Source organism: Sorex fumeus, unplaced genomic scaffold (assembly GCF_029834395.1).
Source record: "Sorex fumeus unplaced genomic scaffold, SorFum_2.1 ptg000109l, whole genome shotgun sequence".
NCBI classification, from domain to species: domain Eukaryota; kingdom Metazoa; phylum Chordata; class Mammalia; order Eulipotyphla; family Soricidae; genus Sorex; species Sorex fumeus.
The window spans coordinates 372,072-514,192 of NW_026606166.1; the positions used below are offsets into that span (position 1 = coordinate 372,072).

Consider the following 142,121-nt stretch of genomic DNA (forward strand, 5'->3'; position numbering starts at 1 on the left):
TTGCTTTTGTTCTTTTGGATGTGGGCCAGTTTCTTTGGTGTGAGATGATATCTTATTGTTGTTTTGATCTGCATCTCCCTGATGACTAGTGATGTAGAGCATTTTCTCATGTGCTTTTTAGCCATTCGGATTTTTTCTTTTAGAAAGTTTCTGTTCATTTCATCGCCCCATTTTTTGATGGGGTTGGATGTTTTCTTCTTGTGGAGTTCAACCAGTGCTTTGTATATTTGGATATCAACCCCTTGTCAGATGGCTGAAAGGATTAATTTAAAGATTAGAGTTAGCTGTGATACTGTGTGTCCCCTAATTCATATGATTTCCTATCCTTTTTAATTTTGGAAAATTAGTGACATAATTTTAACATTTGTTTTTCAATTCTTAGTGACCAACCTTTGGATCTTTTTCCACATTTGAAGATGGTGAAACTGGATATTCATACTTTGGCCCATCACCTCAAACAGGAACGCTTATATGTAAACTCTGAGAAGCAGCTCATTCAAAGGCTTAATGCAGATGTACTTAAGACAGCTGAAAAGTTGTACCGGACAGCATGGATTGCTAAGCAACAGAGAATTAATTTGGATCGACTTATTATAACCAGGTAAGGAAAAGGTTTTTGATTTTGTATTGGGGCCATACCCAGTGGTGCTCAGGGGTACTCCTGGCTCTACACTTAGAAATTACTCCAGGGGGTACTTGGGGTTGCTTATGGGTTGCTGGGGATTGAACGTGGGTGAGCTGTTAGCAAGACAAGTGCTCTACCCACTGTACTCTCTCTCTGGCCCAAGGAAAAGGTATTTAAGAAAAACAAACTTTTTTTTTTAAATTTTGAGTGGGGTGTGGTGGGTGGGATTTGGGTCACACTCGGCAGAGCAGGGCTTCCTCCGGCCTCTGACCTCAAGGGTCATATTTGGTGCTGGATACTGGACCCTGGTCAGTTGCGTTTAGGGCAAGTGGCTTAACCCCACGCTTTTTCTCCAGCCCAGGAAAAGGTTTTGTTTTCTCAGTTTTCCTTTGTTTGTGGCCCACACCTGGTGGTCCCAGCAGCTTCTTCTGACTGTTTGGAGATGCTGAGGAACAAAGCTGCACCTCCCGCATGCAAAGCATGCAAGGCATGCGCAGAAGACCTTGAGTGAGTCCTCTGGGCCTTAAATCTTATCAGCTATTATAATTCTGTACTGAGGGAATTTATTTCCCACAAAATACATGGTTAAAGACTTTGTCTTTCCATTTTTTCCTCCTTTGTATTTTGTGTTTGTTTTTTTTTTTTAACACATTAAAAAACATGATGGCCTAATAAAACATTTTAGGAATTCAGAGTGATTTCATTGCTGAGACTGTAGTCAGCTCACATTTCTGTTTTAGTGTAGAATACGTATCAGATCACTGAGGCTGTTAATTTTTTTTTAATTTTGCTTGTTTGCTCGTTAGTGCGGAAGCTTCCCCCGCTGAATGTTGCCAGCATGCCAAGATTTTGGAAGATACGCAGTTTGTTGATGGATATAAGCAGTTGGGATTTCAGGAGACTGCTTATGGAGAATTCCTGAGTCGATTACGGGAAAACCCTCGGCTCATTGCCTCTTCATTGGTTGCCGGAGAGAAACTCAATCAGGAGAACACACAAAGTGTTATTTACACAGTCTTTACTTCCCTCTATGGTAACTGCATTATGCAAGAGGATGAAAGCTACCTCCTTCAGGTTTTGAGATACTTGATTGAATTTGAACTTAAAGAAAGTGACAACCCTAGGCGACTTTTGAGGCGAGGAACTTGTGCCTTCAGCATCTTGTTTAAGCTTTTTTCTGAAGGACTCTTTTCTGCCAAGCTCTTCCTCACAGCTACTTTACATGAGCCAATCATGCAGCTGCTGGTTGAAGATGAAGATCACCTGGAGACGGATCCAAACAAGCTCATTGAGCGGTTTTCCCCGGCTCAACAGGAAAAACTCTTTGGAGAAAAAGGCTCAGAGAGGTTCAGGCAAAAGGTTCAGGAGATGGTGGATTCCAATGAGGCCAAGCTCGTGGCTTTGGTGAACAAGTTTATCGGCTATCTCAAGCAGAACACATACTGCTTTCCACATAGTTTGCGGTGGATCGTGTCGCAGATGTACAAAACCCTTTCCTGTGTGGACAGGCTGGAAGTAGGGGAGGTCAGGGCAATGTGTACTGACCTCCTGCTGGCCTGCTTCATCTGTCCTGCAGTTGTCAACCCAGAGCAGTACGGGATCATTTCCGATGCTCCCATTAACGAAGTGGCAAGATTTAATCTGATGCAGGTATACTTTTGCTGTTGATACTAAATGAGGCAATTCCTTAAAAGTCAGTTTAAAGAAACTGAGGGTAGTAACATATTCTTTTCATTCCTTTTCTTCCTCAAACTGCCATATGTGCTTCATATTAATAAAAGCAATCATATTGGGATTTTGAAAAATCAGTTTTGGGGGTTTCCCAGCAGTGCTCAAGGGGCTGTACCTGGCTCTATGCACAGAGGGCCATAGCGGGTGCCCAGGGTTCAAACTGGGGTTAGCCAGTGCCTTAATTCTGTATTGTCTCCAGCCGAGCATTTTGAAATGTCAGCCCTGAACACTGCCAGGTGTAGCACCCTTACTAGTGACTCAATTTTTTTTAAATAAAACTTGGTTATTATATATGTATGCTTTTTGATATCTAGGTTGGACCCAGGACTTGAGATATGTGAGACATGATGCCCTCTACTCTAATGAGCTATATCCCCGACCCTATCATTTAATTTTCAGACAGTGTCTTTGCTTACTATGAATGCATGGTTCTGTTTTCTGGAATAAGTTCATCATCCCTTTTCCATCGTTTCAAAATCCCAAATGATTGAAAATAAAGGGTCATATATTTTTTTATAGTATCACCTGAACTAATGCTGGGCTGTTGGTATTTGTTGCTTATTCCTTTTACTGCTAATGAATATTCTGCAGACATTTTTATGCGTTTTTCTGCAGACATGTTTGTGCGTTTGATTACAGGACATTCCTCTGTGCCTTGGATGTGTTACACACAGGCACTCACCTGCCTTTCTAAACTCACCAGACCCTGCTCTATGTTCTCTCTCTTTGCCGTGCTGGGGATCTAAGTAACCCAGGGTGTTGTGCTTGGTGATTCTCACACCGCCAAGCCGGATCTTTCTTCCTGAGTCTTTGATTCTAAGTCCTGAAACTCAGTCTGGACCTAGAAGTTTCAGGAAAAGAATTTTTCCATCTACATTGGCGTTATTTTTGCTGTACTATTTTTAATTGTATTACTAATGTTCTCTTTTGGTTTTGGGCCATACCTGATGGTGCTCAGGGCTTAGTTTTGGCTCTGTGCTCAGAGGTCACTCTTGGTGATGCCAGGGATAGACCTGGGCTGTCCACCTGCAAAGCAGGTGCTATACTATCTCTCTGACCCCTAGTTTACTTTTTATTTTTAAATGTGTGTGGTGGGGCGGGGAGTTACACCCAACAGTGCTCAAGACTTCTTCTAGGTCTGTGCTCAGAGATCACTCCTTGCAGTGTTTGAGGGCCTGTTGGGGTACTGGGGATTGAACCTTGGTTGGCTGCATGTAAGACAAGAACCTTACCCACTGTGCTATCTCTGTGGCCCCATTCATTATTATTGTTATTATTATTTGTTTCGGTCTGGAGCAATAATACAGCAGGTAGGGCATTTGCCCTGAACGCGGCTGACCAGGTTGACCCGAGTTTAATTCCGCTGCCCTTCTTGGAGAGCCCGGCAAGCTACCAAGAGTATCCCACCCGCACGGCAAAGCCTGGGAAGCTCCCCATCGTATAATTTATATGCCAAAAACAGTCACAAGTCTCACAATGGAGACGTTACTGGTGCCCGCTTGAGTAAATTGATGAACAACTGGACTACAGTGCTACAGTGCTATTTTTTATTTTGTTTTGTTTTGTGGTCATACCTGGCTGTGTGCTCAGAGATCACTCCTGGCAGGGTTTGGGGAACCATATGGAGTGCCAGGGATTGAACCTGTGTCAGGCACCTGCAAGGCAAGCTTATTACCTGCTGTACTGCTTCTAGCCTCTATTTTATACTTATTTTTCTTTCTTTCTTTCTTTCTTTTTCTTTTTTTTTGCTCTTTGGGTCACACCTGGTGATGCTCAGGGGTTACTCCTGGCTCTGCACTCAGGAATCACTTCTGACTGCTCACAGGACCATGTGGGATGCCAGGGATTGAATCCAAGTTGTCTGTGTGCAAGGCAAATGCCCTCCCCACTGTATTGTTGCTCCAGTCCCTGTTTTATTATTTCTTAAGAGAATTTGTAATTATATCAGACCTCTCAGAATACTGTGAGGAGGTTGGGTTCCTCAATTATTTGTGAATAATTTTTCTTTTATAAATTTTTTTTTTTCTTTTTGGGTCACACCCGGCAATGCACAGGGGTTACTCCTGGCTCTGTGCTCAGGAATTAACACTGGAGGTGCTCAGGGGACCATATGGGATGCTGGGAATCGAACCCGGGTCGGCCGCGTGCAAGGCAAATGCCCTACCTGCTGTGCTATTGCTCCAGCCCCTTCTTTTCTAATTTTTTAAAATAATTTTTTAATGATTTAAAATTTTTTTTTCTTTTTGGGTCACACCCGGCGATGCACAGGGGTTGCTCCTGGCTCTTCACTCAGGAATTACTCCTGGTGGTGCTTGGGGGACCATAGGGAATGCTGGGAATCGAACCCGGGTCAACTGCATGCAAGGCAAACACCCTACCCGCTGTGCTATCGTTCCAGTCCCCGAGTTTTAAAAATTTTTAATGATTTAAAAATCAATACTTTTTAAATTAAAAAAAAAATTTAATGATAATATGTTCTGTCATGTTAGCATGCTTTGCAGTTAACCATATAAAAATCCCTAAAATAAAACGAAAAAAAAAATTGTTAGCTGTGAAAACATGAAACTTTATTCTTTTAATGTACTTGTCATTTAAATTTTGTCATTCCAGTAGCAATTTAATACAGTGTCAGCATATATCTCTGTTGGTGCTCACTTGAATGTGGCTTAATTAATACAAAATGCAGCACTGGCATCAGAAAAAACTGATCGAAGCAAGATACACATTTCACTGATTTTTAGTCTCTCCAGCGAGATGTTTGGAATGAACGGGAGGCTTCACGGGAATTGGAAAGCCCAGCTCAGTGTCTCTCTCCTGTCGCTTTGCAGGTTGGCCGCCTTTTGCAGCAGTTAGCAATGACTGGCTCGGAAGAGGGGGATCCCCGGACAAAGAGCAGCCTGGGAAAATTTGACAAAGTAAGCATGAAGACTGCGTAGTGTGAAATGATGTTGTAGACCCTTGCCAAAGTGTGAGCCTAATTTTTCTGTTCATTAAGTATTGCCTGTAGCAAGTTATCAGTGAAATATTGGTCGCAGTTATTTTGTGGTTTGTGTGTAAAGTATGTTGTATAAGGTATTGGCCCAGCAGCACGTCAAAGATGTCATAAAGATAACAGGGTCTCCAGGGAAGGAGGTGGGGACTCTGGTGATGGGTGGGGTGGTGAAATTAGTGCATGGGAACCACCAGTCATGGCAGGGAAAATCACAGAACCTCAGTGGAAAACAAAGATAACTAGGTCTCATTTCTAGAAACATTAAGGAGATGCCATTGTAGCTAGAATCAAAGAACTATCAATGGTGTGTTTTTAAGTTTGATTCTTTAAAATGTCACAAAAACAAATGTATAAATGAATCAACAGAATTGTAGCTTTTATTACTAAGCCTTTTAACTGCTGGTTAGCTTTTGTAGTGTTGTTTCACATAGTAATAAAATTTTAATTATATTTGGAGTAGGCTGTGTGTTCACCCTACGGGGAAATTCAAAGGTTATCCAGTGAAATTTCCCTTTCACCTCTGAATTCTAGTCTACATTTCTTCCTTAAAAGGTTCTTTCTGTTTGGTTTTGAGACACTTGGCTCTGCTTAGGGCTTACTCCTGGCAGTGCTTGGGGGACCACCAGGGGTGCCAGGGATCAAACCTGGGTCAGCCACGTGCAAAGCAAATGCTGTACTATTGCTCTGGTCCCCCTAAAAAGGTTTTTGATATTATTATTTTTTGTGTATTTTTCTAGATTCCTATATCTGATCTCCCACTCACCCCTTCCCGCCCCTTTCCTGACTGGTAGCAGAGAGATCAGTCTTTTATTGCTCACCAGATTGTCTCGGAGCTTGTTCTCGAGTTATAAAGTTTGTTTTCTTCAATACTGGGTTCAATACGGTTTTCAGAAACGCTTCCTGGCTGCTGGCTTACCTTCTACCGTGTTGTGGGGGTTCATTGTGATGTCCTTGCTATAACAGGGCTGTGTTGCTGCTTTCCTTGATGTGGTCATTGGGGGCCGTGCAGTGGAGACGCCTCCTCTGTCCTCCGTTAACCTTCTGGAAGGTTTGAGCAGAACCGTGGTTTACATAACCTACAGTCAGCTTCTAACTCTGGTAATGACTTCATTTTTATTGTCTTAAACTTTTAAAAAAAAATCTGGGTGAGTGGGGGGACATGTGAGTGGGGGATACCTGGACGAGGGTGTGGCGGGGACGGGACTTGTGGTCCTGGGCATGGAACTTGGGCCTTGCGTGTACTATATTAAGTGTCTTTTCTGCCTCTTGGTGCTCTCCCCAGCCCTATGACTTTATTATTATTTTTCACTTTGGTGGACTGGAGTGAATGTCTGGGTCAGCTCCTGAGTATACTTTGGCAACCAGGCTCAATAGTTCTTTTTGTTATGATTTTGTGCTGTACCTGGCTCAGCTTAGGGATCACATTTAGTGATGACCTGGGGACCATATGGGGTGCCTGGGATTGAACCCGGGTCAACCGTGGGCAAGGAGGCCCTCTCTCCAACCCCGAGGCTCAGCAGTCCTATTCTTGGACTCAGTAATGCTGTGCTGGCCATCACCAAGTCCCCTCTGGAGTCTCCACGGCCACAACCAGTGGTGCTCAGGGGGGCTACCATGATAGAGACTGAATACACGTCCCTGACCCCTGAGTGCTCTCGCTAGCCCCCATGACTTGTTTTATCTTTGTTTCTGGGCTACAGGCAGCAGTGCTCTGGACTTCCTTTGGGCTCTGTGCTCAGGGATCATTGAAGGCAGGGATCAGGGGATTGTATGGAGTGTCGAGGATTGAACCTGGGTCGGCTGCATGCAAGGCAAACACCCTACCTTCTGTACCTGCTAGGCTCAGTCCCAGACTTTATTTTTTATCTATTTTTTGGGTTTGTTTTGCTCGGGGGATGCACCCAGCTTTGCTCGGGGCTTACTTCTGGCTTTGCACTAAGGGATCACTCCTGGAAGGCTCAGGGGGACCTTATAGGGTGCTGGGGATCGAACCCAGGTTGGCCACATGCAAGGCATACACCCTACCCGCTGTGCTATTGTTCTTGCCCCTAGACTTTAGTTTTTAATAGGATTTTCTCAGAAGTCTTTTACCTAAGACTGGGTAGAGACAAAGATGAGTACATCGTGTGTGAAATAGATACCAGGATTGAAAATTTATCTTTTCTAGCTGATAGCCTTTTTCCTTTGCCAGGTGAATTTTATGAAGAGTGTGATGTCTGGAGATCAGCTGAGGGAAGACAGAATGGCTCTTGACAATCTACTGGCCAATTTACCCCAGGCCAAGCCAGGGAAGAGCAGCAGCCTAGAAATGACGCCCTACAGTACTCCCCAGCTCTCACCGGCAACGACCCCCGCAAATAAGAAGAATCGATTGCCTATAGGTAAAGAGGACTTTCCGTATTGAGGTTCTCCCTTAAACCTAGGGTTCCTTAACCTATTTTAGGCTCGGTGTTTTAAAAGTAACTTGGAAAATTCTTTCTCTTCTTGTTTACAAATCCTGATTCAGTTTCATCAAATCCTAAAGGTTAAGTAAGGCTTATCAGTAGATTTTAATCTTATGTGGATATTCTTTTTTATAATTAATTTGATTTTGTGTTTTTGGGTTGTTTTGGGGCCACACCCAGCAGAACTAAGGGCTTACTGGCTTTGTGCTCAAGGATCACTCATGGAATTGGGATTGCATCTGGGTTGGCTGCGTGCAAGGCAAGTGCCTTACCTGCTATACTATCTCACTAGCCTCCGTGCTACCCACAACTTAGATCTGCTCAGATTTTAGAGTCTTTTCTTTAAAAAGAATTTAAAATACCATATAAGCCCTTTTTAAAATTATCTAGTCTGCCCGTTATACAAAGTTCCAAATAATAATAATGTGATAAAATGATACTTTAGATGTTTCCTCCAGTATGCAATGGAAAATAGTGACTTCTCTGTCATTGGTATTAATAATCAGTCCTTTGTTTACTTTATAAAATAATGCAAAGGTTTTATTTGATTTTGTCAAGTTTTTTTAAAGTATTAGAGTGCAATGACAAAGCAGGTTAATCTCTAGAAATAGGTTTAATTTCACTTGGTACATGTGTGCACCTGTGTGCACCCACTCGCTCCATGTGAGTATCCATGTGCTAGACACTGATAAGGACTTATATGTGTTTCACTCAAGCCACACAAAGTCCTGGGATAATTGGTATCATTACTCTCTTGCAGGTGGGACACTGGAGTACAGAAATCTTAGGAAAGCTCTTATTCTCAATTTTGGGGTCAGAAGTCTAGGTGAAGAGAAGAGGCTGGTACCTGCGTGTCCTAAGCATGTAGTGGAGACACGCATCTCGGGCTGTGGGGACTGAGTTGGTGTCGTGGAGTTTTGAATAAACTAGAAAGAATGGTTTTGGGGTTCACCCCCCTCTCTTTTTTATTCCCCCTTTTATTTCTTGAGGAAAGATTGTTTAGGTAAGGGACCAGGGTTCTTTAGTGCCACTGTTTTGGGGCCTCCTGTGTGGTGCCCAGAGGACCTCGGGGCCACTCCTAGCTCAGCCAACTGGGTTACCAGGCTAGCAGTTCAGTGCCAGGACACTCAGGTTCAGTGCTGCTCCAGCCCTGCAGTGTCAGGGACCACCGGGCCTCACCCTATGATGCTCAGAATGCCATGTGGTGCGGGGGACTGAATCCGAGGCATGTCCCATAACCCCGGTACAGTTTTTTTTTTTGTTTTTCCCCGTGCTGGACACTGAACCCAATATCTCGTATGTGTAAGAGTGGTCTCCACTACCAAGATTTTAATGGTATTAAGATGTTCTGCAATAGTTAGTGAGCATGATTAGGTATTATATCTCATATTTTGAAGAATGGGATTTCTTTTCTGGAGGCAGGGCTGTTTATTTCACACACAGTGGTGTTCAGAGATTACTTCCGGATCAGTGCTGGGCTTATTGCCAGCAGTGCTTAGGGGACCATTGTGGAATGAGGTATCAAATTTGGGGTTTCAGCATGTGACATGTGACACAGACGCTCCAGCCATTCAGCTATCTCCCTAGCACTGGGATTTAATTTTTAAACTTCCAGGAGCAGATTTGTTACGCATTGTCAGTTTCTGACTTTTTCCACACTGGAAAAGCCCATGTTCTCTCTTGAACACCTCTTTCTCTCTCTCTCCCTCTCTCTCTCTCTCTCTCTCTCTCTCTCTTTCCCCCCTTTTCTCCTCCCCCCCAGTCTCCCTCTCCTCCCTCCCTCACTCTTTCTCCCCTTACATATCTTTAAGTAAATTTCTTTAAATAAAATTGTTTTATTTCACTAAAAAAAAAAAAGATTTGTCATTAAAAAAAAAACTAATCTACCTTGCATTTGGCCCAATGGAATTATATCCACAGGAATGTACCATTATTTCTTTAAGGCTTTGAGGCTTTGATTTTTGTCATACCCAGTTATTTTCAGAATTAAAGTAGAGAAAATACGTTTTTTTATTTTTATTTTTTTGGCGGGGCGCCACACTGGTCAGTGTTCACGGCTTATTCCTGGCTCTGCACTTAGGGATCCTTCTTCATGGGGCTTGAGGACCCTGCGTGGTGCCTGGGGTCAAACCTGGCCTGGGTGTGTGCAAGGCAGGCACCTTTCCCGCTTTACGGTCTTTCTGGTAACCTGACAAAAACGAAGTTTTACTTTCAATATGTCGTGCCAGGGGCTGTACCTGGCCTCAAATGGAAAGCACATGTTCACCTCACTGATCTGTCTTGCCAATCCTTACTCAATTTTGAATACTACATGCAGTTTATACTTAATTAATATAAAGAAATACACTTTTTTTGGTAAACCAGAGAATTTTTCCCCTTCACTTTTTCACTCCAATACATTAGTTCTTTCATTTCATCCAGAAGTTCATTAAGTATGGGGCGGCTGGAAAGTAAATTTTCGTTATTTGGCCAGGGTTATTTTGCATAGTCATAGGACTTGTTCATTGTGTTTATTTCATATTTCTGGAAAGTGTCCACTGTTCAAAGGGTTGACCTTCTTTCTGTTTACTGCTCTCGCATCCCAGGACAACAGTTAGCAGCCATCACTGCCTGGGAGTCCTCAGCCACCAACCTCACTGCTCACATTACTCTAGTAACCCCATTTGGTGGGTAATAGGCTGTGCTTCTCTCCTCTAACTGTCACCTAAGGAATGGTTGATAAATGTGCGTTCCATTTGCATGTTGCTTTTGCTTTGTGTAAACGCTGCCTACATTTTATTACTTGCATTTTTATAATGGATAAATGTTTAAATTTAAGGTTCATGTAGTTTTTTATTAAGTTGGATTTGAATACACATCTACTTCGGTAGAATATATTGAGGAAAGAACGTTTCTGTTCCTAGCTATGGTCTCTGAACCTGTTTTAGAAGTTTTAGAAGTTGTTGTGTACTCTGAATTTTGAGCCTAATATTGATCAATGCCGGCTTGGTAGTGCTGACGAAAAAATGACTGTATTTTCTTCTTCAAGCCTTTACCCCAGTGGCATTGAAAGGCTTTTGTTACTATGGATTATTTTTGCCAAATGTTTGTGCTTTTGGTGATTTCATGCTGAAAGAGAATTTCTAGTTAGTATTTTGGTTTAATGAATTTTATTATACCCTAAAAGAAAATTGAAACATCCCAGAAGATGAAAACTTAGAGAAATTGTCACAGTCTTTCTACAGCTTTCAGTGCCCAGATCTCTCTGAAAGATCTGCATGATAAATTATTTTAGAAAAAAAGCATTACTTACAGACAAGAACAAAATCCTCCAAAATAATCAGAACTGTCATTAGTTTAGAATGTTCTCATAAAGCATTTAAACACCAGGAAATCACTCCTGCGTCTTTGGAAGAGGTTAATGCATTTCAGAAAGATTTCCATGTCAAATTCTTAATTCTTCGGGAAACATTTGGCATTTAAATCATTCTGCTGGAGAAAGTATTGCAGTTATCTTGAGAAGAAATAAGGTGATGCTTTTCTTGTCACCCTGACTCTTCAATAGATCTGGATGTGCTTGCTGACCTGCTGGTGGATTATTTGTCACTCAGTGGATTATTGCTTCTGATTGTTAGTTTTAAAGGACCATTGAATTCACCATCAGTAGAGTATCTTGGAAGATCTAGTACTTTTCTCATTCATATTTTCATCACTTTATTTTTGTGCATGCACAGTCTACATTAATAGAAAATTAATTTTGGTATTTAGTCTATCATTTTGGTTTTTTTTTGTCTTGTCCCCTAAATTACCTTGTTTGAACTCAATTTTTCATTAGCAGCTCGGAGCAAAAGCCGCACCAATGTGCTTATGGACTTACACATGGACCATGAAGGGTCGTCTCAGGAAACCATCCAGGAAATACAGCCAGAAGAAGTGTTGGTCATTTCCCTAGGGACAGGCCCACAGCTCACTCCAGGGATGATGTCAGAAACCGAGGTACGGAGGCATCAGAGTTGCATTTAACCTAACAGTTATTAAGTTAGAAGTTTAGATGCTCTTCTAGTCAGCGCAGTCTGTTTTTATAATCAATATGCCTTTAATGAATTTGTCTTGCCATTTTCAGTGTGCCTGAGTGACTCACTGTTAAACACTAATCACCGGGCCATAGAGCTAGTACAGGGATTAGGTGCTTGCCTTGCATGTGGCCAGCCCAGTTTGATTTTCAACACTGCATTTGGTTCTCTGAGCCTGCCAGGAATAACCGTTGAGCACAGACAGAACTTGGAATAAGCCCTGAGTACTGCTGGGTGTGGCCCGTCCCCCAAACAACCAACCAAAACCCCCCCCTCCCCATTAAATTCCTGCTAATAATTCTATAGACCCTTCACATTAGTATATCTGCGCTTCTGGGTGCCCTGTACAAAGATAGAACATCAGGTAAGGTGCTTGTCTTGCATGTAGTCAACCTGGGATTGATCCCCAGCACTGCAAAAGGTCCCTCAGCACCAAGCCAGGAATAAGCCCTGAGTCCCACCAGGTGTGACCCCAAAACCTACACACACGTACACACATAGTTCTGAAGCTAGTTAGCAGCTACTCACCAAAATAGAATTTTCTTAGTATAGCAGTAGTGTAGAGATAGAAAGCGAGAAAATTATGTCATGGAATTAAAAGAGCCTGTCCTAGTGACTTATATGAAACATTTTATATTTGTTTCCTTATCATGTATAATGTGTATCATGTATAATAATATGCATGATATTCCTTATAATGATATAATGATATATTCCTTACAATGCTCTCAAGAGCTAAGCTTTCTTTCGAAATGCTATTTTTTGGCCACTTAGTAAGAAGTGGAAGAGATAACTGAAAAGAGAATTAAGGAAGTAAGATACTTTAGGATTGAGTGTATTGTTATCAGTTTTAAGGTATTTATAAACAGAAGAGCTTGTGACAGAGGCAAAAAGATAGAAGAACTCTTGCCTCTTGAATGGTGGGATCCTCCTATTTGTAGCTCCCTGAAAAAAAAAAAAAAAGGAAAAAAAGCCTGTGTGCCTTCCTGAAAGAACAGCTGAGTCAACACAACTGTTCAACAGTGAGTGCTGTGATTCAGGGATTGCCTGGGAAGGAGGGACCAGTTACAGTAGTTGAGAAAATGATGATAAAACAGTTTTCAGAATTGTGGCATGAGGGGCCAGAGCAATAGTACAGCAGGTAGGGCACTTGCCTTGCATTTGGCTGACCTGGGTTTGATTCCTGATGCCCATCATGGTCCCCCAAGACTGCCCTGAGCCTGCTAGCAGTGATTCCTGACTATAGTTGAGTGGGGCCCAAAATCAAAACAGTAAGGAAAAATTGTAGCATGCCAGGAAAAGGGTTGATCAGACTCCCAAAGTTAAGCTTGTTTAGGATCTCCCCCCAGGACCGAGGCAGCTTTACAGATGGTATTTGTCAAAAGCATTGAAGACCCCCCTCCCCCGCAAATAATTGGTTTTGGACCACACCCAACTATACTCAGGGCTTACACCTGGCTCGGCACCCAGGGGTCACTTCTGTAGGTGGTTGGGAGAACATAGAGATAATAGAGCAGGTAAGGTGCTTGCCTTATATGTGGCTGACCTGGTTCCCTCCCTGACACCACATATGGTTCCCCAAGCTGCACCAGAAGTGATCCCTGATCACAGAATCAGGAGTAAGCCTGGAGCATGGCTGAGTATGGTTCAACCTCCCCTGCTCTAATAGGATTCACTTACATAAGAGTCATTTGAAATTTGAAATTAAAAAGCCAATGCTATATAGAAAGAATAGAAATAGCAATCAAAGGAGAGCTGAAACAAGTCTTGTGAGTCCTGGTTTGATTCCACGTGCCATACACGAAAAAAGACTTTTCCCAAGGATTGTCATGGATCACTTGCTGTAATGAATTTAAGGGTCTAAGTTGTCTTAAAATACAAAATTAAGATTTTCTATGTTTGTGCACGTGGCTGACCCGGGTTCTGTTCCTCTGCCCCTCTCGGAGAGCCCGGTAAGCTACCGAGAGTATTCCTCCCGCATGGCAAAGCCTGGCAAGATAACACCTCACGTATTCGATATGTGAAAAACAGTAACAAGTCTCACAATGGAGACGTGCCCACTTAAGCAAATCAATGAACAACGGGAGGACAGTGCTACAGTGCTACAGTTTTTAATTTGAAGCAAATAGGGAAAGAGTCTCTTCTTCTTTTTGCTTTGGAGTGAAACAGTGTACTCTAGCACTTTGACCTGCTCCTGGAGGTGCTTGGGGGTCAGTGCAGGGCCAGGGCCAGGGATTGAACCGGGGGCTTCTGAATACAAAGTGTGAATGCCAAGCCTGTGAACCCCAAACCCAAAGTTCTATTTTTTTTCTTTCTTTTTGGGTCACACCTGGGGATGCACAGGGATTACTCCTGGCTTTGCACTCAGGAATAACTCCTGGCAGTGCTCAGGGAACTTTTTGGGATGCTGTGGATCGAACCTGGGTCGGCTGTGTGCAAGGCAAACGCCCTACCTGCTGTACTGTTGCTTCAGCCCCCAGGGTTCTACTTTAAAATGACTTTATACATCATACTCATGAATATATAGAAACATTAAAAAAAAAACTTTGCTCATTTAAAATGCAGGGTCAGAATATCACTTAAAGAGGTTTTCTTGGTGATTTTTCCTAAAGGGAGTATTCTTTAATCCCCCAGCACGACCCCAAAAGCCTAGTGGCTTTATGTTCAAGTTCCAAGGGTGCTTAAATCATTTGGTGTGACTCTTAAGAAAGCATTAAGTTCCTTATTAAGTTGGAGAAGTACATAGAACATTGAGTTATGGGGCCTCTGGGGAATGAATGTCATTATGTCATTTGGAAATTAACAAATAGAAAACGCTATGAAAAAGCTGTTAGCTCTGAGCTGGGCAGAGTTGTGCAGTCACAGTTGAGTTTCTGGGGAGGCTGTGGACATGGTGATAGAACGGAAAGTCCATGGACACTGATTTAATCTTAGTGACCAACAAGACAATTTGTATGCAGGTTTTTTCATGTTGAATCAGCTTAGAAGCTTTTGAATAAAATGTGCTACAAATTTAATATGTTGTTTTACCATCGCAGATGCTTTATATGTATCTTTTTGTTTTTATCTTTGGGGTCTCCAAAGCAGTGCTCACTTGGGGTCACGTTCAGCAGTACTTTCCCAGCTGTGTGGACTGGATGGTTCAGTGTGGGCCCATCAGTGCCAAGAGGACCCCCGAAGAGGCTCTCAGGGATCACCAGGACCACACGTGGTGGTCCTTAGGGAATGTGTGGTGCCTGGGGTTGGACATGTGGCTTTGCACATGCCACACTTATACTCCGGCCCTTTGAGCTAGCTCCATGGCCCCTTCATGTTTGATTAGTCCTTAGTAACTCTTTGGTGTACAAAGAGTTACGGTCATAATTTTGTTGATGCAGAAACTAAGGCTGGGCAAGCGTAAATAACTTAGACAGGGTCGTGTAGTTGGTATCTAGCAGAGCAAGAAGGGTTGACCTGCTGACAAAGCCTTCTGATTCCTACAGTCCCAGCTGTGTTCACCCAGGGGCTGATTCCCAGTTCTGATATCAGAGTGATGGGCGGAATGGCATGGGCTTCTGTTTGCATATAAGTTCCAGGGGTACTTAAATGCTTGGTCAGAACCTCGTTAATGGGCTTTTAATTTGAAGTGAAAATCTGATATAAAGAACTTAGATTTGCAGTTGCTGTGGCTTGGTTTCTTCTCCATGATCTCTGTGTTATGGTACACTCATGACATTTTATGTTTCAGGTCCTAAACATGCAGCTTTCGGATGGAGGACAAGGAGATGTCCCTGTCGATGAAAACAAACTCCACGGTAAACCTGATAAAACCTTGCGCTTTTCCCTCTGCAGTGATAATCTGGAAGGAATATCTGAAGGTGAAGGGTTACTTCATTCAAGGAGTTGTGTGGTTCAAGTAATATTTTGTCTACATTCTTTAAAGGAGCCTTATAAATTATAATTATGCCATCTGTGCCTCTCACTGAGGAGAGTAATGAAGTTTTCCTCTAATGATAGTGAACAGTTGGCTGCAAAGATTGTTTCTTGAAGAAAATTAAGATTGCAAGAGACCCTTGGTCATATATAATGGAGAAGAAATAAATCTTCATTGGGATTTTAGTAGAGTAATAGCAAGTTTTGTTTCTCTAGAAGCTTATAGTGCTCCTTTAGAGGGACCTATGCATGCCGCAGTGAGAAGGGGGCTCACTGGTATCTCGGAACATGGCATGTACTTGTAACAGTCTGCATTTCCTTATCTACACATATCTGTGTAGATATTTCCATGTCTGTCTGCTCTTTTATGAAGCAGAAAGATACAGTGGAAATGGAATAAAAAGTCAAAAGCCACAACTGGGAAGTAAGAGTGTGCCATTCTGCATGTACTGGGACAAACTTTGTTTAATGCATGAGGTTCAAGTAAGGGCTGGAGACAGCTCAGAGGGCCAGTGCCCGTTCGATGCTTGCTGGGAACCCCCAGGCTGCCCCCAACACGGGGCCAGGAGGAGCCTCCACCGCCATTGACAGCTGTGGCCCTAAGGAAAATTCAAGTTTACTAGTGTTTTAAAATAAAAATGAAACATAACTTCCTTTTTCTCTAACTTTTTGAAACATGTAAGTAATGTGCGTTCATTCTAGACATTTCAAAAAGAATTAGAATCATCTTTAATCTTACCATTTTATTAATAGCCTTTAAACATTTTTATTTATAACAAGACCTTTATTCTCTTCTATAACTTCTCATTGTGAAACAGTAAATTTCCCTTTGTAATTTAACATTCTTAAGTAATGAGATTGTAAGTGGCTATTTTCTTTAACCTCAGTTTTTTTAATTACTATTTATTGTTTGTATATATTTTTATAATTTATTTTAATATTTACTATGGAGACAGAGCTACAGAACAGTGGGTAGGGAGCTTGCCTGACCTGTATGGTCTCCCCAAACGCTCCAGGAATGAGCCCTGAGTGCAGAGCCAGGAGTAAACCCTGAGCGCAGCTGGGTGTGGCATAAAAACAAAACCAGATTTTTTTTCTATGATTAAACATGCAGGTCACTCTACTCGTCAGATGTAAGCGGCTTGTAACATGGAACCTTAGACGAATTTTTATTTGATCCCAAGGATTTATTTCTAGAAGCAAAATTGTTAACTTAAAGGGCATAGGGACTTTCTGTTTGGTGGGGTGGGGGGCTCCCAGACAGTGCTTCAGAGGCCCATGGGCAATGCAAGGCCCGACATGGTGCTCAGCGCTTGCACCCTTTGGTTCTGGGGATCACCCTGGTGGTGCTTGGGGAACCTCCAAGACTGTACCCGTGTGGCAATTCTTAGGTGCCAAGAATTGAACCAGGGCCTACCATGTGCAGGGTGTGCCCCTTTACCCTGTGCTAACTCTACCTGCACCCTCCTCTCATTCATTACTCAGTTTTAGGACGTGTCAATTTTGGGGATTTGGGCCACACTGATAGTGATCAGGGGGCTATTTCCGGCTCTGTGCTCAGGAGTGACCCCTGGCAGTGCTCAGGAGACCACATGTTGTACTGGGGATTGTACCCAGGTCAGCTGCATGCAAGGCAAGGGCCTTCTGTTAGTATTTCTCTGGCCCTATTGAGAACATGTACATTTTTAAGATATAAATTTAGTAATAAGAGCACTTTATTTTTTTCTTAACTAATCTTGGTGTGTGTGGGGTGGGGGGGCGCTTGGAACCACATTTGGCTGTGTTCAGGCCAGTACTTCCTGCTTTGTGCTCAGGGATCTCTCCTGGGGGACCATATGTGGTCTCAGGGGTTGAATCCAGGTTGGCTGGCTGCATGCACAGCAAGCACCTTCCCCGCGGTGCTGTCTCTTCGGTCCTTGGGAGCGCGTTAGTCTTTGGTGTCATGTGATGGCGTGGAAAACTGCACGGTGGCTCAGGATGTCAAACAAAGATCACTGACAGTGTTACATTTCTCTAGGTCCATCAAATCGATCCAATTCAGTATCCTCTTTAGACCTAGAGGGAGAGTCTGTCTCAGAGCTTGGAGCAGGACCTTCTGGGAGTAATGGTGTGGAAGCCCTGCAGCTCTTGGAACATGAGCAAGGTAAAGGGGCTGCGTGTGTGTGCTCAGAGGGCAGCGCTGGGCCGGTCGTCGGGTGGTCTGTGGTATTGGCACTGGATGCGTTCAGTAAGAGTGAACTGAAGTTGAATATTGGCCAACACACATGGATACTTAGAGTTTTTCATGTTTTGGGTGGAGGTGGTGGTGGGGTGGAGCCACGCGTGGCAGTGATAGGGGATTGTTTGTGGTGCCAGGGATCAAGCTGGGTTTGGCCACAGGTAAGGCAAGTGCCTTACCTCCTGTACTATCTGCTGTCTCACAGGCCAGTTCCTTTTTGTTTTTCTTCCTGTTTGGGGACCACTCCTGGTTGGACTGAGGGAACTATATGGGACTTGGCTCAGTGGTACAGTACTTGCCTTGCAGTGTGATGCCCAGGTTTGATTCCTGATACTGCATGATCCTCTAAGTACCTGCCCCTGAGCACCAGGCCACGAGTAGCTCCTGAAAACTGCTGGGAATAGCCCCAAACCAAAATAAATAGTATTTTATTTGCAAGCTCGATTGCATAAAATGATAGAATTGTTTACATTCTCTAATATTTTAAGTTTTAAGGGATACAAAAAATAATTACTCAGGGCTTAAAGAACTTTGAGGGAGAAAATGATTTACCAGTGTTTAAAAGTATCATAAAAGTGGAACCAGAGATACAATACAGGAATTAAGGTGCTTGCCTGGAATGCAGCTGACCCCAGTTTGACCCCTGGCTCCCCATGTAGCACTGCCATAGCAACCCCTGAGGACCACTGTGTGTCCCAGCTGCCCCCCTTTCAAAACAAACAAACAGACAAACCCCATACTACCCTAACTATCCTAAAAACATTTCTGCAGTTCTGTCTGAGATTGTAGAGTCACGTTGTATAGGGGAAGCTCATTAGGAAAAAAGCATAGCCATAAAGGCTTCATGGAGATTGATCATTGTAGGTGAAGGGATAGACTGGCAGGCTGGAAAACTATAGTGTGTGTCCAAGAGCTGTCAGGTATGTTAAGTGGCTTCCTGTCATGCTGTAGGAAGGGTTGTTGAAAATAATCTTTGGTTTGGCTCACTTGAAGAATACTGGTCACCTTCATGGTAGAGCATTGGGTTGTAGCTGGCTTTCTTATATTTCAGCTGTCAGACACACTGTCCACCTGTTGTACATCAATTTGCTCGAGCAGGCCCAGTAACGTCTCCATCGTGAGACTTCTTGTTACTGTGTTTGGCATACTGAATATGTCACGGGTAGATTGCCAGGCTCTGCTGTGCAGGCGAGATACTCTCGGTAGCTTGCAGGGCACTCCGAGAGGGGCAGAGGAATCGAACCCGGCTCGGCTGGGCTGCCTGCGCTCAAGGCAAATGCTCTACCACTGTGCTATCTTATATTTCAGTACATATAAAATTGTGGGAAGCTGAAAAAAAAAAAGCCATTTCCCATGTCTAATTTCTAGATATCCTTATTCGGTTCATTTACATTTTTATTATTATTTCTATTTTGGATTTGGGGTGACACCTGACTGTGCTCAGAGCTTATCCCTGCATCTGCTCAATGGGACCATAGGGTGCACCAAAACAAGCACTTTACACATTGCACTACTGCTCTGGCCCCACATGTTTATATTTTTAAGAAAAATTTAATGAGGTATTGGTACATTGTAACCACTGTATAAGTTTCAGGAATACAGCCTCATAAACAATATGCATGTAGTACATTAAGTGTGCCTGTAAAGATTGGTCTCTTTCCTTGTTCTCTGTATATTCGTCCCCCCCTTTTACTTGATTTAACCACTCAGTTCATTTTTAGAAAGGAGAAGAGTAATGCCAGTTGTTGTATATGTTACTTGAATAAAACTAATGCTAGGGGCTAGGACTGTAGCTCAGACTGGGAAAACACGTTTGCGTTTGTAGCACCTGGTTTTGATCCAGAATTGAGTGTTTATCACACATGCAGTCCACAACTCCTCCAATAGCAGCCCTGCTGGCCTCCAGTATTGCTAGGTCTGGCCCTCACAATCAGGAAAACACAAAAGTAATACTGAGTTTTACTATATCAGTTTATCATTGTATCAAGTATGGGACAGCAGGTCGGCCACTTGCATTGCATGCAGATGACCCAGGGGGGATCCCTGACACGGTGGATGATTCCCTGATCCCTGATTGCGGAGCCATAATGAAACCCTGAGCACAACTGGGTGTTGTCCCGGAACCAAAAAAACAAAACAAAAGGAAAAGTTGAAAGAGTTAACCAGCCCTTTCCAAAAGTGCTGCTTGGCCGGCAGCTGTGGGGGCCCCAGGGCCATCCCTAGACCTGCTGGGCCAGGAGGAGACTGGGCGCAGACCCGGGCCTCAAGCATGTGCTGCAGCCCCCTGAGCTCTCTCCCTGAACCCAGGCGCAGATGTTTCCTAGGATTTCTTGCCGTCTTAGCCTTCCAGCTGGCATGCTTCCTCCTCCTTCTATTGGCTAAGCAGACAGCAGACCGTGCGCATTCACAGAGGGGAAATGCAGATCATTCTTGGTCGGAGTGCACCTGCACCGGACCTTAGGGAGACAGGTGTTTGCTCCCGTGGTCCTCGTTAATCTGCCAGAAGGAAGAACACATGGACTAAGTTAGGTTCAGGGAGGGAAGCATTACCTTTAAGGTAATAGCCATATACTACGTCAAGAGGAGAATTCAGTATTTTGGGACTATGCTCAGTATCGATCATTAAAAAAAAAGGGTAAGTAGCATGCTAACTAATTTTTTTAAATTTATTAATTTATTGAATCACTGTGGGAAAAGTTATAAAGCTTTCAGGTTTAAGTCTCGGTCATGCAATCATCACACACATTTCCCTTCACCAGTACTTATTTTTCACCAAGAAGAACCCCAATATACCTCGCTCCCAACCCTCCCAGTGCCTGTGAGGCAGACGAATTCTAGTTAACACTAGATAGATCTACTTTGATTAGCTTCATTGTTTCGACAAAAGATGCATTATCATTATGTAGAATTTACACCCCCAAATCAGACCTGTTGAAAAGACATTCTGAAATAATTTGTTTCTATACCTGGTTACAAGAATCAAATGATGACGCGCCGCCGCAATAGCGGCTGTGCGATTTTGGATTTCTGATATTTTACTTATTAAGCCTGGAACAATTTCTGCCGAGAGTCAGATAATTATGAGACTGGTTTCTGTGACTCTAGAGCCATGGCCGTGCCGGAGAGCCACTCGTGGGGGGCAACTCATGACCTCGGTAGGGCGTGAAGGACGAGCCCGGAACGCCCCCCTTCCCATGAGGTTTCAGTCACCCCCGTCACGACCGGCTCATACCTGGCTTTCCAAAAAGCTCCGAGGGGCCGCCATCTTGCTGTCCAGAGGCGCTAAGTAATTTTTTAATGGCGCAATCTTGTTTTTGGTAGCCACAACACAAGATAATCTGGATGATAAACTACGGAAGTTTGAGATCCGGGACATGATGGGACTGACGGATGACAGGGATATATCAGAAACGGTGAGCGAGACCTGGAGCACAGACGTCTTGGGGAGTGATTTTGACCCTAACATTGATGAAGATCGTTTGCAGGAAATTGCAGGTAACTGCTCTGTGATGCCTCTGTGCCATTTCTCATTACACCCATCTTTCCTGAGCCCTTCCTGGTTGGGGGGGATGCAGTGCTGGGTGAGGTTTGGCTATATGAGCCCTGACTAAGGAGCGGAGCTAACTGTGCAATGAAGCTTTTTCTTCTTAAGTATAGATGGTGTTTTCCCTGTTAACTCCCTTTCTCCTCCCAGAATGAAAAAAATCAACCTCCTGAATTAGCTTTTCTAAATCTTGTTTGCAGGATATATGCATTCTTAGTCAATGAATAGCCTGTTCCTCCTTTGAGCCTGAAGTTTTTTGTTTTGTTTGGTTTTGTTTTGGGGCCACACCCAGCAGTGCTCAAGTTTTGCTCCTGTTTCTGCACTCAGGAGCACTGTACTTGGCAGTGCTCAGGGATCCAACTGGAGTCGTCCTCATGCAAGGCAAACTCCTTACTTGCAGTACTGTCACTCTAGCCCAAACCTGGACTTTTTTGTTTTTTGTTTTTTGTTTTTTGCTTTTTGGGTCACACCCAGCGATGCACAGGGATTACTCCTGGCTCATGCACTCAGGAATTGCTCCTGGCAGTGCTTCTGGACCGTATGGGAAGCTGGGAATTGAACCTGGGTTGGACTCAAGCAAGGCAAACGCCCTACCCACTGTGCTATCACTCCAGCCCCCAAGCCTGGACTTTTTAATTTTAGATGAAAATTCTCACAATATTCCAACTAATTATTCCAGTATTTGGAATAATACTCTGAAATTCTCTAAAAAATTGAATTTACTTCTGGAAGGATTCAGTTCCAAAGAGTTGCCAATTTTATATTTTAGATTTTCTGGCTCATACCTTGCTGTGCTCAGGATTTACTCCTGGCTCTGCACTCAGGGGTCACTTCTGGTGGTGTTTGGGGGACCATGTGTGATGCCAGGGATCAAACCAGGATCGGCCACATGAATCACAAGTGCTTTAACCCCTGTACTATTGTCTTCAGCCAGGTTTTCCTCATTTTTTTTCTTTTTAGTATCAAGTTTATTGAGGTACAATGAACATACATTAAATTTTATCTTTTCTTTTTCCTTCTGCGCCAAGAATTGAACCCTGGTCCTGGCATAAGAGAGATGTGTTCTATCTCTGACCCACACATTTGATTGAATTTTAATCTTTAGAATTCTAGTCTGTGGGTTCTGAAAGCTTTCGTGCAGTGACCTTTTTTGGTGGGTTGGGTGGGGTTTAGGCAACACTGGGACGCTCAGGGGTTACCCCTGGCTCTGCATTCAGGGATCATTCCTGGCAGGACTTAGGGGTCATCATGTGGGGTGCTGGGGACTGAACCTGGGTTGGCCGCGTGCAAGGCAAGTGCCCAACGCGCTGTACTATCTCTTCTCATGTAGTCTTCATGTAGTACCAATGAAGAAAACCATCATTTTTTAAAAAAAAATAGAGACTGTTTTGAGCAAATGTGAGAGGGTAGTGTGCAGTGTGCCGTGGACCCCTGCTCAGTCCGTCAGCTTCACCTGCAGACAGGGCTGCTTCTATTTCCTTTCTTCCACCACCCATTTTTTGTCCCCTTTCCTTATTATGTTTTGCAAGTTTAAAACTTTAATTGTAGTTATTTCATTATATTTATTTAAAAGAAAACTTGATCACTTGACTTCCCATTAATTTGCTCGAGTGGGCGCCAATAACGTCTCCATTTGTCCCTGTAAAGAAAACCTTTTTTTTTTTCTAAGATTTTTTTCAGTACTAAAGTAGAATTGTTCCCTTTTGGGTTAGGTTTTATGGGTCATAGAGCATTCTGGAGTGGTTTTATTTTATTTTATTTAAAAAATTTTTGCATGTTTGGGGCTGGAGGTAGGGCATTTGCCTTGCACGCGGCCGACCCGGGTTCAATTCCAAGCATCAAGCATCCCATAGGGTCCCCTGAGCACTGCCAGGAGTAACTCCTGAGTGCAGAGCCAGGAGTAACCCCTGTGCATCACTGGATGTGACCCAAAAAGCAAAAAAAAAAAAAAAAAATGCATGTTTTTAATACAGGTGTACAATGTTGGTTAATCTTTTTCTTTGTACTTTTTAGTAGTGTAAATAGATTTCTTAATTGGTTTTAAATTACTTTGTTTCAGATGCCAAAGCAGCTCTTTCTTGGCTCTAAGCACTGAACAGTTGAGCTGCGTTTGCAGCTGAATAAGTGCTAGGGGAGAGATGTGTATTTTCCTGCAAATGTATTTTATTGCTCTATATTTGTGGCTCACGTGCCAGCAAAAACTGTATTTGGCCAGTGTACCTTTCTGGGGTTAAACCTCTGTAAGTTTTAAATCCCTGTACAACTATACGTTTTAGAAAGAGAACAGTGGGAAGTGACTAAATTTTAGGAAGATAGAAAATTGGCTGGAAAACACAGGTGAAAGCTAGTTGAAACTACTTGACCCAATATCGTGCATTTTCTCTGTGTTGAGCCCAAAGTAATCAGGAGGAGCTTCGCCACTGTGATAGGAAACAGGAGTCCGTGATTTTAGTGGTGAGAAGGATGCAGATGGCTCTCCATGGCTGCCTTCCTGTGGGTAGTTAGGGAGAAGATTCAGTCCCCTGGCGCCTGGCCTTTCTCCACTGTCTCTGCTCTGCCTCAGGATCTTTGTTAACACTTTGCTCCCCACTGGTCATACAGGTGCCGCAGCAGAGAACATGTTAGGCAGTTTACTGTGCCTGCCAGGGTCAGGCTCAGTGCTCCTTGACCCCTGCACTGGCTCTACCATATCAGAGACAACAAGCGAAGCTTGGAGTGTAGAGGTATTGCCAAGTGACTCAGGTTAGTACGCTGTCATCGTCTCTGTGTTTGATTTGCAGTTTTAAATGCAAGGTGTCCTCTAGCCATTGTCGGTATATCTTGTCAGATAGACATTTGGCAGGTAGGAGGCACTCCCAAAGCTAAGAATGTTCAATGAAAAATTAGTTTATGGTCTCTTCTGCTCTTTAAGACACAGATGCCCTGTTGGATGGTCATAAGCTAAGACGGCATGTACAATTATTTTTCAAGCAGTTGTTAGTCACTCAGTTGGGCTGTCTGTGGGACACTGAATTCAGGTCTCCCAGTAACTGACAGTCATAGAATTCAACTCAAATTCCAAGTGGTTAGATGCCTGGTAAGCATGTTTAGATTAATCCCAGTGGAGAGTTTGACCCTTTAAAAGATATCTGCTGTATTTTTGAAATACTTTGAAATTGAAACCCTGAAGTTTTGAGAATTGTTTTGTGCAGGATTATTTTAAATGTATATAAAATGTTTTGTGCGTTGTCTTATGTATTGTATATCTGCCTCTTTTCTGATTATGAAGATACCCTTTGCCTTTAAATGTCAACTACAGAATGCAAAATATAAGTATATGTGCATATTACATTCTGCTGATCTATGTGGATGAAGAATGATTGAATTACCCTGATACATGTTTTATAGTGCTAGAGCGTTCAGACATGATGGCCTTTACATAAGGAGACAGGAGTAGATCACTTGCTAGAGCATTTGTAGGAGTTACATTTTAGAAAATGATCTAATGCTAATGATTGATTTAAGCCATTTAAATTTAATAGTTGATCTTCTCTGCATTCTTGTTCAGTTTTCATGTTAACCGTAGCACACTCATTCAGAGTAGTAATCTAAAACTAGAGTTTTCATCTGTACAACTGGCCTGTGCTGGGGAAAATCAGAGTTGATATGACTTCCTTAACGTTTCTTCAACCAACTTTACTAACTGGCCCAGACCTAGAAATCTATTTACACTGACCCTTCCGTAAGCCCTGTCAGTTTCCTCATCCGGGTCACGGAAGTGGAGCCCGTGCCTGCTGACTGAGTCTCTAATGTGGGCCCTCACCTCTCTGTCTAGAAGCCCCAGATCTGAAGCAGGAGGAGCGTCTGCAGGAACTGGAGAGCTGTTCCGGCCTGGGCAGCACCTCTGACGACACGGATGTCAGGGAGGTCAGTTCCCGCCCCAGCACACCAGGCCTCAGTGTTGTGTCGGGTATGTCTGTCTTGTTTTAAGGAATAAGGACTGGAAGGTGTGTTCCTACCACCCCATGTATAACTTTGATAGTTACCAGTGGGTGATTTCCAGGGCATGAAATTATTTCTAGGGTACCAAATATCTATGAGAGCTTAGGTGTGGCTTCATAGAGCTCATTCAAGTAATTTGCAGCTCGTGTGTGTTCCCTGACTATCTTTACTGCATAGCTTCTGCTGCTGAGTTTACAGAGCACGTAACTTGGAATATTTTGGAATATTTTGTACACATCCGGGTAACTGTATTTAAGCAGTAGTACTGATAAATGCTGAAACACCAGGCAGCTCCCATGTGTATAGAACTGAACACAAACAATTAAGGGTATTTAACTTTCTCCAGACTTCATAAACTTTCTGTGTGTTTATTTTGTTGTTCTTGTTTGCTTAGTTTTAATTATTTTGTCTTTAAAGGCATAAGTGCAACTTCTGAGGATATTCCTAATAAGATAGAAGACCTGAGATCTGAGTGCAACTCTGATTTTGGGGGTAAAGACTCTGTCACTAGCCCAGACATGGATGAAGTAACTCATGGTAAGAAATGGAAAAAGAGGGGCTAGGGAGTTAGCACTGACCCGGTTTCATCCCTGCCATTGTATGACTCCCAGAGCACTGCCAGGCTCTTCCCTCTTTCCTCCTCCCCTTACCCACCCCAGGCCCCCCCCTCAAAAAAAAAAAAAAAGAAAAAGGAAGGAAATGAGAGATGAGAAGCCAGGGAAATAGTTCAAGGGCTGTAGTGCATGAGGTCTTTTTCATTTTTTTAAAGTTGTTCATAATGATTACATTTAATATTCCAACACCAATCCCACCATTATTATACCTTCCCACAACCATATTTCAAATGTTTCCACCCCCACCCCCAAAGCCTGCCTCCGAAACAGGACCTAAATAATTTATTTTATCTTGTTTGCTATGAATAATCCAGTAAAAGTGATCCGAAAAAGTTTCCTTAGAGGAAAGTGTATGAAGATTGTTGTATTTTACCCTGGAGCCATTAAGCCCGTGTCTTGGTACGTTGGTGGTATAGAATGAAATGTGTAGCCACAAATATGGCCACACACTCTAGGAATTCTAAAATTTTAAATAAGGTGATACAGCTGAGGTTAATTGAAAAAAATTTTTTTTCTATCTGAATGGTGACTTTGGGGTCCAGAGGCATATCTATGGCATGTTGTTCTCATGTTGCTCAGTTCTGAGAGATTGTGAGTATCATGGCCATTAATGAGCTTATATGATGTCAGGGGCAGTGCATGGGCCTGACTGCCAGGCTACTGGAAGCGCAGGGAGATGGAGTGCATGAGGTCTTGATTGATCCCTGGCACTACCCCAGGCACCAGCGAAGCTCCCTGAGTACTGCTGTGTGTTGCTCTGGTAGGAAGCAAGGCGAAGCAGTCATTGTATTCATCCCAGTTTGGGAAAAAAGTTTGACTTCAGAATGTCTTTGGGTTGAAGACACAGCTCGATAGCCTCCAGCACTTGCTCGCTAGTTGAGCTCCGAGTTTGATCCCTGCCGCTGCATCAGGAGTGACCCTGAGAACCAAACTGAAAGTAACCCCTGGATAGTGTCAGATGTAAACCCCTCCCCCCCAATGCTTTTTATTCTCTGATGAGAAAGAAAATAGTTACATCTTAACATATAGGTTAACATCTTTTTAATTCTCTGTGTGAAGAGATAGGGAGTAGACCAGATATACATCTGCTGTGTTCTGGGGTGCAGCAAGGGGTCACAGGGACCTGGGTGACTTTTAGAGTTGTAAGTTTTATTAACTAGGTACCCCCCCACTTGTTTATCCTTTTGTGTTTCATTGTGTATTCAAAAAATAAGTGAGCAAGGGGCGGCGTGGTCTCTCTCCCACTATGTGTGTTTGGTGGCCATGAGCTGCTTCCCCACCCTGGCCTGCCACCGCCGCCACCAGTAGACGTATAAAGGAGGAAACAGGGCTGCCAGGCTGGTTGGTGACCAGTTGCAGTTTATTCCAGTCTCGTCTCCCTCTGCCTTCTTCCAGTCTTACCCACTTCCGTATTCCTCCTGTCCCCCACGCCACACTTGGCTCTCTGCCTTAGTCAAGAGCTTCCGAGCATTCGGGGTAGCAACTACACCTCGGTGAGGTAGCACAGTCAGCATGTGAAAAAGCCTTCTAAGACAAAGATCTGCTGGGAAATTTGCTCAAGGGCGGAATTCCTTCTAAGGACATCATTCTCCTTTCCTTAGTCCATAAACAGTCATCTTAGATTTACTTAATTCTTAATCATTTTTCCAGTCATTTTGTATGAGATAAATTACAGTAAGAGATAAATTAATCTTTTAGGGTGGCACTCCTGGGGACATCTTGCTATAGATTCCAGACCATTGCCCTCAGATTAAAGGTAAAAGTAAAAGGTAAAGGCCCTCCCGTTGATCGTCGATTTGCTCGAGCGGGCCCAGTAACGTCTCCATTGGAGACTTTGTTGTTACTGTGTCTGGCATATCCAATACTCTCGGTAGCTTGCCGGGCTCTCCGAGAGGGGTGGAGGAATCGAACTCGGGTCGGCCATGTTGGCCGCGTGTAAGGCGAACGCCCTACCCGCTGTGCTATCACTCCAGCCCCACCCCTCAGATTAGACCTTCCTAATCCCTGCAGGGGAGAAGTTCAGTCACTTCTCCTTGGGTCATGGCAGAATTTGTCCATGACTATGCTCTTATTATAAGTTTTATGGCACTTCTCCTGTCCCGTTTCAATGCCAGGGTAGCTTACCACTTGCCCTGGGCCCATCCAGTCCTTTCGTCAGGACTCTGCTTCCGGGTTGCTAGGAACTAAGGACAACCGAGGCTAAGGTGCCCAAAAGTAAATATTATTTAGAGTCAATTCGCTCCCAAGTTACAAAAGCATAGCATTAACTGTCTTCCTGTTTCTATACATAAAGGACATTGCTCTGAAGTAAACTATGCAAAGGACATAAGGAAAAGAGAATAGCAGTATTTCACTTATCAATACAAATTCAGAGATCTCAGAAGGATTTGACTTTACAAGTCACAGGTTCCAGTTAGGGGAAATGAGTGATTAACAGGTAGAGAAAGCAGAGCACAGAGAAGTTAAAGATGAATACTGAGGAAATGGGAGTGCTTCGGGAGCTTTGTGATGGGTGTTACCCAATAAGCCTAAGCTCCTTGCTGCAGAGGAGAAAGGACAAACCAATGTTATCCTACTTTTTATAAAAACCATTTTTAGTTGGAAATGGTCCGACAGCCTGTAAGTAGTCCTTCCTTGGACACTTGGAAGGTATGTCTCAGAGATTAACTAAGTGGACCTGCTGTTCAAGGGCATACACTCATAGGGTGGAATTTATGCCAAAGGCACTGTCAAGCTTTCAGGTAAGGATTAGGATTTTTTAGAATCCTGAAAGCTTGTTCCTTAGTTTACAAATTTGCCAGCTTTTCACTATTTAATGACTTTTCTGATGAGAGGAATAGTGAGATTAAGACTGTGACTCTTTTGGGGGCCTGGAGAAGGGAGTACAGGGGCTAAAGTGCTTGCCTTTCACGTGGTCAAACCCAGTTTAATCCTTGTTACCTGAGCACTGCCAGGAGTGACCCTTGAAATAAGCCATGAGCATAGCTGGGTATCCACCTCTCCCCCCAAAAATCCCCAAACCAAAAAAGTATGGCTTTTTAATATATATGATTAAATATGCCAATTATTTGGAAGATTTACATGTCTCATTGAGTCAACCTTTTCTGTATGATGAGTGAGTGATGCCACAAAATCATATGTGAACAAAGAAAGAGACAACAAAAAGACAAGACAAAATCGTTAGTTAGAAGAGCCATTCAGGGCACTACAGACCAGTTGATTCTGTTATAACTGAGTGCATGTATGAAGCCCTGGGTTTGATTCCTGCACTTCACTTCCAAAAGTAATTAAAATATACAGAGATAAAGACATTAAAATGGACTTTAAGTAAGCAGAATTTGAAATGTATGAGTCCCTTCCCCTCCCCGATATGCCCCTCCAGTTGTAACCAATCCAGAAGAGGAAAAGATTGGAAGAATTCCTGCGTCTTTCTCATCGTATTGAAACTCGTATGAGTTCTGCCTTGCTCTGAATGCTTGTTTGCATCTGTTCTAGGTGCCCACCCCCTGACCTCTCCGCCTTCCCAGGCAGAGTCTCTGCTTGCCATGTTTGATCCACTGTCTTCACATGAAGGTATGCTCATCAGGTCAACTTCCTGGCCCCTATCGTGACAGGGAGAGAAGAGCAAACCTGAAACGCCCTTGGGATGGGTTGTGTCCCAGGTCTGACGCTTTCCTCTTGTTGCAGGGGCTTCTGCTGTGGTCCGGCCAAAAGTTCACTATGCCCGGCCGTCGCATCCACCACCAGACCCCCCAATTCTGGAAGGAGCTGTGGGCGGCAACGAGGCCCGGTTGCCTAACTTCGGGTCCCACATTTTAACTCCAGCTGAAATGGAAGCCTTTAAGCAACGGCATTCTTACCCAGAGCGGTTAGTTCGGAGCCGGAGTTCTGACATCGTGTCTTCCGCCCGGCGGCCCATGAGTGACCCCAGCTGGAACCGACGTCCTGGGAATGAGGAGCGAGAACTGCCTCCAACCGCAGCTATGGGTGCTTCTCTGGTGGCTGCCCCTCACTCGTCATCGTCCTCCCCGAGCAAGGACTCCTCCAGAGGAGAGGTACGGGACCCTGCGGCCAGCTCCCCAGCCCTTGCCTCCCGGTTCTCGTGACACCTGAGACTTGTTCACATGGAATGTATGGGTTTGGGGTGAGTCAGGATGACAGTGACAAAGGTGATTTGGCCAGAACTCCTAAAAAGTGATACAGTAATGTACCTGGCATTTTTAGAATACTTCTAGCATTTCTCCAGATAATCTTGAATCTAGTTTGATTTAAACCTCAGCTTTTTTTGAAGATCTTTTGTGTCTCCTCCATTAAAGGGAGAACACAATTTCTTTTGAAACAGTTAGTTACAAAAATGTTAGAAGTTTACCAAAAGAACCTCCTCCAACCCCACTGACAGGAAGTGGTCTGCCTGGTGTGCTGTTGTATTGAATAACTTGTATGAGTTCCAGAAAAATAAGCACATTCTCCTCACTGCCTGGAGCCCATCAACCCCCGGGACTCAGCTGAGTTGGGGCTGCTTTCTGACCCAAACACGCTACTCATGTGTCCTTGTTGTTCCAAGTAACATTCTTTGGAGCTAAAGGATTCCATTTCAATCCACGTGTTGTATTTAGCTGTCATGTCTTTTTAACTCTTTTCGTCTAGAACATTCTTCATCTTGTATGACTGAAAATTTCACGCCGCTTATTTATTTTTTGACAGTGTGGGATTGTTTTATGTTTTCTCATAATTAGATTCAGGTTTTCCCCTTTTTTGCCCTCTTTAGGTTTGGGGGCCACACGTGGCGATTCTTAGGGTTATGGGGTGATGAGGATTGAACCCAGGTCAGCTGTGTGCAAGGGAGGTATCCTGCGTGCTGTACTCTCTGGCCCCTAGGTTCAGCTTTTTCATCTTTGCCAAGAGTAGCACTGTTGTGACCCAAGAGTGTCACTGTTCTTGTCATCATATTCTAGCAGGTAGCACACAGTTTAAATCGTCCCACTACTGGGAAGTTCATTTGGGCCATTTGATGAAGGTGTTACCTGTCAGGTTTGCTGACTTTATTTTTTTTCCCACTGTAATGAAGAAATATTTGGGTGCTTTGGGGGTACTTATGTAGATATCTTATTCTTCATCCAACTTTTAATTTATTCAATTTACTAATCAGCCTTAGAGTTTTGTGTTTTCCTGGGTTTGCTACTGTCCTTTATTTTACAGCTCACTGGTCATCGATGTGGCCAGGAACCCTTTATGCTGGCTCCTGTGTTCTTTTGACATGCTGCTATCACTCCTTAATTTGCTTTCTTACACTAAATGTTACAGGTTTTTATTAAACTGCCCACCCTACTCCTGAAGTTAGCCATTTCTCCAAGGAGACCTTGTATTTATTTTATGTCCTATTTTATATTCTCTTTATTTGTAGGGACCCACGAGCTCACACTGATAGATTCCATTCCAGTCTAAACATTTGGAATGGGTTCTTTTACAGCAGTGAGAAATCTGCTCTCATTATGCTTCATGTATGTCCTTGTTTGCTCCGTCATCTGTATGCAGTCAGTATCCCTTCCCCCCTGCTAAAGCCTGCCCAGCAGGGCCCCCTCGTCTCTGTTTGGGTCTGTACCCTATTGGGAGTATTAGATGAGATAAGGTACGTTTGTTTAGTCCCCGTTTTGTGGGTGAAGAGAAGAAGCAAGTCCAAAGTCACTTAACAAGCAGAGAAGGAATTACAGTTTTCCCTTTTGCTATATGGTCTTTATTTTTTGGGTATTGGCAGGGGCATTGGGAGTGGGGGTGGGGGAATGCAGCGCCTTGGGCCTCACCCTGTAGTGCTCAGGGTGTATTCCTGGTTCTGTGCTCAGGAGTGACCCCTGGTGGTGCTCAGGTACATATGTGCCTGGGCTTGAACCTGATGGGCTGTGTGGCCCAGCAAGCACCTTTACCTCAGTTCTGTCTTTCGGGCCTCTGACATGTGGTTTCAGTAACTCACTGTCATTGGTCATCAAAATAGGAACTTTGAACTATGAGCTTCAGCTGTACTACTTTGAGACAGTCTGACTTTGGTGACCTTTTTATTCTGTTTCTCATTTATAGAAAGGACTTTATAATGGTATTAATTTCAATAGCCACTGTGAGATTTACTCATTTCTTTTTGTTTTCGGGCCACTCTCAGAGGTGCACAGGACTTATTCCTGGCTCTGTACTCAGGGGTCACTCCTTGGCAGGGTTCAGCGGACCATCCTGTACTAGGCAAGCACCCTACCCTCTGTACCATCACTCTAGTCCCCCATTGTGAGATTTAAATAGAGAATACATATTCTTATGCTCAGAATTTGGTACACAATAGATGATTTTCAGTTTTGTTGTTAATTTTGCATTATCTCTACTACCTTCTAGACTACACTGGATTGTATTTGCTTGTGTCTTAAGTATTTGAGTGCCTGCTTGGTATTATGTATTATGTAATTTACTTTATCACGCTTTTAGTGTGCTTATAGTAATGAGTGATTGTCTGCCCTTAAGCAGGCAGTTGAAAAGTGCTCTTAAAGTGTATTTTCCTGGATGTATCTCTGGTAAACAAACACATCATATGTTTGAGACTCCTGACTTGATCCTCTCACCCTCCCTCACACCCCAAAAAGTATATTTTCTTGTTCCAAAAGTTGCCTCATAAAGTAGTTAAGAACCATTTTGTTTTGAAGGCAAACAAAAGTGGTTTTTGTATTTCACAGATTAACTGAAATCCTTTTCATAGTAATTTATCCTGCTACCCAACTCCAAATAAAGCATCAAACTTTCTCTACAGACTGAAGAACGCAAAGATAGTGATGATGAGAAATCAGACAGAAACAGACCTTGGTGGAGAAAACGTTTTGTTTCAGCCATGCCTAAAGGTAATTTTATTAAACATTAAAATGCTGTGTAAGCAATAAGAAGCAAGGGAGGGAGCCGGTATCTCAGCGCCTCTGTGAAGCCTCCTGGACCGAAGTCTCTGTTTTAAGGATGTAGGAGATGATACTGCTCCAGTGATTACGAAGAGTTTAAGAAATGACAGTTACTGTTCTTTGCAGGAAGTGGGAATGGTTTCATGAACGGAAGTCTTGCAGGTCATGGTTGTTGAAGTATCAGAACCTTTAAACACAGGGCTTCTGACATGTGTACTGCTGAAAATTGTTGCAAAAAAAATCGACAAAATTATTGAGCAGTATATATTGAAAATTCGTACTTTCCATTCATGGAAGACACTGAAGCTTCTTACGTCTATGTTCATTGAGACTGTTAATACCTGGAATGTCAGTGAGTGTTTACTTTGGAAGGCAGTTGCATAAAATTGTTTGCTTTCTTTGTGAATAGCCTGGCATCATCATAGTAGCTCTAGAGATCTGAGTTGGCATCAGCATCTCTCCTGGAAGGAGAGTCTGAGATTTTTTTCCCAAGGCCTCTTCTTGGCACTGCGGCGTTCAGGAGCTGAGGAGCAGTGCTGTCCCGCCACATGCCAGCCCACTTGAGGAGGAGAACGAGGCTCTGAGTTTTGAATGTGTTGTTTTTGAGCAGAGGGTTAGATGCAATGGTTTAGACTTTTGTCCCCGTAGAGTCCATGAAGTCATTCTTTCTGTGCAGATGACCCCCACAGCAGACTCTGAAAGCTTTGTTAAGAATCTTCATGCTATTTTAAGAAAAATTATTCGTTGACATGTGGGATTTATTCGCTTTTAAACTTTTGAGTCTCTTTTCCACTTTGAAATGTTGGCGCCCCAGGTAATTCCGAAATGACTGCTGTGTCCCAAGTAGTGCATATGTTATATGTCACACTACTGACTTTATTTAATTTCCAGCTCCCATACCATTTAGAAAGAAAGAAAAACAAGAAAAAGACAAAGATGATCTGGGGCCTGACAGATTCTCAACACTCACAGGTTTGTAGACCCATGGGCTTCCTGGCTCCTTCATTCCCAGAGCACATATTTCATAACACTTTCCTTGGGTGCCATAAGCGTTGCCTTCTTCGAGGAGTGTGTCTGTGTGTGTAGAGTGGGAGTATGTTCTCCGTGGGTCTGTGGTTTCCTGTTGGCAACCGCAGTGAATCTCAGTGTGCTCTTCCTGCAGGGAGCCACCACCATCTCATCCTCATTGTAATCCCTGAGCGTGAGCCTCTGGGCCTCCCTGGCATCTTAAGCTTGACGTCTTAATGGGATGGTGACGCACAGTGCCTTTTAGGGACGTCTGGTGATGGCTTTCGTGCTGTGCATGCCTTATCTTTAGATCGTTGGTGGACCCTCCTTACCTGCTAATGCAGCTTATAGAGTTCTGAATTCATTTCCATCGATAGTTCTTGATTATTCAGGATCACAGTGAAATTTTGTTTTGCCTAATCATTTCTTTTTTGTGTGACAGAGTGTTCAAACAATATCATACCTTTATTTACAAATCTTACCATTTTTTCACAGCTTGAATCATTTTATTTTTATTTGTTTCTTTATTTTTGGTTTGTGGGCCACACCTGGCTGTGGTCAGCGCTTAATCCTGGCTCTGCACTCAGGGGTCACTCCTGGCAGGCTCAGGGGACTGTATGGGTGCTGGGGGGTGAAGCCAGGTTGGCCGCGTGCAAGGCTAGTGGCTTACCTGCTGAGCTGTCTCTCTGGATCCCTTCAATCATTTGAACACTGCTCTTTGGCCCAAGGAAAATACAGTGAGGACTCAGGTTCTTACCTAATTCAACATAAGATTTTTTTTTTTTTTAGCTGCTTTTTAGCACATAATGAATGAAGCAGTCTAAAAGGAAAGTTTGAGAAATATCATTCACTGTCAGCTTCAGGTCAACAGCATTGGCTGTTTCTATTACATAGAAGTGGAAGGAAACTTTTCATTTTTAAAAAAAAATCTTGATTTAAATTGTTAGCAAGTTAAAACAAAGACTTTTTTTGATTGTTTTGTGACGTGGGGCCATACCCAATGATGCTCAGGGACTACCCTCAGCTTGTTGCTCAGAGGACCATACAGTGCTGGGAACTGAACCAAGGCCTTTGGAATGTGAAGCTTGCACATCGCCTTATGAGCTATCGTCCCACCCCAAAAATGGAGATTTTTTTGACTTCAAAAAAATGTGGAGTGATTTTTAAAAGAACACCTTCCTCAAAAAGGAATAGTAAAGTAGACTAACTAGTAAGGCAGAATAGCACAGTAAGGCAGTAAGCATAGTAAGGTAGAATCCCGTTTTTGTGCATGTCCCACTGTTCTGTTCTAGAGCTGGATGCATTCTTATCCTTTTTTCGATGAGGTGACAGGGCTTTTGGTGCCTGGGATGTAACTCACAGTGCCTCATGTGTGAGGTGTGATTCTCCTCTTACTCCATCCCCCAACAAAGTTTTGAACAGCAGGAGCTTTGCCTTCAAGCTGTGTTTCCCTGCTGGGAGCATTCACTTTATCTTATTCCTTCATCAAAGACCGTTGAACATCAGACTCATGCCGGGTGCCGTGCTAAGAGTTGTGTCTTTCCCATCTAATTCCCTGTCCCCTGTTCTGCAGGAACTTGGAGGAGACTTGGAAAGGCTTCATTGAGGGATATAAGATTTAGCCTTTTCGTGTTTCTAAGTTTGGAGTACTACCAACCTTCACAAAGTGAAATGCTCTTAATGAAATGTCATGTTTTTAAATTCTTGAATTTGAAACTTCGGAAGAGGTGTAAATTAGTTTTACTTGTGTCTCTGGGTAGTACATTTTTCTTGGTGTTGAGACCAGAAGTTTTGTAGAGTTTTCATTTTCTTTGCATTTGATATTAGCAATTTTGCTAACCTGTTGGCGCAGAAATTTCTATGTAGTCCTTATTAATGGCCCATGGAAAATTATTATTAATTTAAGATACTTAAGAGCTTTAAGTCATATCCATATCGTACCATCTTACTATTAATCCTTTTTCGTGTTCTCTCCCAGTCTCTTCATATTTGTACATGACTCTTTTCACTAGTAAAGTGGAGTTATGTACATAACTATGTTCTTTAGCACATGAAAACTTTTCTACTAGACAGAACTGAGATGGTTTTTAAATACTATCATTGTATAATTTTTCTGCTGCATGAATGTCTCTTGCTTTTGAATATTTTGACCATATTGACTTTTTTGTTTGCACGCTTTGTTTTCTGGGCCACAGCCTGTGGTGCTCGAGGGCCGCTCCTGGCGCTCACTTGTGGCTGCTTGGAGTAGAACTCGGGTCACTTCCCGCCACAGCTGTGCTCCATCACTCAATCTCTCCCCAGCGCTGCACGGACATTTCTACTCTGAATATGTCACAGCTGTAGGGACCGGAACGCTAGTACAGTGGGGAGGGTGTTTGCCTTGCACGTGGCTGACCTGGGTTCAATCCCTGGCATCCCATATGGTCCCCCAAGCACCACCAGGAGTAATTCCTGAGTGCAGAGCCAACAGGAGTTAACCCTGAGCATTGCTGGGTGTGGCCCAAAAAGCGGGGGTGTGTGTGGGGGGGGGAGAAAATGTCACAGCTTTAGATATATTGTGATTTTAGGGGGGTTCTCATTTTTTCCTGGGATTGAAAAAAAATGTTAGGATGACATTATAGAATAAAAGGTTATTACAACATGAAACACCTGCAGTTTAGCTATATTTTATTGTTTGTTTTGATGGTTTGTTTTTTGTTTTGGGGCCACACCTGGTGGTGTTCAGCGCTTACTCCTGGCTCTGTGCTCAGTGATCATTTCTGGTAGGGCTCAAGGAATCATATGGGATGTGCCAGGGATCAAACCAGGGTTGCCTCATACATAGCAGGCGTCCTGCCCGCTGCACCGTCTCTAGCACTGACTGTCCCGTATTTTCAGGGTGATACTGGGCATGGCTGGGGACTGGGCATGGCTGGGGGGAGTTTGTTCTGGGAACTGAACCAGGGATGCCCCTCCATGCAGATCCTGCACTCCAGCCTTTTTAATGCTCCTGAGACCTTATTTTTTCTTGTTTTGTGTTTTTGGGCCACACCTATCTTTGCTCAGGGGTTACTCCTGACTGTGCTTAAGGGGCTATATGCAATGCCAGAGATCAGACCTAGGTTGGCCTCATGCAAGGCGTTGCTTTGACCCCTGTACTATCTCTCTGGCCATTATTTCCCCCTTCTAAAAGTACTTCATATAACCAGTAACATCAAAATAATCCCTCTCCATAAAAGGTTTTATCAGTTTACATATAGAAGAACAGATTTTATTAGGACATTCAGTGTGTTCAAGAACTGTTGTAGCAGAAAGGTTAAATTACTTTGGAAATCCTTTCTATGGCTGACTATGATTTTACAAGGTCACGAACACTAAATACTATTTTTATGAAATCAAAAGCGCCTCTGAGCAAGTTACTTAACCGGTGCTTTGATTTCCTCTGCTGTCAGATAGGGGTGGCACTAGCGCCTCCCTGTCAAGAAGTCGCGGCCATTAATTAAGGTCCATATAAAATGCTTAGCCTAGTTCCTGGCATGTGGTAAGTGCTCAGTAAGTGTTAGCTGCTCTCAAGAGTAGATGCTGTCAACACTCTATAAAATCTAGTGACTTTGGTGTGTCTTTAGCTTTTCTTTTTAAAAATGGGATTCTCCCAGAATGTGGGCATTTGTCATTACCCGCTCGCCTATTTCTGCCTTAGGAGTTTGCATTTTGCTCTGGAGCTTAATTTTGCCCCAGGGACCTGTAGCGAGTCTCTGCTTGGCTGACTTCATTAGGGACTGGCCGTCGGAGACTCCAGGGAGGCATTGCAGTGTGCTGCCCTGTGACCCCGAGAAGCTTTTCCTCTCTGCATCCCACACAACTCCAGCTCTTTCCCAAATGTCCAGATTCTTCTGTAGTGCCCCTGGCACCGAGGCCTCTTCTAGCAGCTGCACTGTTGCGGCGAGGGGCAGTGAGATAAAATACGACTCTTCACGTTTCACACGTGCAGGGCCAGGTTCATGGAGGAAACCCGGAAGAAGCTTTTTAAAGAGTTCATGTTAAGAGATGTGTAATTCTAAATTTGAAATTTTTCCTCCCTCAGCGTGGAGATGTGTGAATAAATGAAATCTGCGTATAAAGTGCATGGTTAGAAGTTCTGTTAGCATGAACTGCTCAGGACAGTGATCTGAGCGTAAAGTCTTGAGAAGCCCTTCATCCATTCAGTCTGCCCTGAGCCTTGTGACACAGTCGTGCAGAATTCTGGCCGTCACGAGGAGGGGAAGCGGATCGGCTTCACGCTTTGGCCAAGCTCTCAGCCGTAGAAACGGGATGAGTTGGTAGCTGCATGGTGCCTCTTAACCCTGAGATATGTGCTCTTTTTAAGTCTCACCTCCTAATCCACCTTCGGGATTATGCTCTTGGTGTCATACTAACCGTAGGGTGGGCTTGAGCAAGCGGGCCTAATCCTCCCTCTCTCTTTCTCCCTGCAGATGAGCCCAGCCCTCGGCTCAGTGCCCAGGCTCAGGTGGCTGAGGACATTCTGGACAAGTACAGGAATGCCATCAAACGCACCAGCCCCAGTGAAGGAGCACTGTCAAACTATGAAAGTGCAGGTGAAGATCATGATGGGCTGGACAGCCGCATGGGGCGCAGGGACGGGGGAGGGGGAGTGAAGAGTGGGCAGAGCTGTCTGGAACCGTGGTGCACTGCCGGGAGAACTGAGGGGGAATAGGGACCTCCAGGTGTGAATTCAGCTGTGAGCTGGTTGTAAGCGGGTGCAACAGGGGTGGGATAATGGACTCCTGCACTTTTTCATTTGTTAGCGCTTTTGTTTGCTTGGGGCCACATCTGACAGGCTTAGACTAATCTTGGCTCTGTGCTCAGAAGCCCTCTCAGGGGGCCAGGCAGACCCTAGAGCCTCCCATATGCAGAGCATGTGCTCATCTCTCTGACTTACTTGGAATAGTTTTAAAATATTAGAGAGAAGGGTCATAATACAATAGAAAGCTTTATGCCCTTTACCTGGACTTAGTAATTTTTAATATTTTACCCCCTGAAGTACTAGAAATTATCTTCTAAGACGACTAAAGACATTTTCCCTCCATAAACCCATATCTTTTTGTGTGTTAAAAAAAAATGTGTGGCCACACCTGGCTGTTCTCAGGGTTTACTCCTGTCTTTGTGCTCCTGAGCAGGGCTCGACCATAAAGCCACTGTCTCTGCTTTTGGAGGGAGGGGGCCCACTCCCACCATTGCTCAGGGCTTACTCCTGGTACTGCAAGCAGGGTCACTCCTGACAGGCTCCAGGAGCCATGTGGGATGCTGGGAATAGAACCCACGTTGGCCACGTGCAAGGCCAGCGCCCCATCCATTGTACTGTCACTCCGGTCTCCTTTTTGCACACACACCCCTCCTTTTAAAACATTTTCCTAAAGAGCAGAGCTTATGTACTGTCGAGGCGTACTCAGAACCTCCTACTTCCAGTGCAGTCCCAGTTAACCTGCTTCTCCTTTTGGGGGGTGCGGGCTTGTTTAGAGGTCTTGGGTGACGGCGAAAGTGCACAGGATTCTCCTCGTGACGACGCGCTGCAGAACATCTCTGCCGATGACCTGCCAGACTCGGCCAGCCAAGCCGCGCAGCCCCAGGACTCGGCCTTTTCTTACAGGTACTTCCCTGGGCTTCCATAGGGGTGTGCAGGGCTGTGCTGAAATAGAGGCAGGGACGTGAGTGACGTGTGGGGAGGACTGGACTTGTCCTGCACATCATGTGCTCTAGGCACACAGTGACGAGAAGATAAGAAGCCCCCACCTGCCCACAGGGGCCCTCTCAGTAGTTTCAGTGAAGCGGGTGGCAGTGCTGAGCTAGGGGGCAGGACCAGCTGCTGGATTGCTGAATAATCCACATGCCCAGTGAACTCCTGGAGTGCTCCCTTTATTGTCCCATCACTCCCTGGCGGAAGCACCATCCCCAACCTGCTGCCATGGCTGAGGACGGCACCACTGCTGGAGGTAGGGCAGACGGGAATACGACTGTGCCAGCCATCCCGTCTGCCCACCCTCCTGCATGATGGAACACAGGAGCCACAGGCAGGCGCCACGTTCAGCTTCATGTGCCTGTGTCCAACTGTGAGGATCTTGTGTCTGATGGTCAGGCAGGGGAGGCCACGAGACTCAAGTCTGCATCATTGGCACTAAGTTGGTGACAGTGGGAAATTAGGGGACTGGGTAGGCCTCCGGAAATAGAGGGACACCCGTAAGGTGGGTGGCTGTACTTGCGTGGTAGTTGAGGACTAGAGTCCTTTGATAGCAAGAATTACAGGTCTGGGATGTCATCAAAGGGTACTACAGTAAGAAGTGAACAAGGAAAACATTTTTGCTCTTGCTTGGAAAAAGAAAATGACATTAGGAACCAGAGAAAGCTGCCTTTGTTCCATTAGATCTTGTATTCCTAGACAAGAGTGATCAGTTTTAAAGCCCCAATCTTTTATCTATCTAATCCTTCCTCCCACAGTTCCCCATATATTTATTTTATATATATATATTATGTAAACTTCTTACAGAAATGTTTACGCATAAACACAAATGAAAGACTACAGTATTGTGCCCATTAGTCGGACTCAGGTTATGAATATTATGGCCAATCACCTATATTATTTTATATTTGACACCACCTGGTTACTTTAAGGAAAACTCTATATTTGTTTTTTGGGTCACACCTGGCAGTGCTCAGGGCTTCTTCCTGGCTCTGCACTAGCACTAAGGGATTACTCTTGGCAGTGCTCCGGGGACCATAGTGTACGCTGGGGATCAAACATAGGCCTGCTATGATTGCTGTTTGTCTTTTGCTCCTGTGATATTTATTTGTTTTTGGCTTTTGGGTCACATGGTGCTCAGGGTTTACTCTTGGCTCTGTACTTAGTGCTCACTCTTTGTGGGATTCGGGGGACCATACGTGGTGCCAGAGATTGAACCTGGGTGGCTGCGTGCAATGCAAGCACCCTGCTCCTGTTGCAAACAAATGTTTTTCTTCAGTAAAATTGGTGGGATGGGAGATTGAGTTTTTATTTTCCAGACATGACTTTGCTATTATAAATAATAGTTATATTGTGGTGCGGCACTATATCCAATAGCCCAAATATGGAAACAACCCAAAATCCAAGAACAATAAATGCACACAATGGAAAACTGTGCAGCCTTAAGGGAAGATAAAGTCATGCAGTTTGCTGCAGTATGGATGGATCTGGAGCGTATCATGTTGAGTGAAATCAGTCAGAGGGCAAGAAGCAGAGGCAGTGATCTCTCATGTGTGGGGTACAAAGGAACTTCACGGGGGGATATCAAATGCCCAATAGCGGGAGAAACGAGGAGTAGGAGAGCTGAGTATAAGTAAGAATCTTGGCATGGGGCAAGCTGGGGCTGGGAGGAAAAGAGGGGCCGTTGGTGGAGGGTAGAGGCCCTGGTGAAGGGCTGGTGTTGGAACAATATGCCTCAGTCATAAATACCTTTGGATCTTTATAACTCACAGTGATTCAATGAAAAAAAGAGCTATTGTAGAGTGAGCAAATACTGCATTTGATCCACTTATGATTAATGGTCTCTAGGAAGCTAGCCAGGAGGGCAAGACTCAGCAAGTCAGGAGGGGACCGGCCACATGATCCCCTCCTGCACGGTGAAGCAGGACCTCATGTCCTCTGGGAGGTGCTTTGCTTCCTTCCTTTCTGAACTGTCCAGAGGGTCTCTGTTCCCCTGATAGTGGCAACCAAGAAACCCTCAGGGCTGCTCCTGTATGCGGGGCCACAGAGTGTGGGGCAGCTTTCCCAGGGGGAGTTGGTGGAGTTGGTGGAGTTGGTTGGAGGCAGAAGAAGCAGCAGGTTTGGTTTCAACATAAACAGCTTTGGGCCGGATCATTAATACAGCAGGTGGGCACACCTGGTTTCAATCCTAGTACCCCACAGGGTTCCCTGAGTCCCACTAGGAGTGGTCCTTGGAGTAAGCCCAGAGCCCTGCTGGATGTGGTCCCCAAACAAAAGAGAAACATAAAGGACTGTTCAGGCAGTGGGGCAGTGTGAAGGCCTCCTGTCTGCTGAGCGTTACTGTGTCAGGATAGACCAGACCTCAGGAGATTGGTCAGGGTCTCCTCTGGGGGGGGGGGGGGGGTGAGAGGCTTCGAGGATACCTGGGCCCTGCCAGCCCTGGGCAAAGTGCATACTTGGCTCTCATCATGTTCTGTCACAGACCCCAGCATGGGCCAGAGGCCAGCGGACTGGTTTGACTGGTTCTGGAGATCTTAGAAAGTGTTGGTTTCCCAGAGTGCTCTTAGAGCCTTGCTCCTCAGGGCAGCAGAGCCTTTTCTCTTAAGTAAATTAAAAAATGTCTGGCTGGAGCAATAGTACAGCGGGGAGGGCATTTGCCTTGCACGAGGCTGACCCAGGTTCGATTCCTGGCATCCCATATGGTCCCCCGAGCACCACTATGAATAATTCCTGAGTGCAGAGCCAGTAGTAATCCCTGAGCATCTCTGGGTGTGACCCAAAAAGGGAAAAAAAAAATAAATGTGATGAAAAATGAGAAACAGCCTCGTTCCTGACGCCCCGTTCGCTCTCAACGGAACGACCATCTCCGAATGCAACAGCTATGTGTACCTAGGTCGAGAGGTCAACATGACTGGAATGGGAAGGAATGGGAGTGAAGATAGATGGTCGGCAACTACACCACCTCCGCTTTGCTGATGACATTGTTTTAATAACACCAAACGTCAGCCAAGCGCCACAAATGCTGGCCGACTTTGACCGTGAGTGTGGAAAGGTAGGACTACAGCTGAATCTTATGAAGACAATGTTTATGAGAAACAGCCTCGTTCCTGATGCCCCATTCGCTCTCAACGGAACGACCATCTCTGAATGCAACAGCTATGTGTACCTAGGTCGAGAGGTCAACATGACAAATGACCTGGCACCCAAGCTGCGCAGGAGGAAGAGAGCGGCTTGGAACGCCTTCAAGAACGTCGAAGAAATAGCTAAGAGGACGAAGAACCTCCGGCTCCGGGCACATCTCTTTGATTCCACTGTTCTTCCTGCATTAACATATGCCTCAGAGACCTGGGCCCTACGCAAACAAGATGAGAACGCTATTCAGGTCTCCCAAAGAAGAATAGAAAGAGCTATGCTTGGAATATCACGTTTCACTCAAATGAGAGAAAGAATCCGGAGTTCTGATATCCGTCGATGATCAAGAATCAGGGACGCTGTCTCATTTGCCAAGGTGTCGAAAATCAGATGGGCTGGTCACGTAATGAGATTTAAAGACGACCGCTGGACTAGAGCTGTTACCGACTGGATTCCACGGGATGTCAAAAGACCGCGTGGCCGCCCACCTTCCAGATGGTCAGACTTCTTCGTCAAGATCATGAACGATCAGTTTGAGGCCCTTCATGTTCCCGGAGCGAACAGATGCCATTGGGCTACACTAGCACGCGACAGGGACAAATGGAGACGTTACTGGCGCCCGCTCGAGCAAATCGACGACTAACGGGAAGTTAAGTGATTAAGTGATGAAGTGTAATGAAAAAAAAATATGACCCTTTTTAATGTCCACAAACACTGTCTCTCGGTAAAGATTCATGGAATTTTGATTTGTTCTGCAGAGATGCAAAGAAGAAACTGAGGCTTGCTCTTTGCTCTGCGGATTCCGTTGCTTTCCCAGTGTTAACCCACTCGACAAGGAATGGTTTACCCGACCACACAGACCCAGAAGGTGAGTAGCTGCGTGCTGGTTTGTTTTCCCTTTGCTTACAGGTTGAACTGCAGGACAGTATGTTTCGACATCAGCTCCCTCTGGTCACACTTCCGCCTTATAGTAGTGTCACTTCAGGGCACTTGGGTCATGATGGGTCACGACCACACAGTTCTGGTTCCGCAGTGAGGAGAGTTGGGGCCGTAAAGGCAAGGGAGATGCTGTCCGTGGAGCAGCAGAGCCCATACAAATTCTCAGTTGCAGAATCCTTATTTTTGTGTGTGTGTTTTGTTTGTTTAGACAATGAAATTGTGTGCTTCTTAAAAGTTCAAATAGCGGAGGCAATTAATTTGCAAGATAAGAACTTAATGGCCCAACTCCAGGAAACCATGCGCTGCGTGTGCCGTTTTGACAACCGGACCTGCAGGAAGCTCCTGGCCTCCATTGCCGAGGACTACAGGTAACGGGTGGTTTGTCGCCTGCAGCCGCCTCTCAGCTGCAGAGCTGCTGCTTGGTCCTCGTGTCAGCCTGAACAGAGTATCTCTAAGCTGCTTGGCCGTGATGACTTGGTTGTATTTTCCCCAGAAACACATAGGCATTTTTTATCCGGAAACACGGATCTAAGTTGCTCTCACTGCTAGAGAAATGGCGTTGACTTCAGCTCTCCACGCCAGCAACTTTGGCACAGCGGGAGGCCTGTGCATTGCCACTCTTCAGGGGAGATCAGAAAGACCGCTCCCTGGGACAGGGATGCTGGGGAAGGCTGGGAATCGGCTTGTGTGGCCTGAGGGAGAGGGGTGTGTCGGGGCCTGGGCCTTGCGGCAGCTCTGAGGTATGAATGGTGTGGCCATCCTGGTGTGGAGCCTGTGCTCTGATGTCAAACAGCAGCGAAGTAAAGGGACTGTCATTACCCTTAGCGAGCCAGGTGACTAATCGATCCACCCACGAAGTGACATTCTTCACTTGATGTGCAGGATGGCAGTTCCTGGAGCTGGCACACGACTGGTTACTGTAGCCAGACGTGCAGCGGTCAAAACCCCCCAAAAAACTGTGTACTGCAAAGTCACTTACTCTTTTTAAGGGGAGGGGGGTGCACTCAGCTCTGCTCAGGGCTTTACTCCTGGCTCTGCACTCAGGGATCACTCCTGGGAGGCTAAAGCGACCACATGGGGGTACCGGGCATCCAGCCTGGTCAGCTACATGCCAGGCAAGCGCCTCACCTGCTGTACTATATCGCTCTGGCCCCATGGTCAGGTTAAACTGGGCCGAGATCTCCCCAGAGGAATCACACGAAGACAAGTTGTGATGTAGTAAGCGAAGGGTCTTTATTGGCTGGCTCGAGCTAAGGGCCCTCGTCCAGCTCACCGACACAATGGCAGCCTTCTTAAAATGAGCGGCTCCGAGTCTCAAAAGTAAGGGGCTTTTATAGCATAACGTTATATAACGGGGACTTTTTACAGACCACTCTTTTGACCACAGTCAGAGGGGCTTTCCACTACTTGTACTTTTACATAGGGTTGCATAAGAGTTACATAAGGGTTATATGGGGGGCTTCCCTACCTGCATCTGATTAGTAACCCTTAGTTGACCTCCCCATGGCTATCTCGCTTTGGGGAAATCATGACTCAATTCCAGGTATCTGTGTTCAAGGAATTCTGAAACTAAAACCTATGCCTCGCTTCTTCTGACTTCTTTATGAGCCAGATGGCGCTGCTTTTGCTTCTCTATCTCTCAGTCTTTAAAGCGAAGTCAGAATGCTTGGTCCATAACGAAAACATGCATGTGTGTAGCTGATGTCCCACAGAGCGTTTTCCCCCTCCCAGGAAAAGGGCGCCCTACATTGCTTACCTCACTCGCTGTCGGCAAGGGCTGCAGACCACGCAGGCTCACCTGGAGAGGCTCCTGCAAAGGGTCCTGCGCGACAAGGAGGTGGCCAATCGGTACTTCACCACCGTCTGTGTGCGGCTGCTGTTGGAGAGCAAAGAGAAGAAGATCGGGGAGTTCATTCAAGGTACCCCAGGCTCCTCCCCGCGGGCCTGCTAGCCGAGGACACCCGGAAGTCTTTGTTGGCTGGTTTAGTTGAGTCCCTCGTCCCTCAGAGTAGATCCGTCAGTTCCCGGTGACTTTATTTATGGATTATGTTCCCCCTCTGGTTGTTGTGGGGAAACACACTCAGCAGTGGACGGGGCCCCTCATGGTGCTGGGATCAAACTCAGTGCCTTGACGTACAGGACCCTCGCTCTGCTCCCTGACCCACAGCCCTGGCCCTCTGTTGTGGGATCTTAATAGTGAACTTTTTTTTTTTGGATCACACCCGCCATTGCACAGGGGTTACTCTGCACTCAGGAATCACTCCTGGCGTGCTTGGGGACCATATGGGATGCTGGGAATCGAACCCGGGTTGGCTGCATGCAAGGCAAACACCCTACCCGCTGTGCTATCTCTCCAGCCCCAATAGCGAACTTTGAAGGGCCTGGAGAGAGAAGGTGCTCGCCCTGCTTGAGGCCAACCTGGCTTTGATCCCCAGCACCCTGCATGGTCTCCTAAGCACTGCCAGAGGCACACCCGAGCACAGAGCCAGGAGTAGTCCCTGAGCACCATTGGGTGTGGCTCCCCACCAAGCCCCCTAGAATTAAGTTTTGATGTCAAACCAGCAACATACATTTTAATCATGGCTTGTAAATTCATAGTTTAGAAAGAATGGGGAAAATTAGTAAAAGTTCTGATTCTACACATTTTTTTCTCATTAAAAAAAGCTTATCATTTTATAAGAATTTTTCTCTTAAACTTTTTTCTTGTCATATATCGGGGGCCAGGGAATGAACCCAGGGATTTACAAATGAAGATAGTGCTTTGTCACTGAGCCACAGCCCTGGCCCCTGACATTTCTTAGTCTTTTCTCTAAATTTTGATGATTTGGCTACCTGTATTTTTTGGGGGGTGGGAGTGCACACTGTCCATGCCAGGTGACTCCTGGCTCTGCATTCAGGGATCACTTCTGGTAGGATGCCAGGGATCAAACCTGGGTCAGCCTTCCTGGCTGACTCCTTCCTGGCTCCAGCCCCCAGGCCGCATGTTCTGAGATAAACCACACCCAGGGGCTTGTGAGTCAAAGAGCGTGGTCTCTGCGTAGCAAGTGATTTCTAGAATTTCTTTTTGAAAGTTATTTAGGTTGCTCATTCCCAAAACTGTTGTTTTGAATTGGAGACTTTCAGAAGCTCACGGCCGCCGATGATAAAACGGCTCAGGTCGAGGACTTCCTGCAGTTCCTCTACGGCGCCATGGCCCAGGATGTGATCTGGCAGAACGCCAGCGAAGAGCAGCTGCAGGACGCCCAGCTGGCCATTGAGCGAAGCGTCATGAACCGCATTTTCAAGCTTGCCTTCTACCCGAATCAGGATGGGGACATACTTCGTGACCAGTGAGTGCTGCCGGGGTGGCCCGTGGAGGGGGAGCCAGGCGGGCTCTCTCGGTCTGTGTTGGTGAGAGGAGCAGGAAGGCGCCAGCCGCTGCCTTTCACCCACCAGAGTCACGTGCTCACATGGGACCGCGATCCTGTGCGGGGTGGGGCATATCCCTCAGCCTTTGAGAAGATGCTGGAGTTTTGTTTTTATTTTGCTGCCTCACTTTCCTCCTTCCTGCCCCAAATCATCCAGCTGTTGACTCGCGTGTTTCCTTCTCAAGGAACCCTGTGGGTATTTCCGACCTGGGAGCCCCTGGGAGGCGCTCGGGCTGTGTGGAGAGCGCCTGCGGGCTGGGGACCCTCCCTGCTTCGGGCTCTCAGCGTCTTTCCGACTTCCGACCCCACTCTGTTCCTGAGGTGGCGTGGTGCCTCTTCAGAACAGCCGTCTCTGGCTTCCCCCTGTGTGCTTGCGGGAGTGCCGCGTTCTGGATGGGAGGGTAGTCTGCTCTCCTGCCGGCATTCCTGCCGAGAGAGCCTAACACTGCCCTCCAGGTGCCTCTGGGACGGAGCCAGGAGAGTCTCTTCTCTCTGGACTCTGTGACCTCGGCTGTCTGGTTTTCACTCCTTCTGCTTCCTCTCAGCTGCTGAAAACAAAGAGCGTTCCACTGATGGATTTGATTCATTGGTTCCTGGATTTCTTTAGATCACAGCGGTGCTCACTTGCTACTCCTGGTTTTGTGCTGGGGGGTTGCTCCCAGCTGTGCTCAGGGCATTGCTGTCTGGCTCGGCCAGTGAGCTTTCCCCCGTCTGCTTCTTTCCTTACTAGTCTGTGTGTCAGGCGGTCTCTTGGCTTCCTGCTCTCCCCACGCAACTTGTTTGAGCAGGTGGTGACTCAGAGACTGCTTGGGTGCACGGTAGTCGTAACTGTCACGTTACTCTCTACCTTGAAATAAACCAGTTTTAAAAGTTCCGGGAAAATAAAAAGATCCCATTTGTCTATCTTTGTTTCTGAAATCTGTATTTATGTGCCTGTTTTTTTGGGGGGATTTCAGGGTTCTTCATGAGCACATTCAGCGATTGTCTAAAGTCGTGACTGCAAATCACAGAGCGCTCCAGATACCAGAGGTGAGGTTTCCAGAACGCGAGTGGGTTATTAGTTGAAAGAGGCTTCTCTGTGCATGTGACTCATCTTCCATGAGAACAACACAGAAATATTTTTTCTGAAGCCTAGAAGATTTTAATATCACGGTGGTTTCAGTTGTGCAGATTCATAAACGAACGTGTGAACATACAGTTTATTTGCCGTCCACCTCCTTTGCCCTCCCCTTTATTTTACCTGTTGATTTTTGTTTGTTTGTTTTGGGTCACACCCGTCCGTTCTCAGGACATATGCTGGTGTATTTGGGTGGCCATATGCAGTGACAGAGAGCACAGAAATTGTAAACCCCTTTGGTGATGCTTGCCTGTGAGTGTGTAACGGCAGCATCTTGGAGTCCCTCTGAGAGCTGAGTCTCCTCGGCCAGGAGAAGGGGCTGAATGCGGGGATGCGGGGAGCCCTCGCTGCGTTCTGTTTGATGAAGGGCTCTGGTGGTATCCCTAAGAGTGTGGACAGTATTGCTGATGTGCCTGTGGAGTGGCCGTGGTCACTGGTGGCACGACGCATGGAGGGCCCCTAGGGTCACTCCTGCTGACGCTCAGCGACCAGCACCACCTGGTTCACAGCATGCTGGGGGCCCCAGGGTCAGGCTGGCACTCTGGAGCCGGGCTGTGCCGGGGATAGGCCTTAGGCACGACGTCCTCTGCGGCTCTCTGAGCCATGTCCCCAGCCCATGACCGCAATTCTACCTGCTCCACAGCTCTTCCCAGGTGAGAAAGGAGGGGTAACAGAGCCTTGGTGTAGCTTGTGGCTGACCTGGGTTCTATCCCTGGTACCCCATATAGTCCCCTGAACTCACCAGGAGTGATGAGTGCCTAGCCAGGAGGAACCCATGAGCACTGCTGGATGTGGCTAAAACTCCCTCTGCTCACCCCCCACACCCAACACCCTCCCCCCCCACCAAAAAAATGAAAAGAAAAATTTTCGGCTATTTGAACTTCCTGGTAATTTCCCTACTAATGGAACTAGTGCATAAATATTTGATGTTTTTAATGTGTTATTTTGAGAACTACTGCAATGAAGATATATATTAATTTATAGATTGTTTTCCCCTAAAGGGAACTCATTTGTACCTTTAGAATTGACTAGTAACAGAATCCACCTATATGAGAAAGCTAAATTGTTTGAAATTTTATGAGTTCTAGGTTCCTTGTCATATATGTTCTTGTGGTGCGGTTGTATGCCCTTATTGATGGGTACCTGGGTCACTTTGCTTAATTTAATTTACTTTTGTTTTTGTGGGCCATACCAGCTGTTGCTCAGGGCTTGCTACTGACTCTGCACTCAGAATTTACTCTTGGTGGTACTCGGGGACCATATGGGATGCCGGGGATCAAACTCGGGTCGGCTCCATGCAAGGCAGCTGCCCTACTGACTGTACTATCTCTCTGAACCCTGGGTCACTTTATTTTAAAATGCAAAGCAAATTAAGTTTAAAATTTAATCCATTTTAGTCTGAAATGGTGGGTGGAGGAGGGGTCCTCATCTGATTTTACTGTAGATGGAAAAAGGTGGCAGCCTGTTCCCAGGCCCTGCTCTCAGAGCCCGCCGAGTTGGCGCTGTCTTGCCCTCACGTTCTCACATGTGTGTGTTCTCAGGTTTATCTCCGGGAGGCCCCATGGCCATCTGCACAGGCAGAAATCCGGACCATCAGTGCTTACAAGACGCCCCGGGACAAAGTGCAGTGCATCCTGAGAATGTGCTCCACCATCATGAACCTCCTGAGCCTGGCCAACGAGGACTCCGTCCCTGGAGCTGATGACTTCGTCCCTGTGCTGGTCTTCGTGTTAATCAAGGTGGGCCCCCCACGCCCCTACTCAGAGGGTATGTTCGCACACTGAGCAGGTGACACTGGCTGCACGGGAAATTAGGACGGTGGCCTCCTTGCCAGTCTCCAGCTTTGTGTCACTCGGGAGGAAAGTGTCTGGTGGCAGGTTTTGTTCTGTCCAGAAGTTCGGGTCTCAGAAGGAAGAATGGGAGGCCTGAATTCCTCGACGAGCCTCCCTGTTGATAAAACAGTGCTGGGAGGGCTGGAGAGATGAGATATTAGATAGTACCGGGGCTAAGTCGCTGCCGTGCTTGTGGCCACACAGTCAAGCCCAGTTCTTTTTTTTTTTTTCTTTATTTTTATTAGCGAGACATCATGAGGTACAGTTGTAGACTTACAGATTTTTGTGCTTGGGTTTCAATTATACAATGATCAAATACCCATCCCTCCACCAGTACCCATTTCCCACCACCATGGATCCCAGTATCCCTCTAACCCCTCTTCCCCCCATCCCACCCTGCCTCTGTGGCAGGGCATTCCCTTTTGTTCTCTCTTTCTTACTGGGTGTTGTGGTTTGCAAAAGAGGCAATGGGTGACAATCATGTTTGGTCTATAGTCTACTTTCAGCATGCTTCTCCCATCCTGGGAGGGTCCTCCCAACGGACCCTTTATTTGGTTTTCCCTTCTCTATCTGAGCTCCCTTTTCCCCTAGCATGTGTGGTTGGCCTCCAAGCCATGGAGTAAAATTCCTGGTACTAATCTCTGCTATTCTTGGGTGTTAGTCTCCTATTTTGTTACTTTATGTTCCCCAGATGAATGCAATCTTTCTATGTCTATCCCTTTCTTTCTGAGTCATTTTGCTTAACATGATACTTTCCATGTAGGTACCACTTGTATGTAAATTTCATGACTTCGTCTTTTCTAACAGCTACATAGTTCTCCATTGTGTAAATGTACCAAAGTTTCTTTAACCAGTCATCTGTTCTCGGGCACCCAGGTTTTTTCCAGATTCTGGTCAAGCCCAGTTCTATACCAGGCACCATGTATACTTTCCTGAGCACCTGAGTGTGGCCCTGAAACAAAAAACAAACAAAAAATACAATCCAAAAACCAAATAAAAGTGCCTGGAGTTCTTGGTTGCGGTTCGGTATATGATTATTATTGAGTGAGACAATGAAGTTAGACAGGTTCTTCGGTTTTCTTTTAGGGGGACTTGGTGATGTTGGGGCCACACTTAACAGTGCTTTGAGGTCGCTCCCAGTTGTGTTCAGGAGACCGTGGAGTGTCAGGGATTGAACCCGGGGCTCCTGCCTGCCAGCACATGCAGAAATTGGTTCTGCTTAGGTTTGATGTTCCTGGTTAGGGGAACATAGAAGAAAAAGTCCCCCCCTTTGAACCATCTCCCTGGCCCTGTACCATATTTTTACTTTCATTTCTTTAATCTTTTTTTTTTAATTGAAGCAAGATAGTTTAATACCATGATTTACCAAGTTGCCCACAATACAGTTGTTTCAGGCCGTCGGTGTTCCAGCACCAGTCCTACCAACCAGTGTGATGTTCCCTCCAGAAATGTTTCCCATCAACCGTCCCAGTCTGCCCCCCTACAGGCACAAACAAATTTATTTCATATTGTTTGTTACGGGCTGGAGCGATAGCACAGCGGGTAGGACATTTGCCTTGCACGCGGCCGACCTGGGTTCAATCCCTCCTTACCTCTCGGAGAGCCGGGCAAGCTACCGGGAGTATCCCTCCTACACAGCAGAGCTTGGCAAACTCCCCGCATTCGACATTCCAAAAACAGTAACAACAAGTCTCACAATGGAGACATTACTGGTGCCCGCTCAAGCGAATTGATGAACAACAGGAGGACAGTGCTACAGTGCTATATTGTTTGTTACAGCACAGAGGCAAATGAAATTATCACAGTATCTCAGTAAGAATCAAGTTGTGGTCATTGTTATATCTCCCAGTGATGTCACGAAAAGCCACTTGCTGAGGAGCTACAGTGCTGGTTGGTGCTGGCTGAGCCTTCCGTATTGTTGTTCAGGCGCGCTGAGCGTGGTGGGCTTCTACGCAACTTCCCATCTGATTTGCTGTGATCCCACTTGGCTGACGGTACTAAGAAGTTCTGAGGTGTCAGTTGGCCCAGGAGCTGTAGAGCTGGAACAGTTTGGGCACTTGGCATACTTGGCATTATGATTCAGTTCAGTTGTGGAGCTGGGCGAAAAAGTGGGGTGTGGCTTCCGTCCACTGGGGCTGCGGGCAGAGAAGGGGACCCCGCCCACCCTCATTTCCAGAAGGCCCCAGAGTTGTCAGTATCAACCAGTCTCTCTGGGAAGATTTGGTGGCGTTGTGTACTTTTGGAGATGTCATTCTGGCCATTTCTCTGCTGGCAAGATTGCATGGTAGTTTAATTGAAGGAAACTTGCTTAGAAAGATGTGAGAGGAGAAAAAAAGAGGAAATCTGTGTTCAATAGAGATTTTTTCCAGAGTGGAAAAAATAGACAAGCAAACGAGATACATGTTCAGGGGAGAACAGCTTGAAGAGCGAGCCCAAGGTACTGTTAAAAACCAGTTCCTTGTTTTTTAAATGCTGGCCTCTCATACATTTTTCACTTAAAAAAATGAAAGTTTCCTCTTTTTTTTTTAAAATGGTGTTTAGAACACACCTGGCAGTGCTCAGGAATTACTCCTGGTGGTGCTCAGGGGACCGTATGGGATGCTGGGATTGAACCTGGGTTCAACCACACTCCTGTTTGCCTTATACTCTTCCAAGTGGGATACCTCTAACCCCACTCGGAGCCAGGCTAAGGGCATCCTAAGGGACAGGCCTCGGCAGGCCTCCTGCCTGCTTCAGGCTCTGGTGTCCTTTCTATTTGGAGCAGGTGAGAAAGCAAATGACCTTTTTACCTTTTCTGGAATTTTCACTTTTTTCCACTGTCCTCTTTGTACTCTCTAACAGGATATAAAGTACTTTGCCAATAGCATTTATGTCCTTATATAACATTCAATGATCCTGGGATGTTGAAAATCAAAGCCACTGGGATTTTCAGATTCTTTAAGGACCAACAGTGTTAAGTACCCAGGTACTATTGTCACTCATAGTAACTTAGTGACTTTGCAGATGACTTCCAGAAAAGATGGTTGGGTTTCTCCTTAAAAGGACTGGTTTCTCTTTTGTAAAAAAACCTTTAAAAAATGTTCAGTGATTCTCTCCCCCCCCCCAGTCAGAGTTGTACATCTGAGTATACCCTTCTGTTTCCGTTTTTCAGTGATTCTCCCCCCCCCCCACCCCTACCCCCCCCCCCCCCCCCCCCAGTCAGAGTTGTACATCTGAGTATACCCTTCTGTTTCCGTTTTTCACTTCTCTAGGCAAACCCGCCTTGTTTGCTGTCTACGGTTCAGTATATCAGCAGCTTCTATGCCAGCTGTCTTTCCGGAGAGGAGTCCTATTGGTGGATGCAGTTCACGGCAGCAGTAGAGTTCATTAAAACCATCGATGACCGCAAGTGACCCAGTGCCAGGGCCGCGGAGGCAGCTCCAGACTGTGGGGCCGGGGCCGTCTGAGAGGATATACCAGCTACGGGAGGCTGAAGCTCGCTCGTGTATGATACTGTACAGCATTCAGACATTTCCAACAGATCTTTACTAAACAGATTAATGAGCTAACAAGCAGGTTCTCTTTCCTTTGGGCTCTGTTCCTTTCTGAGTTGCATATTTTATTTTCTTGTCCCCAAGTAGAGACCTAATCCTGCAAAAAGGGACCACATTTTTCAGGTATTTTGAAATACTAACAAAACAAAACAAAAAAAATCTTGTAGAAAATTCTTAGATCTACGTTAATGAATAACTAGACTTGATTTTTATTTTTTAAAAAAGGATAGAACACCTCTTTTCAGATGCTGGCTGATCGTATCTGCATCTAATGGAAGGAAAATGCCAGTTGCACTGAGGATTAGAATAGAGATGATGTTAGTGGCATTATCTATAAATACACTCACCTAAATTGGAAAGCTAAGAAGGAAATGTAAATATAATATATATTTATATTTGATGTAATATGGACATCTTCAGATTCTAATAAATAAGGAATATTGCGGATTGTAGGTTGTGATGGACCCTCTTGTGAAATGGTTTCCTTGACAAAATTTAAGCTGAGCTTAAAAGCAAACCCACCAGAAGAATAACCAGTATTCCTTAGAGTGTGATACAGTGGATTGAGTTTCCTAGGTGTGGAGTTCAGTGCACAGGGCTGCCTATGATGGGGGTATAGGAGTCACAGAATGTTAAAAGTCCCTTAGACGTTGCTTACCTTGGATATCTTTGAGCTTACAGGAAGAGAGAGACTGAATTTCCAGACATTACAAAAAGGAGCAGCTGATTCCTAAGACTTTAGTATGGTACTGCTCATCTGAGATACAAATATGTTGTAGAAAACCCCAATAGAAATCTTTACAGACCATTAATTGTAATATATATTTTGATTATTCACATTGAATGCACAGACCCAGAATTCAGTGAATGTCATTTTTTAAAAAACAAATTTGTATTGTCTGCTCAAGTGATACAAGTTTTACTAGTGATAAACTATTTTAATCAAGCATACTATTCTTACGCGGGGGAGGGGGGAATCTATTTTGGCAGGTTTCTGTGCCTTTATTTCTCTCTTATGAAAAAAAAAAAGTATGTATTTCAATATTTTGGTTTGATTGTATGTTGATAATCAGGAATGGGCTTTGGTGGCTGACAAATTGGCCAAGGAGACACACCAAAGCGTTAAGCACAAGTTTTGTACAGACGCCGTCACTGGCTCGTTCATTTTGTACGTTTCCTAAACCCGTGTGGCTTCTTTTATAACAAACTCAGCCCCGTCCTTGACTTCCTTGTTGCTGGCCTCAGGGACATCGGCCTTGACCAGCCAGCACAGCGGCCGTGTTCTCCCTGCCTGCCCTGGCACCTGGCACCTATGCATCCCGGGTTCCTTCTGCTCCCCTCTTCTCATTCCTTGGTTTTCAGACACTTTGAGTTGCATCGGAGTGTGGGATGTGGTTTCCGCCTTTTAAGGAGAGATCAGAATCCAGACACCAGGAAAAACATCTCTCTTGAATGTAGGGTCAAGGCATCCGCGTGCGGGTCATGTGCCTCGTGAGCTGTCGCATGACTGGGTTTAGGAATTGGAGCCCGTCGTGAATACTCCCCAGACAGGCAAACTGTCTTCTGAAACCTAGAGGGAACCCGTTCACTTGGGCATCTGACTTAGTAGATGTTAAATCAATAGAAGCCTGGGGACAGTGGAAGTTCATTGTTTGGGGATTCAGCTTGGAAGGGAAGGAGAGTTCTTTGCTGTCCCACGGTTGCTGAGTTATCGCTATGGAAATAAACATGAGGATGGACACTGCCATGGGCTGTCTTCTCTGGGGGATAAGGTGCAGGGTTACCTTGGAAGTAGGAGGTGGCATCAGGGTCACGGGCCTGAGGGCTTGGAGTGGACTCAGGTGCTGTTTTAGGAAGCACAGTGCAGTGGGCTCGGGGAACTCATTTTCCCTCGGAAACCCTGGCAGGAGCAGGGTTGGTGCAGCAACCATCTCCGGTTTGATTTTGGAACAGGATTTTATCACAGGGCTGGTTTCTAAATGCAGCAAGTGAGAACTACCTCTGTGGCAGCAGGGAGAGGGGAGTCATTTGATTTTCTCTTGCAGGAAAGAGGAGTGATTACTCTCTATTTCTTCCTGCACGTGCTCCTAGTACTTCACCTTATACATTCGAGCAGAAGTACAAAATCACCATAGGAGACACTCAGGAGCCTCGAATTATGACAAGGAATTTGGAAAGACAGTGAATGTTAAATGGGGAAGGCATCACTCGGGTGACTGAGACTTGAACAGCCTCAGTGCCTCTCATGGAAAGTGAACTTGCTTTTTTCTGATAGTTTCCAGAGAAAGCTAAGAAAGAGCATTACAGATCAATGACGGCCTTTCCTTGTAAAATTACTAAGAAGCCTGGGTTTGCCCAAACAGTTCCTGTTCCCAGTCAATTCTCAGCCACAGTTACTGTGTTCTTTTGCTTTTGCTTTTTTTTTTCTCAAAACCTGCTTATGAAAGCCTTCTTTATATACCCTAGAAAGAATTAGGCTTTGTGAACGATCAAAATTAGGTGTGATGCATGGCTTTGCTATCCTTGTGTCCAGGAAGCCTTTGTTTAGTATAAACCTTCAGTCTCCATGTCCCTGAGTTGCCTCAGTCAGGGAGCAGAAACCCAGCCCCCAGGGTCTGGGGCTCAGGGCAGACCCATCCCGTTCCTCGTGCATGTGTGGAGAGAATTTCATTGCGGGCCAAGGGAAGGGCCACTGGAGGTTTGGAATGGGCAGGGCCTTAGAGGCCTCTCTCAGACGTGGTTGGGTGGGAAAGGGAAGTAGGAGCCAAAAACTGGGCACTTGGAATAGGGGTGCTGCCTGCATGGGCCAGCTCCCCAGCCCACTGCGTGATTCCTGCTTCTCGTCTTTAAGAAAAAGTCTCTCTCTGCCCTCTTTCTATTCCATCTAAGGCTAGTGGATTTCTTCTGTAATAATTGCCATAACCTGGGGTGGGGGGTGGGAGGGGATTGGTCTTCTTAAAGCGCGAATAATTTTTAGCAAGTAGATTAACAGTGAAGATGTTATTTGAGATATTTTGAATGCCAAAATGCTAGAGAACGTTGCCAGATTCAGAATCCCTTAATATATTGTAGACTCTAGGTAAGAAGTAGCTCTATTAATTACTCTGGAAAACTCTTGGGGAAAGGGAAGTGGCATTGGCTCTGTTGCAGGTGAGCTCTGGGTCTGTGCGGCTGCAGCATGCACCTCAGGCCTGCAGTCGGCCAAGGTTCTGTCCAGGGGAAGGACGTCTCTGCTTGGGTGACCGCAGGTGCCGTGAGAACTACCCTGCACGAGTCCGCCACTCCGCCACCCTCTCCCCTGCTCGAAGCCCCCGTGAATGAGTTTGCACCATCCCGCACAGGAGCTGCTCCATCTGCCAGTGTGCTTCCCAGGACGAGACGAGGAACAAGCTCCTCCTGTGAAACGGATTAAAGAGGGACAGCGGCTCATCCACTGGCATTTTTGTTTCCAGCCTCTCTGCTATTCAGAAGCACTTGAGATTTCTCTGACTGCTCAGAGAGGACTTGAGTTCTCTGTGAATCCACACTTGCCATCTGAACATTCCCATCTGAACATTCAAGGGTGTCAGTGGAGTGCAGGGCAGGAGGGAACAAGAATGATCCCATGGTTACGACTAGACCAGAGGCCACTTAGCTCTTGCCTGACCCAGTCTTTCTTCCGAGGGCCAAAGTCCTATTGATGGCAACCAGTGTGCCTCCCTTCATCTTTTCAGCTCAGGGCACTTGCCGCCAGACAGGGGACCCTTGTCACAGAGGCAGGCTCACAGTCCACGCCCCCCTCGCCCCACTTGGTTCAGAAGCAGAAGGGAAACATCAATAGTTGTCTCGGGCTCAGTTCCATTCAGTCCGCTCAGTATTAAAATTAACGCTAGGGGCTTGCCTGGAACTGGAAATGGAAGTCAGCTTTTCTTGCCAGCTGGGATTGCTCTTGGACTTGCACTCCGCTGGTACCTGTCTGCCCGCTCTTTCCCGGGACACCGAGCATTCTGGGGGCTGTGTTATTTGCAAGACCTTCTATGTCGTGGCCCCCGAGTCAGGCTCCTCTGGGCTGGCAGCCTGCCTCTGCTCAAAGGTTTGGTGGTGGAGGAGCTTCTGCTTTTGTCCTTGCCTAAAAGGAGAATCCATTTAGTGGACCAAAATGAGTGTAGAGATGCTGTTGAAACTCCCTCAGAGGCTCGGGAGTGGCTGGTTGTGGGGACCCAGAAACCTGTCCCGCGTTTGTGCTCACCTGGAAACAGCTCTCGATTCCAAGTCGCTAACTTGTTGTAGGCGATGGGTGTGAAGACCAGGATGGTTTCATTTCTGTTAAGCAGGAATTGAGCAGATTGCTGGCCGGAAACATTAAATGTTATGCTCCCATGAAAAGAGTATTCAATGTGATTTTTTTTAAATAGAAAATTTTCACTTAACCGCTTTCTTAGCCTCCGAATTTGTACCTTGGACGACACTTTTGTGTGGGGGGCTGTTGATTTATACACATCAAGCCTTTGTATCAATTCCTGGTGATCCAAGCAAGGAATCAGACTCAACTCACTCTGACCAGGTGGATTATGATCTCTGGTCAGCGAAGTCCCAAATTGGTCCACTAAGGGGCCGGAGTGATAGTACAGCAGTTACATCACTTGCCCTTACATGTGACCAACTCGGGTTCAATCCCTGGCTCCCCATATTATCCCCTGTACCCACCAATAAGTGATCCCTCTGAGCACAGAGCCAGGAGGAAACCCTGAACATTGCTGGGTTTGGCTCAGAAGCAAACCAAAAGTTGGCACGCTAAGTCCCCAGGAACCAAGGGTTTCCCAGGCTGAGCTGGTGCTCCCTTTGGGAAATCAAAACTCACAGGAGATAGAACCAGAAACTTCTTTGTCTCACTTTGGTGCCATACCAGGGGGTGCCTGGGGGACCAGGAAGTGCTGGTGCTGGAACTGAAGCAGAGTCGGCTCTGTGCGAGGCAGGGGCCTCACCCCTGCACTTGCCGACCCCTCTTTCAGCTCTTTAAATGGCTGTCCCTTCTCCCACTGATGATAATGCTGCATGTGAAGTAACAGCATTGGTGTCAGCGCCCCCCAGGGGACATCGGCCTGCCCTGCTGCCCCCACCTCTTATTTCTGTTCCTTAGTCCTCATGGGTCTCGTCCTTTCCGGAGCCACCTCCCTCACCAACTCCATCACCTGCCACCCCTGTTCTCTTTCCCTGGTGGCAGTGATGGTGACAGGCAGGGCTGCAAGCTGGGAGTGAGCTAAGAGGAAGAGAGGGGTCACAGCAAGGGCAGGTGTGACCCCCCCACCCCCACACACATTTCCCCAGAGAGCCTAGATTTCCTGCTGGGTCACTTCCCCCACCCCTTGAAATAACATTGCATTAAATGTAATGTTTCAGGTGTGCATCTATTTTGGGAGGTGGGGGAGAGTCCCAGGTAGTGTTCAGGAGGTTCTGGGGCAACTCTGGTAATATCCGGTGGTTGGTGCTCGAGCTGGTGATGTGGTCTCCGGGCCACGGGCCCCAATGATGCTGGGGTTTGGGCTGTTTCTTTGTCCATGCCTGGGTATCTGTTTCCCGGACCCTCTGGTGTGCATTGTTGAAAATGAACAGTGTAGGGGCTGGCACGATAGTACAAAGGCTTGGGTACCTACGGGCATGCAGCTGTGGCCCCAGTTTGAATCCTGGCATCACTAGGTATGGCCCCTGGGTAGAACGGATGTGGCACAAAAACAAAAACAAAAAATGAGGGGCCCAGAGAGATCATAGAGCTGTTAAAGAATTTGCTTGGCGGCCAATCCAGGTTCAATTTCTGACAGTCGATATGGTCCCCCAGGCACCACCAGGAGTGATCCCTGAGTGCAGAGCCAGGAGGAAGTCCTGGGCATAGCTGAGTGACCCAAAAACAAAAGATTAAAATTTGGGGGGAGTCACACCTGGTGAAGCTCAGGGGTTACTCCTGGCTCTGCACTCCGGAATCACTCCTGGTGGTGCTCGGGAACTAGATGGGATGCCAGGGATGGAACCCAGGTTGGCTGCATGCAAGGCAAATGCCCTCCCCGCTATACTATCGCTCCAGCCCCAATCACAAATACTTTTTTAAGGAAATGAACAATTTAGACTCTGTTTCCCAAAGCCCAGTTCCAGCCTCAGTACCGCCGACCCCCTGTCTGGATTTATTCGCCCCCTCCCCCATCCCTCTGGGAAGCCCCGCCTCAGCTCAGCGGCCAGAAATTGGCTCTTGTTTGGTTTCCGCTGTTGGTTTTCTCTGTAAGGGTGTTGTACTTCCTCAGACATACTTCATGGCCTGGGATGGTCCTCTCAGTACTGTCCACTGCCCATTCTGGTGGCAAGGGGCGACTTGAAAAGCCCCCAGCAACTTGGGGGTTCTGGGCCCTCTATGCCTCCTTCCAATCCTGGACTTGTCTGTGGGTCTGCACAGTCCCGTCCTGCTCCTGTGCGAGTGTGGAAGGGGACAGACACAGCAGCGCCCAATAGAGGCGCTGGCCCAGACCACTGCAGCTGGAGCCCAAACCAACACCTGGTCACCTCAGCTGGCAGGTGGCCCCAGGGCAGCGGCGCTGGGCGCTTGGCCCTGAGCACAGATGTCATTTCTCCAGGGCTCCCTGGCCACTCTCTGCTGCAGTGCTCCTGCCAGGAAGCCACTGACCAACTGCACCCTTCTGACCTCTGGGCGTCCCATTCTCACGCCCATACTGCCCCCCCATCCCCATCAGCACCCGAGGCCCCTCTCTGCCTCTCTCCTGTCATCCAGCCCTCAAAAGTTTCTGGAATGTGGCTCCTCCTCAGGAGAAAGCTTAGAGCTTCCTCTGAGATCACGGAGATGGGGAGGCAGCTCAAGAGGTAAGAGCGTTTGCCCAGCACCCGCGAGGCCCCGAGTTCAGTCCCCAGCACCACCAGCACAATCCTCCAATGCCTGAAGTTCCCCTCTCCCTCCACCTCTGCTTCCTGTCCTTCCCTCTTCCCCCACCTCTGTTTACATGCTCTCCCCCCACCTCTGCTTACACACTGCCCCTCTCCCCCCACCTCTGCTTACACGCTGTCCTTCCCTCTCCCTCCACCTCTACACTTCTCTCCCCGCCTCTCCCTCCAGCTTTGTTCCGGCCACTCAGACTCACCTGTACTCCCACAGGACTCTAGACCTCTGGCTTCAAAGGCATCCCTGACCTCCTGGCCCCACTGTGCTCTGCTTCCCCCTCAGCCCTGGGACTCCTCGCTAAGCAGGGAGCTCCCTGGAGCCTGTTACTCCTTGAGGATCATAAACACCCCCCCATCACCACCCAAATGGGTCTCCCCCAATGTTTGTAGGTATAGGGCTGGAGAAGGAGCAGAGCGGGCAGGGCGCTGGCCTAGTTTGGATCCCCAGCACCCCATAGGGTTCCCTGAGCCCACCAGGAGTGACCCCTGAGTGCCGAGCCAGGAGTAAGCCCTGAGCACCACCAGGTGTAGCCCCCAAACCAAATGTTTGCAGGTGCGGGTACGTGAGGAAGTGCAGGAGCTCTTCTGGGATGCTGGGCTCACGCCCTTGCCTGGGGTCCCCACTGGGTACACTTACTAGTGGGGGCTTTTCCGCTGCTCACTGCAGGGCCCCACGCCCGGGGCAGGAGAGGCTGTTTCCCACACAGCGCCTCCCAACTCAGAGTTGGCGGTGTCAGGGGTGACGGCCCCCCCCATCCCTGCTCCCAGTCCAGGCCAGCGGGGTCGGGGGACTTGGGGTTGATCACTGAGGCGGGGGCAGGTCCAGGACACTGGCCTGTCCAGCTCCAGCACATGCTTGGCTGTGTCTCATTCACCCCCACCTGGGCCCCCAAATTCTGAGGTGCCATTCCAGCCTTGGGGGCTCACTGCCCAGGGTCCCACTGTCACAGGCTGCCCTGGGGTAGGGACAGGGAGCTAGAACTGGGTCGAAACACTTTCTCTCTCTTCACATTGCAGTTGTCAGGTCCCCCGCCCCCGGGCCAGACATGCCAGTGTGACTGTCCACTGACCAGCAAGGGCTGGGGGAACCCCACCAAGTGCCTTCCATGGTGGCCCTGGTCGCACTAAGAGGAAGTGTCCCCTCCTCCACCCCAATCTGCAGCAAAGGTGGAATCTTCTGTGAAGGAAGGTCATTCCCTCACTGTACTCATCAGTTTAGGGGGGTCTTCAAACCTGGGGTGCCCTGGGGGCGTGCTCAATGGGCAGCAACTCCAGATGCAGCACTAGGCTCTGGCCTGGGTCCCTCCTAGGTTCGGGCCGGGGGACCCGCCAAGGAGGGACACTTCCCTGGGATCCGAGGTCCCTGGGCCACTTCCTGCCCAGGCCCTGGTGTTGCTGTTCCTTGGGTGACACCTGGTGGCCGACAATAGGAACAGCTGGCAGCCGGAGGCCCTTGAGTGCAGGGCGGCTCTGGGCACAGCCGCGTCTCTCCCAGCCCCCTGCAGGCCCTCTCAGCAGAACACCCCAGGACCTCTGTCTCCGGCTGCAGATACAAGCACACAGGCCTCTCCCTGCTGTGCAGTGGCCCCTGAGTGGCTTTCTCGAGCAGCCACGAATAAGGGTGTCACCCCCACTTTGCAGGAGACAGGCGTCACCCCCACCGTACGAAGACAACGGCCCCCAGTCACAGTCCTGCGGGCTCGGGCACTGCCCCCGCCCTCCAGGAGGCTGAGGCAGCAGTACCTGTTCTGGGCTTCACATGTGCCCCCAGACTCCTCCTGGCCTTCTGGGCCAGGGTCCCGTTTTACAGAGGAACTCGGCATTGGGATGTGGCTTATCTGAACTCACCCAGCTGCAGAAGCAACCTCCCTCAGAGGTTCTAGAAGGTTCCCAAGTCCCTCCCTCAGGAGGTTTGCTCTGAGTGCCATGTGCTGCTCTGCAGATTGGCCTCCTGCAGTGTGGGGTGCCCAGAGGGGGAAGACCTCGAGACACCCCAGTGTAGAGACCGGTGCCCCATGGCCCCTCACTTCCCTCATCCTGGCATACAGGGGAGCCCTGGAGAGATTCCCCCACTCCCAGGGACCCCAGGGACCCCGCAGGCATCAGTGGGGATGCACTAGAATGTCCCCCATGGCCCCTCCACATGCCCTGGCTCGTCCCCCGTCACGGCCACCGCAAGGAGAGTTGGGCCCCACCCACCCAAGGGGTCACCTTTGCTTCCTCCAAGGTGGGTCCAGGCGGGATATGGGGCCCCAGCATAGACCCCCGAGAACCATCAGGGCGCAGGAGATGAGGGTGCAGGGGAGGTGGGTGGTGGCGGCCTTGGTCCCACACACAGTGCTTCCAGGATAAAGGGGAGCAGAAGCCCCTTCGCTGGGAGCTTTCAGGGAGTTGCCCGTTACCCAGGCTTGGGGGCCTCCCCCAACATCCGGGTGGGGAAATATGGGGCTCAGAGTTCTAGCAGCTGCCACACGCTGCACAACCCGGGCAGCCCCGTTGATAACAGCCTGATTCCAGGATCAGTGCTCCGAGAGGCTTGCGAGCTCGGCGGGAACCAGTGACTGCAGGCGGCAACGGTGGGGGTCACCACGCGACCCTTCGAGCAGCTTGCACCAGGGCCAGGTTGGGGAGGATGCAGGGCCCCAGCTCAAGGTGTGCGTGTGTGGGGGGCACCCCCGTGAGGCTCTGGGAGGCTCCTCCCTTCGGCGGCAGCGGGGAACTTCAGTTCTGCTGGACCAGGCTGCTTGGGTTTCGTGGGTTATCTGGGGTTTGCTGATGCAAGTGAACAGAACGTGGAGCATCCAGACCTCACCTCGGAGGCCGCAGGCGGGCGAGCATGGGTCTTGCCTTGGCAGCAGAGGCCCCGTTTCTCGATCTGGCAGTGGTGGTCGCGCGCACGGACCAGGAGGAAGAGGTTTGCAGAGCGAATTAATATTGTCGACAAGATTGCAGGGGGCATGTTTAACTCACTTCAGGTGCTCTAGAAGCTTCGCACAATGGATAAGCTAATTACAAATCATGCCTATTTATTCATTAAACAGGGCCTGGGGGAGATTCAAAGAGGCAGCACTGCCTTCCCTCCTTTCAATTTGCAGTCTGTGATTAAACAGGACACAGCTGCACGGCTCCGGAAACGCCCCAGATCTGCTTTCTCCAGGTTCCCACGGCCCGCCAGCAGCATTGCCAGCCCCGGGGGTCTCTGGGTGAGGTGGGTGCTGGCCTGGCCGGGGCCTCCTGGGAGGACTGGGATATGGCCTGCTGTGTGGCCATTCTAGAACTCAGTTCTGTGACCCGCATCCTTCTCCCCCTCTCCCCTGCCCTTGTCCACACACAGTGTCTCCACACTCCCCAAACAGCCCCGGAAGAAAAGCCGTAGCCACTGCCATGCCTGGTGGCCAGCACAGAGCCTGCTATACGTGGCCTGGCACAGGCCTGGCACACACAGCTGGTCCACGCAACCCACTGGCCAGCACTGAAGCGGCCAGGGCCTCCGTCCACATCATCTCTGGGGGCTCAGGCGCCTTCCAGGACAGGGAGACCAACTTACTGGACACTGTGGGGTTTTCCAGGGCACACAATGATAACAACTCCCTTCCCTGCACGCGCATGCGCGCGCGCGCGCGCGCGCGCACACACACACACACACACACACACACACACACACACACATCCCTTGTCTGAGTCCCTAAGCGATCACCAACAGCTCACTGCCTTCTCCCCTGGCAAAGCTCTGGCAGGCCCAAGGGTTACTTATTATCATTAATAAATTGGAGGCATTGGCAGTGTTTTCCTAACTCACAAAGCGCTTTTCATGGACGGGATGGGTGTTGGGGCTTCCTTTCCTCCTTCTCAGCACCCACTGGGTGAGCCCCAGAACTGGCGGGGGCAGGGGCCAGAGCCAGCAGTCCCGGGCCTCACCTTCTGCGAGATAGTGGCAGTCCCGGCCCCCTGCCTTTGCTCCAAGCTTCCATTTCTAGGAAGGCCCTGAGCCAGGAAGTGGAAGAACAGCCTGCTCCCCTTCCTGGCGCCAGCCGGAAGCAGGGAGGGGATAAGCCACAGCGGCTGGAGAACTCTTAGTTTCCCCAAGCCTCAGTTTCCCCACGGGGAACAGGCGACTGAGCGGTTGGGATGAATGCAGCCGAGCGTAAGAGCCTGCCTTGTGTTCCTGCCCGTTGTCACCCATCTGGAGCTGCAGGTGACGGGGCTGCCCCTGCTCTTCCCCTCATGACCTTGAACTCACAGAGGTTGTTTTCGTTTCCTGGGCCCCTTCCCTGGGAGGCCTCTTGGTAAAACACCCCATTTCCCAGGGCTCCCCGCGGGGGGCCTGGCGGGCTGCGAGATGTGTTTCTGTGCTCCCTATGGCTTCTAAAACATACAAATCATCCTGGCGGCACGTCTGTGTTTCATTACGAGGAACGCACATTTGAAAACAACAGAGGGTGAGGTTTAAAAGCAACATGCAAGTTTTATTACATATATCTCCAAATCTGCCATTAGGCCGTCCCTGCGGCGGTGTTGACCTTGATTCTTTCTCATTTGCATCCTGCATTTTTCATCCTTTGGAATATGGTGTTTTGGGACTTCTCCATCATTAAGTGGATTTACAGCAATTTCCCTGTGTGTTTTCTCCAAGGGATTCTGTTATGAGATGCACATTAAATCTCCATTAATACCTCATTATCCGACTGATAAGATTACCATGATAATGAGGCAGAAATTCTAATTGTTTCACTTCTTATTGTGCCTTCCATTTAATCCTTTACTCTACCTGGAGGTTGGTCGTGAGCCGGGGAGCATCCGGATGAGTAAGGCCGGCCCCTTCTGGGACTGGCAGAGCTGGGCCCCCCTTCCCGGGAGTCACTGGGTCACAGGAAGGAGATGGAATCGGGTTTCAGGATCGACTAACAGTTGGGGTTGGGGGAAGCCATCTGGGACGGGCATCTCGGTGGGTTTCGAGAATTCCTTGGCTGGGGACCAACCCACTTTCACACTCAGGCCCACAGACACACACGTGCGCCCACAGGCCACCCATAGGTGTGCACGAAGGCACCACCACACATGGTCACACTCAGTTCCCAAGGGCCCCATCTCAGCTGCACGCCCCGTCACCCTGCCAGCTTGGAACCCCCTTCCAGACTCTCCCTGGTGGGTCCGGAGCGCTCCAGAATGCTCTAGAACCTGCCCTTCAGACCAGGCAGCTAGAAGTGGGGGCGGACAGAGACAGAAGAGGGATCACCGCTGGGCTGGACCCTCCTGCCTCCAGCCCCCATCAGACTGCACAGGCCAGGGAAGAAGGATCCCCGAGCTCAGCCTCGGGGCACAGTCCCCAGAGGGACCACCAGTCACGCTCCCTCTGGGCCTGTGTGTAGTTGCTGCCACTGGAAAGCCTGCCTGGAGGTGGCGGCACATTCCACGTTGGCCTCTTCGGGGTTCAGAAGGGCTGTTGCTGCCGGATCCCTGGGTGCCCTCATGCACATTTTGACAACCAGGGAGTCTCTCGGTGGTCTGAGGGTGGGGGCACCACAGGCCATTTTCTGGAGGCTTCTGCTGTTGTTTCCAGACTGAAGCCCACAGAGAGGGTCTCTCCCAAGTCTAGGTGTTGGCAGAAACTGCTTCCTCGTGACTCAGTTTCCTCATGCCCATCAGTCTTCCTTCCTTCCACCCTTCCTTCCACCCTTCCTTCCTTCCTTCCTTCCTTCCTTCCTTCCTTCCTTCCTTCCTTCCACCCTTCCTTCCTTCCTTCCTTCCTTCCTTCCTCCCTCCCTCCCTCCCTCCCTCCCTCCCTCCCTTCCTTCCTTCCTTCCTTCCTTCCTTCCTTCCTTCCTTCCTTCCTTCCTTCCTTCCACCCTTCCTTCCTTCCTTCCTTCCTTCCTTCCTTCCTTCCTTCCTTCTTTCCCTCCCTCCCCCTCCTTCCTTCCACCCTTCCTTCCTTCCCTCCTTCCCTCCCTCCCTCCCTCCCTCCTTCCTTCCTTCCTTCCTTCCTTCCTTCCTTCCTTCCTTCCTTCCTTCCACCCTTCCTTCCTTCCTTCCTTCCTTCCTTCCTTCCTTCCTTCCTTCCTTCCTTCCTTCCACCCTTCCTTCCTTCCTTCCTTCCTTCCTTCCTTCCTTCCTTCCTTCCACCCTTCCTTCCTTCCTTCCTTCCTTCCTTCCTTCCTTCCTTCCTCCCTCCCTCCCTCCCTCCCTCCCTTCCTTCCTTCCTTCCTTCCTTCCTTCCTTCCTTCTACCCTTCCTTCCACCCTTCCTTCCTTCCTTCCTTCCTTCCTTCCTTCCACCCTTCCTTCCTTCCTTCCTTCCTTCCTTCCTTCTTTCCCTCCCTCCCCCTCCTTCCTTCCACCCTTCCTTCCTTCCCTCCTTCCCTCCCTCCCTCCCTCCCTCCTTCCTTCCTTCCTTCCTTCCTTCCTTCCTTCCTTCCTTCCTTTCTTCTTCTCTTCCTCTATTTTTTTTTGTTTTGGGGTCATACCTGCTGGCACTTAAGGCTTATTCCCTGGCCCCAAACTTGCTCCTGACTCTGTGCTCAGGGATCACTCTTGGCAGCATTCAGGGGGCTGGAGTGATAGCACAGAGGGTAGGCCGTTTGCCTTGCATGCAACCGACCCAGGTTCGATTCCTCCATCCCTCTCGGAGAGCCCGGCAAGCTACCAAGAGTATCCCGCCCACATGGCAGAGCCTGGCAAGCTCCCCGTGGGGCATTTGACATGCCAAAAACAGTAACAACAAGTCTCACAATAAAGACGTCACTGGTGGCCGCTCAAGCAAATCGATGAACGACAGGAGGACAGTGCTACAGTGCTACATATGGAATCAAAGGAAGCAGAGTCACTGTGGGCCAGTAAAGCCTGGAAGGGTTCATATAATTTTAATTTTATTTTTTCCCCAATTTTATTCTATTTTTATAAAGTTGTTCACAATAATTTATTATATTCAATATTCCAACACCCATCCCACCACCATAACACCTTCCCACTGCCATTATTTCTAATTTTCCCACCCCCACCCAAGCCTGCCCCCAAAGCAGCTCATAAATAATTTATTTTGTATGGCTTATTATGAATAATGCATTAAAAATGGTCCAAATAAGTTTCCTTAGTGGAAAATGTGTGAAGATTGTTGTATCTCACCCTAGCTCCATTAAGCCCGTGTATAAGAGATTACTAACATGCTGTTACATGTTGAGTCTTGTGCGCTAATATTTATTTATTTTTGGATCAAGATCAATTGCCTTCTTCCTTTTTTTTTTCTTTTTGGGTCACACCTGGCAATGCACAGGGGTTACTCGTGGCTCTGCACTCAGGAATTACACCTGGCGGTGCTCAGGGGACCATATGGGATGCTGGGAATTGAACCCGGGTCGGCCACGTGCAAGGCAAATGCCCTACCTGCTGTGCTATCACTTTAGCCCCAGAGAATAAAATCTTGTGCAGTGGCGAATGTGGCCATGTGCTCCAGGAATTCTAAAAATTTAAATAGGGTGATACAACTGGAGATGACTTTGGGATCCAGAAGCATCTCTGCAGCTTGTGGCTCTCTTCTGAGATTTATTTATGAGTCTCGGATCACAGCCGTTAATGAGCTTGTATGGCATCAGGAAAATGGAGGAAGGTCACCCATTTCCAGCAAGCCGGGAGGACTTCTTGTAGGAAGTCCCCTGGTCTGAGGACTGTAGCAGGCTGAGTTTAGGTCGATGGACATATTCTAGGCAGAGGGAATAGCTTTTTTAGAACCAGGAGAGCAGCCCAGAGGACACCCCTGAAAAGGTTTTTTCCCTTCTCCTTTTTTGTTGGGGGGGGGGTAGGCTACCCCTATGAGCCCCCTCCCTTGTCTAACCAAACTCCACCCGTGAGAGCTGTTGTGTGACCACAGCTAAGTGCAAGGCAAGAGGTCTAGCCTGGTGGTCCTGCTGTGTGTCCAGGAGGAGGAGGCTGCCTTCCTCTAAAACTCAGAGTGCCTCTTCAGAAGCGGACAGTGACAGCGGGTCCCACAGAGGAGAGAATACTTCTGTGCCTCCGACAGACCTTGGCTGCCCTGGAATCTCATAAGACAGCAGAGCAGCGCCGCGATGGGTCTTGTACTTGGCGTTTCTGTCCCGTTTCTTCCTTTCCAAAGTAGTTCCAGCCAACATCTGCCCATGGCGACACAAGGAGGCACATTCTGGTCAAAGTCAATCACGGCGGCCCCATCGACTGAGCAGTGTTCAGGTTCTGTACATAAACGAGAGTCGTTTTGGTCACTGATGAGTGAGAAGTGGTCTAGAGCATGAAAGAAGATTGATGGGGAAGATTTTTGAATCACTGCAAAAGTGAGAATGAGGAGGAAAGAGCCCCAAAGCTCCTCCACCTTCTCTGATCTTTATGTGATGCCTGGGGTATGGCAGCTACTTTGTGGTGATGAGACAGCAAGCCCAAGATCAGTCCCCGGGGTGCAGAGCAGAAAGATGGAAATGGTTTTGTTCGTTTTCACTTTGGAAATACACCAGTGGTGCTCAGGTCTTACTCCTGCTTCTGAGCTCAGGGATCATTCCTGGTGGTTCTGGGGACCATTTGTGGTGCTGGGATCAAACTGGGTTTGACCGCATGTGAGGCAAGTACCTCAGCCCTTGTACTCTTGCTTTGGCTGGAAATGGTCTTGGAAGGTGGCAGAGAGCTGCCAGTTTCTCAGAGCTCAGACTCACCTATAGTTGGACTTTTTTTTTTCATGGGTTGGAACAGGACCCATTGGTGCTCAGGGGTTACTCCTGGCTCTGCACTCAGGAACTACTCCTGGCAGTGTTCAGGGGACCATATGGGATGCCAGGGATTGAACCTGAGTCAGCTGCATGCAAGGCAAAAACACCCTACCTGCTGTACTATTGCTCTGACTCCCTGGACTTCATTAAAAATTTTTTCATTTATTTGGGGATTTGGGACCACATTTGACTATGCCATTCTTACTCTTGACTGCTCAGAGATGACTCCTGGACGTGCTCAAGGGGACCATATGTGGTGCTGGGGATGGAACCATGGCTGGTCGTACCCAAGGCCTGAAACCCTGGGCTCTCTCTCCTCCCCAGAGGTACTTCCTGTCTGCAGCAGGGCTATATTTTCCTTTTGTGGGCCTGTGTGTGGTTCCTCTAAGTCATATTTCTAGCCTTGAGTTTTTACTTTTCTTTTCTTTTTTCTTCTTTTTAATAAAAGCTCCCCCTCCTAGAATGAACAGGCATTATTTTATGTATTCCCGCCGCTCTCCTTTGTTGTTGAGATGAACAGAGATGACCAGAAGTCACACACACACACTTGTCCACACAGCGTGAAGTGAGATCACATACTTGGTTGTGACACCGAGGAGCCCAAACAGCAGAGCTGTGGGGAGTATATTCGGGCATGTGGAGGGGTGGGGGAGTGCCAGGGATCAAACTCAGGCTTTACTCACATTAGGCTTGTCAGGCAGGTGCTTTTGCCACTAAACTATCAGAGCCCCATCCCACTTTTTTTTTTATTGTGGTAAAACATTCACAGTACAATGTACTAGCTCAACTCTGTTTAAGCACTAGATGCCTTCATCATCCCGTATAACCATCACCACTGTCTGTCTCCGTGGCACTGTCCAACCCTTAAATCTGCAGCCTGAACCTGGTGAACACCAGTTCCTGCGCCTGCAAACCTTGGCTCACAAGAGTCCCGCCACACCTTTATTTTTCTGTCTGATGGATGGTGCTTTTGACGACCCGCTTGTTTTACTTAACCTGCTGCCCTCAAGTCACTTCCTGGTTGGAGCATATTGCAGAAATTCCTTCTCTTTATTTAATTGCAATTTAGTTAATTTGTTCTTTAGACTTGGGACCAGGTGCTCAGGGCTTATTCCTGGCCCTGTGCTGTGGGATCACTCCTGGCAGGGTTCAAGGGTTATATGTGGTGCTGGGGATCAATCCCAGGTCTGCTGCATTCAATCTCAGCCCATCCTTTGGTAATTCTTCAATTCTTATTGAAGCGCCGTACTGGCTTTCTCACTAACTGTTGCCTGCTACATTCCCTCACAACACCTCACAAGGATTACAGTTTTTTTTCACTTGCAGTGCAGGGATCAAACTCAGGGCATTGAGCATGTAAGTTATTTGTCAACCACTGAGCCACATGGGGGTGTCCAAGAGTTCCAATTCAATCCATATCCTTGCCAACACTTGATTTCTGTCTTCTTCTTTTTTTTTTTTTTTTTGCTTTTTTGGGTCATACCTGGCGATGTACAGGGGTTACTCCTGGCTCCGCACTCAATCATTACTCCTGGTGGTACTTGGGGGGCCATAAGGGATGTTAGAAATTGAACCCGGGTTAGCTGCATGCAAAGCAAATGCCCTACCCACTGTGCTATCGCTCCAGCCCCCGATTTCTGTCTTCTTGGAAGCAGCCAGCCTCATGAATGTGATATGAGGTCTTGGAATAGTTTTAATGCGACTTTTTTTTTTAATTACTTGAACTTTTTTTTCAGGTATTCATTGGATGTCTGTATATCTTTGGAGAAATGGCTATTCAAGTCCTACCCTGCCCCTCCCCACCCCACCCCACCCCCCTTTTTTGGTGCAGAGCCAGGGATCAAATTTTGGGGTTCACACCTGAAAGACAAGTGCTCTACTGCTGAACCACATCCCTGACCTTTTTGGCCATTTTTGGTTGTTAGTTTTTGTTGTAAGTTTCACTTCTCTATGTATTCTGATTATTAATTCTTTACTATATTTTTGGTGTGAGATATCATTGTGACTTGAAAATATTTTCTTCTATTCTATGGAGTGCCTTTTTGCTCTCTTGATAATGTAAATTGGTGCACAAAATGTTAGATTTTAGACGAAGGTCAATTTGTTTCTCACTTCTTTGGTTGCCCATTTGGGCGTTAGATCCAAGAAGTCATTTGTGAGCATCATTCATTGGAGTTCCCTGCTGATAAAGATGAACTCTGTCATTTTTTCTATTGATTTTCTCTTTGTCTCTTTTTGGGTCATTTCCTACATGACTTCTCCTGCATTTAGTTCATTTGTCGGGGGAGGGTCAGTGAAATGTTTAAATTCTTTAAATAGGACAAGTTTTGTGTATATTTCCCTTTCTGTAGCATTCCTGTAGGATCATCTCAAGTTACATTTAACACCCTCAGGATTTGCAGGTTTTCAAATTTATAAGTATGGCAGTTTAACTTCAACAATGTACGAAATCTTTTCTCTTTCTACCTCTGTCCTTCTTTCACTATGGAAGTTCTCTAAACTACACCTCTCCTTGTGTGCCCAACAACACAAAGAAATCATTCTTTTTTTTAATTATTTTTCAGTTTTTGCTTTTTGGGTCACACCCAGCATTGCACAGGGGTTCCTCCTGGCTCTGCACTCAGGAATTACTCCTGGTGGTGCTCAGGGGACCATATGGGATGCTGGGAATTGAACCCGGGTTGGCCGCGTGCAAGGCAGACTCTCTCCTCGCTCTGCTTTAGCTCCAGCCCCAAAATCATTCTTTCAAAAATCTATATTCCTTTAAAGACAACTTTCCCCCTCCCCGTCCCCTTGAGTGGTGGTGGGTGTTATGAGGAGGGCACAAGTATGTGATAGCAGAACGTTCCCTCTTTCAGGGGCTCCACACTGTACTTTGAGTACAGACACACTTGCATGTGGTTCCAGAGACTGGTCAGGGTTTGTGGTGCTAGGGGTTGGAGTGGAAATCCTGGCTTCGGCAACTTATATTTGCAAGTCAGGTGCTTTCCGTAGAGCTATTTCTGGGCCCTGTAAGCTAATAATTCTTTTTGGGAAGGGGGTTGGGCCATACCCAGCAGTGCTCAGGTTATAATCCTGGCTCTGTGCCCAGGGGTCACTCTTGGTGGTGCTCAGGATTGGCAGATGGTGCTGGGGGTCAAACAAGTGGTGGCCACATGCAAGGCAAGCAACTTCTGTTGCTATCTCTCTGGCCTAATAATTTTTATAAATGCATTAGTCTCTCCAATGGTGTAGAAATCAAAATTTGAAGTTACAATTTGAAGTTACAACAATAGCTTTTAGACTAATAATTTTAAAAAATGTATTAGTCTGTTAAATCATGCAGAAAACAAAAGTGCAGTTACAAACCATTATAATACGGCTGACTTCCATCACTGCCCATGCAATTACTTTCACCAAGACCTTCGTTTCTTCCTATGCTTGGAGTTCACCTTCCAGGACTCCTTTCCGCATTCCTCCTACAAGATGTATTTATAAGTAATAAACTAGAACTCTTGACTTTTGTTTACCCAGGATGATCTCATTTCTCCCTCACTTTGAAGGAGTTCGGCCAGATGCATATAGAATTCTTGGTTGGCAGGTTTTTTGTTTTGTTTTAGAAATCTGACTGTATCGGTTCCCTGATTCCACGCCTCCAAGCCCCGGTGAGAAACTGACCCATTGCTGTCAGGGGCTCCTCTGCACGAGCCTGTCTCCTTCTGGCTGTGGACACGACTCTCTCTTCTGAAAGTGGAATGAGCACGTGTTTTGCTGTGTTTGCTTTGAGTTTGCCATTTCTGGAATTTACTGAGCTTCTCGGAAGTTGGCAATTCATGCCTTACATCAGTGCCAGTCTTGCTCATACCCATCATTCAGATTTGCCAGTCCTTTATGTGAGAGTGGGGAGTAATTTGGGCAGTGTTCTCACTCCTACTAGAGTCCAGCGGCCACTGCTGGTTCAGAGCTCAGGGTCACTCCCGGCGGTGCTTAGGGTCTCCTGCGGTGCAGGATTTTACCTGGGCCTCTCCTAACCATGACAGTGCTCAGCCAGCTGAGTGATCTCCCCAGCCCCCTTTGTAGATTCTTTCTTCGTGTCTGCTCCAATCTGCATTTGCTGTCCTTTAGTAAATTTCTTATTCCCATGATCATACTTTCCAGTTCCAGAACTTCTCTTTTGTTCTTTTTTGTTTCCTTTTAAGATATTTTCTTTATTGATGTTTCCATTTGTCCCTTCATGGCTGTCTTGACTTTCTCCACATCTTCCTTGAATTTTAGCAGCAAACCTTTCACCCTTTAATTTTTTTTTCTTTTTTGATCACAGTCAGTGATGCTCAGGGATTACTCCTGGCTCTGCACTCAGCAGTTACTCCTGGCATTGCTCAGGGACCATATGGGATGCTGGGGACCAAACCTGGGTTGACCGCGTACAAGGCAAACGCCCTCCTCGCTGTGCTATCCTCGGCCCTGAAACCTTTCCCTTTAAGTTTCCTCCTTTCCCTTCCCTTTGTTGCTATTTTTGCAATGACCAATGGTCTCCCTGTCTCTCTCTCTGTCTCTCTCTCACACACACACAAGTGTGGTGCTTGTGCATTAGGACTGTGGCATACATGGGAGTTTGCACATATGGCTATGGTGCTCACACTTGGCTGCAGTGCTCCCCATGGCTGGCACACTTCAGGTGTGGTGTTTGCATGTGTGTTTACAGGGGGTGGCACCCCTTCCAGTTGTGGTATTGGAGCACATTTTCATGGCCAAGCTTGCCAGAGGTTGCTGTGGTGCTCGCAAGGATGCTCAATGGCGGGATCACAGTACCCATGCCTACAGTGCTCTCCTGTGTCAGCTGTAATACTCACGAGGGTCATGCACTCTAGTTGTGGTGCTCACCAGAACACCACAACTGCAGAGCTACTGGAATCAACCAGTGCATGTAGGCACCACTGGGCACTGAGCTCATGACTTTATCTTTGCAAGGTAAGTGCTTTCAACCATTGAGCCTTTCACCTTGTTCCCACAGTTTTTTTTATTTTTTTGCTTTTGGGGTCACACCCGGCAATGCTCAGGGGTTACTCCTGGCTCTGCACTCAGGAACTACTCCTGGCAATGCTCAGGGACCATATGGGATGCTGGGAATCAGACACAGGTTGACTGTGTGCAAGGCAAACACCCTACCTACTGTATTATCACTCTGGCCCACTGATGAGTTGTTTTAATTAAATTTTTTGTTGGGGGGATACCCAGGAGTGCTCAGGGGCTACTCCTACTCTAGGAAGGTTACTCCTAGCAGTGTTTGGGGACCCATATGTTGGTGCTGGGGATTGAACCCAGGTCTGAGATGCAGGAGTGGGACCAGCAGGTCTCTAGGTCTCTGTGTTGGTCAGAGGTTCCCAGGTTCTTCAATATTGTAACAGTATTGAGTAAGAAGATGCTCAGATTCTGAAAGAAAAGTTTACTGGGAAGTCGAAGAAAAAGAAACTCTTGCTAGGGAGGAACTTAGTATAGGACTGAGTTAAAGTGTAGCTCGATGTGTGTGTGTTTGTGTATGTGTGTGTGTGTGCGTGCGTGTGTGTGCATGCATGTGCGTGTGATGCACACATTGCATCTTTGTGTCTTATCACATGGTTGTTACAAAGTGGGAGGGGAGGATTTGCCATGTTTCCCGAAGATGCTGTCTCCCAACATCCTTTCAGGTTGCCCAGATAAGTCTCGCACCACAGGGCCAGAGCGACAGGACAGTGGCAAGGGCACTACCCTTGCGTGGACCCAACCTGGATTTAATCCCTGGCACCCCAAATGTTCCTCCAAGTCCACCAGGAGATTCCTGCATGCAGAGTCAGAAGAAACCCCTGAGCACTGCCAGATGTGGATCCCCAACAAAACAAAACAAACAGACCAAATGGTTGGTACCTCAGTGAGGCCAGTGAGGCCAGTCTCTCCTCCAGGTGTGTGGCTACTCAGGACTCATATGAGAGGCCCCAGCACAGTCCATTGTCACTCAGCCCCCTGTGAGCTGGCACTGGTCTGGGGCATAATTTAATTCATTTAATTCTAGATTCCCTCTGTTTCAAAGAGAGCACAGAGAATCACAAGAGTGTTTATTATTATTATTATTATTATTTTGCTTTTTGGGTCACACCCGGCGATGCTTAGGGGTTACTCCTGGCGCTGCATTCAGGAATTACCCCTGGTGGTGTTCAGGGGACCATATGGGATGCTGGGGATTGAACCCAGGTCAGCCGTGTGCAAGGCAAATGCCCTGCCTGCTGTGCTATCTTTCCGGTCCCATAGGAGTGTTTAGAATGTAGAGTGGGGACAACCAAAATGGAGCCATGCGGGCAGCTTTTCAGGGGAAACTGTCTGCTCTGGACCATCACTCCAGCCCTAAGAGAGTTGTTGCTGAGTCTTCGTCTTGTAGATCAGCTTCTGCTGATTTTTAAAAATTTCTTCTGGCTAGGACATACTTTCCTGTGCCTTTGAATGCATTGTAATTTTTATTTTTACTTTTTTTGAGGCCACACCCAACAATGCTCAGGGTTACTCCTGGCTTTGCACTCAGAAATCACTCCTGATGGTGCTTGGGGGACCAACATGGGATGCTGGAAATTGAACCTGGGTCAGCCGCATGCAAGTCAAATGCCCTACCCGCTATGCTATCATTTCAGCCCTGACAACAATATATTTTTTTTTCTTTTTGGGTCACGCCCAGCGATGCACAGGGGTTCCTCCTGGCTCTGCACTCAGGAGTTACTCCTGGCGGTGCTCAGGGGACCATATGGGATGCTGGGAATCAAACTCAGGTCGGCTGCGTGCAAGGCAAACGCCCTACCCACTGTGCTATCTCTCCAGCCCTGACAACAATATTTAAAAAAATTATTTTCATAAAGTTGTTCAATCAATAATCAATAATTGATTACATTCAATATTTCAATACCAGTCCCACCACCATTATACCTTCCCACTGCCATTATTTTGCAGTTTCCCACCACCACTCAAGCCTGCCCCAAAGGCAGATGTAAGACAATTTATTCTGTATTGCTTGTTATGAATAGTATAAGGTATCTGTCAGAGTCTATCTCACAGCGATTCAACAAAAAAGCAAAAAAAAAAAATAGTATGTGATATTGTGCAACCACTTTCATGGCTGTGTGCTCCTGGGATTCTAAAAATTAAAATAATTGGGGTCCAGAGCCATCTCTGCAGCGAGCTGCCCATTTCCGAGATTCATTTGTGAGTCTCTGGATCATGGCCATTAATGCTCTTATATGGCACCCAGAGGCAGTTCGTGGGCATGACAGCCAGGACCCCGGATGGCGGGGACATGGGAAGGGAGGGCCCAGTTCTGACCCCTTGATGTCTGGCGTTTTCAGTCACTGGTCCCGCATACCTGGATTTATTCTCTTGTACGGGGGGCCCAGGATGAGCCTGTGAAGATTGGCTGTGAGGGTGGCGGCAATTGGTTGCTGGAGGTTCGGGGCTAAGGTGACAATATTATTCCTGTGGTCACAGCAGAGATGATCGATTGGAGCAGAAATGGGTAAGCAGAGTGCAGATCCCCAATATTTCCAGGTCTGGAAATTCCTACAAGCTCGTCCTAGCAGCTCAAAGCTCATGGGACCCTTCTGCCCAGTGGCTGGCTCAGCCCTGAGCAGCTGCAGTTCCCAGAGCCAAGGCTCCCTTGGAGGCTGCAGACTTTAGCTAGACTCCAGTCTCCCAAGCGTTGCAACAGATTCTGCCAAGACAATTATTGTCTGGTGGGGAGACTCTTGGCTCTTCCTACTTATCTGTCTTTCCAGAACCCTCTCTTGGGCAAGCCGTTTCAGTTAGATCTTCTGTAACTTGTGATCAGAAGCTATATAATCCATAATATAGTCTTGCTGATGTAGTTTTTGTCATGTTAAGACGTAACGAGGTATCCAATGATACAGGATGAAAAGAAGGTTATTAGGTTTTGCCTCTTTTTTCTCAGTACAAAACGTTTTAAAAGCAAGCACACATCCCTTCAGACGGACATACACACGTCATTGTTCAGGGTGGCACTTAGCACATGAGCTAAGCTATGGAATCAACCAAGATCCTGAAGGAACAATCAAATCATGCAATTTGGTGTAGCCTGGATGGAACTGGAGTATGTTGTGTTTGTGAAGTAAGTCAGAAGGAGGAGAAACGTGCTGATGGTGCTTCTCTGTGGCATATACAATAAAAGGACGAGGGAATGCATGGAATTAAAAGGGAGATACTTGTATCACCCTTGACTGCAGAGTATAGGAAGGATAAAACAAGTTAGAATATCAAGGGAGGGATTAAGAAAGGGCGGGTGGGAAGTGCCAGGGCTGGGGACAGGCGCCTCAAGTACATAGGTTGTAGAGTTCGGCATCTGCCCGTATCTAAACCACAGAGCCAACCACACTGAAGGCTTAGAGACCCAAACGACAACAACCAAAATAAAAAATATGCCTGTCAAGAAGTCACGCGGGGAGTGGGGGGTGGCTGGTATGAAGGGGTGCCTTGGGGACACTGGTGGAGGGAGGGCGACACTGGCCATGGGGCTGGAATCCAGTGCTGAGTAACTTTGTAAATCATGGTACCCTAATACAGAATTCATGATCACGATCATCCTGTTGTTCGTCGATTGCCTCGAGCAGGCCCTGGTAACGTCTCCTTCGTCCTAGCCCTGAGATTTTAAAAAATGCCATATTCAAGGCTCTTTCCGGGTTAGGAGAATGAGACCCATCATTGTTACTGGTATTTGGCATATTGGGTACACCACAGGGAGTTTGCCAGACTCTGCCGTGTGGGCAGGTTACATTCGGTAGCCTGCCAGGTTGTCAAGAATGGGATAATAAGATGCTTCTGGGAGCTGGGTTTTATAGTCTCTGGGTCTTGGCCGCTGATGGGATTATAAGGCACCAGGGGGCCAGTTGGTGGGTGTGACCCCTGCCTACTGGAAAATGGAGGATCTGGGTGGAGGATGCTCAGCCCCGATCCAAGGAGGCTTGGAGATCTCAGCCCCGGGACCCGCATGCCTTTGTTCCTCTGCCGGTACCTTCATGTGTGTGGAGAGTGGTCTCAGCATGGTGGTGGCTGGTTCTGGAGGTCTTCGGCTGCTGGAGCTCTGCTTGGGGTGGGGAGGGAAACTCAACCCGCTCCCCTCCAAGCGGCCCCGGCTAGGGCAGCCAGGTGCAGGGTCAGGAGACTCTGCCAATACAGAATTAAAAAACTAAAAATAAAAGCAACGACAGCACAAAGTGCACAACGTTTGCTTTAAAACAGTCACACTGGGGCCAGAACTACACACAGTGGGAAGGCTGCTTGCCTGGCATGCAGCTCACCCGGGTGTGACTCTCGGCACCCCATAGGGTCCCTCAAGCCCCACCAGGAGTAAGCCCTGAGCACCGCTGGGTGTAGCCCCAAACCCAAAAATAAATATTGAAAAACAAAATAAAGTCAAGCACAGAAGCTGTCAGTGTACCGTCTCTGGCCTCGCATGGTGACACGGTCCAATGGTTAGCTCCCACAGCTCTTCCCGATGGCTTCTCTGGCAGCGGGTGTCCAGTGGGGTCAGAGAATCAAGGCCGCCCCCGCTCCGCTCACTTGGTCCCTGTCTCCTGGGGTCTGTGCTCCAGGCTGTCTCCCAGTCCCTGCAGGGCTGAGCTCCTGCCCCCACCCCCCAGGATAACTTGAAGATGATGGGCAGCTGTCACCCCTGGAAGCACATGTCACAGTGGGGCCTGACTTTCTCATCCTTGAACTGGACCAGCCCTGGGTGGCCCTCACGGCCAGCCTAGGCTGCTTCTTCCAGGCAGTAGAGTTGCTCTTTTCTGTCCGTTTTATTTATTTATTTATTTATTTAATAGCCGGATTGGGGTGGGGGGAGAAACGGGGGCATTCTCACAGTGCAGGGACAGGGGCACTTCCACTGGGACGGGGGCACAGCTAGGCTGGGTGGGGCAGTGCTCACACCCCGTGGTGCCTGGGACCACCAGGTCTGCATTGGAGATGATCTGGAGGTTCCATGGTGCAGGACATCTAACCCTGTCCGGGGCCTGCTAGGCATGTCTCTGTGTCTGCCTGTCTCTGTCTCTCTCCCTCTCTCCATGATCTGGTTGTTGTGTATAACAAACCACTTGGATCTATTTTTATACCTTGTTTACATCAGGCTTTTAATGAAATTTTAAAATTGCGGCGAGGGCCAGGAGGTCAGGGACACATGCTTTCCATATGCAAGCATGTGAGTTCAATCCCCGGCATCTCCTGCTACACCTGAATGAGTGTGGACCCGACACCCCTCACCCCACCCCTCCAGCCCGAATTTCACTGCACCGCCAGCTCTGAGAATGGAACCACCTGGCCCAGTTGGCTGGGCCTCGCCGGGAAGGAGCACTGACCCTGCTCGGAAGACCCGCTTCACGTTGCAGAAAACACATAACAATAAAACGTGCCATTCCAAACATTTCAAAGTGTCCAGCGCAGGCAGCCAGCGTGTGCACTTAATTCTGCCACAACGGAAGCTGGGCACCCGGGGCTCTGTGCCCACGGCCATCCCATTCTCCTTCCTGTCTCTCTGAGGCAGCAGTTCCAGATGGTTCTGCCTCTCTGTGGGACCTTTGGTATTGACCCTTCGTGTCTGGCGTAGCTGGCAGCACGGGTTATGTCCCGGCCCTCCAGAGCCAGGATTTGTCTTGGGGTTAACTGTCCTCCTTGGCCCCGCTCGCTCGCCCGAGCCCTGCAGCGGGCTGGCTCAGCTGGGGCTGGTGGCAGTGCGCGTGGCTGTGACGGGCAGCTGTGACCACCCAGACACTCTGTTCCGGACCAGCTCCCTGCGCCTCCCATCCCCAGACCGAGCAGAATTGCTGGGCGAGGGTTAATCAACATTCAGTCATGTTTCCAAGTTTAAATGGAGCATTTGTTTAATTATGTGTAAGTAGCAATACATTGTGGCCATTATCTAAATCACTATTTTATTTCCTGGATGTGGTTTCATAATGCAGGGTTTCTGCTCCAGCCTAGCGTCATTAACAGAGAAGAGTTAATGAATATAAAAGCGTAAAGGCTAATTACACTTTAATTTACAATCATGGTCTCATTTTGGGACCACATGAAATCTGTTTTGAAAACAATTACCAAAAAAAAAAAAGCCCCTCTCTTGCCCTGTAAGTGAAGGGACCCCGGCCAGAAGCTCAGATCTGGCTGTCACACGGGCGGCACTGGCTGGCACCGATCCCCACCCTGGCTCCATCGCTGGGACGCTGGGGAGGCCAAGTTCAGCGCCCTGGGCCTCTGTCTTTTGTTCTCAGCAATTTTCCTCTTGCCTTCTGTGTCTGCTCTGGTGGCCGTAGGGGGGAGCCCGTTGTGGCGCAGCCCAGATCTGGCCGATCCTTGTTGGAGCCGGCTGCTAGAGTGGGTCCCTCCCAGGCAAGTCGTGGGGCGTCAGGAGGGTTACTGCAGGGAGGGGTGAGGGTGGGGACCTGATGTTTACTAAGCTTGTCCCTTATGCCATGCCCCGTGCTGTGCGCTCTCAGTGATGTGCTTCATTCTTTGGAATTGCATCAGAGAGGCAGAACCGTCTGGAATTGCAAGTTGTCTCCCTAAAATTTGAATTAGTCCCTTTGAAATACTCCTGCGGGGGATTTCCTAGGTCTGATAAAGGCATTGTAGTATGAAGTTGTTGAGCAGAAGCCCTCGGGGGAAAGGTTATGGCCTGAACCTTCCGAAAGGCTCAGGAGAAAGAAATTTTTTTTTTCTTTTTTCTTTTTTGGGTCACACCCGGTGATGCACAGGGGTTACTCCTGGCTCATGCACTCAGGAATTACTCCTGGAAGTGCTCATATGACCATATGGCCATATGGGATGCTGGGAATAGAACCCGGGTCGGTCGCGTGCAAGGTAAACGCCCTCCCTGCTGTGCTATCGCTCCAGCCCCAGGAGAAAGAAATCTTTGATGGCTCTGCTGTAATAAAATAAATCTCTTGGATAATGACGTGCGTCCCTTCCCTTTCCTGTCATTGCCATTTCTGGCGCTCACACCCTTGGTTGCGCGTCCTGGGGCTCCCACACTTGTTGTGACTCACAGCATCAGTGTTGGGATGTGCAGGGGGCAGTGGGGGGCCGGGGCCGAGAGGCAGCTCTGCACCGCAGAGCCACGTTGCCATAGAGAGGAGGAGGAGAGCGCCCCCCACAGGCCAGAGGGAGCTAGAAGGAGCTGAAGGTGAATACCCCAGGAGCCTGACAGACCGGCCATGTTCATTGGACAGTTCCTCCAACTTTCCTAGGGGTTTAAAAAAAAACCTTTTTTGGGGGGGGCAATTACGGATCAATGCTCAGAGGGCCTGGAACACTCCCAGTGGCACTTGGAGTTGCAGGGACTCAGAAGTGTGGGGGCCACAGCCCTCCTCCTTTTGTTTGTTTTGGGGCCACACCCATCGGTGTTCAGGACTTACTCCTGGCTCTGCACTCAGGAATTATTTCTGGCAGGCTTGGGGGGACGATACGGGGGACCAAGGATCGAACCGGGGTCTGCTGCATGCAAGGCAAGTGCCGTCCCCAGTGTACTATTGCTTCCACCCCAAAGTGCAAGAGTGGGAGGTGAACTCATTTGTGGAATATAAAATAACGTAATATGAGATTGACTCCCAAGGACAGTAGACACAAGGGCCAGGAATATTGCCCCATAGTTGGAAGCCTGACTCATGAGCTGGGGGAGAAGGCAGCCGGAATAGAGAAGGGATCACTAAGTTAATGATGGTTGGAGGAACTGTTTGGGATGGGAGATGTGTGCTGAAAGTAGATAAGGGACCGAACATGATGGCCTCTCAGTATCTGTATTGTAAAAGTAGAGAGAGAGTAGGGGGGAAATTGTTTGCTATAGAGGCGGGGGGGGGTTGGAAAGGAGAGTGTATACTGGGGACATTGGTGGTGGAGAATGTGCACTGGTGGAGGGATGGGTGTTTGATCATTGTATGGCTGAAACTCAAACATGAAAGTTTTGTAACTGTATCTCACGTGATTCAATTAGAAAAAAGAGTGGCAGATGAGAATTCTACCACTGAGCCATCCATGCATCTTACAGGCCACCCTGCTGGTTCTTAGGGGCCTCTGCATGTCAGACATGTGCAGGTCAGGCTCTGGCCCTTTGAGCTATCTCCCTGGCCTAAAATTTTTTTTTTTATAAACCTCGGGAAGAAAAGATATCCCCACAGGCTGCGGCAGATTGTTGAAGTCTAAACCTTTCTCCACATTGAGGTCAAAAGGTAAAAGGTAAAGGCCCTCCCGTTGATCGTCGATTTGCTCGAGCGGGCCCAGTAACGTCTCCATTGGAGACTTTGTTGTTACTGTGTCTGGCATATCGAATACTCTCGGTAGCTTGCCGGGCTCTCCGAGAGGGGCGGAGGAATCGAACTCGGGTCGGCCATGTTGGCCGCGTGTAAGGCAAACGCCCTACCCACTGTGCTATCGCTCCAGCCCTAATTGAGGTCAAAGTTCCATTTAATTAAACCCAGGTTTTCTGTGACTTTTGAATCATATATGGCCAGAGCCTGGAATAATGATGAGCCAGATGACCCAAATAATAAATATGCAAGAAGCATCAAAATATCAAAACCAAAATAAAGCCTCAGAGAGAAAGGGTGGGACTGGAGAGATGGGACAGCAGGGAAGGTGCTTGCCTTGCATGCAGCCAACCCAGGTTCTATCCCTGGCATCCCATATGGTCCCTGATCAACGCAGGGTGGGGCCAAAAACCAAACAGAGGGGAAAGGGAGGGGGGGAGAGAGAAAGAGAGAGAGAGAGAGAGAGAGAGAGAGAGAGAGAGAGAGAGAGAGAGAGAGAAAACACGTGTCGTGTGTCTCCAGGCTGTGCCGACTCATCAGGTCCGTTTTGGGGTCTCCTAGTTCTGCCCTCCAGAGCCGTATATAGTCAGTATGGTGGGGGGGTCTGTGAGGTGGCCAGGAGGATGGGAGAAGGGAGAAGCAGCTTTTTCTCCCCAGGCTATTGCCCCTTTTCTGCAGCCCTCCTCTCTGTGTCACCCACCTCCGCGTCCTCTTGCCGCTGAGTCACTGCCCGTCCAACTCTCAGCTCTTCTGCCCCCAGTCCGCCATTGAGTCCCTCCACCAGCCCAGTGTTTACAGCTGCAGCCTGGGTCGATGCTCTCTGATGCCAGGCATATTCTTGTCCCACCCTGGCAGCCCCTTCCTGCTGGGGCAGCCCCCGACCCCTCTGCAAATGAGCAAACAACCCCACAGAGAAGCTGAGCAGGGGCCCCAAAGCCACAAACTGTCACAAGACTCCAAAGCAGTTTGAGTTCTCATTGTGGTTCATGAAATTGCTGCTCCTAATCCTCTTTACATGGTTTTTTAGCATTTACAACGCTTTAAATAATCTTGACAGTTGAAAGCAAATTGTTAAAAATGAACAGACAAATAAGCCAACACACCCTGGCCCTGGGGTCTCCCAGCTCTCCCGGGGTGGGACCGGGACTGGTCCTGGGGCAAGCATGACCTTTCCAGGATTCCCCAAAGGTGCCCCTTCGGGCAGCCAAGAACCCCCATACGTGTGTCCCCCCATCTTGGCTCCAGCTCTGTCCGGTTTCACAGAGACAGATTCCTCTAGGAGGGGAGGCCCTGAGCCCCCCGGACTGGATCCTCCTCACTGCCTGGCACAGTGTCATTCCTCCTGAGACCCCTACGGTGGAAACTGCCTGGTCAGAGTACCCCCCTCCCTGGGCCATGCTCCCCGACATTGCACTTATGGAGAGTAAATTCCTCTCGCCCTCTCAGACATACCTGCTCCCACCTCACCTCTCCCACCTGTTTCACTTCCTTACTGGCCTTTTTTTTCCTTGCTGCAAATATTGTTCATACGCAACCAACTTCCGGGCCTGTGTGTCAGAATGTCTCTGGGACTTCAGGAGTGTAAACGAACAGGACTGCACCACCTGCGGAGCTGCTGCCTGCTGAAAGAAACTGCCACTGAAGGAGAAAGACGTGGGCTGGGCTGGGCAGCTCAGAGGGCTGAAGCACGTCAGGGTGCAATCCCTGCCTGGTCCTGGGACACCCCCTGGGAGTCACTCTCAAGTGAGAGGGTGATCCAAGAGTAGCTCCCGAGTGCTGCCAGGTGTGGCCCCTCCCATAAAAAAAAAACAGAAAAAAGAAAATAGAAAAGACATCCTGCTGAATGGGAGAAATAGGCTCAGATCATAAATATCACAGTGGGCTAATCTCCAAGATACATAGAAAACCCACACAACTCAGCAACAGAACAAACATCACCATCAGAAAAAGGGCAGAAGGTCTGAACAGACTCATATCCAAAATGGGGGGGGAGTGAAGGAGGGAGAGAGAAAGACAGAGACAGAGACAGAGACAGAGACACAGAGACATAGAGCCAATAGCACATCAAATAATGTTCATTATCACGTATTATTGGGGAAACCAAATATTTATTGTGCTAAGCCACCATGGCTGTGCTCAGTGATAACCCTGATGGTCATTGGGGGGCTTTGTCTGGCGCTGGGCATCAAACTCAGGTCAACTGCTTACCTCCTATACTCTCCCTCTCTAGGCCTAGAAAAGCAAATCAAAACCGCAATGAGAGACCACCTCCTACCGTGAGAACGCCAATGCCACAAAACCAGAAACAACAAGTATTGCTGAGGGTGTGGAGAAAAATGAATCTCAGACACGGGCCTGGAAAGCAGTAATGAGCCCCTACCCTGCCATACCACAAATAGATTGACCATATCAGCCAGCAACTCCACTTGTTGGCTCCTCTCCCAAGAAAAGGGAAACGCTGTTTTGCAAAGATGTATGTGCTCCTAGTTTGCTGCAGTTCATTGCAGTGCAGTTTACAACAGCAGAGAGCTGGCACTGACCCATGCCCCCAGTGACAGCTGAGCCACTGGAGATGTGGCCTGTCCACAAAGTGGACAGGGCTGGCTTCAGGGAAGACGATGAGTTAGAAGGAGAAAGAAATACCGGAATCTCTCCCTCATGTGTGGGAGATAAAGAATTAAACTGGAGAGATAACTCAGCAGGAAAGGCTCTTACCTGGCACACAGCTGACCCAGAGTCAATTCCTGGCACCACATATGATCCCCTAGTCCAACTATGAGGGACCCCTGAACCAGGATTCAACCCTGAGCTCAGCCTCCAAAACCAACAACAACACCCAAACAGAAATAAACCCATAATAAAAAGATAAAGCAGGAGGGCAAAAAAAGCCAAATAATAAGGAACTACTGAATTCTTTTTGGGGGTCCCATATAGTGGTGCTGGGGGTTTGTTCCAGGTGGTGCTTGGGGAACATGCAGTGCGGGGATTGAACCTGCAGACTGATCACATGTGAGGCGAACGCTTTAACCCCTGTGCTCTCTCTCCGGCCCAACCATTGGCTTCTAACATAAAATTGAGGGTACCAGTGGGGGAAATGGGGTGTTGAAAGTGCGCGGAGGGATATTGGATGTTGGTGCTGGTGTGTGGGGTAACATGTATGTGAAGATGTGTAAACCTGTGCTCCCTGCCCCTAGGCAGGTTCACATGCCTCTTAATAAAAAAAAAAAAAGAGGGCTGGAGCAGTAGCACAGGGGGTAGGGTGTTTGCCCTGCATGCGGCCAACCCGGGTTTGATTCCCAGTAACCCATGTGGTCCTCCGAGCACTACCAGGAATAATTCCTGAGTGCGAAGCCAGGAGTAACCCCTGTGCACCGCTGGTGTGACCCAAAAAGAAAATAAAATTTAAAAAAATTAAAAAACTAAAAATGAAATAAAAGTTGCTGGAGCAATAGCACAGCGGGTAGGGCGCTTGCCTTGCACGCGGCCAACCCAGGTTCAATTCCCAGCATCAGCATCCCATATGGTCCCCTGAGCACCGCCAGGGGTGATTCCTGAGCACAGATCCAGGAGTAACCCCTGTGCATCGCCGGGTGTGACCCAATCACTTAATAGTTAGTCGTCGATTTGCTCGAGCGGGCGCCAGTAACGTCTCCACTTGTCCCTGTCACGTGCTAGTGTAGCCCAATGGCATCTGTTCGCTCCGGGAACATGAAGGGCCTCAAACCGATCGTTCATGATCTTGACGAAGAAGTCTGACCATCTGGTAGGTGGGCGGCCACGCAGTCTTTTGACATCCCGTGGAATCCAATCAGTAACAGCTCTAGTCCAACGGTCGTCTTTAAATCTCATTACGTGACCAGCCCATCTGATTTTCGACTCCTTGGCAAATGAGACAGCGTCCCTGATTCTTGATCGTCGACGGATGTCAGAACTCCGGATTCGTTCTCTCATTTGAGTGAAACGTGATATTCCAAGCATAGCTCTTTCTATTCTTCTTTGGGAGACCTGAATAGCGTTCTCATCTTGTTTGCGTAGGGCCCAGGTCTCTGAGGCATATGTTAATGCAGGAAGAACAGTGGAATCAAAGAGATGTGCCCGGAGCTGGAGGTTCTTCGTCCTCTTAGCTATTTCTTCGACGTTCTTGAAGGCGTTCCAAGCTGCTCTCTTCCTCCTGCGCAGCTCGGGTGCCAGGTCATTTGTCATGTTGACCTCTCGACCTAGGTACACATAGCTGTTGCATTCGAAGATGTTCGTTCCATTGAGAGCGAATGGGGCGTCAGGAACAAGGCTGTTTCTCATAAACATTGTCTTCGTAAGATTCAGCTGTAGTCCTACCTTTCCACACTCACGGTCAAAGTCGGCCAGCATTTGTGCCGCTTGGCTGATGTTTGGTGTTATTAAAACAATGTCATCAGCAAAGCGGAGGTGGTGTAGTTGCCGACCATCTATCTTCACTCCCATTCCTTCCCATTCCAGTCGTCGCATGATGTTCTCGAGGGTGGCACTGAAGAGTTTCGGTGAAATGGTATCACCCTGCCGCACCCCTCTCTTGACATCAACGATCACTTCTTTGTAGAATGGTGAGATCCTGGTAGTGAATCCACAATAGAGCTCACGGAGGATCCTGATGTATTGGGCTTGAATGCCCTGATTGGCTAGGGCTTCACTGACCGCTTCCGTCTCAACAGAATCAAAGGCCTTCTTTAAATCAATGAACGTTAAGCAGAGCGGCATCTTGAACTCCCGAGAAACCTCAATGAGTTTGGTTATCATGTGGATATGGTCGATGGTGCTGAATCCTTTGCGGAACCCTGCTTGCTCGCATGGTTGTCCTTCATCTAATGTTCTGCCAATCCTATTTAGGATGACTCGAGTGAACAACTTGTAGATGACAGACAATAGGCAGATCGGGCGATAGTTGCCAATGTCATGGATGTCTCCCTTCTTGAACAGTAGTACGGTCCTGCTGGTTTTCCATTGGGACGGAACCTTGCATTCAGACAGGTAGCGTGTGAAGAGCCGAGCCAGTGTATTGATGAGTACTGACGGCAGGTTCTTCAGGTGTTCAGGTCTGACCTTGTCTGGGCTGGGTGCTGTTTGTTTCTTTACCAACGAAATTGCGTGTCGGATTTCGGAGGGGAGAACGTTGGGAACAACATACCCATCCTGTGGAATTTGGTATGTTGGCAAGTGGACATGGCTATCGAAGAGATTTGAGTAGAAGTCATGGATAATCTTCTCCATTGCCGTTCTGGAGGATGTGATGGATCCATCAGGATGTCGGAGGGCAGTCATCTTGCTCTTATAGTTGGCGAAGGACAGGCGGGCCTTACGAATACTTTTCCCGGCTTCTGCCGCATCTACCAGTACTTCTGCTCTTCTCTCTTTGAGGTCTTGCTTGATCGCATCTCTGCACTGCTTTGCAAGCTCGGACGTTAGCTTGCGGTTGCCTGAGGCATGCGCCAAACCACGCTGGCGAATTAGCTCAAGAGTTTTCGAAGATAGGCGACTTTTTGTGGCTATCTCTCTCTTGGCGTTCCTCGCACATTCATGGAGGTGCTGAACCAGTCGATCGTATTCCTCGTCAATGTTGTCAACAATGGCATCTTCCCATGTTGCCGCAATAGTACCAAAGAGTTCCCAGTTGGTGGTCATTCTGGGAGTTCTCTTTTTGAACTTTGCAGCCCTTTCTCCCCGCTCTGTGAAGTAGAATTTTGCACGAAGGAGACGGTGGTCCGATCCCGTTCGAAATTTTGGGACAACAGCGACATCAGTCAGGCAAAACCGTCGATTGAATATGATGTGGTCTATTTCGTTGTGGAATCGTCCACCGGGAGACTCCCATGTCCATCGTTTAGATTCTGCCTTCTGGAACTGTGAGTTACCATGGATGGTCTTGGTGTGACCCAAAAAGCAAAAAAAAAAAAAAAAAAAAGAAAAGAAAGAAAAGAAATAAAAGCATGGCTGCCGGGGTCTTGGTACAGTGGGTCAGGCATTGGCTCCGCCCACGGCCACCCCTCATTTCAACCCAGCACTCTCTTTGGTCCCCTGAGCCTGGCAGGAGTGACCCCTGAGTGCAGATCCAGTAGTGAGCTCTGAACCCAAAACAAATCAAAGCCCCCAATTCAGACAATGTTCACCTATAATATCCGTAACTGCTGGGCTGGAGGGGGCAGATTCTACTTTCCCTGATACAGAAATACAATGTGTATCAACTCAGGTAGAAAGTGTGAGCTGGGAGCTGGCACAAGGGTTGGGGCGCACACCCCACCTCCTGACCCGCACACACCTGACCGGGCATGGCCTGAAGGGTCTCAACCCTGCAGGGTCTGAGAATCGCCAGGACAGGCCCCTGCAGCCTCTTGCTCCCCACCCTCCAATTTCCCTGGGGGCCAGAGGGAACCCCCTCCTCTCCTGGATTGTTCCAGCCAGGCTGAGTACGAGTTGTTTCTCCCGTTAGAAGTGAAAGAGGCCAGAGCGATAGTCCAGCGGGGAGGGCACTCACCTTGCATGCAGCCGACCAGGCTTCGATCCTGGGCATCCCATATGGTTCCAGGTGGAACATGTTGTGCGCATGTTCCTGAGTGCACCACCAGCAATTATTCTTGAGCACAGAGCCAGGAGTATCCCCCGAGCATCGCTGGGTGTGCCCCGCTCCCCCAAGAAAGGAAGTGGGAGGCAAACAAGTACTTACCAAGCCCCTCAGCTGGGCCAAGCTGGGTACTGAGAGCCTGCATGCAAATAAGGATGCATGGCACAGACAAGTGTGCCCCCACCCCCCAAATAAATAAAATTATTTTTATAAAAAAGAAGTCCAGAGGGCCAAAATGATAGTGCAGCAAACCCAGTTTCAGTCCTCAGCATCCCATATGCTCCCGCGTGGCCCTGTCATTGGTGGTCTGCAGAGCCACAACAAGAAGTGTTGCCTCTAGTGTCTCATAACCGAGAGTGTGAACCCCACAGCCAAGGGTGAACCCCATAGCCGAGTGTGAACTCCAAGGCTGAGCGTGAACCCCAGTTATTGTGCCACCAGCAGAATCCATGACAGGGGCTGGAGAGCTCCTAAGGGTTAAGGCTGCAGAACGAACAGACCCCTGTTTCACCCCCAGCACTGCATAGGGTCCCCCAAGCCCTGCCAGGAGGAAGCCCTGAGCACCACCAGGTGCGTCCCCCACAACCAAACCAAACCAACAAAAATCCATGCCAATACAGGCAAGAACAAGAATGGGGGAGAGGTTTCAGAGACCAAGATGGGCTGGGGGTGATGGGGTGCGTCCCAGAGAGAGGGAGGGGTGCTCAGGGCCCAGAGAGGCCCAGAGGATGGTCTGTCCTCTGCTCTCCACAGGCCTGGGGGCCGCTCCACCCTCAGGGGGCCCCAGGGGGGAACCCACCCCAGGAATCACTGGGCTGGAATTGGGCCCTGGTGGGCGCAGCCACAGGTGAAGGCTGCCTCAGTCTCCCCTACTGCACCCACTGAAGATGTGGTGAGGCTCATGGCTGTCAGGCTCTGCCTGAGAGCTGTGGGCAAACTGGGGAGACCTCTCAGTTCCTCAGAGAGCCCTGAGTGCACAGTGCACAGTGTCTGGATGGGCACACCTGGTGACCCCCGAGAGTCCCCCCCTCCTCCCTGAGGCCCTTTCTGCTGCCATAGATACTCTCAACATGGCGGGGGGATGGAAAGTTCTGTCCCCTCTGGACGAGTCCCCTCAGGCTGCAGAGTTGTACCATGAACAATCCTGGGGCGCTGATTTTCTGAAGGGACAGCCACTTCCTTCCTTCCTTCCTTCCTTCCTTCCTTCCTTCCTTCCTTCCTTCCTTCCGTCTGTCCTTCCTTCCTTCCTTCCTTCCTTCCTTCCTTCCTTTCTTCCCTCCTTCCTTCCCTTCTTCCTTCCGTCCTTCCTTCCCTCCTTCCTCCCTTCTTCTCTTCCTTCCCTTCCCTTCCTTCCTTCCTTCCTTCCTTCCTTCCTTCCTTCCTTCCTTCCTTCCTCCCTCCCTTCCTTCCTCCCTTCCTTCCTTCTTTCCTTCCTTCCTTCCCTCCATCCTCCCTCCTTCCCTTCCTTCCTCTCTTCCTCCCTTCCTCCCTCCCTCCCTCCCTCGCTCCCTCCCTCTCTCTACCTCCCCCTCCTTCCCTTCCTTCCTTCCTTCCTTCCTTCCTTCCTTCCTTCCTTCCTCCCTCCTTTCCTTCCTCCCTTCCTTCCTCCCTCCCTCGCTCCCTCCCTCCCTCCTCCCTCTCTTCCTTCCTCTCTTCCTTCCTCCCTCCCTCGCTCCCTCCCTCCCTCCTCCCTCTTCCTTTCTCCCTTCCTTCCTTCCTTCCCTCCCTTCTCTCCTTCCTTCCTTCCTTCCTTCCTTCCTTCCTTCCTTCCTTCCTCCCTCCCTCCTTTCCTTCCTCCCTTCCTTCCTCCCTCCCTCGCTCCCTCCCTCCCTCCTCCCTCTCTTCCTTTCTCCCTCCCTTCCTTCCTTCCTTCCTTCCTTCCTTCCTTCCTTCCTTCCTTCCTCCCTTCCTTTTTTGGGGGGAGGGGGTCTCTGATGATGCACAGGGGTTACTCCTGGCTCTGTACTCTGGAATTACTCCTGGTGGTGCTTGGGGAACCATATGGAACACCGGGGATTGAACCGGGTTGGCCACGTGCAAGGCAAATGCCCTACCTGCTGTACTATCGCTCCGCCCCCTTCCTTCCTTCCTTCCTTCCTTCCTTCCTTCCTTCCTTCCTTCCTTCCTTCCTTCCTTTGCCACATCCTACGGTGCTCAGGGCTTACTCATGGCCCTGTGCTCAGGGCTCACACCTCAAGGGGTTCAGGGGACCACCTGGGGTTCTGGGGATTGAACCCACGTCTGATGCATGCAAGGCTGGTGCCTTACCTGCTGTAGTATTTCTCCAGCCCCAAGGGCCACTTTCTGAAAGATGGGGAAAAGGAAGATTCCCTTAACTCTCATGAGATGCCCCAGGAACCAAAATTGTTTCTACTTTGGGAGAATGACACCTCAACTCAGCGAACTCCTCTGCTTTCTTCAAAACCCAGTTCCCGTGATCCCCCCAGGGATGCTCTCCCCACCCTGCCTGCTTCCCTGCCCTTCCCTGAGCCAGGCAGTGAGCTCCTGGGACTGTGATGGTCCCCTGAGAAAGTGTCCCCCAACCCTGGTCTCTGCCCCCCGAGGGGAGATTCCACAGAGCTCAGTTTGGCTGGGCCTAAGCCAGGACTGCTGGAGTTTAACTTGGAGGCACTTGAAGATCAGAGTCTGGGAGGGCTGGGGGAGCCCAGTCCGTATTGGGAATCCTTGAGGCCAGGTGAGGAGTCAGCCTGTGACCTCCAGGCCAGGGAGGACTCTGAGGGGCTGGAGACAAGGACAAGGGCGTGGAGACCCCTATCCTGCAACACACACACACACACACACACACACACACACACACACACACACCGTGGGCCTGGCATCCTTTTTTTGTTTCGCTTCTAGTCACCATTTAAAAAAATGAGATCACAGTGAATCACAGTTATTCACGGTTGAGTTTCAGGCCTCCAGTGTCCCAGCGCCCTCCCATCCCTTCAGCAGTGTCCATTCCCTCCACTGATGTCCCTCGTCTGGCCCCCACTCGGCCGCTGGCGCCATGCCAGGCACTTTTTCCTTTTTGGCGCTGTGTTTTGCAATGCTGCCCCTGACAGGGGATCTGCACGGCAGTCTCGCTCCTGTCAGCGCCCAGATGGGCCACTAGCCCTGTCATTGTTGGACTGGATCCTTTCCCGACTTGTCCCTGATCCCCCTCGCCCCACAGGGGCAAGCTCCCTACCAAGGAGCAGTTCTCCTGTTCTTCATTTATTTTGCCTTTGGGCATTCACCATTCCCCTACTATGTGTCTTTTTCTTTTAAAATTTAATTTAATATAATTTTTGGGAGGCCACACCCAGCGATGCACAGGGGTTACTTCAGGCTCTGCACTCAGGAATTACTCCTGGCGGTGCTGGGGGGACCATATGGGATGACAGGGATTGAACCCGGATCCACCACATGCAAGGCAAATGCCCTACCCGCTGTCCTATGGCTCTGGTCCCCTTCTATGTTTCTTTATACCCGCACATGGGTGAGCATTCTTTGTCTGTCCCTCTCCCTCATTTCACCCAGCATGACACTCACCAGATCCAGCCATGGATCAGCAAATTGCATGACTCCATCTTTCCTTCCAGCTGCATACTATTCCATTACATAGATATGCCAGATCTTCTCGGTCCATGCCTCTGTCCTTGGATGCTTGGGCTGTTTCCAGACCTTGGCTCTTATGAACAGTGCTGCAGTGAGCACAGGAGTACCGAGGTCTTGTCTGCTGCTTGTTGGGTCCTTGGCATCTATTCCTGGAGGACCTTTCTTTTATCTTCCTCTTTTTTTGGGGGGGTGGAGGGGTGGAGTTGGAGTTGGCACTGTTCCCAAACCATCTGGGCAATGTAGCCCTGTGGGTTATACACCTGGGGGCTCTCCTTGAGGTGAAAGAGCTTCGGAGACATTGCTTCAGAGGCAAAGGACAGTGCCAAAGGGGAGCCGGTCCCCCTGTAACCTGTCATTGCTCCCCGATTGCGAGCAGGTCGGACTGGTTCAGGTCCGTTCCTCTTGATGGGAGGTTATGCTAGAGTTCCACACTACCCTTTGGTCTCACCCATTCCAGTGGCCCATCAACTCCCTAGGAATTCTAACAATTCCCTATATTGTTTCCCAGTCTGCCCCTGTCCCCCACTCTCTGGTGGCTGCTGGCCCTGGATCTAGTCCTTGGGAATTGGGAATAAAGGTTGTGGATTATTGTCTGGTGAACTGTCTGCAACCCATTCCTGTATATCAGCCGGGGAACGTCTATGGGGCCCCCAGGGATTCCTGACACGGTGGGATGGTGACTCTGAGTTTAGACAGGGGTGTTACACCTGGTTGTGCTTGGGGGCTACTCCTGGCTCAGTGCTCAGGGGCCCATGCAGTGCTGGTGGGACCTGTCCTCCATACACAGCCCGATCCCAGTTTTTTGCTTTTTCTCTACCCTGGAAGGCCTTGCTGAGTGGCTTCCAGGGTAGATCCTGACCTGAGCCAGAACATCAGAGGCCAGAGGCCCCAGGGCCGTCTGGGTGGGGGTTTTGGGCCAGAGGGCAGATCCCGCCTGCAGCTGCCTGGCCCGCAGGGCTGTCTCCCCACCACTCAGCTGCCCCCTCCAGCTCCGAGCCCCATTCGATCCTCTTCCTCCTTCCGAGATTTATTCCTGGCCGTGGAGCCGGGAAATAATTTGCTGACAAAGCCCAGTCCCCGGCAGGTGCTTTAATTGGTTTTGTGGGAGCCGGTGTGGGAATATCTATCTCCAAGGAACTAGAAATGGTGGCTGGGATGCACCCCCCTGTGCCGGGCACAGAGGGTGGGGGCAGTTCGAGGAGCACAAGCCTGGCTCCAGGGAGCCCTGGTTCTTTCTCCAAGGATATGGGGGTGCAGGCTGCAGGGTCACGGCCCTTCTGGCCGGGCTGAGCTTCAGACTCAGGCCAGTGTGCCCTCCTAGCCGAGGCTGGGGTGGTGTGGGGATGGGGGACCCGGGGTGAGGATGGAATGAATAGGGAGATCACAGCCCTCACCCCACCCTCCTCTGGGAGCCCTAAGGCTGCCCCAGGGGACTTCAGAAGCACCAAACCTGGTGGGTTTTGTTTTTTGGTTTTAAATAGAATCTGTTCATAGTCCCAAGGTTGTTCATGATTGGGTTTCAGTCATACAGTGCTCCAACATCCGTCCCTTCACCATTTCCTGCCACCAGTGTCCCCAGTTTGCCCCTGCCACCCCTACCTCTGAGCCTGCCTCTATGGTAGACTCCGTTCTTCGCCCCAGACCTGTCTGAAACCCCGGGTTCAGAGCCCTCCAGCCCCTCCGCTGGCCCGAGTGAGGCCAAGCTCCTCTGGATGACAGTCACACTTCCTTGTGGGGTGACTGACCTCCCAGTCATGCCCAAGTGCACCCCCAAGAATCATCTCTAGTCTTCCCTCAGGGGGCTCTGTGTCCCTCCCTGTGCCAACCCTGTAACTGCCCCATGACTGAGCTCAGGGAGGGCAAGTCACCTGCCAGGGCTCACACAGCTGGGCTGGAACCCAAATCCAGTGCTCTCCTGTGCTCCAGCCTACCCTTCAAAACCTTGATTTATTGGGAACTGGAGCAATAGTACAGCGGTAGGACATTTGTCTTGCACTCTGCCAACTGAGGTTGGATCCCCGGCACCCCATTTGGTCCCCTGAGCACTTGGTCATTTCTGAGTGCAGAATCAAGAGTAACCCCAAAACGTTGCTCGGTGGAGCCCAAATGTGGCCCAGCAGTACTGTGTGTGTGTATGTATGTATGTGTGTGGTGTGTTTGTGGTATGTGTGTGGTGTGTATGTGGGGTGTGTGTGTGGTGTGTGTGGTGTGTGTAGTGTATATGGTGTATGTATGTATGTAGCGTGTGTGTGGTATGTATGTGTGATGTGTGTTTATGTGTGTGGTGTGTGTATGTATGTGTGTAATGTGTGTGGTGTGATGTGTGTGTATGTGTGTAATGTGTGTGGTGTGTATGTGTGATGTGTGTGGTGTGTGGTGTGTGTATGTATGTGTGTAATGTGTGCGGTGTGTATGTGTGATATGTGTGATGTGTGTATGTATGTGTGTAATGTGTGTGGTGTGTATGTGTGATGTGTGTGGTGTGTGGTGTGTGTATGTTTGTGTGTAATGTGTGTGGTGTATATGTGGGGTGTGTGTAGTGTGTGGTGTGTGGTGTGTAGTGGTGTGTGTGTGGTGTGTGCATATGTGGTGTGTGTGTGTGGTGTGTGTATGTATGTGTGTAGTGTGTGTGGTGTGTGCATATGTGGTGTGTGTGTGGTGTGTGTATGTATGTGTGTAGTGTGTGTGTGATATGTGTGTGGTGTGTGTGTTTATGTGTGATGTGTGTGGTGTGTGTGATATGTGTATGTATGTGTGTAGTGTGTGCTATGTGTGTGATGTGTGTGTGGTGTGTGTTTATGTGTGATGTGCGTGGTGTGGGTGTGTGTGGTGTGTGTGATATGTGTGTGGTGTGTGTGGTATGTATATGTATGTGTGTAGTGTGTGCTATGTGTGTGATGTGTGTTTATGTGTGATGTGTGTGGTGTGGGTGTGTGTGGTGTGTGTATGTATGTGTGTGGTGTGTGCTATGTGTGTGATGTGTGTGTGATGTGTGTTTATGTGTGATGTGTGTATGGTGTGTGTGTGCTGTGTGTGTATGTATGTGTGTTTTGTGTGTGTGGTGTGTGTATAGCATGTGGTATGTGGTGTGTGTGTAGTGTATGTGTATGTGTGTTTTGTGTGTGTGGTGTGTGTATAGCATGTGGTGTGTGGTGTGTGTGTGGTGTATGTGTATGTGTGTGTGTGTGTGTGTGTGTGTGTGTGTGTTTAGGGGCCACCCCAGCTGTTGGCTCAGTGCTGGGGCCTGAGCACGTGTTGCTGCCCCCTGCAGGGGTGGGGATGGGACCCAGGTTGGGCACCTACCTGTCCCCCAGCCCTGAGCAAATCCTTTGCACACCTGGGGCCTGAGTTTGACCCTGGCACCCAAAAAAGAAACAAAAGAATTTCAGCCGCATCTGCATCTGTGTAACAGACTCGCCATGGCCACGTAGCCCACCAGCTCCGAGATCCCGCCACAACCGCACCCACACTCGGTTCAGGGACCCCTCAGTTCTCACTGTGTGGGAGTTAGTTACGCAGTTTGGCCGCTTCCCTTACTGCAGTGTTTCCTCTTCCGCTAGGAGTGAGACCGGCTGGTCCCTCTCACCTGCCTCGTCCTCCAGGTTCTGAGGGCCTGAGAGACTCAGGGGCTTCTGACCTGAGCTTGATCCCTCTATGGCGCCTGAGCACATAGGGAGGCTCTGGTGGCCCTCAGCTCTGCCAAGCAGGCCGCTGAGTACCATAGGAGGTGGCCTAGCACCCCTGAGCACTGCGTGGGAATCTCTACCTCAAAAAAGATTTTTCATATTGACCGGAAAGACACAACTCCGTTTTTTTCATTATGTTTTTGTGTCTCTGGGGGACTCGGTTTGCTGTGCTGGACACTCCTCCTGGCTTTGTGCCCTGGAGCTTCTGGGGCCGGGCCATGAAATGCTGGGGGTGGAATCCAGACCTCCGGCATTCAAAGTCGGCCCTTCGAGCCATCACCCATCCTGGTGAAAACTTTGTAAATACTACAGCTTCCTTTGGTTTGTTCTGTCTTGTTTTGGGTTACTCTAGGGCCTGGCCCCAGGGCTACTTTGATTCATCTCCGTGGCATGGCACCCGGGATGCTCAGGGCTTACTCCTGGCTCTGCACTCGGGAATCTCTCCTGGTGGTGCTCAGGGATCCTCTGGGATGCCAGGAATCGAAGCCTGGTCAGCCGCATGCAAGGCAAGTGCACTCCCCACTGTGCTGTCACTCCGGCCTCACGAGCCATTTGTTTAAGGTGCTCCGAGTCCACACCCTTACCCAGCAAGTTATCAGTGGGATCAGCCACGCTCCTCCACACCTCCAGACTCTGTCTCCTTCTCCTGCAGCCTGCATCTTCCCCATAGGCAAACTCCTATTCATACTTCAAAGCCCACTGACTGTTACTTCCTCTGGATTCCCTCCCTGATCGACCCCTTTCAGTCTAGTCCCTCTTTCTGGTTTCCTTAAGGCCCAGCAAACCCGTGGTTTGGACTCTGCTCTCTACACTTGCCCTGGTCTGTTCCGGCACTGCCTAGGTTGGAAGCTGCTCTTGGGTTAATCCTGCAGGTTGGGGATCACAGTCCAGGACGTGCAGATGACTAAGAGATCCAGCGTCGAGATTCTGATCCTGCATCCTGCTTGTGGTAGTGAATAGCATAGAGCACAGCTACTCTGGGGACTCTAGGCAGGGTCCTGGGATCTGTGAACTCAGTTTATTCATCTGTAGAATGGGAAGGTTGGATTGGAGATGGGACACTCTGGGACTCTGGGGACCTGGTGTGGACTGAAACCTCACACCCCATGACCCTCCCTCATGGCCAGGACTGCCCACTCCCTGTGCCAGGGTGGGTCCTACCACTAGACCAGTCTGCCCCTGGGTGCCTGGTGGTGCTGGGTTCTCGGCAGAGCTCCCAGTGTCCCAGGTTAGGCTAGAATCTTGACCCGAAGGCGGGGTTCGGTGTGAGGAGCAGAACAGTAGTGACGCTGGAACAACGCAGAGAGGAACCACGGTGTTCTGCTGAGTTCTGCTGCGCCAGCATGGCCGAGCACGGGTGGGGGGGGGTCTCTGGGGAGAGGGACCGTGGTGGCAAGCTGACCACTGGGGCTGGCAGCAGTCAGAGAGTCCTTTCTCCTCCCCGGTGCAGAGCCCCCCAGTCCCCTAATGGGATTTTCCTAAGACACAGGAGTTTTCTGGGAGGAGTGAGGAGGGTATCTGGGGCCACCCCCTGTGACTCTGGGCTGTCTGTGCCCCCTTGGTCTGACAGTCTGGGACTGTCCTGGGGTGCTGGGCCCAGGCAGGCTACACCAAGGGTGCAGGGGACAGAATCTGGGGTCCCCAGCACGCAAGGCCTCCACTCAGCCCTTTGCAGCCCCCAGGATTTCAGAGGTGGGCGCAGAGAGCCAGGCCAGAAGGCGGGGTGAGGTGGGGGGCGTGGACCAGGGGGGCCAGTGTGGTGAAAACTGGGCTATGTCCGGAGCGCAGGGCAGGTGCTGGCACCCCCACCTCCTGGGTGTGAGCCGAGCCTCAGTTTTCCCCTCTATAAACCTGGTGGCGGCTGGCGGGTGGGCAGGGCTGCGTGGGGGAGCCCCGGTGGCCATCCCGGGGTCCCCCTGGCGGCAACCTCGACGCTCGGACCGTAGGTGGCGCCACGAGGCTGCGCTTGGGCTCCAGGCGCGGCTGCCCCGTCCCTGCGCGGTCTGTCTGGGCGCGGGTCTCGGGCGGGGCCGCAGCCGTCCAGCATCCCCGCGGCCACCCTGGGGGGCGCCGGGGCGGGGGGCCTGGGTGGCCAGCGCGGGACCGCGGGCGCGTCCAGCTACGCCCGGGCTCTCGGCTGCCGGACAGCTCTGAGAGCGATGGGCAGAGCGTGTGCGTGGGGACCCCGGGGCGCGGGGGGCTCCTTTGTTCCCTTCCCTGCTCCCAGCAGCTGGGAGGGTCGGGGGTAGGGGGTGGAAGGCTGACGCATGGAGGTGTTTCCTCTGCTCCGGTTGTGTGTGTGTGCCTGCATGTGTGTGCATGTGCACATGTGTGTGCATGTACACCGTGTGCTTGTGTGCGCGCGTGCACATGTATGTGCATGTGTGTGCTTATGTGCATGTGTGTACTTAGATGCGTGTGTGTGCATATGTACAAGTGTACTCACGTGTGCACATGCACATGTTTGCTTATGCACACATGCGCGTGCGTACATGTGTGCATGTATGTGCTCATGTGTGTACTTGCATGTCCACGTGTGCTAGTGGATGTGTTTGAAGCATCGCATCCTGTAGCTGAGAATCCACACTGGGCCTGAGGAGTGTTGATCCTCTCCCTTGTTTGGGGGCTCGGCCCCCTGAGCGGGTAAGGCAGGGATAGTGGAGTCGGCCGCTGCCCCCCTGAGCGAGGCTGTCCACCCTGTGGGGAGGGTGGGGATGGGGGAGTCGGCTGCTCCGCTGAGCGAGGCTGCCCAGTGGACAGCAGAGCACACAGCCTTCCCCCATCAGCCTCCTCAGGCTCGTCTATAAGCCGGGCTGAGCAGTGGAGTGAGCGGACTGGAGAGAGCACTGCAGGTGGCAGCGTCAGGAGAAAGCCTGAGGGCTGCAGGGAGTTCCCCTGCCCTGACCCCTCCAAGAGAGGAAAGGAAATATGAAGAGAGGAGACTGGGGGAGCCAGACTCAGTTTTCCAGGAAAAGGACACTGGATTTGTGCACCTTCACCCCAGGAGACTCTCCCTGGACAAGTAAGCTCCTTCATCTGTATCCCAACACTCTCACACACACACACACACACACACACACACACACACACACACACACACAGAGGTTGAGAGGCAGAAAAGTGTTCGCTGTGTGATCCTGGAGGGCTGCTCAGCCTCTCTGAGCTGTCTGCACGTCAGGTGCTGCAGGGACAACAGCAAGTCCTATGCCCAGCACCAAGGACAGGGACGCCCCAGAAGACAGCAGCCCTGACCCACTGGAGGACAGAGAAAGGGCTGGGACCATCAGAGACCCCTGCTCTGGGCTCTGGCTCGCCCCTGACTGCTCCCTCCTGCAGGGCCTGAGCCATCCCCGCCTCTGTGCCCTTGGCTCTGAGCTGGGCTGCGTGTTCTCCGCTGGGTTATGTGGCAGGTTCCGTGACACTGGGTCGCGGACCCGTGAGATCCATGTATGGGCAGAGTCAGATCACGGGTGCCAGCTCTGTCGTGGCCCCTCCCCGATCACCCCGGGACCCCGGACAAGTGTACCCCTGTCCAGGCCATCATTCTGAGTGAGATGGGGTGAACACCCGCACCACGAGTCCTGGTGACGGCAGCAGCGCCCGACGGGGGTGACGTGGGCAGGTGTTGGGAGAGGAGAGCCCCGGCAGGAGGCACTGGCCACAGCGGGGCTGCAGGAGTGAGGAGGGCAGGGATGGGCCAGGGCACCTCCCCCTCCTTTGTGGGGGACACACCTGCAGGGCACCTCTTTAATTGGTGTTCCTGAGTCACTCCGAACGGTGCTACAGGCACCACCGGGACCAGACCTGGATCTTCTGCGAGGAGTGAGTGCTCTGGCCCGGGACCCCCCTCTCTCACTTCACCTGGACAGGGGTCCTGCCGCATCCAGTCAGGGGAGGGGAAGCAGGAGGACATGGCAGGACGCGGGAGAGGCTGGCCCCGGGTGGCAGAGAGGCCTCGGGGTCTGTGGCGGGACCCCTCAGCAGCAAGTTCAAAGTGACTGTTGGTGTCGCCGGGAGCCGTCGAGGCTTTGGGTCACTCGGCACTCGGGGCCCATGGGGACATGGCCCTTCCTCCTGGACAGGCAGGCCCCCGAGCAGGCTGTCCCAGGTAGTGGCCCCGGGAAGGAACTCTGTGGACTGAACTCTCCCAACACTGGCCTTTCCCTGGTCCCTGATGCCTGAGTGACGGAGAACGCTCTCTCTTGCCACCAGCAGCGACCAGAGTGACTGTCCTCCTGGGCCATCCTGTCATGAGAACCTGCTCCCAGGGGCTGGAGCAATAGCACAGCGGGAAGGGCGTTTGCTTTGCACGCGGCCAACTCGGGTTCAATCCCCAGCATCCTCTATGGTCCCCAAGCACCGCCAGGAGTAACCCCTGAGTATCTCTGGGTTTGACGCTCTCCCCCGAAAATAAAAAAAGAAAACTTGCTCCCGGAAGGCCGTGGAGGGGGGCCCATCCCACCTGCATCCTTCACCACCAGATTGGTGCTTCCTGGGGGGCAGTCTATCTGTCCTCCCCCTGCTCTCCAAATGGGCCAGGCATCGGGGATGCTGGTGACCGTGATGCTTACTTCTGGCTCTGGGCTCAGGGGTCACTCCTAGTGGGCTCAGGGGACCATCTGGAACCTGGGTCAGCTGCATGCAAGGCCAGCGCCCTCCCCGCTGTGCTGTCTCTCTGGCCTGGGCATTGCTTTTCTTTCCTTGGCCCCTGCTGAGCACCACAGAACTGCCAGAGGGACACTCAAGGCCGGATGCAGCTGACGGTGCCTCAGAGGGGATCGGGTGAGGCATCCGACGTGTGCAGAGGGGCCCCTGGAAGGATGCCTTGTTTCTCTTTCCCTTCCCTCTGGTTGTTGCACTGACCACGGATGGCACTCTGTGACAGGGGCCAGCACCCTTTGCAGATGGGCAGCGCTGCCCATGTACACAGGGACTGCGGGGGTGGGGGACCCAGAGATCCAACCCTTGCCCCATCCTTGCAAAGCCGCATCTACCAACTGGACTCTCCCTGTGCCTCAGGGAAGTCGAATAACAGGAAGTCAAGGCGTGGACGGAAGAGGCTCTGACAGGGAGGAGGTGGGGACACAAGTTGAGGCCTGCGGGAGATGGGCCGAGAGCGCAGCAAGGAAGGGCTCTTGTTGGCGATCACACCTGCATAGCCCTGTGGGCAGTGGGGCCCCAGTGTGGAGGAGCCAGTGGGAGGTGGCAAGCATGTGGCCAGCCCCTGGGGCACTCTGGGGGACAGGCCTGCCCAGCACATTTCTGTAGGACAGGAGGCCTGGCAGATGGCTCAGCTCCTGGTCTTACCTGCTGGGTTTCTCGGTCCCACCATCCTGGGGCAGGTCCCTGTGACTGAGGGGCAGGGATGGAGGGAGGCCCAGCCGTGCTGTGTCTGGGTCCAGGGGACCCACCTGGATTTCATCTGCTGGTCCCTAAGCATGCGGCCAGGGGAAGCAGAGAGGCGGGGATTCCAGAGTCAGGCAGACCTGGGTTCAAACCCCGGCTCCCCCCACAAACTGAATCTGTGCTGGCCATGAGGTGTTCATGGCCATGCGGCCTCAGCCTCCATGTGTGTTAAAAGGAGACAGTCTCGGCTGCTCAGAGTGGAGCTGGAAGGATTAAAGTGAGGAGATACACGGAGAGTGCATGGCCCGCACGGGAGTGCTCGGTGAATCCTGACTGTTGTTGTTGTTGTTATTATTATTGTCTTTCCTGCTTGAGATCTCAGTGCCCGGAGTGCGCTGGCCGCAGACCTTTGGTCTCTCAGAGTCTCTGATTTCTCCGCACCCTTCAATACCCACGTGGGACGCTTTCTGGGGCCCTCTGAACTCACCCAGTGCCCAGCCACCCTCTCCCTTCTCCCCCACAGTGGCTGCCACCCCACCCAGGCCGGCCCCCGCAGGTGCTGGCTCTGGCCTTTCTCTGTGTCTTAGGACCCCCCGCCCCGACCACACTTTGTGGTTGCCACGAGCATTCCAGATCTGCTTCCCTCAGATGGAAGCGGTGGGCCTGGCCGTGGGGTGCAGGAGGCCTGGGAGCCCGTGGGGGAGGGGGCAGTCAGACCCAGCTGGGCCAAGGCCGGGTGTGAAGAAGGGGGCTGGGAGGGATCCGTTGCCCGTCAGAGGCGGACGGAGGTGAGTCCTCGAGAGAGATGGGGTCCATCTTGGTTCCCTGCACCCCGGGGCGCATAGACAGGAGACAAGGGAACAAGGCAGGTGGGTCCCGTCAGGACGCACGTCTCGGCTGGCCATCGCCCAGGTGGGGCCCAGGGAGGCCAGACAGGCCCTGCTCCTCCGGGGACTCGGGACCGGGGTCAAGTTCAGGCCCTTCTCCTCAGCCCCAGAGGGGGCCCGGGCGGGCCTGGCGCCGGGCTCTGAGTGGAGAGAGGGATTTTATGGGCTGTGTGAGGGGAAGTGGCAGGCAGGCAGGGGGTAGATGGCTTTCCGGGAATCCCAGATCGCGCTTTAATAATTTGTTTCAGAATTAATGTCCATTCACGCCAGCTTCACTGTTCCAGCTCATTGGAAGATTAAATAAAAACCCGCGTCGTCCTCCCCCCGCCACGGAGGCCGTGCGGCCCGCGCTTTCCGGCTGGGCTGCCTGCCTGAAGCCAGCTCAGGAAATAAATCTCTCCGAGAAAACCACTTTGCTCACACGACTTCAATCCAGCAGGGCACAGTGGCCCCAGTCACTCCTTGTTTTATTTAGCTGATAATCTTTTATTGTATTGGGAGGCCCGTGTGGAAGTGCCATGTCCTGCCAGGGCTGGGCGCCCCCGGGGCCCAGTGTCCTCTCCCGAGAGCCTCCTCCTGGGGCAGTGGCAGGGCCCGGTGCCCAGCGAGGGGCACACAGAGACAGGCAGAGCTGCCCCTGGGCTCAGGCCAGGGCCTCTGCAAGGCGGGGAACAGCAGCTCTGCCCTCTGGGCACCAGGCCTGGACCCAACCAACCCAGGAAGCCCCCAAACCAGTGAGGCAGTGAACAGTTGAGCTGTGACACCCACCCACACATTCACTACATATATGTATATATATACTTTTATGGAGGCGGGTTCTCCTAAGCAGTGCTCCGGCGCCAGGGCTATTCCTGGTGGAAATTTGCCAACCAGGACTGCAATTCACTGTGAGTGGCCAAGGACAGGAGTTGAGGACCACCAGGGGGAGCATGTGGAGATAAAACCAGGGTCCCCAGGTGCCCTGACCCTGGGCTGTCTCTCCAGCCCCTCACCTAAAGCCCACATGAACCTTCTCTGGAAAGGGGGGAGCAGCCTCCAAGCTGGTGGCCCCCCTCCCCCAACACCCGTGCTGTCTCTCTCTTTGTTTTTCATTTTGACTGGCTGACCAAAGTGTCTGGGGATCTGCAAAGGTATCCATGAGCGATATTCAGAAATAGTGAACATTTCTGGTGGTGGTGGTGGTGGTGGTGTTTTCAGAAACAAGTCTTTGCATGGAAGAGGCGTGTGGCAGGAGAAGGGGATTTATCTCAGGACTGGCTGGAAAACCGAGGCAGTCCCTACTTCCTGGCTGACCACGCCCCACCGCTGTTATTCTGGTTAGTGTCCCTCTGTCCACTCATATTTGTCACTCTGGTTAGGTCCTAATGACCCATATACACAGACGGAGTTCTTAGAATCCACAGGTAGAAGTTATCAGAGATTTTGGGTTAAGTCCAGGCCAGGGGTGCCTCTTGTTCTCGCTGGGACTGACAGATGATGCTCTAAGAAGGGTCAGTTCTTTTTTTCTCATTTTACATCTTCTAAAGGAGTCTGCATTTGTACATTAATTGTAGTCTTACAACAAAAAGTTGCAGTGTAGTATGAGGAGTCTGAGGTACTTTCCTCCCAGTTTCCCCAAAGGTTGGTATCTTTAAAAGATTTTTTTGGTTTTTGGGCCACACCCAGCGATGCTCAGGGCTGACTCCCAGTTCTGCTCTCAGGAATTGCCTCTGGCTGTGCTTGGGAGACCATAAGGGATGCTGGGGGCGGAACCTGGGTTCACAATGTGCAACGCAAACACCATTCCCGCTGCACTATCGCTCTGGCCCCACTGGTAGGTATCTTGTATACTCAGGACAGGACAGTGAAAATATCCACGGCGACCAATCCCTTTAGATATGGTCTGACATAGACCGTATGTGTGTGTATTCATATTTGACCAATGATTGAATATGCAGTTTTGTTTTGCTTTGGGGGCCATACCCAGCATTGCTCAGGTGTTTCCCTCATCTGTGCTCTGAGGGGCCATGTGGGAATCGACCTCAGGCTCTCACATACAAATGTCTGCTCACCCCAAGCGGCTAAAGTCCTGGCCCTCACCCTCACATTGGAATGGAGACTCAGCTTTCAGAGAGAGGCTCCCTCCTGCCTGGTGCCAAGTCTGGTTTAAATTAGCGTGCAATTTGGGGCCACATCAGGAAGTGCTCAGGATCACTCCTGGAGAGGCTGGGGGCCCATATGTGGTGCCAGGGATCGAACCCAGGTCTCCTGCGAGCAAGGCAAGCATCTTCCTTACCCGCTGTCCTGTGACCCCGTTTCACCCGTTTGGGAAGAGCGTGTGGATGCTGCCACCTGCCACGTTTCATTTCTAGGCTTCCCCTCCCGTGGCTGCCGTGGAATCCGTGGGTGTCCCACACTTGGCGGGGTGGGGGCTCACAGACTCAGTGGCTGTGATCAGGGCAATCATGAGAAGCAGCGCGCCCAGCACGTGGGCAGTGCCCAGCTTTCTCGTGGAGAGCGAGCCTGGAAGCTGACGCAGGACCCCCTGTCTGGGGATAATGTGGCACTGGCGCTGCTGGGGAGTCAGGATGTCTGTTCCCCGAAACTGGCTTTTGTGGGTCTGGTCCTGGCTTAGGGGTCTGGGTGACTAGGTGGACGTGGCCATGCTCTCGGGGCTCACCGTCCAGTGGAGAAATGACAGGGCACTCAGGAGTGCCAGAGTGGGCTGGGGTGTGCTGTGCGGGAGAGGGGCAGCCCCAGAAAGGGGGAGACAGGAAGAAGCAGAGCCCAGGCAAGGGCTCAGAGGGAGAGCTCGAGGGGACGGGAAACGGGTCAGTGGGGTGAGGCTAGAGAGTGGCCAGGCAGGGCTGTGAGGTCAGCGAAAGATTCTGGGGCTTGGCGGGTGGGGTGCTGCCGAGTGCAGGCTCTTTGAACTCCAATAATGAGCATTTCAAGAGACTCCCAGAATATTCCAAAGGACAATGTGGCCTCCATCCCTGGCCCCTCATAGCCATAGCTCAGAACGTGTGCAGTTCCTGGGTGGAGTTTACAGAGGGAGCAGGACATGGGGGTTTACTCCCCCTGCATCAGGAATGAGACTTCCGGACTTCCTGGCTTCCCAGGAGGTGCTCAGTTCCTAGGGTCACTCCGGGTGAGACTCGGGCAACTGCCCCAGTTCATAGCTGGGGCCCCCGGCGCGGTGTCACTCTGGCCGGTGGTGCTGGGGGCCAGGGCTTCGGGGGGAGAGTGTGACCACGGCTGTTGTCATCGCTTGTTTCACTGTTTGCACGCTTTGTTTCCGCCCCTCAGGAGAAAAGACTCTTGTCACCGTATGCCCGGGAGAAAGCAGACTCAGAGAGGTTCAGTGACTTGCCCACGGGCACATAGCTATGGAAGCAGAGCTGGACTCAGATCAGTAGACCTTCTGTGGTGTGGACCTTGGGCTCTGTCAGATCCAGAACAGACCTGCTGGAGGCTGGGGAGAGTGGGGGAGCAAGGAGGACACGGCGCAGAGACGTATGCTGCGTGGAAGGAGGCCCTTGGCCCCATGCGTCTGGGGGTCTGCTAGGCAGTAGCTGCCAAACGCCAGCTTGCTCCATCCCTGCCCTGTGGGGTCTGCAGTCACCCTCTTTTGGAGGCTGTGCTCATCCTTCATCTCCCAAATAACCTGTGTGAATTCGGTGCTTCTTTCTGCTGGGGCTGGGGCAGGGAGGTGTGTGCTGGTGTCAGCTGTGGGGACCAACTGTTTTCTGGTGCCCTTGGCCCAGGTGTGATGGCAGTGTGTGTGTGTGTGTGTGTGTGTGTGTGTGTGTGTGTGTGTGTGTGTGTGCTAGGTGCCAGGAGGGAGGATGCTGTTGACATAAAACATGCACAGTGTGTGTTCAGGAGGTGACAGACTAGTGTGGGTAAGGCACGGGGAGAAAGGTTTGTGATGCAGTTCCTGGGAAGGAGCCCTCACAAAGGAGAGGGCCATAGGGGAGCACAATGGCTAGGGAAAGGAGGGCCTGGTTCAAGGCCTGGACTTTTGCAAGAAGTTTGAGCAAGGTTACACAATGGAGTACTATGTAGCTGTTAGAAAAGACAAAGTGATAAAATTTACATACAAGTGGTACTACATGGAAAGTATCATGTTAAGCGAAATGACTCAGAAAGAAAGCAATAGACATAGAAAGATTGCATTCATCTGGGGGACATAAAGTAACAAAACAGGAGACTAACACCCAATAATAGCCAAGATTAGTACCAGGAATTTTACTCCACGGCTTGGAGGCCAGCCACACGTGCTAGGGGAAAAGGGAGCTTAGATAGAGGAGGGAGCACCAAATAAAGGGTGTTGGGAGGATCCTCCCAGGATGGGAGAAGCATGCTGAAAGTAGTCATAGACCAAACATGACTGCCACTCAATGCCTCTTTTGCAAACCACACCACCCAAAAGGAGAGAAAACAATAGGGAATGCCCTGCCCCAGAGGCAGGGTGAGATGGGGGGATGGGGGTGGGAGGGATACTGGGATCTATGGTGGTGGGAAATGGGCACCGGTGGAGGGATGGGTATTTGATCTTTGTATAATTGAAACCCAAGCACAAAAATTTGTAAGTCTACAACTGTGTCTCATGATGTCTCACTAATAAAAATTTTAAAAAAAAGGAAGTTTGAACAAGGTTAGAACTGGAAAGGCGGAATCATGTCAGAGCATCCTGACACATATCCATGCCTCACTCCGGCTCTCACGCTTTGACTCACCCTTGCTGGGTCCCTCTGGGCCCCTCATGCACCCGGTGAGCTCAGGGGCCTGTGGCAAGGATGGAGCCTGCTCTGAACCAGGCATGAGGCAGCTGGTGGGGAGCAGGGGCCAAAATGTCTGGGTTGAAACACGCACCCCCACCCCAGCTCAGATATTGAAGTTTGAGCTCCCGTTCTTCAGAGCACAAGGTGTCTGGGAAGCAGTCCTCAGAGGGAACCAGGGAAGACAAGCTCACTGGGGTGGACCCTGCCTGGTACCATACAGCAACTTTTAGTGAGAAGGACTTCACCACGTGTGTGCGTGTGTGTGTGTGTGTGTGTGTGCTCATGTGCATGTGCATGTGTGTGCACACCTGTGTGTATCTGTTGCATGCACATGTGTGTGCATGTGCATGTGTGTAAGTGTGCATGTACATGTGTATGCGCCTGTGTGAATGTGTGTGCATGTGTGTGTGCATGTGCATGTGTGTGCCTATGCATGCATGTGCGTGTATGTGTGCTTGTGCGTGTGCATGTGTGTATGTGTCTGTGTGCATGTGTGTGCGTGTGTATGCACGTGTGCGTGTGCGCATGTGTATGTGGGGTGTTGTGTGAAGGTGCAGGGGGAGGGCGATGTTGGCAAACTGAGGAGAGAGGCTCCGGGGAAGCCAGAGCTTCCAGGCCTGCATCTTGTACTTTGATCTTGGTCCGTGAAAAAATACTCTCTTCTGCGCCCCGCCTGCGCTCTGCGCTCCAGCAGCCCTGGGAACGCCTCCTCCCGGCCACAGCAGCTGCCCTGGGGACCGTGTGCTGGACGGCTCAGGGGTGAGACCAGAGGCCCAGGGCAAGCTAAATTTCAGAGAGCAATGAATTTGCTTTTGTTCTAGTGCCACACCCAGCAGAGCTCAGGGGCAACTCCTGCCACAATGCTCAGGGGTCAGGTGATGCCAGGGATCACAGCCAGGCAGTTGCTGGCTAGCTCGTGCCCCCGCCCGGAACCAGCACTGGCTACACCGGGCGCCCAGCGAGAACCGGACAAGACAGACTGACTCTAGAAAAGCAAAGCCAAGTAAAGCACTCTTCGCTGAGAATCGGTTTATTTTTAGTTTATTTTTAGGTACATGTTCTAATGTACCGAGGAGTTCTGTGTTTCATTTAGGCCCAACTGCTGGGCTGGAGGGCCTGAGAGACGCTCAAGGACATGAACGGGCCGCCCTGCCCACAGCCATCGGGAGCCGGCTCCCGCCTGAGCCGCTCTCCCCAAACGCTTCCTGTCGCCCACACAAACATATTTATTGGGCTTGATGGCAAACAGATTATGCTTGTCCTGGGAAGGGCAGCCCAAAAGAGAGAACCTTGAAGTCCGGGAAATAATGATGAGGGGAGTTAAATTAAAGTGCATAAGCCCTCCCGAGAGATAGCGTCAGGGTGAGTTACAGGCCCAGTAAGGGACGGGGGGCTCGCAGAGGGGTTCAGAAAGGTCGCCGAGCCGAGTGCAGACGACCAGGAATCATAAATATGGGGCAAGATGCCCAGCCAGGGTCGCGGGGGTGAAAATATTGGGGTCATTCCAAAAACAATTATCCTGCTTGGTTTGCTCTTCAGCCCCTGTAAATCTTTCACCTTTTATAAAAGATTTCTGGGGAAAAGAAGCACTTTGGAAGGTTTAACTGATTTTTTTTTCCTTTTTTTTTTTTTTGGTGACTGCTTCTTGGTGGCTTTGCTCAAAGGATACAACAACAACAACAACAACAAAACCCCAAATAGGTGAAGCGATTGCCCAGTGCTCCAAGGGCTCAGGGAGGGCAGGACCTATTTCTCCCCTCACCAGTGTTTGACTTAGTTGGGACTTGGCAGTATAGCCCCTAATCCGTGCTGTCTCGAATCCAGCCCACTGCTGGGGCCACGGCCACAGCACCTGCCTGGCGGACACTGTGGCTCATGTGGTCCTGGCCAGCATATGTGTCCACACATAATAAGCAAAGCTTGGTAGGGACTTTTCCTGCTGGTGTCCCCTTGTCTGTCCTTGGGGGCCCTGGTTGGAGCCCAGTGTGTGTGTGTGTGTGTGTGTGTGTGTGTGTGTGTGTGTGTCTGTGTCTGTGTCCTGTGGCTCATGGGCAAGGACATGTGCCACACCGTGCCAGGGCCTGAGTTTGATCTTGGGCACCACATGCCTGCAGCACCACCCACTCATCAGCCCCCAGCACCGGGCTGAGCACTGCTGGGGGGCACCCCAATCCCAATAAGGTTTCTTAAGTGTCTCTTATCTGTGGGCGCTGTGCAAGGCCCAGGTTGCCTGGGGCTCAGCCGGGCTCTTCACGGATGCAGCCATTTCCGCACTGCTTTGTCCCCTGCCACCAAGTGGACTGTCTCGGAAACCCTCGTCTATCCCCCGGTTTAATTCTCCTTGAGCTCGCTGGTTGGTCAACCTGTTTAATTCATTAATTTTTGGAGTTTGGGGCACATACTATTTCCACACCAACCCCGCCAGCAGCGTGAACTCCCCTCTACAGTGCTCCCCGTGTCCCCTCCCACCCAGCTCAACAGGCACATTCGGTCCAGTGGTTGGCACCTGTATCTCATTTTTCCTGTGTTGCTGAGTCTGTGTTTGGGTCTGTGGCCCTGCTGCCCTCCCAGGTCACCAGCGCAACTGAGACCCTGATGCCCGCTCACACATTACTTCATGTTCTCGTCTCCCCCACCCCTTCTCACCCTTGATTTCTTTCCTTCTCTGTCTCCTTGATGAACACTGGGGTCAAGAGTGACCTAGGCTTCCCCTTGTACTACATGACAATTCCTCATCCGGTCGTCTCTAGGTCACAGATAAGTGAGATCATCTGGTGTTTGTCTTTCTTCTTCCGCCTTACTTCACTCAATATGATTATCTTCCAGTTGCAACCAATTTGCAGCAAATTGCATGATTTCTTTGTTCCTTGCAGCTGCATAGTATTCCACTATATATATCACACCACTATAATCCATCCATCCATCATTGGACACCTAGGTTGATTCCGTATCTTAGCCTGACTGAGTGCAGCAGTGAATAACAGTGTTCAGACCCGTGTTATAGACAAGCCTGAGGAGGTTCTGAGGGGGGAGGCAGTACTGGACATGGGCTGACTCCGAGCACACTATATGTGGCCAGTCACAGGACAAGGAGCTGCAACTGTGTGGTCTGGAGGACACTTCAGCCCCATGCCCGGGCAGTGTGACCAGCTGTGAGCATGGCTGATTGTGCGGTGAGCCTCAGTCTCCCTGCCTGTGCAGTGGGAACAGCACTGTGCAGCTGAGGCTAGGAGCTTAGGCTTCTAGAACTTTTCCGGGAATTGTTGGAAGCTATTGTTTGTTTCATCTGCCTCACCCCATCAGGAGCAGAGGGAACTCGGCCTTCCTTTTGGTTCAAACTGGATAGAGGTGTCAAGAGAGATGGGGGGAGGGTCAGGGCTGGGGAGTTCTCTGACCAGGCTGAACTCTGAGTGCACAGGTGGGGGTGCCCACTCGCTCATCCATCCATCCATCCATCCATCCATCCATCCATCCATCCATCCATTTGTCCATCTGTTTGTCTGTTCGTCTGTCCATCTGTCCGTCCATCCATCTATCGCCTCTTCATGCCACGCCTGCTGTGGGTGCCACTGGTACAGTGATGGGGCGCAAGTCAGACTTCCTGGTTCAATCTTCATATTCAGAACTGAGAGCCAGATTGGAAGAAGAAAAAACAGGGTGGGGACCCGATGCTCACTCAGTGCCCCAAGAGGGAATCTAGCCAGTGGATGAGGTGATCCTCACGCAGTGGTCTGTGGTAATGAACAGAGAGGTGTCATGACTTGTCCAAGGTCACATAGCTCCCCTGAGCCAGAGACTCTACGCCGAGCCAGTACCCACGTGACCTCCCACGAGAGGCTGCCTGAGAAATCTGGGTTCCGTGTCACCTCGGTTTAGCAAATTATGTGATGGGGGATGTGAGTCAGCCGCGAGCCAAGTTCAGTGGTGGGCAGCATGCGGGGGGAGAGGCGCCCCAGCTTGCTCTTCAGAGATCAGGTGGCTGGCAGCCCCCAGGGAGGGTGGACAGCCCCGACGGGAGTGGAGTGGTCACCCGGCTGCTCCTGGATGAAACTCGTGTGCACACTCAGCCATACACATGCGCACACTAGTCACACGCATACATACTAGTCACAAACGTACACTAGTCACATACATGCACACTCAGCTACACACATGCACACTCAGTAACATGTGCACTCAGTCATATACATTCACACTAGACATACACATGCACATTAGTCACACATGTGCATACTCAGCAACACACATGCACATTCAGCCACACACATATGTACTGTCACATGCATACACACTCAATCATATACATGCACACTAGATACACGCAGTCACACTCAGTCACACATGCACACTCAATCTCATACATGCATACTCAGTTACACACATGCACACTCAGCCACACACATGCACACTAGTCACTCACATGCACACTCAGCCACAAACATGCACACTAGTCACTCACATGCACACTCAGCCACAAACATGCACACTTAGCCACACACAGGAGACGCACACACCGGCACACAGTCCACAGGGGTGTAGCCATCAAGGCTGCTGGGCAGAACCAACTGTCTCCCTGCACACCTACCACCTCCCCGCAGCTCCTTATTGAACAAGGCCCCCGTGGTGGCATTTCGAGAGGGTCAGAGGCAGAGTCGTGGAGGACTGCTCCTCCCTCGCCGAGTGGAGCTCCCCGCAACCCATGCTGTGGATGGTGCTGGCAGCCCCTGCTTCTCAGGGTTGTCGAGCAAACTATCAGCGCAGAGTGACTGCCAAAGGGGTCCCATGATTGTCACCACTTTTGCCCCTTTTCTCCCCTCTTGGAATAGGAACCCTTACTCCTGCCCTGTCTTCTGAGAGCATGGACAGCACAGTAGGTAACTCCTCCCATGCACAGGACTGGCTCAGGACTGCATATGTGCTGCCGACAGCAAGCGAACCAGAGTCCTGGTCTGGGGCCTGTACTGGGCAAGGAAGCTAGCCTGGCCTCGCGTGTGTCTTCCTCTCTGAGAATGCCCTTGCAGGAGACACTGAGCTGAAATTTCCGTCAGTCATCGCATCTTGGTGGAGATGGTCCACGTAGCTGGGAGGCTGGGTAATAGCTGAGGATTCCCATGTCCTGTGCCCAGAGCCTCTCAGTCTCCCAGCAGGCACACAGGCCATCCACACTTCCTTTCCCAGCATCAAGAGGGGATGTGGTGACACACGTGCTCAGGCACCAACACGTGGACACAGGCACAGGAGCACATAGACTTGGGCAGCACATGGATTCCATTTTCCGCAGTAGAGCAAAGGTCTGTTTGAGAGGCATGGAAAGGGTCCTTGTCTGATGTGGAGTGGCCACTGGGGCTGCATCAAGGCTGCCTGAGCTGTCTCCTGCTCACACCTCTCTCCTCCCTGTGGGCTGGGTGGGGTTTATGGAACTGTTCCCCCCTTTAGGCCACGGATCCTGTTCCGGGCATCTGGTCAACCAAGCACTGGCGCTGGGGTCATGGCTCCATGGACTGTGAATTCCAGGAATGGTCATTTCTGTGCCATTAGTGGACATTAGTTTCTGACAGCTGAATGCTTCCATTTCTCCAGTGTTGGGCAGCTCACTTCTATTAGGAAACTGCTTTCACCCGGCAGTGCTCAGAGCTTACTCTTGTCTCTGCACTCAGGGATCAATTATGGGCTTGGGTGACCATATGGGGTGCTGGAGATTGAATGGGCTTGGGTGACCCTATGGGGTGCTGGGGATTGAATCTGAGTTGGCCACTTGCAAGGCATTGTAATCCCCTCTCCACTGTACTAGTGCCTGTCCCCCAAAACTACTCTCGTCTTCTTTTTGCCTTTTTGTTTTTGGGCCACACCTGGCAATACTCAGGGCTTACTCCTGGCTCTGCAGTCAGGAATTACTCCTGGTGGTGCTCGGGGACCATATGGGATGCCGAGGATTGAACCTGGGTGGGCCACATGCAAGGCAAGTGCCCTACCCACTGTACCATCTCTCTGGCCCCTGCTTCCTTGGAAGGGTTCCTGGGACTTCTTCTGAGACAGGCTCCCATTGGGGTCCCTAACTGGAACAAGCTCCCTCCTGTGGCCGACCTCACCTTCTCCTCTCACCTGCATGGAGACTGTCCATCCAAGTTAACAAGTCGGCAGATACTGCCTGAAGCCCATCTGCATCCCTCACTCTGTCTACCCTCCTGGCCAGTGATTAGAAAGCAGAGCTGCCTTCGTGTGACTCTAAGTTTCTCCATTAGTAATGACGGCTTAGACCATCCAGGAATCTGATGGTGGCGCAGACCCCTGTTCCTTCTCTCTGAGAGTTTGCTTATTTCTGCCCATTTCCCACACCCTTCAGAGAGATGTGGGGGGTCCAGGTCAGGCAGCCCCAGGCCCGGACTTCAAGGCTGGTGGTGGATTGGGTGCTCCGGAGACACCCTCAGCCTTGAGTCTGGAGGGTATGACGCCCCCATTCTGCCTTTCTCCAAGGCAGCTGCCTTCCCAGAACCTTCACTGGCTGCCTGTGGCCTTGGCCCAGGACAGTGATGGAGGTTCAGTCAGGGTCTTTCCAAAGGGCAGCCTTGGGGAGGGATCCTGCTTTGCTGGTCTGGTGGGGTCTCACTGGAAGAGCTTCTGGACCTGGGCCAGGCTGTCCAGCTCGCCTGAGGACCCTTCTCGGTCAGCTGAGGCCTTCTGGACTGGGATACCCCGAGGCCTCCTGGCTCCCCAAGGGTGCTGCGGAAAACTGCATGGTCCCCTGAGGAAGCCACCAGCCACAGACACATTTTTTTTTCCTTTTTTGGGTAACACTCAGCGATGCACAGGGGTAACTCCTGGCTCATGCACTCAGGAATTACTCCTGGCGGTGCTCGGGGGACCATATGGGATGCTGGGAATTGAACCTGGGTTGGCCGTGTGCAAGGCAAATGCCTTACCCACAGCTGTGACTATCGCTCCAGCCCCAGCCACAAACACTTGCCAGGGCAAGAGACTGAGTCTCTGAGCTGGCCACAGGAGTGATTTCCAAGATGGGTGAACACAGAGGCATGTGAGTAGGGCAGTGAGGCTTCTAGAACTTTCTCTCCTGATTCACAGCCTCCACCAGCCTTTCCCCCCCCCCCCATACACATTAGAATTGGAGGCTTGAGGAATGCTAAAAATTTAACATATGTTAAAAAGGTATTCAATTCTCAACTAATATTCACATGGAAATATGACATTAAAATATTTTTAGCTTTCAGGAAGCTGGGGGTTGGAATGCTGTAATACAGACACATTTTTATCATTTAAAAAGGAATCAGCCTCCTGGCATCTCTCAGGAACTCAGAGAGTGACTGTGTAGAGAGGGAGCCTAAGGGAGGCAGGTAGGGCTGGGCTTCCAGGGGGCCGCGGTGGCCCTGCTGGCCCTGCTGAGCAGGTGGCTTGTTGTTGCCAAGGCTACAGTAACCCTGCACCAGGACCACGATCTTCCTTATTCCTGCAAATTCCAGGATGTGGGCCGTGGGAGGTCCTGAGTCTGGTCCCTGGGTCACCCATAAGCACTCTGGGGGTCCCTGCACCACCGGCCCTGAGCACTGATTACTGAACCCTGAGGCTGGTACTGCCAGGCTGAGTTTCACTGGGAAAGGGTCCTGAACACTGCTCACCCCCCAGCTTCCCCCAAAACACCTCTGAAAGACTGAACCAGCCACAGGTGGGCTAAAGATGGCCACACCCCTCCAAGCCAGGCCCCGGACCAGATGCTGGCACCCTATGGAGTCTCAGGCTGGCTGCTGTCCTGGGAGGAGGCTCTGCCCACAGGAGATGCACCTGAGTCCTTTCTGGTGGGGAGGGGTCTTGAGGGGAGGTCCACATGGGAGTGTAGACCAGGTGGCCAGATTTGGGGGTCATGGAGGCAGAACTTATGGGTTCTGGGGACAGGGGGCCCTGAGGCTGATCATTCTGGACAGAGGAGGCACTTGGCCCTCTCCTCTCTACCATGGGCTCCCTCTAACTGGCACCTTTCAGGCTCACAGGTCTTGGGGCCTGGGGCAGGGCTGGTCCCCATTTCAGCTACCAGGCATGGGCACGAAGCAGAGAAGGGTTCCGTCTGCCGCTCTACCCACCCGGCCACTGAAGAACCCCTGGTGCCAGAGGTCAAGGAGGGGGGCCTGGCACTTGGTGGCCATTCCCTGTGCGTCATAGCCTGGGGGTGCTGACTGGGGCCCCAAGGGCTCTGTTGATAACCCTGCCTGCTGCAGACCAGCTCCTGTGTGTACCCATCTGGCAGGGCTGGAATCCCTCACACCCCAGGTCCTGTGACCTCCCCCGCTCCCTCCAGACCCTTGGGCTGGTACCCTCGCATGTAGAGGCAGAGCCCCTCACTCCTCAGCCTGGACCAAGGGAGCAGCTCAGGCTGGCAGCTGGCTCTGTAGCCAGGATACCCCCGGGAGCTGGGGTGCAGGAAATGACCACTTGGCCCCCGGCGGCCGCCCCTCAGTCTTCACACCTCTGGGAGGCCGCTCATTGGCAGTTAAAAATCTGTTGTGACTTGTCAGAAAAATGAATAAATGGGCACATTATTTTTTCATTCCAGACCTCAGCATCTGTTTGTCTAATCAGGAAGCTGAGTGGCGAGTCGGTGGCGGCGTGGTGCGGGGCTGATGTGAGCTTTCCTGTCGCGGGAGTTTAGAGGGGTAATGAACAGGGCTGAGCTCTCATCCCATTACGCCCGCGTGATCCCGGCGCCAGGCCCTGCACGGCCGCCGGCCGCCACCCTGCTGAGACCTGGCAGTTAAGCAGAGGCCTTTGGTGGGAACGCGAACTGACAGGCGTAATCCTCTCCCGCTCCGGGGGGCTTGTGAGCGTGGGGAAACAGGGGCACTTGCAAGACCTGGGCGAGGGGGCCATGGGGGCTGGGAAAGTGGCCCAGTTCGGCTGGGTACACCTCAGGGTAAGGGGCTGAGAGGAGCGAGAGTTGACTCCATCACTCAGCCTCAACTTCCTCATCTATAGAATGGGGGCGAGGTGGAGAGTGGGTGAGGGCGCAGTGGGAGGCGACAGGCAAACCTGCCAATGCTCCTGAGGCACCTTGGCCTGTTTGCTGGCCCGAGGCCTCCCAGGAGGTGGCCTGATGGCCCTTTCTAAGCGGGACAGTTCTGGCCGTAAACACACACGCTAGCACCCAGATCCGTGGCTGGGGGTTCTCGCCGAGGTGGGCGCGAGAACTTAGCCAGCAGCTTTTGGGGACCCTGTTATCAGGGACACGTGAGAGGCGGACAGGACAGCATATTCAAAAAATAAATATGGAGCCGCAGCACTCTCTCGCCGCCCATGTTCGGTGGTCTCGCGCCACTTGCCCCACCCGGGATGGCCGATGGCAATGGGCTGACGAAGGAGGAAGCGAGGGCCAGGCTGGTTGGTGATCAGCTGCAGTTTATTCCAATCTCATCTCCGTTCTCCTCCCTATCCTCCTTGATCGTTCTCTTCCTGATTCTCCCCTTACTTATATCCCAAATCATGAGGGGCTGGGGTAGCAATTACACATAGGTGTGATCAGACAATCAACAGGTGTAAAGTCCATCCCTCAGGGGAAGCTTCTTCTAGGAAAAATTCTCATTCTGCAAGATGACCCGCCTAAGGGTGAAATAGCATCTAGGGGTGCGTTTCTCCTTTCCTTAGTCCAACAACTGTTTCTTTTTTTTGCTTTTTGGGTCACACCCGGCGATGCTCAGGGGTTACTCCTGGCTCATGCACTCAGGAATTGCTCCTGGCGGTGCTCAGGGGACCATATGGGGTGCTGGGAATCGAACCTGTGTCAGCCATGTTGGCTGTGTGCAAGGCAAACGCCCTACCCGCTGTGCTATCACTCCAGCCCCGCCAACAACCGTTTAAGCATTCATCTTAATTCTACTTCATAATAATATCAGTTTTGTTCTATGGGCACAGTAAGAGATACATTAAGCTTGTAGGGTGGCTCTCCTGGGGACATCTCGCTGCAGATCTCAGACTACAGTGCTCAGACCAGGTTAGTCTTTCCTAACCCTAGCAGGGTCCTAATCCAGTTGTTACTCTTTGGATCATGACAGAATTTGTCCATGACCATGCTCTTAACTTAGAGTTAAATATTATTATGGTGCTTAGCCTGGACCATTTTGATGCCAGGTTAGCTCAGAGCTTGCTCTGGGTCCATTCAGTCCCTTGTTGGGACCCTGCTTTTGGGGTGCTAGAAGCTAAGGGCAACCAAGGCTTAAGTTGAGAAAACAGATGCCCAGGAGTGAATATTACTCGGAGTCAATTACAAGTTACAAAAGCATTAACGGTCTTCCTGTGTCTCTACAAAAAGGACATTGCTCTAAGTGAACTAAGAGAAAAGCAGTATTTCACTAACAAATACAAATCCAGTGTCCTAGAAGGATCTGACCTTACAAGTCAACAGTCTGATTTGGGGATAAAGGTGACTGACCGGTTGGGGAAGCAGAGAGCACAGAAGAGGTTAAGGATAAACACACAGGAATGGGAGTGCCTCGGGAGCACTGTGATGGGTGTAACCCATCAACCTAAGCTCCCTGTGGCCAGGGAGAAAGGACAAACCAGTGTTTGACCATCACCCACATTCCTGTGAGTTTTGACCTTCGGGGGCTTGCCTTCCCCGCTCCCTTGAAGTAGGGGTCACTAGGTGATCAACGGTGGCCCATGAAGTGAGTCTGTGGGCAACGGCACGTGTCCCACTCTTGTCCCCTGCTCTGGCCTTTCTGGGACCCTGAGGCCGGCTGGATGGTCGCTGACTTCCTGATGAGAGATGACCAACTCAGCTCATCTCCAGTAGGTGTGACTGTCCCCTCCCACAGAGAAACTGGGGCTCAGTAACACTAAGGAGCCTCTCCAAGGCAACCGCACCCGAAGCTGGACTCCGATAGCCACTGCCACTCAGGAAGCAGGGTGGACCTGTGCTGGGCCCCCCAAAGCAGTATGTGTATGTGTGGGACAGACTGCTAGGCCTCGCTCCTGGGTGCCCTCCCACCTGAGCACCCCACCCTGGGCACTGATGGCGGGGAACTCAGGTTGCGACCTGACATCAGCACCAGGCAGACACAGGAATGGTCGGCACCAGGACAGTGCAGGGTTCTGTGGGTCTCACAGAATTGCACAGTGACCTGGGGACCTGAGACCCAGGTAGTCGAGCCCGCAAATCAGGGTTGCAAGCCTTGGAGCGGCCAGTACACCCACTGGTCACCCCCATGCAGAGGCAGCGCAGGCTCAGGCCAGGGTATGGGGAGCAGGGGTCTGGCCCAGGTCCACACCCTGGGGCCAGGGGCTCGACTGAGGGGGAACCCTGTGCTGTCCCCGGCCACCCATGGAGCCCTTCACCCCCAGAGGGTGGGCACCGGGGGAGGATTAGAGGAAGCACAACATCCTTCTTGCCCCCCTCACCCCAATCCTTGGGCTGGAGCTGCTGGTCTGACCTGGGGGGAGGAGAGACGTGGCCTCCCTCCTGGGCGGGGGGCAGGGCGTCTCCCCGGGAGGCTGCGGCTCACTTTGCCCATGATCTGCCATGCTCAGTCCCCTGCTTGATCACGGTGTCCTGGACATTGGCCACCACTGTCTCCCCTGCCCCAACAGGCTGGCAAGCGCTGACCCGGTGCTGGCTGGGGACTGCACCCCTCAGGCCTAGTTCATCACTGCTGGTATCTCCTGGGGTGCCCTTGCGCACCTCTTGGCTCCGCAGACCGGGGCCTCCCAACAGTCAAGTGGCTCTTTGCCCCCAGCTCTGCTCAGGTGTCTGGGGAAAGAGGAACCAGAGAGGCAGCTGGTTCTCTGGCCTGGGGGCCTGGGGAGTTGTCAGGAGGCCGCTGCCAGCCCAGAGTGGGATGAAATGGCAGCATGGTGAGTCCTGGAGACAGGGCAAGGTGTGGACTAGTGCAGCAAGCCTAGGCCCCAGGGCCTTGCTCCAGCATCGCTGCGTGGGCCCCACCAGGGCCTTCGCCAACCCAGAACTCCTACAGAGATACTACAGTGGGGAGGATGCTGGCCTTCTTGCACACAGCTGACCCGGGTTCGATCCCCGGCATCCCATATAGTCTCCCAAACACCGCCAAGAGAAATTTCTGAGTGCGGAGCCAGGAGTAACCCCTGAGTATAGCAAGATGTGCACCCCCTCACCCCGCAAGAACTACGCTCAAAACTGCTCTGTGATCCGGGGACTCCAGAAGAGACGCATCTGGCTGACGGCCCCGCGTGGACAGCTGCGAGGGCATAGACTACGGTTCTTGGGAGGGCCGAGGGGTCAGACACGAACATTGTTAGACCTTTTGGGGGCCGAGGCTGGCAGGGGGAGGGGCTGCCAGGCTGGCGGGGGTGCTTGGGCTCCTGATTTCTCAGTGGGCTGGGGCCCCTTGTTTGTCTTTGTGAACGGCTGCTGTGGGCCTGGTCCTGCGGGTGCACCTATGGGGAGGCCTGAGTGGTGGGCAGTGCCCCTTTCACTTGAAGGCCACTGCATGTGAGTGGGGGATGGTGACAGGGGGACAGTGCAGACCTCTGCCCACAATTCACCGTCTCAAGCCCCGAGGAGCTCGAAGCAACAGGCACACACGGCATCGACAGGACTTTTATTTTTTAATGTTGGATAAGTCACAAGATTCCATGACCAAATTAGTCATTGACATGTTCCAAAGATATCTAAGTAGAAAATTGCTAAAAATCCAAAGACAGTAGCAAGCTACAAATAAGAGCTTTTCTTTCTGGGTGGGGGATGGAAGACATTAGAAAAGACGCTTCAGCTGGCCAGCTCGGAGGGGTCGCTCAGGGCCCTGGGCCAGAGGCAGTGCCCGGGGGAACACTGAGGCAGGCGGTGTCAGAGGGCCCCAGCTCCCTGCAAATGCCTGGGGCCTGAGGGAGCCTGAGGGTCTTCCAGTCCCAGAAGCCCCCCGCGCAACTCGCGCCAAGGGGACCTACAGTGGCTATGAGGAAATGGGGTGACCACTTCGGGGGCGGGACACCCGCATGCTCAAAACCCTGAGACTGGTCCCTCATCGCCCCCCGGGCAACACTCATTTAAACAAATGGCCCAGTTCACGCTATCGACTCGGCCCTCGCCATTTTCTCCGAGCAATCGAGCCGGAGCTTTTTCCAATCTGCCCGTTCAATATGGGAACAGATTTTAGAGGGAGGAACATAATCAATCCTCTGCCCCAAAGAATGGTCCGTCATACCAACCGTGATAAAGAGTACACCTGTTTATTAAAAGGAAAAAAAAGAAATGTACATTTTGTTCTTCGTTTAAGAAATTTGATCAAGTTGCAAGGACGTGTCTGCATGGCTATGTACACCCTGGGGACGGCCGGGCCGCCCCGTCGCACTGCGGACCCCCAGCCGCCCCTCTGGCTCCGCTTCAGGGCTGCAGGCGCACAGTGGCCCGCGGTGGGCCCTGGCAGGCGGGCGGGGGACGCTGTCACTGCGGCCCCGATTTCTTCTCCTTCTGGAAGCTGAAGCTTGTGCGTCTGTTCAGTTTTCTTTGTTTCTGAGCAAAATAGTCAGCCCGGGCAGTGCTCGCTCGCGATTCCAGGATATAGTTCACCTAGGGAGCAAGGGGACATACTGGTTACTGCCCCAGGGCAGCTCTGGGCTGGGAGGGAGGGGCCCAGCTTAGGTGGCTGTCCCCACACCCAGTGACTGTCCCTGACCTGTCCCAGACCCTGTGGCTGCCCCCAGACCCTGTGGCTGTCCCAGACCCCATGGATGTCCCCACAACTGGGCTCTCCCGTGGGCTGAGAGTGGGACCCGACAGGGCAGGCCTAGGGACCAAGCCAGGGCGCCCACATGCAAAGGCTGAGCTGCAGCCCTTTGTGCCTCACCCTGCCTGCAGTCCATCTTCACAAGGGGAAGAGGGAGAGGATGGGGGCCTGGACTGGGTGCTTCTGTTGGGGCTTTCCTGACCTTGCAGCCTGCCTCCCTTGAAGGCCATTCCCGTTGCCTGGCACCTCATGCCCGCGGTTCAGCCCAGCATGAGGACCTCCTCAACCTCTGGCAGGCGCCGGGCAGGGCTCAAGCTGAGACAGGACAGGGAGGCTCAGGGGGCTGGGGGAGCAGGGGGCACGCAGCTCGGGGTCAGAGCAGGGCTGTGGGCTCTGCTGGTCACTGTCACCAGCATCTGAAGCACTGAGCCCCAGGGTGCCCCAGGGAGCTCCCGTCCAGGCGGTGTCCAAGCCAGATGAATGGGACGAGACAGGAAGAAGGCACAGCGTGGAGGTGGCAGCAGAGGTCTGGGTGCACTGGGGCAGGGGATAGCCACCGGGCAGCAGGACACACTGGGGCACCCGCACAGTCGGACAGCTTAGTGGGAGGGTCAGGTGCGGCTGGAGGGTATGGGGAATGTGGGGGCTCGAAACCCTCATGGAGGCAAATCTGCACAACGGCCCCACTGGATAGCTGGGGAAACTGAGGCACGGGCTGGCAGGGCCGTTCCCTCCAGGTCCCGGAGCTCTCATGTGGCCAGGCCCAGATCTGGAGCACTGGGCCCCAGAGGTGCCACCACTGTCATGTCCTCAGACCCCTGCTCCCCTGACAGGTGGACAAGGCCAGTTCTCACACGTCATGACTAGGAACCTGAAGGCTTGTGGCTGGACCAACCAGCCCCAGCCCTGCCACCCTGAGGAGCCTGGGGACCTTGGTGTGGGGGGGCAGGGTGGGTTCCCCACGTGGGCTCCGGCCCCTCCCAGCTTTCTACTCAGTCCCAACAGCAGGCGGCAAGGCTGGGGAGTGGGCACAGAAGGCTGGCCGTGCTCGGCCCGCCGCCTTGCCAAGTCACCAGCTGAGAGCAATAAATCATGAGGTCCGCAGGGCCGGTGGGTGATCTGGGATGCCACGACGACGTCTGGAGGAGGAGGGCTGGCGTTCCTGGGCAGAGCCGCCCTCATGCGCGGCCGCTCCAGCCTTGTACGGGCAGCGCGCGGCGGAACAGGGAACTTGACAAAAGCGTTGACAAAGACTCCTTAACAAGCCAACTCACTCCCAAATTTATTATCTTCAGTGCTTTGTGATAATCACACAGATAATTTTAATGGAAGATTAATGTAATAATCAAAAGATAAAAACGCCCTTTGGTCTGCCATTAGCTGGTTAATACGCTGTGGCGTAAAACTTGCACAATTTTATGCACTATAGAGTGTTTCACTTGCAACGCGTTTTACAGCTTAAGGCATAAAAATATAGGGAGTTTCATGGTCAATAAAGCCACAGCCTCTGTCACTCGATCACCAGCAGTGCCAGTTTCAGGACCCTGCGCTCCCTCTGCGAACCCCGCCCCACCCTGCAGCGTTCAGACCCCACCTGGCTTAGTGCAGCTGTGTCCTGGCCAACCTGAGGCCGTGCAGGACTCCTTGTATGTACTTGGGGCCTCCCTACAAGATGGGGACAGTAACGGTTCTCCAGGAAAAAATCTGGAGGTACTGAGTTAAGGGGCTTGTCCTGCTCTGACCCACAGTAGCACGGTCCCCTAAGCGGAGAGCCAAGAGTGGTCCCAAGCACCATGGGGTGTAACCCCTCAAACCTCTGACCCCCCATAAAGATCTCTTGCATGGAGTTGGTGCCCACCAGAGAGGTGGGGTTGTGCTCTCTTAAAGGGGGAGGTGTAGCTACAGAGAGCAGGGGGCAGGGGCCCGAGATATGATGGGCTTGGTGCGTCTAACAGCTAGACCCGCAGACCCTCCCTCCTTGTTCTCCCTGAAGCTCTTGTGTTGTGGGAAACTCTGGAATTCAGATCAAACCCTCGTGGTGCCAAGACTAGCACTGAAGGGTCTCTGGTGAACTCTGCAAAGTGGAAACGGTGGACGGGGCAAACCGCTGAGCCTGGCTGGGAGGATGGGAGCGAGGGGAAGGCAACGTGGCCCTTCCTGGGGACCATGGTCAGGGGCCTGGAAGTGAGGCTGGGCCTGGGCACGCTGCGGCTCTCCTGGAGCCGCGGGCATACTGCGAGGTTCTAGGAAGGTTCTACGTGAAAACCGAGGTTTCTGCTAGGCCCGCGTATCTGCTCGGGGTGGGGGCACGGCCTGGACGTGATTTCCCTGCACTCGCTCTCCAGCTCACACCGAAGCCATAACCTGTGTTTCTGCCATCAACCTGCTGCTGTGAAAATCATTCTGGTGTCAAACACAAGATGATGATTTTACTGGAATCCCGCTCAAGCCTTGACGACTTTAATGTTGGCTGTAAAAAGCAGCCCAGCCCCCGAGCTCACTCCTGGGCCCTGCTTCCCTGCTCAGGCCCCCGGGCGGGGGGAAGGGGGAGGGGGAAGGGACCATCTGGCGAGCAGCACCAGCAGCAGCTACTGGCCCCAGGCCCCCTCCAACTTCCCATCCGGGGACCGAGGCGCCTGACGCTTCTCTTCCTTGTCTACTTGCTACTTCTGAAAACCCTGCAGCCACGAGGGCTTGACTCCCAAGTCCCTGTAAAACAAACCCATTTTGGTGAAATCTCCCACTTAGCTGCCTAAGACAAATGTGTGTGGGGGCGGGGCGGGCTTATGAGTCCGGATTCCGGGACTGACACGGCCCAGGTCAGGCTCCTGGCTAAGCCATGTCCCTGAGCCTGTTCTTGTCTTTAAGAGGCAGCTTTGCCATCTGCCCTCAGAGTGGCTCCCTGGGCCAGGCCCGGTGCTGGCGTTGGAGCTGCTGCGCTTAGTACTGGCTGCTTCAGCACCCGGGAGGGGGAACGGGTGGGCAGCGAGGCTGGGGGCTGCCCCCACATCTGACCTGACCTGCCGGAAGTCTGGAAACCACCCATGAGGGGCTACTTGGAGTAGGGGCAGGGTCTGAAAGCTTCTTAGAGACGCACTGTTTGTCCTTGCTCAGACCTCCAGGAGCAGCGATACACCTGGGGAACCACCCAGAGCCTGGCCGTCCTGCGAGTTTGGTGGCCTGGCACCCCGACACATGAGAGACGGGGTGCAAGCTCTCGGCGCCTGCACTTCACAGGCTGGTCGGTCCTGCCCGCAGTGTCTCTGCCTCCCAAGGGCTATTCCTGCTGGGTCTCAGGGCCCAGCCCTCCCTGACCCCCCAAGGCAGGTCACCTGCCCCCAACACCCCACATTTATGACTAACAACCTCTGACTTCCCGTGAGGGCACAGGGATGGGGCCAGTCCTGGAGGTGTCACTGTCCCTCAGGAACTTCTGCAGATGTGACTCTGCTAGAACAAGCCAAGTTTGCTTTAAGGTGCCTTGAAACGACACCTGTCAACTCCTAGACCCACCACAGGGCCTCAAGGGGCTCCTGATGACAGACAGATGAAGGCCAAGGGATGGGTCACACATGGAGAAGCACATACAGGTACACACATGCATACACATATGCTTGCACGTGCATGCACACATGTGTACACACAGGCTCACATGCTCATACATGCATACAATCACGAGGCTCTGAGGCACAGGCGGCAGGGGCAGCTCTGGCTGGCCTGCGGGGTGCTCCCCGGCAGGGCACCCCTCCACGGGAGAGGCCACTCACCTTGAGCACAATTTCATTGACGGTAGCAGCATCGGATTCGAAGTAGAGGTGTTTGTAGTCGTGATTGCTTAGATAAGTGAGCTTGAATATCGCGTGACCTGGAGAGAGAAAGGGGCAGCGTTGCGGGGCTCCGGTGGGTGACCTCTGCGGGGGCGAGGGGGCCCATATCTACGCCCCCTCTTCTAACTCAAGCACCAGCTGGGATAGGGGGTCATTTCCCCGGGGCAGCTGGGCTGCACGGTGAGAAAGGACAGGCCTGCTGGGGTCACACTGCCCCTCGAGCACCGGGAGGTGGCGGGCTGGGCTGTGTGGAGCCACTGGCACAGTTCTGGGGGAGAAGGAGCAGGGTTTGGGGTGGGAGGTCAGTTTGCTGCAGGCCTTTAACCAGAAAGGCCTTTACCTGTTTCCAGTCATCCAGCAAGCAACAGGAAGGAGGAAGGCCAGCTGCTGGGCTGCCCAGGCAGCTCCGTGGCCCTGGTGAGCCGAATCTGGCCTCCCTCCCTCCTGCTCCCAAGGCCACAGGCATCCTTGCCTGGGACGCTGGGCTGGGGGCTGCCACTTCCCGAAGCAGCCCCAGCTCACCCGGACCAGATTCCTCCACGCTCGCTCCCTCCGACCCCTCCCATCAGCGCAGCCGCTCCCTTGGACCCCGGAAGCCAGAGTCCCTGGTCGAGCTCTCCTCTCCCAGCCTCATCTCTGGCGGCTCAGCTCGACCGGCCCCTCTGTGAGTGTCTTCACTGCTCTCCAGAAGGCCCCACGCATTGCTGTCGGAGACCCCTGCATGGTGTGTGCCCAGGTGCCCTGGCGGTGCCAGTCAAGCCTGCCAGCAGGTCCGACATGGCCGTGGGACGCTCTGACTGGGTGCCTGGGGACTCCGGGGAGCAGCGGCCCGAGGCGCACAGCAGGACAGTTCATCAACAGAGCGGGGCTGCGAGGGAGAAACTTCAGCACGGGCCCACACCGGCCTTCGCATCCTTTTAATTGAGGCGGCGCCGGTCACAGCGATTAACAACCCATCACCCCCATTACTGTAAGTTCACCTCTTTCCTGGAGAAATCTTCTTGGGGACTTTATTTACAGTAGCTGATTCTTCAGACCTCCAAGAATAAGCTGATATATGGGGCTCGGGGCCGGGAAAAGCGCAGCTGCTGGTGTTTTATCCTCGGAATATCGTTTTGATATACTGATGGTGACGGTCAATTTTACATGGAAAAAATGAGCTCAGGATTTCTGAAAAACCTCACCTGCTGGCACCCACGAATTTACCCAGATTCTAAAGCGTGGCATGAGATGCTGGAATCCCCAGTTGGGAGTGAACTGTCCGCTCCACTCCATGCTGGTCTCGGAGCCTGGCGGCGGGCGGGAAGGTGGCCCTGTGCCCAGGTGCGTGGGCACGTTCCCACAGGTGAGGGTAGTGCCGTGAGCAGGCCCGTCATCTATGAAGGTCAGGGAGCGCGAAGGACACCAAGGACGCACAGACTCGCCCTCCAGGAGGGCTTTGCCACTGACACCTGGCTCTGACAAGCCAGACGGCAGGGCCTGGGGCGAAAAAGGACCAGAAGGTCTTAGGGAGACCCACAGACCTGAAGCTTCGGGGTTCACTGGCTACTCTGAGTGACCACCTGCTCCCGCTCATCACTGACAAAACTGAAGCAGACTTTGAGGCGTGGGCGCCTGTTAGGGGTTAGGAGCTGAGACCCTGCTCTCTCGGCAGAGCCGGATGGACACATGTGTGCGTCAGCCGTTGTCAGGGCCTGGCGGGCTCTCAGTGAGACTCGTCTGCATGGGGCAAAGGAGGGAAGAACGAGAAGCCCCAGAATCCAGGTCTCCCTTAGGCTGTGCTGGAGCAGCAAGAGCCCCGAGGAGGGGCGCAGTGGACAGGAAAGATGAGAGGTGTCCCCTCCCCCCACCTCTCGCTTGCTTGTCCTTCAGGCTGGCCAGGTAGGGCACCCACAGCACTGACAGCAAAGGCCAGGGCGCCCTTAATTTGAATTTCAACACATCAGCCCTTGGTGACAGTCACAGTAAGAGAGGTGGTAGGGAGGGAGAGAGCTCTGGCCCGCAAGCTCGGGAGAAATGTAGCACGAGTCCCCAACTCCGGGGATCCTGGTTTTTTTCTGGGTGGCCTGAAGGGCACTTTTGCTCAGGTCTGCCAGGAGCATGGCCAGTGCCAGGGCCAGAGAAAGGCCCGTCAAGCTGATCACTAAGGGCAGGCAGGAGGAGAGTGGCGTGGGCAGGGGCCCACATGGGGCAGGCAAAAAGGGCCGTACCCCACGTGGCACTGCTGACTAGGCCACCAGTGGGCCAGTGATGACAACCATCCAGATGTGCTTTGGGGGGTCCCCCTCACCCCAACCCTGTGCGCTCCCGTGCTTGCTGTCTGGAGAGAAGCAGTGGCCGCCCAGGGCAGCGGAGGGAGAGAACTGGGTCAGAATGACGGCCGAGGCAGGGAGCAGGCGGGAGGCCACACTACATGTGGAGAGGCGTGGACGACAGAACTCACTCCAGGGGCACGTCAGCCTGATCTGGACCGACATGCCCAAGGGTGACTGCCACTGGACCGACACGCCCAAGGGTGACTGCCACTGGTGGGGAAGGGTCAGCCATAGACCAGAGCAGTTTGCGCTGTGTGTGGAGTCCCAGGGCTTCGCCCCACTGGGACAGGCTAGGAAGCGCCGTCACCGGCACTACATGGCCCCCCAAGGCTGCTCAGCAGTCCTCCCAGCTGTAGCCCAGAAGGAACCAGAAACATGTGAGGCGACCCGGAATCAGAGAACTAGCAGTTTTCTTAGGAAGGGGCAGACTGTCTTGGCATAAATGTTGGCTGGGAACAGAGGTGTGGACCCCGTAAGACCAAAACTAAAACGCCCAGTCTCCCGCTGTAATCACTTCAAATGGTTTTTGCTCAGATGGTTAGCTGTGCTTGGAAATGCAGGCCCGCCAGGCGTCGGGGCTCTGGGGCTGAGCTCCAGCTGTGCGGACTCCCAGCGGCCAGACCTTGGCAGGAGCCCCAGGCTGGCCCAGGAGAGGCCGGGCCGGCCAGGCCTTCTGCTCACACGACACTGAACACAGTGGGGGCTCAGGCAGGGAAGGCGTCTTGCGGCTGTTGAGGTGGCTGGAGAGAAAACACTCAACCTTTTGAAGATTTTGTTTTAATCCTCAAATTGAATGGGGCCGCCTCTTGCCTTTATAGAGCTGTAGACATAAAACGCAACGTACCTGAGTCTAAAGGCAGCACCTAAGCACGGGCGACAGGGTTGGGGCAGCACCGAAGCGTCCTTCTGCTTCAGAATACTGCAGCGGACAGGTAAGAATGTATTTGCATTTATGTACCCTCCCCCCTTGGTACACACACACACACACACACACACACACACACACACACACACACACCCCGAGTACCCCAGAGAAGATGGAATGTAACACTGAGCAGGAACTAATTAGTGGCACAAATGTCAGAAGTGGAGCTGTCTGGGCTTTTGTGCTCTAATTTACCTTCTGCATTATGAATTTTAACTTAAACACAGGCTGTGAAGGAAACAAACAGGCTCCTCTGGCTGATTCAGGGCCGGGGTCCTGCAGAGGCTGCCTTCTCCCAGGCCGGGCTTCTAGACTCCAGGGAGAAGCGCCGATTTCCAGTCACACAGAACAGGGAGCACAGCTTGTGGGGAAAGGGGTCCCTGCAGCTGGGGATCCTTGGTGGGGCTGCCCCCACCCCCCCAATCCAAAATCCCCGAGGGTCTCTGCTTACCAGGAAAGCCTAAAATAAACGTGTGTCTTCTCTCTCTCTCTCTCTCTCTCTCTCTCTCTCTCTCTCTCTCTCTCTCTCTCTCTCTCTCTCCTACAAGATATCTACACAGGATCAGAAGGTGAGAAGACAGAGGGGACTTTCCCAACAGTGGCGCCTGGCAGTGAAACCCTGGTGCTTTGCTGAGGCTGGCCGGTGCCTGTCCTTGCAGATGTGATCAGCCCAAGCAGCAACACCAGGAGCTGTGGGCGTCAGTTAACCAGGCTCCTTGATGCTGGTCTCTACCCTCACCTTCGGCAGCCACTTTGGGCTCCATTTCCAGCTACAAACAAGAAAAAAGACACCAAGGACCCGGACTCCAGTTCCCTTACAGCGGGCAGAAACGTGTTCTCAAACTGGGGTTCCAGGTCACATTCTTCCCTAGCCCTGAAGGCAAGGGGAAATCTTACTGGAGCTCTTGGTTGGGGTAGAGGGTGGGCATGGCTCTCACAGACAAAACCCCACCCTCCTACAGGTGCTAGGGGCCTCTGGTCCCCAGGGTGAGCAACAGTTTTGCTTAGCTGCAGGAATTCAACGTGATTCATCTGGAGAAGTTTGGTTCTCTTGGGCAGCCCAGATGGCAAAGGCCTGAGGTCCGCGATGACCCCAACAGCTGGAGCAGGTGAGCCTGACCCACTTACGCTTCCGCCCATGTCTCTCATCTTTCTTGGGCGCTGGCCTATAAACATAATTAAGGCTCTCCGATTACAAGCACTCCCGTGGCAAACTGATGTCCCTCCTTCCTCTACTTTATCGAGAAGCCTACTGTGCCGATCACTCCAACCTTGATGGACAGATCCCACAACCTTCCCTCTGTTGGGTCCGGAGGCTGCACCTAAACCCACAGGACACCCCCCTTCCCTGGGCTCCCTGCGGCTGGCCTCCCAATCCTCAGCTGACTTCCCTCAGACAATGGCGCCTTTGGGGCCCTGTGTGACCCCCTTCTCCTTTGCTGGTCCCCGTGTTCTGGACTTGAGCCTCACCTTTTCTAACCTGATGTTTCTTGCCTGTGAGTTTGACCCTTAGGCTTTAATTCTGCTTTGTGTTTCGACTTTAATGATTTAGGACCCACCCGAAAACATGGGGTGCCAGGGATTGAACCCGAGTTGGTCATGTGCCAGGCAAATACCTTACTTGATGTATTATCTCTTTGGCCCCAAAAGCAGATGATCTTACCTATACCTCTAAAATTAATATTACTTAATTTTGCAACAGCAATCCACTCATTACAAGTTAAAACATAAACAACACTGTTGCTGTTGTTGGCTGTTCTGGGGGCCACATCTGGTGGTGTTCAGGGCTGACTCCTGGTGGGGCTCAGGGGACCACATCTTGTTCTGGGGATCCAACCACATGCAGCTGTTTTCAAGGCAAATGTATCACCCTATTTTTTGGCCCCAACAATGTAATTTTTTTGGGTGGGAGGAAACACTCAGTGATGCTCAAGGTTTACTCAGGCTCTGTACTTAAGAATCACTCCTGGTGATGCCTGGGAGAACCATAAAGGACGTCAGGGATCTAATCTGGTCAGGCTTATTAAAGGCAAGTGCCTTAATCGTTGTACTATCTCTCCAGCCCCAACAATGCCATTTTTTATAATGGAAAAATATTTTATATTTTATAAAATATTTTATATTTTTCCAAGGAAGATGAAAAGCCAAAAAGATGAAAAATTTCTAAAATTATTGTATATTTTAAAAATAGTGTAACAGAAAACAGTTGCTTTACTTTTCTGTTTTTGCAACCATATCTTGGATGTGTCCTAATAAGTCAGATCTGTATCTATGTACATCTATATATTTTGGTTCAGCATATGAAGAAAAGTTCATCTCACATTTCCGGAAAAGAGATGTTTTAAGGGTTTTTACTCGCTGACATTATAGACGCTATAATCGCCATATGCAATCTTTGTGTTCTGTTACATTAAAGCCTGTCTTGCTTGTTGAATGAATCTTTTTGCCCTGTGTGGTTTTTAACATCAAGCAGGAGTCTAGAAAGTACAGGTTTGCTTCTGAAGGTTGTCATTTCATTATATGACAATCCAAAAAGCTACACTCATTAATATAATCATTGCTCTCATTAGAAAAGTCTTTAAGTCATGAGAAGTCAAGCTCATAGTGACAGATACAAGTTTTTCAAAATTCTGATTTTTACCTGAAAGCCTGAATTTGGCCACTGGCATCAAATACTATCACTTGCTTTCGTTGGTGTAACAGCCTCACTTCTGTCATTGTCAAAAATGAGCCTGCCAAAGAAGCCCGTGTGAGTCTTTGCAGTGAAAATGGTGTTCCATGATTTAAGTGGGCAGTGCAGTCTGCAACGCAGACAACTGTCTGAGTGTTCTTCCTTCAGACCTGCATTCTGCGGCTGCACCCGAGACAAATAATATGCATTTTAGAAAATAAATTAATTATGAGTTTTCTGATGCTCATGAATATACTATTCTAAAAGGTAAAAGGTAAAGGCCCTCCTGTTGATCATCGATTTGCTCGAGCGGGCCCAGTAACGTCTCCATTGGAGACTTTGTTGTTACTGTGTCTGGCATATCGAATATGTCACGGGGAGCTTGCCAGGCTCTGCCGTGCGGGCGAGACACTCTCGGTAGCTTGCCGGGCTCTCCGAGAGGGGCGGAGGAATCGAACTCGGGTCGGCCATGTTGGCTGCGTGCAAGGCAAACGCCCTACCGCTGTGCTATCGCTCCAGCCCTATTCTATACTATATAATCTATACTATTCTAATGAAACATTTATATTACATCTCAGCAACTAAGGACTGGTTGAGTTTTATTCCTCAACTTTTAGAGGTATACAAGAAAGAAGTGAGTTCTACACCTGGAGGTTTCATCTTTAATTTATGACAATCATTCCATGTCACAGGTTTTCCTCTCGTATCCGTTAAGCACTGAATGCCATGGTTTCCTCGGGGCTGCAGAGTTCCACAGAGTTATACTTCTGCTTATTTTCTGATTTGTTGTGCTAATTTTAAAAGAAATTTTAAAGAAATTTTCAAAGAGTTGTTCACAATAATGGATTACAATCAATATTTCGACGCCAGTCCCACGACCATTACACCTTCCCACTACCATTATTTAAAATTTTACCACCACTACTCAAACCTGCTGAAGAGGCAGATGCTAGGTAATTTATTTTGTACTGCTTGTTATGAATAGCATAAGATGTCACATGGCTGTGAGACTGGCCGCATGCTCCTGGAATTCTAAAATTTTAGCTAATTAGGGTCTGGAGAAATCTCTGCAGTGAGCTGCTTGGTTCCGAGATTCTTTAGTGTGTCTCTGGATCATGGCTGTTAAGTTGCTCAAAGAGCAGCCGGAGATACTTTGTGGGCGTGACCTCCAGTGTCCCATTGGGACAGGGAGATGAGAAGGACTGGCCCAACCCCTACCCCTTGAGGCCTAGTGCTTGCCATCACAGATCCCACGTACCTGGGCTTCTCACTGGGTTTTGGAATTTGGCGGCCGCTGGGACTCCTGGAGGGCAGGTGGAGGGACAATGCCTCTTGTGCTGATTTTTAATAGGTTTTTCTATTTGTTTCATTTTTTGCTCAACTCTTGTCAGTGTTTAATTCCCAATGCATTAAGTTATGTTATTACTCCTCTCTTCTCGTCTTTTTTTTTCATATTTAATGTACTTAAGGGGGGAAAAATCTCACCTTAATAAAAAGGGGTGGCATTTATTTTTAAAAAGACTGTCTGAGCCATGGCCATGACTCAAAGGCTGGAGCAAATACTTTGCATGTGGGAGGCCCAGGTTTGATTTCCAGAACCTTAACGACTCACTGAGCACCAAGGGGGAGTAGTCCCTGAGCACTGCCAGGTGCTCTGCTGGTCTGTCCAAACAAAGTCAATAAAAACTTGGAGACTGCTCTGAGGCAGATATGCTATTTCATCAGAAAAGCACAGGCAAGGGTGGGGAGCTGGCTCAGTGGGCCAGAGCACCTGCATCACAGGCAGGAGATCTGGGTGGCATCCCTAGCACAGCACGGTCCTCCGCACCTCCAGGTGTGGCCCTGAGTGTGGAGCAGCTCCAGAGCACCACTGGTGGAGCCCATGCTTTCCTGTACCTCCATAATAGCAGGGAGTTTAGTGCCTCGCCATGGCTTCAGGGCAGAGGAAGTCCCCACCTGTTAGCTTTCACTCAGGATTTGGGACTAGCTGCATTACTCCCTTGGCTTCTTCATTTCTGAAACACAAACATCGGGCTTGAGTTTTTTTTTCTTTTCTTTTTGGGTCACACCCGGCAGCACTCAGGGGTTACTCCTGGCTCTGTACTCAGGAATTACTCCTGATGGTGCTTGGGGAGACCATATGGGATGCTGGGGATCGAACCTGGGTCGGCCTTGTGCAAGGCAAACGCCTTACCCTCAGTACTATAGCTCCACCCATTGGGCTCGAGTTTTGCTAGGTTAAATAGCTCTGGGCGGGGCTCGGTAAGCCCAGGGCTCTATCCCAAGAGGCGGCTTGCTTCGGGGCTGTTTCAAGAACTAAGTGGCCAGTGCTTTGGCCTTTCACATTTTTAAAAAAAGCAGGGGCCACACCTAGGCCCTGTGGCTTTGGGAGGCTTGGGGTCACTCTTGCTGGAGTCTGGGGGCTCACATGGGGCATGTGCTCTGTCACACATACTTCTGCCGACTCCCTTTATCTGTTTACCTCCACTCAAGGACAAGCAAACTTGTCCTATATAGGGGCACATGGTAAATAATTTTGGTTTTGCACTCTGGAGTAAGACTGAGTATATTTTGTACACATTTATAAAAGAAGAGAAAAAGGACCCGTTTTTATAGGTGAAATTAAAATATGGTAAGTGTATTCTGGAAGGGGGGGAGTAATAAAATCCATGAGAAGAACAGAACTTGGGGCAGGAAGGATGATCCTGTATGGAACTCAAAATTAACAGTGATGCTGGAGTCCCGGATAATGGCACCCGTGCGTGGCTGTCACTGTCAGTGGCTCTTCCCCTCCCTTTGCTGTTGCCTTTTGCTGTGATGACTGGGGGTTGCACACAGCCTGGGGTGGTCCTCGCTCGCACACCTGGCCATGGTGCTTGCCAGTGGCCACATCTGTGTGGTGTGAGGGGCTGCAGAGAGCAGAGTCCCCAGGCCATGCTGGGTGTGTGCACTCATGCACTCACGGCCACGTGCTCGCTCAGCTGTTTCCTGCCACGGAGCCACTGCCTGAACCTCGAGTGTGGATCTTGTCACCAAAGGCAAATGCTCACCTGTGAAAAATCCACCCTTAGCTCCTGGGCTACGTGTCGCCATGCCAGTGAGTCTCTATTTTTCACTCAGTCTCTCTCATTTCTTTTCTCTCTATTCCTTCCATACAGTTGCTTACGCTGAAATGTGAAGTGCTTTTAATTTCTTTGCAGTAGAGCTGGATTTTGTTTTTTTCTTTCCAGACTAACGTTTCTTGTAGCAATAAACTCATTCTTTAAATGTCTAAAAAACGTCGATTTTACCTTTCTTTCTGAAGGCTAATCGCCAATGGATATAGAATTCCAGGCTGACAGATGTCCTGGAGTGCCTTAGAGTGGTCACCCCATGGCTCTTGGATTGCATTACTTCTGAAGGGAGGTCAGAAATCATTCTGGTTTTCCTTTTTGGTCCATACCTGGCGGTTCTCTGGGGTCTAAGTGGTTCTAGGGATCAAACATGGGGGCTCCTGCATGCAACGCATGTAATCCCAGTCCTTGAAACTATCTCCCCAGCCCCAGCAATCATTCTTATATTTTGGTTTTTCTGTCTCCTTTGGTGCTCAAAAATTTGACTATGGTGAGCCTTGATATGTTTTTCTCAATATCAGTATATAAAATTACTGATAAAACAGTATATTTATCCTATTGTGTTTCTAACAAGATTGTGGGCTGATATTTTTAACAATCTGAAAGTATTCTCTCTCCTGTGACCCCATTGACATAATCAGAACACCAGATATTATCCCACATGTAGTTTCTTTCATCTGCTTTCTTGTTCTGTGCTTCTGTGCGAATAACTCATACCGTCCTGTCTCAAAGTTCACTGATTATGACAGCAGATTCTAAAACAAACTCCCAATAATTTGTCTCTTGCTTTTCGCATGCTTTTTTTGGGTATGTGTGGGGGGCAAGGGATCAAACATAGAATCTCACACATGCTAATCAAGTGTTCTACTGCTGAGCTAGACCCCAATCTTCATCTTCTGATTCACCCCCTTTTCCCCTTTCACACTTGGGTGTAATATTCTCTCTCTCTCTCTCTCTCTCTCTCTCTCTCTCTCTCTCTCTCGCCCTGGGTGCACTGTGAGGCCGACCCTGCCTTTTCCGAGGCCTGGGCTGACATGCTCGCCACAGGCTGGACACCAGAGATAAGCTGTACCGGGTTCCTGACCCACAAAAGGGGTGAGAATGTTTTAGTCACCAAGCTTCGAGGCAACTTATTGCACAGCGATGAATAATGGACATATGGACAGTTCCCCCTAATCTGCTCCCATCAGTGAGGTATCTGATTCAGGTATCCTAGTTGCAAGAACATTTTTTTTTTTTTTTGCTTTTTGGGTCACACCTGGCGCGATGTTTGGTGGTTATTCCTGGCTCATGCACTCTGGAATTACTCCTGGAGGTGCTCAGGGGACCATATAGAATGCTGGGGATCGAACCCGGGTTGGCCATGTGCAAGGCAAATGCCTTCCCTGTCACACTATCACTCCAGCCTGGCAAGAACTTTCACTTGGTTCTTATTTTAATAGTTTCTTTTTCTTTTTTTGTGTTTTTGCTTCCCTTTAAATCTCTGAACATTTTACAGTTATACTAAATAGCAAGAGTTATCTTGCTAATTCTACCATTCCTACCATTTCTGGCTGTTTTTATTGATTGGCTTTTCTCCAAGTTTCGGTACTCATTTCCTTGCTTCTTAGCTGTCTGGTAATTCTTGATTGAATGTGGGATATGGTACACATGAAATTACAGGACGTCAGCATTTTGTCATCAGTCTTTAGACAACCCTGGGTTTATTCTGGTAGATGGTTAATTTACATGTGGATCCTTCCCACACTCCTTTACCATGAAGGATTAGATCAGTCTTCTGCCTAGGGTTAGTTCTGCCTTCCAAGATACGTTTCCAAAGTCACCACTCAATGTACTGCAACACTGCTCTGACTGACCAGGAGTGTGTAGTTTATAGTGCTTTGGTGGCTGTGAGGTGTTTCCTGGCCCCTCCCCCAACACACACACACACACACACACACACACACACACACAATGCATGCATGGGTTGGGACTCAGCAAAGCATTTAGGTGACTCTGCCTAGAACTCTTTCTCCTTTCCACACTTTACTTTGCAAATTTCAGCAGTTTTCACCTCCCCCAGTCCGGCTACGCATCTCCCGCACGGTGAGACTGCTGGACTCTTCCTGGGAAGTCTTGGAAGGAAAGCGCTCAGTGGAGCTCACCTCATTTGTCTTCCTTCTCTCTGGGCTCAGAGTCCTACAGTGCCTGATCTCCAGTGTCCAAAAACAGTTTCATCTATTGTATGCAGTTTCCCAGTCATTTACGATAGAAGGGCTAATCTGGTGGCAGCTGCCCTATTGTGGAAGTTTGCCTATGGGAGTCTTAGAAACAACACATATTTGGATTTTAATGGAAGAAAGGCCTTACTTTTTTCCATGTCTATCAGAATAACTTAAAATCTAGTACCCCATTTATTTATCATGAAAACAATTTGAAGCTTGGCAGGAGGCAAGGAAAACAGATTTTTTCTATCATTTATCCAGCTGAGAAATATTTCACATGGAGTTTTTTAATAGGGCACAGACCTTGCCCTTACTCTTTTGTCAATCAGGATCTCTCTTAGTGTTAAATCAAGAAGGAAAGAATTTGAAAAAGTGGTTGTCAAAAATCTAGAAAGATTTAAGTGTATGCAAAATGCCCATTACATTTAGTTAACTCTTTTGTGATTATGGGTCCATAAGGATCAAGATAAATAGTGAAAACTTAATAGCATAAGATAGCATCTCCCAGGAGAAAAGATAGTTGATGGCCTCAAAATATGTTCTGCGCTCACACACAACTTATTTCCATCAATGCAAATAAACTATCAGCAAGCTGAAAGGAAAAGAGTTTACAGAGAATGTAAGAAAGTCCTCAAGGCTCTCTCTCGGTGCCAGCCAACTTTTCTCACAAACACGTATTTTTCATACGTGTAACGTGGCTACCAAGTATGTCCCCTCCAGCCCACAGGAGCAACTGAGGCAGTTTATACTGAGGCCGGGAGGGCAGTTGTTACCTGCTGGCCCCCCTCCCCCCGCCCCAGTTCAGTGCTGACCCTTCCTGAGCCCTACTCAAACACCCCACTTCTAGGGGCTGTACGAACCCGTGGAGCGTGTACCAAGGGCCTGCAGAATGAGGCACTGGGTCTCTCTCGTGGAGTCCTACACCGCGCCTCCATTTCTCTGCTGAGGAGCCACGCTCGCTCTTCAACAATTTCGAATTCCAGAAGAGATTTTTAAACCCTCAGCATACCCGAAAGGAGCTGGAGAACCATCGCACACGACAAGAGTGTCCGGCCAGTTGCAGCCAGGTCCCTGGAGGTGTCAGCTCACGACCAAGGTCAGTTAACAGGCTCATCTGCTGGGTCGGCTCCCATGGGCTGAGTTCTCTGGGGCACAGGCAACGGTACCCCATCCCGGCGAACGGCTCCCTACGGCAGTGATGGCCTACTTAACCGATTACAGCCCCGGATCCCAAACTGGGTCAGAGGCCCGAAGGGGGTGGCGTGGCAGTAGGTGACGCAGACGTGTGGCTTTTCTCCACCTGTACCCTGTGGCCCTCGCGGGTCTCTCCCGCCCACACACCGGGAAGAACTGAGGTGGTCTCCCTGGTTGCCTGAACCCATCTCCCCGACAGCTCCCTTGTTTTGGAAGGAGATGATAAATAAATCAAAATGCACTAAGCAGCACCTCCACAGGCACTCGCCTCCTTCATGAACGTGCACCTCATCAATCACACTATTGTCTGCTTGAAAGGCGAGCCTTGTAAATGTCATATCCACTCAGGCCCAAGGAGAGGCGCATCCAAATGCAGCAAGGAGTTTTAATTGGATAGTGTAATTAAACTAAAAAACCCCAGCAGACTCCCTTTGACAGGATAGATGAAGACCCCTTTTAATAGGGCTCGGAAACATATCTGTTAAAAGGATGAGGCACTGCCTGCTCCTGATTGCGCTCCAGAGTACCCTTATGAAAAGGCAATTCAATAACTGGGGCATTTAATATGTTAGAGTCCGCTGTGTTCTGGAATCGAGCAGTACTTACCGTATTTGATCTGGAATGTAGGAAATAAGTCCTTGTCAGAGGGTCAGACCCACCACAGCCCGCCTGTCTCATGTCTGGAGTGTCTCGCCCCGGGGAGTCAATGCTAAGCATGGCGTACAGCTCTCTCAGGCCATCTGCCTTACTGTGGCTTCCGGGACTGACGTGGCCACGGGCCTCAGTGTAGCTAACATCCCTCCCGTTCCCCTCAGACACACCATCACAAGCATCGGACACATCTGACCTAACTCCTGGGTGCTTCCTCCTTTGGTGTGTGCATGTGTGCTCGTGTGCACACCACATCAGCTGGAGCGATCCCCGTGGGACAGGGAGCTGGGAGCTGGGTGGTGGGGGCAGGACTCGAGTCAGGTGAGTGGCCACCCTGGCCCTCGGAGCCCGTTCCCAGTCTGCCTTTGTTCAGAGAGGGACGGAGACGCACACACAGGCTCCTTCGGAGATATGCACATGTGCGGGGCCGGGGAACACGTGGAGAGGTCTGCAGCTGTATAGGGCTGTCACGCACGTGGCCCAAACAGCCATGTGTGTGTGTGAAGGACAAGGTTAGGGACAGGGAAGAGGTGTCCATGTGGGATGGGGTACCTCGGGGGGGGTTGGGAGTTCAGGTGGACAGAGGTGAGGCTTCGGGCTCCCCATGGAAAGCCTTTTAGAATCAGCCAGACCCTTTGTTCCCTGGACAAAACCCTCCAAGTGAGTTCACTACGCCCCCACACTGATTTTTCTTGTTTAAGGGTGCTAGGAGTGACATCCCCGCAGAGCCCACTTGGAGAGGTTGGCAAACCTTGGACCATTCTAAACGCCCAACTCTCACTAGGAGTTGATAATTCCTGTAAGGACATATAAGCAAATGCTTATCATCTATGGGAACTGGACCCTGAGCTAGACCATCAAACACCTTCAGGTTTAAATGAAAACTACATAAAAGCATTTCAGCCATCAATTTGGCTATCACTTCTAGCCAGTATGAATTCTGCTGGAAAAGCTATTTTCGTGCAGATGTGGAATTCAATGGGAAAGACGGACTCGTGTACCGACATCAATCAAAACGTCGACTTCCCTGGCAGCTCTCAACAGTGAGGCGGGTTCAAAGGTCACAGGATAAAGAAAAAAGCCAAGCTCTGGTTCAGCTCTAATATCTCCTCGGTAGAAGTCTTGCAAAAGTACCCCCTTCTGTATTAGCCTTGCTTTCATTAATCTTCTTGCCATCTTCTTTAACTAGTCATGCAGAACCGCTCGATAGCAAGACGTATAATGGGGAAGGCCCGGTGCCTATTACCGCGTTAACATTCTCTTAAGCCCCAGTGCAACAATGGAACAGGAAGGCGCAGGAAATCTGCAACTGCAGGGTACAGGGCAGGCGATTCAATTACAGCCGGGCCTTACCTATGTACCACTGACCTATAAAACACAAGAGGCCTTTGTGTCTAACCGGCTTGGCCATTAAGGCTGCTGAAGATCGCAACAATGCCGATCTTTTCTAGTTAAGTTAAATCAATGTGGACAAATCATTATTCAGTAGCTTTAATTTAATTAGTAGATTAAATACACTACTTTACAGATCTTGTCAAGCACTTATGAAAAGAAAGATTCATTTAAGCGGGAGGTCCCCAATAAGTCCAGCTAATTTAAGCCAGAGCTGTAGCCGAATCTCACCCTTAGAAACGCAGCAGCAGCTAGTCACGACTGTCTTAACAGTTTCCCTATGACTGTGGTTAACTCATGATCTGGAAGAACTCCTATCTTGTATCCGAACAGTTCTGGAGAAAAAAAAAATCCAGAAAACAAAAATCCCAAAACCCAAATAAACAATCCCCCACCAACATAACCAGCATCCACAGAATCAATTTCCTTTAGATTATACTCTTGCAAGAGAATGTAATCAGGTTACCTCTATTATGTTGCTTCCTTAAGATTTTATATTATCTGTACTTAATTGAGATACAGAGTGCTTTTCAGCTATAAAGACGACAGCTACTTTATTAAGGTTTAAATCTGATTTCTTAATGATAGGCTGCTTCCTTTTAAAGACGCGAAACCTGCACAACCTTCTTATAATAAAACCAGACCCGGACTGGCTGAGTCTGGGACACAGTTCCAGACAGCCCGACAGTTCCTGATGGTGCCCGCTTCAGGGAAGAATTCTCCTGCTTTTGTTTCAGTGTTGGAATTTGAGGCAAGCACTTAAAAGGGAAGTCTGCCGTGCTCACAGCCTCGCCCTACACCTTTCCGAGGATGGGAAATTATTTCCCATTTCTGATACGGAAACATTCTCCTCCCCTCTGTGCTGTACACATCTTTGTTCAGTTAAAATGAATTAAAATTAATTCATCTTTTAGAGGTCTGTGACATCCTTCAAAATAGCAAAAGATATCCTAGGAGTGGCAAAACTAGACTGAGAGATCGCTGATTTGAATAATAATGGCAGCAGGCTTAAAAAAAATTCCAGAAAGGCAAGAATCTAGTCTTCATTTCTCAGGGCTACTGATACACAGAGATTCCCAACGAACTCTCTCGGAAGAGTCCATATTGATATGTGCATTTAAAAAAAAAGTCACGTATCTATTTAGTCATTAAGTTCCAGGTCCTTAAACACTCACAGGGACAGAGCAATAAATCTTCCTCCTGAGAACATAGTCTAGGAGGGCGAAGTGAGGTAGAGAAGAGCCGTGGAAGGGCTGTTTCTGGAGGCTGCCGGGTCCAAGTCTCCGTAATTACGTGTTTCACTGCAGGCATCCTCGCGCGCGCCCCTCTGCCAAGTCAGCTACTCACGTACTTTTTGGATATGGCATCAATTAAGCTTGAGTTGTGTTCCTTATGACGACTGAGTTAATGTCTTGACAGCGGCTTTCTCCACCAACACCGCAAACTGGCCACATTCAGAGGTTTTTAAAAACCATTTCTTTTCTGTTCAAAATCCTGACAAACATGTCTCAAGCAAGACCGAGGACAACTTCATTATCCTCCCGCCACTAAATGCCGTTTTGTATAGAAAGCTGTTTAATAACACATCTCCTCAATTTTCACAACTAAATTATTCCAGTTGGTCACACGTTTCCAGTCTTTGGCAAGACACTTGTGTTACGAGAGATAAAGACATGAAAAAGGAAATATATTGCAGAAATCAAAACCCTTATCTACTTCTAGACTCTCTCTCTTTGCCATAATTCATTCAAGAAGGCCTAAAGAATAATTTTTGATGTAAACTCAGCTACAAACATACATCACATTGCTGATAAAAATCACAGGCGAAACTTATGAAATATAGTGACTTTCATTTCTTTAGTGCTGTTAAAATAACTTTTTTCTAAGGTTCAACAGACACAAAAGATAAAAAGAGTTACCATTAATCCTTAAAAGAAAAAAAAAAGCAGCAGCAACCCTGTAGATTAATTCTGTAGTCTGTCGATGCGCTTAAAGATGAACTTTTTAGATTAAGTCACTGAATTAATTTGATGAAGATACTGGAAATCATAAAAAAAAATAATAAAAGCATCAAGGCGATTCATTCAATATGTCTTTGTTTGGTCACTTTGTATCATCAATTCTGTCGATTAACTTTTAGTGACCCAATCTGGCCTGAGTACAATTCCAAGACTGACTGTGGACACTGGCCAGGGCTGGCACACAGGGATGATGGTCCCTGGGACACGGTGTGCGTGCCCATGCAGGTGGTGGGGTGGCAGGTACCAACAGCTAATACAGCTCAGTGTGTGGGGTGAGGGCTGCAAACTTGGGGCGCAAGTCCCTGGGAGGGTGGGACACCAGCTGGACCCTGAACAGTGAGTGGGGGGCATGGGGAAGCGAAGGGGTCTGTAAGTCAGAGGGAGGGACATAAAGTCAGGCTTGATTGTGTAGGAGCACTTCACAGTGAGTGACCAGGGCCCACATTCGAAAGGGAAACTGCAAGGGGCCAAGGCCGCAAAGGAGTCTCAATTCATTATGACGCGGGGACTCTGAAACCGCTTCCCTTTCAGGGGGTGCATGCAGGGGTGCGACAGTGCTGTGCCAGGCAGCAC

The 142,121-nt window shown here is 50.1% G+C and overlaps 2 protein-coding genes across 11 annotated transcripts in view; one reads left to right on the plus strand and one right to left on the minus strand.

The window, feature by feature from the left end:
• The first annotated feature begins 384 nt into the window (after window positions 1-384).
• LOC130042730 (GTPase-activating protein and VPS9 domain-containing protein 1) lies at window positions 385-54,169 on the plus strand. Of its 8 annotated transcripts, none has more exons than XM_056134913.1 (26): window positions 385-601; window positions 1,432-2,275; window positions 5,185-5,271; window positions 6,312-6,446; window positions 7,540-7,729; window positions 10,378-10,458; window positions 11,607-11,767; window positions 15,572-15,701; window positions 17,774-17,899; window positions 21,296-21,469; window positions 24,120-24,260; window positions 25,333-25,467; window positions 25,917-26,036; window positions 29,609-29,686; window positions 29,801-30,168; window positions 32,898-32,985; window positions 33,928-34,008; window positions 38,496-38,618; window positions 39,541-39,670; window positions 43,648-43,757; window positions 44,037-44,196; window positions 45,560-45,747; window positions 46,944-47,157; window positions 48,192-48,264; window positions 49,894-50,091; window positions 53,436-54,169. In XM_056134913.1, exons 1-26 carry the CDS (start codon window positions 417-419, stop codon window positions 53,574-53,576), a joined length of 4,461 nt encoding a protein of 1,486 aa, XP_055990888.1. In that variant the 5' UTR covers window positions 385-416; the 3' UTR covers window positions 53,577-54,169. The 8 variants fall into 8 exon arrangements, with proteins under 8 accessions (XP_055990888.1, XP_055990889.1, XP_055990892.1 ...); XM_056134914.1 differs by having other exon boundaries at window positions 15,572-15,638; XM_056134917.1 differs by having other exon boundaries at window positions 15,572-15,638; window positions 17,810-17,899.
• Window positions 54,170-120,722: 66,553 nt separating this feature from the next.
• Window positions 120,723-142,121, minus strand: part of LOC130042716 (target of rapamycin complex 2 subunit MAPKAP1) — a 262,810-nt gene continuing 241,411 nt past the window's right edge. For all 3 annotated transcript variants that reach the window (XM_056134882.1, XM_056134880.1, XM_056134881.1), the window contains 2 exons: window positions 125,003-125,100; window positions 120,723-121,078 (listed from right to left, as the gene is read on the minus strand). In XM_056134882.1, coding sequence (XP_055990857.1) covers window positions 120,953-121,078; window positions 125,003-125,100 — 224 coding nt within the window. In that variant the 3' untranslated portion in view covers window positions 120,723-120,952. The remainder of the gene's footprint in view (window positions 121,079-125,002; window positions 125,101-142,121) is intronic.

Excerpts from the sequence above, each read along its gene's own strand:
- LOC130042730 (XM_056134913.1), top strand. The coding sequence starts at position 417 with ATGGTGAAACTGGATATTCATACTTTGGCCCATCACCTCAAACAGGAA. Across the intron at positions 38,619-39,540 it reads GTCAAACTATGAAAGTGCAG|AGGTCTTGGGTGACGGCGAA; the intron begins GTGAAGATCATG and ends GGGCTTGTTTAG. Across the intron at positions 44,197-45,559 it reads TCCATTGCCGAGGACTACAG|GAAAAGGGCGCCCTACATTG; the intron begins GTAACGGGTGGT and ends TCCCCCTCCCAG.